The 140,992-nt window shown below is 51.4% G+C and overlaps 2 protein-coding genes and 2 long non-coding RNA genes across 8 annotated transcripts; 2 read left to right on the plus strand and 2 right to left on the minus strand.

The window, feature by feature from the left end:
- Nucleotides 1-18,010: 18,010 nt before the first annotated feature.
- PDYN (prodynorphin) lies at nucleotides 18,011-32,953 on the plus strand. 3 transcript variants are annotated; one of them, XM_082746367.1, is made up of 4 exons: nucleotides 18,011-18,548; nucleotides 19,797-19,853; nucleotides 29,343-29,490; nucleotides 30,792-32,953. In XM_082746367.1, exons 3-4 carry the CDS (start codon nucleotides 29,362-29,364, stop codon nucleotides 31,437-31,439), a joined length of 777 nt encoding a protein of 258 aa, XP_082602493.1. In that variant the 5' UTR covers nucleotides 18,011-18,548; nucleotides 19,797-19,853; nucleotides 29,343-29,361; the 3' UTR covers nucleotides 31,440-32,953. The 3 variants fall into 3 exon arrangements, with proteins under 3 accessions (XP_082602493.1, XP_082602494.1, XP_082602495.1); XM_082746368.1 differs by lacking the exon at nucleotides 19,797-19,853; XM_082746369.1 differs by lacking the exons at nucleotides 18,011-18,548; nucleotides 19,797-19,853 and adding an exon at nucleotides 24,020-24,081.
- Nucleotides 32,954-69,807: 36,854 nt separating this feature from the next.
- LOC309871505 (tyrosine-protein phosphatase non-receptor type substrate 1-like) lies at nucleotides 69,808-108,677 on the minus strand. Of its 3 annotated transcripts, none has more exons than XM_082744584.1 (9): nucleotides 108,240-108,677; nucleotides 107,128-107,215; nucleotides 89,912-90,268; nucleotides 86,497-86,817; nucleotides 85,580-85,918; nucleotides 83,552-83,659; nucleotides 80,628-80,652; nucleotides 74,299-74,338; nucleotides 69,808-72,374 (listed from the first exon to the last, which is right to left on the minus strand). In XM_082744584.1, exons 2-9 carry the CDS (start codon nucleotides 107,204-107,206, stop codon nucleotides 72,120-72,122), a joined length of 1,524 nt encoding a protein of 507 aa, XP_082600710.1. In that variant the 5' UTR covers nucleotides 107,207-107,215; nucleotides 108,240-108,677; the 3' UTR covers nucleotides 69,808-72,119. The 3 variants fall into 3 exon arrangements, with proteins under 3 accessions (XP_082600710.1, XP_082600711.1, XP_082600712.1); XM_082744585.1 differs by lacking the exon at nucleotides 108,240-108,677 and adding an exon at nucleotides 107,755-107,852; XM_082744586.1 differs by lacking the exon at nucleotides 108,240-108,677 and adding an exon at nucleotides 107,524-107,712.
- A 7,483-nt stretch (nucleotides 108,678-116,160) lies between these two features.
- On the minus strand, nucleotides 116,161-120,139 carry LOC309871136. The gene is made up of 3 exons (XR_014315053.1): nucleotides 119,215-120,139; nucleotides 118,894-118,972; nucleotides 116,161-116,663 (listed from the first exon to the last, which is right to left on the minus strand). It is a non-coding gene; the product is annotated as an uncharacterized lncRNA (long non-coding RNA).
- Nucleotides 120,140-127,603: 7,464 nt separating this feature from the next.
- On the plus strand, nucleotides 127,604-131,716 carry LOC309872048. The gene is made up of 3 exons (XR_014315639.1): nucleotides 127,604-127,822; nucleotides 129,813-129,942; nucleotides 131,390-131,716. It is a non-coding gene; the product is annotated as an uncharacterized lncRNA (long non-coding RNA).
- Nucleotides 131,717-140,992: the final 9,276 nt, after the last annotated feature.

A 140,992-nucleotide genomic window follows, 5' to 3' on the forward strand; every position in this document is an offset into this window, starting at 1 on the left:
GTGGTAGGTTATATTGATTTTCAAATGTTGACCCAGACTGTACTCCCCAGATAACCCTCACTTGGGTGGTTGGGATGGGTAAAGCCACACATAAATATATACGGTTTGCTAATATTTTGATGAAGCCATACGGTCCTGGAGTTATATTGTTCAGAATATACTAAACTACTTATTTTATTTCTTAGACATTGGAATATTAAGGTCATCTATTTCTTCTTGGGTGAGATTTGTTTGTTGCTTTTGATAAATCAGTTCATTTCAACTAAGTTATCAAATTTGTGTGTAAAGTTGTTCATAGTATTTTTTCTTCATTTCCACTTATGTCTGTGGGGTCTGTAGTAATAGTCTCTATTTCACTTTGGATATTGGTAACACAAGTCTTTTCTTTGTTAGTCTGGCTAGAGATTTATCAATTTTATTGATATTTTCACAGAAGCAGTATTTGGTTTGGTCAATTTCCTCTACTATTTCTGACCTTTATTATATATATCTTTAGTATTTCTTTCCTTCTGATTGTTTCTGGTTTATTTTATTCCTTTTTCCCCTCATAAGATTCATAAGGTAGAATCTTAGATTGTGGATTGTGACACCTATAGGACACCTTTCCACATACTTGCATTTAATGAATTACATTTCTCCCTACACACTGCTTTAGCTTTATCCCACACATGTGGAGATATGTTTTCATTTTCCTTCATTTCAAACTGTTCTAATATCCCTTGACACTTCCTCTTTAATGCATGGATTATTTACAAATTTGGTTTGTTTTGTTTTTTAGTTTTCTAAGTATTTGCGGGATTTTCCAGATCACTTCTTGTTGTGAATTTCTAATTTAAGTCTGCTATCTTCAGGGATATCTTTTAGGAGTTTTCAATTTTTCAAATTTATTTTGTGACCCAGAATATGGTCTATTTTGGTGACTGTTCCTTGGCATTTGAAAAGAATGTGAATTCTGCTGTTCTTGGATGAAGTATTCTGCGAAAGTAGATTTGATCCTGTTCCTTGATGGGGAGTTGGTTCTTCTCTATCCTTGCTGACTCTCTCCGTGCTTGTCCTGTCAGTTATTAAGAGAGTAATATTCACATCTCCCAACATAATTATGGATGCATTCATTTCTCCTTCCAGCTCAGTAGTTTTTACTTATTTTGAAACTCTGTTGTTAGATAGAAGCATTTAAGAATGCTGTGTCTTAGGGTACCTAGGTGGCTCAGTTGATTAATTGTTCAACTCTTGATTTTGGCTCATGTCGTGATGTCAGTGTCATGAAATTGAGCCCCATGTCGTCGTTGGTCTCCATGCTCAGCGGGGAGACTGCTTGGGAATTCTCTCTCTCCCTCTCCTTCTGCCTCTACCCCCTGTTTGTGCATGCTCTCTCTCTCCCTTTTTCTCTCCCTCTCTCTCTTTCTCAAAAAAAAAAAAAAAAAAAAGACAGTTGTATCTTTTTTGTGGATTGACCCTTTTATCACTATTCAGTGGTAGTTTTCTTTTCTCTGAGGTGCACTTCAATATTAATAGAGGCACCCCAGTTTTCTTCTTGGTATTCACATGGTATATTATTTTTCATCCTTTTAATTCTAACGTACCTATGTCATGAATTTAAGATGGGATTCTTGTATGTAGCTTATAATTAAGTCTTTTTTACCTTTAAATCTGATCATCTTTGTCTTTCCTTGGTGTGTTTATGTTATTTTCATTTACTGTAATTATTGGGATGTTTGACTTTACGTCTCCTATTTTATTTTATTTTTTTCATTTTTGACTTCTGTTTTTATTTGCTTTTCCTTTTCTTGACTTCTTTTGGAGTTTTTGAATTTTTTTTATTATTCTATTTAAATTTTTCTCTTTTATTTACCATATCTCTTTGTGTGTAGTTTTTAGTGGTTGCTGTATTACAGTATATATGTTTGATATAGGGAATACAAGATGCATATATCTTGACTTTTAGCAGTTTACTGGACTCAAGAGGATGTGGCAATTGATTTAATCTGAGGATAGGATAAAAGAAAGGATTAAGTATGACACTGAAGTTTCTGGATCAGGAAATGGGTGTAAGGTGATGTCATCCATTACGAGGGTGAATTTAAACGCAAGAGTAGCTCTCATGGAAATGAGTTATGTTTAGAAAATACAGAGTTTGGGATACTTGTGGATCATTCAGGTGGAGACATCAGAAGGCAATTAAAAAATATATATTTTTTCATTTATTTATTTCAGAGAGACAGAGTGCATACGTGAGTAGGGGAAAGGGCAAAGGGAGAAAGGGGGAGTGAATTCCCAAGCTGGCTCCCCACTGAGCATGGAGCCTGACGCAGGGCTCTATCTCAGGACCCTGAGGTTATGACCTGAGCCAAAATCAAGAGTCGGACACTTAACTAACTGAGCCACCCTTTTGTCCCATCAGAAGGCAATTTATCACATGGGTCTGAAGTTAGGAGAAAGGTCCTGGGTTGAAGGATAGATTTGGAAGTCTCCATTTGCAGTTGGCATCTTTTTTTTTTTTTTAATATATTTTATTTATCTAATTGCCAGAGGGAGAGAGAGACAGAGCCAGAGAATGTGAGAGTACAAACAGGGGGAGTGGCAGACACTGCTGAGCAAGGGAGCCCGATGTGGAACTCGATCCCAGGACCCTGGGATCATAACCTGAGCCAAAGGCAGACGCTTAATGACTGAGCCAGTCAGGCATCCCAGCATCTGTTGTTTTTAACATCTGTTGGCCTTTGGCACCCCATCCCTGACTCTTAGCTACATGAAAGGGACTAATCCATTCTCAACTCTAGAAGTAGGCTTTGAGTGGACTCAATTAATTATTATATCCTGTTCCTCCTGGCCACAGGGACTGGCTCAGGGTTAGACCTGTAACCAAATTTGGCCAATGAGAATAAGGTCCAATACTTCTGTCCCATCATCTCAGGGAGACACACTTTGTTTCTAGTTGAAGTTAAACTGATGCTGCTGCCATCTTTCTCCCCTGAAGGAGGAATCATCTGCAAATTTGGGAGCAAGAAAGGAAGCCGTGCTGAGGGGTGCTGGGAATGAGTGGGTCCAAGGAATACTGCTTGAGCCCCCACTCTGGACTTTCTAATCATGTGAACCATATTTCCTAAATTAAGTTTCATTGGGCTTTCTATTCCTTTTGAGTAAAGAATTCTGACTGATATATAAGCATCCAGATGGTATGGAACAATGGTGGTGAATGAGAGTGGAATGAGAGTGTGTCAAGAGAGAGTTAAGAGGGAGCCCCATTTAAGGGATAGGTAGAGGAAAAGGAGACTCTGAAAAAGCACAAGAGGAGTGCTCAGAGAGAGAAAAGGAGGGTTCTTTGTCTTAGAAGTCCCAGAAAGCGAGGAAGTCAAGAAATAGAGAGGAATTAACAGAGTAAAATACTTACAGGGGATCAGTCAAGATAAGGACTGAGAAGAGCCCTTTGGATCTTCCAACAAGGATACTGTTGACAAAATAGTTGTAGTTAACCAAACTAAGAGGATTCTCTGAAATCATTATCCTATACCCTCTTCTGCAAGTGAAGAAATCGAGGCAATGAGATACCTAGATTTTTTTTTTTTTAGTAGCAGATAGAAAATTACAAGTAAAGAATAAAACAGTAAGGGTCCTTGAAGGTCACTTGATCTAATTACTTACCCAATACTTAAGTCTCTTACACGCATCTCTATGAATGTTGTGCTTAAATGTAACTACTGAGAAAGAACTCATTACTTTCCAGGTCTGATGAGAATGCCCCAGTTTCTGACTTTTTAACCATATTCTCGTTACCCCACAGACCAGACACATGCCCAGGAAATTATATGTATCCCGAACTGAGCTGTGGGAAACCAGGTTGGATTTGGGGCACTCAGAAGATTAAGTCAAATTTTGAATTTTAAGGGGGATTTTGGCTGAGATGGAACCCTCTTTTCATAACTCCACCCACTCCTTAAACAAAGCCAAATCCCTTGGGAATTCCAGGACCAAGACATGTCAGGGCCAGCACCAGCACTAGATTTCCGTGAGCATGCTCACTGGCAACATAAACACAGTATGCGGAAAGTTCAACTCCCCACCCTCCTCTATGAAAACGTGCTTTTTCTTTTGAGATTCTGACTTCCCTTACATTCAGGTGCTCAGGACAGAACTCTGGAGGTCTCATAGACTTGTCCCTCTCCTCCACTCTCCATTTCTTGTGAATCACCATTGTTCCTGCCAGGTTTCCTGGAACATGTTAATTTTTCCTCAATCCACCATCACACCCAAGCAGAGGCCACCATTACCTCCTTGTGAGACACTGATCATTTTCCAACTGGTTTCCTATACTCAGTGTCTTCCCTTATAATCTGCTCTCCACACTGAAGCCTTATCAGGCCCATGCTCAACACCCTTCAGTGACTTTCCACTGCCTTCAGGAGAAAGTACAGGCTCCCCGACATGGTCTAGAGTTTGTCCTTAATCTGGAGGCTCCTGCCTGCTCTTTAGCCTCATCTGTGCCTCCCTTTCTTACACTCATGTCTTCCACCTCCTTGAAGAAGGCATGTTATTTTTTCTCTTGTATTCCCTTGTGTTACCTGCCATTCCCATTCTTGGAATTTCTTTGTGTCACCTCCTTCTCCCCTTCAGTTCTTTGTTTGGATGTCACCTCCCCAAGAAGGCATCCCCTAACTACTCCCACCACAGGGAGAACTGGGCCCCACCCTGTTCTCTCACTGGCCCCTGGACCTCCTCTCTTACACAGAACTTGTTCTTTTCTCATCCCATTTTGGGGTATTTCTTACCTGTTTGACTTTAAGACCCATGAGAATAGGGAACACGTCTGCTTTCTTTATCACTGTATTCTTATTTCCTGGCACAGTGTCTACTGCACTGTGTGTGTTGTGTATACAAATCTTGGTTTAATTATTCGTTAAATACATACGGTGTTGTTGGCACCATTTGGCTGAAAAGAAGCTGAGCTCAAATGAGTTACTGTTGAAACATTCTTACTGCACCTTATAAAATCCAGCTGGAAACGCTCAGAATTCTCCAATGCTGTCCCAGAAGGTGTTAGGTGTAATATCAGAGGTGGAGATCTTTAAGGCCTTTCCAGGAGACCAACCCTCAAAATTTTATCATCTTCAGTACTGGAAACTTCTTCGCTGAAGACCACTAAGCCTCTTGATGACAACAAAGCCAATTAGATCTCCTGATTAGCGTAACTAATTACTGTTAGGAAGTGTGATTCAAGCCCACATCTAAAGCCTTGAAGGTCCAACCACCCATTTGCTCATTTATTCAGCAAATATTTACTAAGTCTTTATGTCAGTCAGTCTCTCTGCTAGAAGCTGAGGACACAAGAGACAGAGAGTCCCTGTCCATTACGTTAACATGATGGTGGTCAGTTTGAGCATGGGGAAAGAAATGGCTTTTAAAAAACTATTTATTTAATTTATTTATTTGAGAGAGAGAGAGGGAGCAGGGGGGGAGGATCAGGGGAGAGGGATAAGAAGACTCTGTGCTGAATGCGGAGCCCAACATGGGGGCTCCATCCCATGACCCTGAGATCATGACCTGAGCTGAAATCCAGAGTCAGATGTCAACAGACTGAGCCACTCAGGCACCCAAGAAAAGACTATTAATTAAATAATTACCTTGTGATTGTGATTAGTGCCATAAAAGAAAACATTGTGTACTCTAAGAGCATATGAAGAGAAGACCTGATGTAGGTCTCAAGAATCAGGGAGGGTGTCCCTGCAGGAGTGACCTAAGATACATGCGTTTTTTCCTAAGCACTGAGGTGAGCAAAGAGTGTTCCAGGAAGAGGAAGCAACAGAACAAAGGGGTTTAGAAAATAGGAGGGTGAAGAATGCCTTTTAGTTGTTGAAGAAAGGCAACTGGCAAGGAATTTGAGAGGAGAAATGGGCAATATTGGGCTAGAGAAGAAATTATGTCCAGACCATACAGGTCCTTGTACACCATGGCTGGGATTTACAGTTTTTACTTAAGAATAATGAAGAGCTCTCACAATGAACTAGTCAGTCCTCTGAGAAAACAGGAGTAACCTGTTTCAAGCATTTGGCATGCATTTATTTGTTATAATGCCCATGCTTGGTAGGTGTGGTGGTTTTAGACTTGATTACAAACTGACACTCTTCTCATTTTGAGGAAAGATCTATGTCCCTTCCCCATAATCTGGGTTCATTTCTTATGGCTTTGACAAATAGAATGCAAAGGAAGGGATACTATGTCATTTTCAAGAAGTTGCTAGGTCATAGAAGGTCATGCAATTTCAGTCTGTTACCTGGAACTCTAGCTTTTCGGGTTCTGAGCCACCACCCTGAGGACACCATGTTAGAGAGGCCACTAGTCATTGTTCCAGATGAACTCAGCTTTTAGTTACCCCAGCCTAGGCCTATATGAGTGAAAAAAAAAAAAAAACCAGACTTCATGCAGCAAAGACAAGCCAGAAGTCTTATGTTCTGTCTGAACTCCTGACCTAAGAATCTGTAAGAGTAATAAAATGGTGCTTTTGTTATGCCACAAAGTGTTAATGTGGCTTCTTCTGCAGAAGGAGACAGATGAAAGAGTAAGTACTATTATAATCCCATTTTACAGACAAGGAAACTGAGTTTCAAAAAGGTGAATCAACTTGACCTAGGTCCCACAGGTAGTCAGTGGCAGAGCCAAGATCTGAACTGAGGTCTGGCTAAGTGTAGAGCTTGCTCTCTTTCAATTATTCTAGATGACTCTGACTGAGTCAGGATCCTTGACAAAATCTCCGAAGACCCCTATTACTGTTCTTCAACCTGGAGGCCCTCTTTGGCCAATCTACATTTCAATGAGTAAGATATGGTTAGAGAAGTGGCCCTTATGAAACATATGATTCACATCCTTTTCAAATAATTGAAAGACATTCACTCTGCAATCAGTTCTTTCCTGATTTTATTTTCTCTTCTGCACTCCCAGGCAGGAGCCAGTCATTTCTGCCAAGCTGACGGATCTGTTCCTCCTCTCCCCATACTGTCCCCAGAGCAAATACCCACTGGCCCCCATGAAATCCCAATCAGGCTTGGAGATAGCTGATTCAGCCCCCTCCTTTGCCTCCCAGGAAGAGTTAGGGATGAGCAAATCACTTATTGGAGTAATTCTGGGAGCTGAGGCAGAGCCATGGCTGGAAGCCACCCGCTAACTAGAAACCCAGGACATCAATCAACCAAACTGATTTTTCCACTGCTGCAGCCATTTAAACAGTTATCTTTGCTCAGGGCTTTGTCCAAACTTACTCAACCAGTGGGTTCCTGGGCGATAAGTCATCACAACCTCACTCCACTGTCTCTGTGTCCTGGGGCTGCCTCTTTACTCACTTCTCAAGAGGGGTTGAAGTTCATTTGTTGCACTCTAAAAAGAAAAGAGCCCGCACTTCTTGCGCACACGTTCTGGTTATAGCAGGAAGATGAAAAGGGAGCCCAAGGTCTGTTGGGATATCAATATACTTCTCATTTGACACCCTGCAGAGGCTGGGGAAAGAGGTTTTAAATTCACTTTATCCTGCCCCCTGCTGGTCCACTTGCTCTACTGCAATGGATGCATGATTCGACTGGGGGCATGGGAATGGCTGGGAGTGGGGGGACTTATAAACCAGGTGCAGGGGGGAGGGGAGCCTTTAGCCATACCAACCTCCTCTCCTCATTTTACATATGGGGAAACTGATGCCAGAAATAAAAACCTGATAATCTAAGGTTGTGATTTATTTAAAGTCATGCTGAGGTTGGAACTAGTCTTTCCATGGCTAGTACTTTTTCTAGGTTCTAAGAGTGCCCAGCACATAACAAATGTCTCTGATTGGTATCATGGCCTGAAATCAGAAGGTCCTGGTTTCTAATCCAAGCTCTGCCACTTAACAGCTGTCATGAGAAGACAGTTCTTTGAGCCTCAGATTTCTCATCTGTAAACTAAGGTAAAAAGACAAGGTGTAAAATGGGGTTTTGTAAGAGTTCCGTTAGTTCACACACCTATTCAAAACTGTGGAGTGTCTACTGTGTGCCAGGCACTGTGCTGAGTATTTTGAATATAACATCACATAGGATGGTTCATTACCTGTTCTCCTCGAGGATGGCAGTCTAGTGAGAAAATTAGATGATATATGCCAACACACAGGCAGAAATTCAACAATCTTTGAAAAACAAAACATTTTCCCTTTGATTCTCCAACTTTTCAAGTATCTGGAGGCTCAGGGCCTTGCCCCAGCAGTATGAGTCTAGGAATGTTGATGACTTGAAGGGATTAAGTTATTTGAAGGTCAAGACCACGTAAATCTTTGTATTCTCCAGTGTGCCTGGCCCCAGGAAGTGCTCAATAAATATTTGTTTGGCTGCATAGATGCCCCAAGTTCTGGCTGCCTCTGCCTTTCCTGCTGCCAACCGATTGCTGTCCGTGGTGCTGAAAGCAAATTCCTGCTACTCGGCATGAGGCAAAGCAGGTGCTGAGGCAGAAAATGGGGCCCAGGGGAAGTGAATAGAGAGGGGGAAGAATGAGCCAACTTTTCACTGGCTATTAGTGACATCTTCATTTTGCCATATCTTGGAATCCAAAGCTGGTATTTCTTTTTCCAGCTGTCCCCATTTGGCAATTTTTTCTAGCTGGGAACATTAGGTAGAGAGGTGTTCTTTTTGATAACCACACAGGATAATAATCTCTAAGATGCGTAGGAGGGGGGGTTCCTGGGAGCCCATAGCCCTATAAAGCACTGTTTGAAAATGTTGTTGAAAATTGGTGGTCCTTTTTCCAGTATCATCCTGGGAAAGTAAAAGACAGCAGTCACGGGTCCCCCCACTCCCCAAAGCCCAGCTGATTTCACCCATGTCTGTCATCCAGGAATGTGGGAAGCTCTGAGTCAGAACTGGCCATAGGGAAATGAGAGAGAGGCAAGGTCTGAGATTAATAGTCTGGAGCTGGGTGAGTGTTCTGATTAGCCAAGAATTCATTTTGACCAGTATTTTATGGGATAATATGTTCATCATCCATTCAGTCTATAAATATTTATTGTGGTGCCTACCATGACCTGGCATTGTTATAGGAGCTCCAGATAGAGTCAAGTACAAGAAAATCAAGGCCCTGGAACTTATATTTCAATGGGGGGAGATCAACAATAAACAACTATACAAATGAATGTGTTGTATAATTCCAGGCAAGAGAGAAGATAAAGAAAAGAAACACTCTTTTAGGAAGGATGATCATGGGAGGCCTCCTTGAGGAGGTGAAATCTGAGGTGTAAACTGATTGAAAGAATAAGACATGTAAATATTGGGGAAGGGCAGTGCTCCAGGCAGAGGGAACGATAAAAACAAAAGTCTTGAATGGGAAAAAGATGCTCAAGGAACAGCAAAGAGGTCAATGTGAGTGGAGCAGATTTATCAAAGGAGATACTAGAAAGAGTTGGATAAATACACAGAAACCAGATCCCATGTTTTGAGGAGGAAAAGCAAGATGTTCAGAATAGAAAAAACACTTACAGAATAACAGTTGTAGCTGTAAATTTCATGGATAAAGCACAACACTCGGGATGCCTCTAGAGATATAAAGATAATTAGAGCTCCTGCCTATACAGATCTCACCATGTCTAATGATCTAATAAATGGAGGCCAGAGGGAGTTAGCAATTTACTATTTATTCAGCTAACATTTTTTGAGTACCTGCTATGTACCCAAGGACCATTGTCTAATGCAAGTCTCTGGTCTAGGAACTGGGGAAAGGATGGGGAATGAATTACTGGATGGAAGCAGAATATCCAAAGGCAAGTAAGAAGCTCCAGAGATCAGAAGGCTGAGGGAAAGCCACTTCTCTCTGATACTTATCTGTTCTCCAATAGGGCCTCTTGAGAGATAGGAGTAGCAGGTCTAGAGTAGGGGATCTAGAGTAGGTTATATCTTAGAAACAGATGCTTTAGAAGTCCTGCCACTGAGGCTTAGTCTGAGTAAAGCAGCATGGGCTATTTCCTGCCAGAGAGCAGAGGGAAAGCAGCTCACATTTCAGGCTTGTTTGTTAAGAATTCCACTTAGTTTTCACATCAGTTTCTTGAGGTGGTGGGAGTTTCCTTATCACCCCTTTAGGAGACTCCCAAGTCCCTGAAATAAATCCTACCCAACAAGAAGTTTCCATTCTTCGCTGGTCTTAGGTTGCAAAGGAATTTTACACATCCTGTCTTGTAGCTGCAAAATCCTCAGTAACTTTGAGATGTTGACAGAGTAACATCTATTCTTTTGACAAATGAGAAACTGAAGCTTGGGAAAGTTAAGTGACTTCCCCAGCGTCACAGGATGCTTAAAGAGATGAAATAGGACTCAGTCTTGAATCTGCCTGACCCCAAAGCCATTTGTAGTCCTAATCTGTTCTTGGGTCTCAAGGATGGATCTCCCGTTTGGCTTTTTTGAAAAACGACCAGTCCCGTGGATAATTAGAACCAACTTTGATAATGGTAAACCCCAGACATCTCTGCCTCTTCTATGGGGCACGGTTTCATTCTTAATCCCTCTTAATCCTCCCAACAATGTTGGAAGGTAGCAGTGGTGAGAATAATAGGTAGCATTCACTGAGCGCTAAGTATGTAATAGGTACTTTCCTAAGGATTTTACATATGCTCATTCCATATTTGTAACCAACCTATAAAGTAAGTGCCATTTTGTTCCCATTTCATAGATAAGAAAATTGAAACCCAGAGAGAGATTAAATAACTTGCTAAAAATCACATAGTTAGTCAGGGGCAGAGCCACGTCATGGCTCTGGAGCCCTTGCTCTCAATCTCTGTACTCTGTTGATAAAACAACCATTGCTCAGAGAGGTAAGCAACTTGCCCTGTTGTATATAGTCCAGAAATGATGGCTCAACTGAAGCCCAGGATCCAGCTGAAGAGTATTTCCACTGCTTCATGAGCTTTTCTCAATGGTAAAGCAGAGGGAAGGAGAGAGCCTGTTCTATGACACCTTCATGGAGAACAGAGTGATTTGATGCTGCCAAGGAGCCCCATGGGGATTTTATTTAAATGACAATCTGCATTGTGCCATTGTCTGATATTCCCTCCCACTTACTCTTCTCAAATGTGGAAACCATGTCACTCTGTGCACCCTTCCCAGCACATAAATGCTTCGCTGGGGAAGCTGAATCTTTTTGTAGGGATTTGGGGTGTTCAGAATGTTTCCTCCTTAAGTGCTGTTATTCCGGGGACCTGTAAGGATGACTCATAGAGGGAGAAGCTGTAATGGAAAATTAATTGTCTTATCAGAGGTGGGACCCAGGCTGAACATTCAGAATTAGATTGATAAAGTGCTTTCAATGAGGGCCAGGAGGAGTCCTGAGTGGTCACTGACCAGTTAATTACTCAAAGGAAGTCAAGGACAGGGCTCCCATCTTCCATTTCTTGCAAGTTTTAATATCCTCAGTGTGTCCCACAACTGTGAGGGTGTGGGGTGTGCGTGGTGAAGAGGGTATGTTTGCCTGTGGCTGCTGTGGGTGTGTTTGGGTGGGTTGTGTTTCTGAATTTGTGTGTGAGTCCAAAGTGCTGGGGAGGGTCTGTGTATGTGATTGTGTTTGTGTGTGTTTCTTCTTATCCATGTGTGTAGCATCAGTAGTATTTGGTGTGAATCTTTGGGTGTGGGCCTGAGGGTCCTTGTGGGTCTCTGGCTCTAAGTGTCTGAGGACCTCCTGGAGGGGGGTCAGGATGGGGAAGCACTTAGAAAGCAGGTGTTTTGATGGTGCTGTGATGTAAGAGAAGAGAAGGAAATAGAGGACATTTTTCAAATATTTTTTTTCTCCTGAACTGGGGAAGATGAGCTACTATTAATAATAATAGTGGTATATAAATCAGCAGTAATATTGTAAAACTAGTATGAGCTCCATTTAGAAAGTACCCGCTGTATGCTTTTTGTATATATCAGCTGCATTTTCATCACTACTCTATACTATCACTATGTCCATTTCACAGAGGAGGCGACTGGAGCTCAGAGAGGTAAAGTAACTTTCCCGAGGTCACACAGCCAGGAGGACTAGGGCCAGGAAGAGAACTCAGGTCTGCCTGACTCCAGGGCCTGAACCTTCCCCACCATGTCAGACTACCACCCTTGGCCTGTACCAGCCACCATCCCCAGCTCCAGCTGAGCCCCAACCATGGCAGGATCAGCCCCAGGATAGGATGGAAAAGGGCTGAGGTAGGCTGGCAGAACCAGTGCCATACAAGGGGAATAACCAAGCTCCAGGTCCCTCTGGCTGTGCGGTGGCTGTATGACTTTGATGGTACTACCGCTTCTCCGGGCTTTACTTCCCCATCACTAAGATGACAATTTGGATTCATCTGGTTTGACAGGTTGTTCCCTCTCTGACTATGTGGGCCACAGGGCTGGGGCTCTATGGGGACCCCCATATTAACAGTCTAGTCCTCCAGCAGATGCCCCCCACCAACAGCTCCTCTTTAATCTCCCAATTTGCTACCTTAAATTTCTGTTCATTGATGAAAGCTTGATATAGTGTCTTTCATCTGCAGTCAGCCTTGACCTATCAGCGTGGCATACTCCTACTTAGTCTTCAAAACCCAGCCTCAGGCTTCAGTTCTCAGATGACTCCCCTTATTATCTAGGCTGACTTAGGTACCTCTCCTCTGTGATGCCACAGTCACACCCATCTCAGACTTTTCCACAATGTATTGAAATTAACTGTTCGCTTTCTATCTCCCCTGCCCACTGTGATCCCCAGATGGCTGGGACTGAGTCTTCTCTGCTGTACCCCTGGGTATTTAGCAGAGAATCTGGCCTATGGCATGTACTCTGTGAGCGTTTTATGGAATGAATGCTGAAAAGGTAGCAACTTGCCAGTGTAATAGGATTTAGGTGAAACTGTGAGATTCACAGACTGAGAATAAAGCAATTTAATCTCTCCCTTTGGCAAAAAGAACCTTACTTCTCATTAGGAGCTATTATTAGGGGTCATGGACCTCATGGAGCTTTTGGGATGGCGAGGGGCAGCTCTCATGTTAAGGCTCTCATTTCGGATCAAATATCTAGAATCCATTGGTAGATCTGTCTTCCTGCTGGTGTCCGGGCTGCTCTTGAGAAATATAAGAACTGGAGTCTTTTGAGAGCAGCAACAATGAGTGCAGAGCCCTGGCTTTCCAGGCGGACAGACTGGGGCTACTATCCTAGCAATGCAACCTTAGGCAAGAGATGCCCTCCTCTGAGCTCAGTTTCCTCATCTGTAAAGTGGATGTGGTGGTTTCTACATCATAGGGCACTTATGAGGGGTACATGAGGTGGTTTAGGGGACACAGCTAGCACCTGATGGAAACTGGATGCGTGGTGGCTGTGATGAGATTTGGGTGATTGGAGACGGAAGGTTCTTCTCTTCTTCACTTGGGCAAAACCATTTCCCACTATTGACCTTCTGTTGGAGAGGTAGCAGAGGTCAAGGGCGGGCTCCAGATGTGGGAAGTTCTCTCCAATTCCAGTTCATCAACTCTGCCGTTGGCATCGGCCTGTGTCTCTTGGCTTGAAGAAGAACAACTGCTTTCTCCTGATTGTTACCTGAGAGCCCTCTTCGACTAGGAAAATAGACACTTTCTTGCATCTGTCCTGCCCCTCCATTTTGAGCCATTTAAAAGTGTGCAGGTCAGCGGCCTTAAGTTCATTCATTGTATTGTGTCTCCATCCCTGCTGTCTATTTCCAGAACGTTTTCATCACCCTAAACAAAAACTCTGTGCCCTTTAAGCAATAATGTGCCCCTTGGTGATCTCTGTTCCCCTTTCTGTCTCTGTGAGTTCACCAGCTCCAGGTGCCTCCCAGAAGCAGTGAACCGGGGACAGGTCAGCTGAGAGCAGGTCCCACCCATGAGGAACATGGAGCTTCTTCCAAGCTGATGAAAACCACCGGAGTGTTTTAAAAGGGATGTAGCACAATCAGAGGTACATTTTTATTTGTATCATTTTTCAATTTTTAAAAAAGGTTTTATTTGTCTATTTGAGAGAGAGAGAGAGAGAGAGTGCACACACATAAATGGAGGCAGAGGCAGAGGGAGAGGGAGAGGGAGAAGCAGGCTTCCCACTGAGCAGGGACCCGGATGCAGGACTCAGTCCCAGGCCCCGGGATCATGACCTGGGCCAAAGGCAGATGCTTAAACCACCGAGCCACCCAGATGCCCTTGGAGGTATATTTTTAAAAGACTCTCTGGCTGCAGAGGAGCCAGTAGTAGGTAGGAGAGGGGGTTGAAGTAGCAGCCAGGGAGAGAAGTGGTGAGGGCTAGCCCAGGGTGACAGAGCCACGGCTGCGAAGACCTCTGATGAATCAGATGTGGGGCAGAGAAAGAGGGGAGTCAAGCATGAGTGTTTAGGAGAACGACATCCTCCTCTTCTCTCCTTGCCTCTCGGCCTTAGCCTGAGCTCTTCTCTCTGCCTGGATGCCCTCTCCACCCCTTTGCCTGGACAACTCCTACTCGTGATGGTTTCTCACTTAGCTCTCCTGTCCTCTAGGAAACCTTCCCCTCCCCCACCACCCCAGCTGGGTTGGGAGCCCCTCTTCTGTTTTCCCACGGAATTCCAGGTCACCTCCCAGGCCGGTCCTTGTCACACTGCTGGACACTTCCCACACCTCCATCGCCCCCCACCCTGGACCATGAGTGCAGAGACAAAGTTGGGTGTGGCACACTTCCCTCTCAGGGCCAAGCACAGAAGGGCTCCTGGTGACATTTGGATATGAAAGTAGGAGACAGAGGGTGGGGGAGGGGGAGACAGAGACGGAGAGGTTGAGCAGGGGAACTCTTCCAGCACAGCTTCTGACTTCCTTGTCCCTGTTCCCACGGCAGCCGGCTCTGCAAGAGAGCTGCCAGGGGCCTGGAAGCCAGCTGGAGACAGGCACTGAATTCCACCCAAGGGCCCCAGAGTGATCCAGGTCAGCTGCTCCTGTGTTCCCAGAGCAACAGGTGAAGAGAGAAAATATAGAGAGCTTCGAGATGAGACAGAAGCAGGGCGGAGAGATGGTGGGAAGCAGTAGCACCTGGGCCTGGGGCACACACCTGGGACCCAGCGACATGGTTTCAGACTTTGCTCTGCCATGTTGCCCCCTGCCTGCATAGCTCCGTGCCCATGGCCTACCCTCTCCCAGCCAAAAGGGTGGGGGTATGGTGTGCAGCTGATGGCAGGAGTACTGGGGAAATCAGGCGGGGTACTAACTGTGAACGTGGTGCCACAGGGCCTGACATGGGGGAGGGACTTAAGAAATGCTGGCTCTACTTGTCTGCCCTCTGCCAAGTTCTTCTTTGCTCCTTCCTAACAGAATGATTCAAGGGCTGGTTGTTGCAAATATTTTCTTCTCTTCAGTGTTTGCTTTTGGCCCACTTCAAGACCCAAATTAGAGCCTCGTCATGCAGGGAAGGAAGCATGACAGAGCTTTGGAATGAGTCCCGACGTCTGCATGGAGCTAGTGTTGTCCGCCTATCTTCAGATGACTCAGGAGCCCGGAGAGGTGAGGGAATCCATCAGTTGCCACATAGCGCGTAAGTGGGAGCATGAGGGTTTGAGCCCAAGCGAGCCTGCAATTCCATGGGTCCCCATCCCACGTGCTGCTGCCAGTGGGGTTGGGATGTGACCTCGAGCATCCCTGAGTCTGGGGGAGGGATGGGCTTTATGACAAGCTTCTCTAGGACTGTGGGAGAAAGCTGCTCCTGGTCTTGTCCTGCACATGTGTGTAAAGGATGCCGCAGAAGGAAAGGAAAAGCAGATGAATAAGCCATTTGTTTTTTGAGGCTCACAATAGGCTCCAGGGGGGAAGGATGCCAAACCCTGATGGTGTAAAGCGGGATTACCTGCCATGTCTTTCTCCTGGCTGTCCTTACTCCTCTTTACGATGAACAATGGTCAAGAGAGGCCCCTGCTCCTCTATTTGGGTACCTGCTGACTCCCAGGAATGGGAGCTGTTGTACCCTATCTCCTAGAGCCTTCGTCTATTCCAAGGTTATCACCAAGAGCTTGTGGAGGTTGAGGTGGGGAGGTTGAGCATGAGGTCAAGAATAAAGAGGATGGAGAGAGACTGAGGATGGAGTTGGCCTTAGGGAGGAAGAAGCAGCTGCAGCTCAAGGCCCCCAGATTCCCGGGGTGGCACCCAAGTCCTCTGGATCTTCTGGAGGGAAGCCAGCCTGACGTGTGGCCAAGCACTCACTGAGCCTGGGCCGTGGCCATTGGACACTGGGGACGGGGGCTTCCACACTGACTTCTGAAGTCCTTTGCCCCTGCTGACCAGCCCCCACATGCTGCCTGAGAACATGGACAAGGAGGAGAGAAAGGCTGATTCGGATCCTGAAGAGTCCTTTCTGAAAGGGAGGAGGTAGACGTCATCTCCAGGCTGGAGGGGAGTGTGGGGGAGCTGAGCTCTGGGACCCAAGGGACGGGGCTCAACATTTCCTCCTTCCCTGTGTGCCTGGGGCATCCATACCACACATGTGCTGGTTGTGACTCTATAGCACGCCGTGAGGAAGTGTATGGAATTGAGTAGGTGCCCAGCAGACCCTCCTTCCATCTTCCTTCCTGTAATGAATCAGGGGCAGGGAGAGGATCAGCGTCCAGAGAATGGAGAACACTGGCGCCGGAGCAGGAACGGTGGGATTATCACGAGGATAGATGGTGATGGAGCCCTCGTTAAGGATTGGCTGCATTAAGTGATGCTGCCCACACCCTGTTTCACCCCCTACAAGAGCCCGATGAGCTAGAGACCGTTATCCCCATTTTATAGATAAGCCGACTAAACCTGAAGTTGGAAACTTGTCCAAGCTCTGTCTGCCGGTGAGCTGGCAGAGCTGGGAAGCAAACCCACATCTCCAGTATTCTGAGTTGCAGCCCTGTTCTACCTTGGATGGGGGCGGAGTTGGGGGGGTGGATAGTCCCAGAGAGCACAGCACGGGGTCCCCACACCTCTGCGTGGGGAGACTGGGGCTTCGCACCCGGGGGTGCTGAGGGAGTGAGCAGGGGACTCTGGGCTCAGGCAGCCTGCGTCTGTTCCTCCCTAGCTTGACAACTGAACTTGCTGTCTGTCTTTGGGGACATTTGTCAGCTCTGAAACCTCTCTTTCCTCACCTGCAAGATGGGAATAATATTCACTGTCGGGCCAGGTGGTGAGGATGCAACCCGCCAGCTTTGGCCGAGGGCCTGGTACAGCCTTGGTGCCCAGGGAACGGGCAGCCCCTGCCAGTCTTCTGAAACAGTCATGCCTCCCCCCACAAACTGTGCGTCTGCTGTGGACTGAGGCAAGAAGCATGTGCTCTCCCAAACTCAGAGCCCACCCCCCTCAGAATGCTCTGGAGGGTATTTGTGGCCATGAGAACGCAGCCTTCAAGCTGCTGCTGGCGTGGACGGAGGGCTCCCAGGAGGTAGGGATGCCCCCCACCCGGAGTGCAGGCAAAGGCACATCGGAGCCCATATTTTGAGGGGGATTTCATGATCATTCATTTTGTGTTGCCATCAGAGAAAAGTAAACTGCAGCTCCTGGCTGCCGGGGAAGGGCTGAGCTCCTGCCAGGGCTGGTTGTGCCTGGCATCAGCCCAGGCATGTACCAGAGTCGACAGTGGGTGCAGGCAAGTGTGCACACAAAAACATTCCAGCACACGCGTGAGCAGCGGCACATGGAGCTACCGTGGCACACGGCACAGGGCACTGGCGCCGGCTGCCCTCCCCTTCTCATCGCTTCCCTCGGCGGGGGCTCTCTGCCTCTTCTGCTGTCTCTAGATCTCCTTATCCGAGCCTGTCCTCTTTCCTGGTTTCCTTCTCTCTCTTCCTCTGACTCTCCCTCCGGTTCCCCCATCTCTCTGGACGGCCCCATCTCTGGCACTCCGCGTGTCTCCGTTTTCCCAACTCTTTCTCGTCTGTATCACGCCCTATTTCTCTGACAGCGTCTCTTTCTCATTCCATGTCTCTGAATCTTCTGTTTCGCTGCCTCTCTCTCTCTGTGTCCCCATCTGTCTCCATATCTGTCTGACTCTATCTCTCTCTGTGTCTCCATCTGTCTCTCTATCTCTCTGTCTCTTTCTTTCTGTGTCTTTCTTTCTCCAACTCTTTCTGTCTCTGTCCTCCCCTACCTCTCTCTCTCTCTCTCTCTTTTTTCTCTGACACTCTCCTGGAAACGCATCAAAGACTGAAGTGGCCGGATTTCAAGTGACAAACAGCACTACACCCAGGATCCAGCCCCCTCCCTGCACGGCTGCCTTCCTCCTCCACATCCCCTGTCACGAAGAGAAGCCTATTGTGTGGGGCCCAGGGAGTTCGAGTTGAAGGGCCTGGGGGTCTGTGCCTCTGACTGCTCTGAGCTACTTCCCCATTGGCTCCCAGCAGCCTGTGCTCAGCAAGGGCTGAGCGACAGGGGGAGGCTCCAGTCCATAAAAGGGGGGGGCGAGGCACCAGAACTGCCATTCTGAGGGGCTTTGGTGGTGCTCACAGCCGCCTCTTTGGCACCTCCTCCCGAGCCAGAGTCAGGGAGACCCCCGAGTCCTGACCCAGGCACCTACCACCACCCTCCGACCTGCTCGGCCAGAAGCTGCCCAGGGACAAAGAAGAGCACAGGTAATATCCAGAGGGGCACGGGAATCTCTCTTTTGATGATATTTGTTTTTCCCGGTCCTCTGGACCTGCGGGTGATAAGAGCTCGGGCTGGGAGATTTCAGGTTTGGGTCTGATAATTCGGCAGACAGAGTCACAGTTATGAGGTTAGTTTACAAACCCCCAGATCCGTCGGCATGAGACGGACGGTTTCTTGGAATCCTCTCTCAGCGCAGCCCCGGCTTAAACAGGTGGGTTCTTCTCCCTCAAGAGTACCACCCCTCGGTTTTAGCTCCAGGGTCTTCTTTCTTCCCCGGTGGTCGGCACACATGGTTTCCATGTGAGGATGGGATGCCCCGGGTGGAAGAAGTGAGTTGAGCCACTCAGGGTGGTTTTAAAGGTCAGTGGTTCTCGCCGGACTTAGAGAACAAGATCTGGGGGACGTTAATGAGATTCAGGGCTCTGGCATTTACTGGGTATCATGTACATCAATGTACAAACCAAGTTCAGCCTTTTCATTCTTTTTCCGATCCTGTTTAATTGCTGACAGGGTGCTGGCTTGAGTGGTTTCCCTTTGACATAATTTACCCAGAAATGAAGTTTGGGGCTATTTTGTTGGGAAGGAACAGGGAAACGAGAGTGACAGCGTGTCAGGAGACTCAGGCTTCACAGGATTTTTCTTGTCAATTTTCCTTCGCAAGGACTTGTTGCTTTCATGTAAATTAAAGCCCAGTTGGGCAGGGACAAAGCAGCTCAGATGGGAAAGCCATTTGCTCACTGGTAAAGATATCCTTGTTCAAAGAAAGTATTCTAGAATCCTGAAGTTTGACTCTAGCAAAAAAGCTGGTGAGCTTCAGAGAAAAGAAAAAAAGGGGAGAAAGAAAAGCCTGGTGACGACATGGAGGTTGAATAGTAAATTCTGTGACCTCGTAATTTTTCCTGGGTACCTTTTACCTAGAATCTCTCCAAGCTTTACAAACATTCCTTAATTAAGCCTCCAACCTTCCCAGGGGAAACAAGCTCTTCAGGTTATTGGATCTGATTTCAATTCCCTTCCCACAGACTGAAAGTCTTCATTACCATCTTTCTTCCAAGGGTTGGTAAAATGTACAAGTCTTTCTAATTTGACAGGCGTTCCAGTCAAGATCCATTGCGAACGTTGCAGAATGTCAACCCCCGGCCTCCCCCTCCCACGGCCCCATCTCTCCCTCTTTCCCCCTTTCTTCCTCCCCTCAATCCCACTTCACCTTGCCTTTTGTTTTATTTCTGCAGGTCATTAATCTCCAGGCTTTGAGATCTGCGTGGGGGAGCTGTTGCAGCAGCCCTGGGGTGAGCTGGGCTGCCTGGGGGAGGTTTGCGTTTGCTGACGGGATCTCAAGCCCACTGCTTTGCCCCAGATGAGCTAGACGTGTGATGGGTGTGTCTCCGCCGGCAGCTGGGGGTTGGATGTCCCCATGCTTCCTGAGGAACCTAGCAGGTTTTAGCAGAGCAGGCAAAGGGACTGGCTGGGGGGGGGGGGCTAGCTGAGAAATTTACCATCACCCTAAACCAAACGGACAGGGATTAGCGTCTTGAGATAACTCCTGGGAGCTGGGAATGGTCCATATTTTGTCTTCATGTGTGTTTCACAATAACCCAGACGAGGGTTCAAATCTCAGGTCTCACCACTCATTGGCTGTGTGATTTGGGGACAGTAGTTGAGAGTTCATTTCCTCACCCACATGGTATGGATAATAGTGATGACCTCTGAAGGTTATTGCGAGACTCCCACGGGATACTGTAATATGCCTGGCATTCAGTAGATACTCAATAAATGCCAGAGTGACTGCTCAAGTTCTCACTGTCCCTTCCCCCTCTGTTATGATACCCTTTATCACCCCTACACCATCAAGCCCTGCTCCACGTCCGGGAAATAGGTCTAGTATTTCAGTTGGCGGCGCTGACTCTCTCTTCCCCTCCCCGTCCCATTCTCTCCGTACCAACAGACCATTTCTTCATCTGTTGCCTCGGGATCATGAAGTCTCTTCCTGATCGATCCTCCCTACCCCCCTCCTCCTGCCTCCCTCCTTGGGCCATTCCTGCACAATTGTTGTATTTATTAGATGTCTTCCATCATTCGAAGTGGGATCGATAGTTGGTGGTTTGATTTCAACCTGTGTCTGAGAAAGCGCAGTCAGCGAGCTGATTTCTCTCACCGTTTTCGCTCATCTCAGCCCATAAATGTTGGTTCATCTCACCGCGCCTGACAAAGGGCTAAAACGATTTCACCGAGACGGGGCTCGCCATTGTGGCTGGAAATAAATATTTCTGGAGACACACAGGAAGTCCAGGATCAGGCCCTGGAGAGGGAGACGGGTCCTGGGTGCTTTGATGTTGGGTCTCGTTAATCGCTCCCAGCCCAAGTCCAGATTGATGTTCCCGGCAGGAGGGTAAACGGCCTAGATCCATGAGACACAGCCACGGGCTTGGGCTCAGGAGACTTCTCCTGGAGGTCATTCAGCTGTCACCCTGGCTGGAGAGGGAGGCTCTAGGTAGGGTTGCCTACCATCATCTACCATCGACCACCTATTTGTCTACCATCGTTCGGCTCTTTGACCTGTTAATGGACAGTTCAGTCTAAGCTGAAAAGGGTTTAGTGAGCAGTTATTATGTGGTTGGCCCACGGGTCCCCTGGCAAGAGGAGGAATTGGTGTCTGTGATCACACAGTAGGTCAGCGCGCTGAATCGAAGTCCCCTCCCGGCCTGTCTTCCCCTGATCTGCTTCTGTTCCCTCCCCTCCTCCTTTTTCCCTCCTGTGCCTTCTCCTGTTTGTTCCATCCCCTCTCCTGCTCTGTTCTCCATCATCTCCCAGCCTCTCTAGTGTCTTTAGCTCTTTCTCTGTGCACAAGAGCCTCTGCTCGTCTTTGGGGCGCACGCACCTCTCTGTCTCTGTCTCCCTCTCAGTCTCTGTCTCTCTGCATCTCAGTCCCCATCTTTCTCTGGCCCATCCTCCTTTGCTTTTCTCCCCGTTCCTTAATGGCGCCAAATAACAAAGGGCGGGGGTTTCACGTGACTCCTGCTCTTAAAAATCACTCTTTTAAAAACAAAGTTAATACCCCCCCCCCCCCCGTGACCATGGAGTGCAGGGCCGTGTTTCACTCTGGTCCTCGAACAGCAAGTGGCCTAGGAGAGAGGGCTGTATCCCATGTTCTGTGCTTTGATTCTTGCTGGACTGCACGGGGGTTCACTTTGCATCCGAGACCCGAGACCAAGCCCTCCTCCCCGCCCCTCCCCCGCGGACAGTCCATTCTTTGTTAATGACCCTAAAGGTCTCACAAGAAACGCTGTCTGCCACTTCTCCGGATCCAGTCCCTGGAGACCCGCAGTGGTGAACTTTATATGCTTTTGGGTGTGGGGGAGGGTAAAACTCCAGAAACAGTCTCATCTTCAGGAACGGGAGAGTTTGGTGGGAGGGTCCGCTGGACATTTAATGTGATCCCACACCTCAGGCACGGTATCTGGGTGGGTCTACAGACTGACTTTCAAGTCGGCTTCTGCTGTGTCCTTGCCTCTCGGCCTCGACCTGGTGATCTTGCCTCTCTGGGACCTTCTTTCCTCATCTGGAAAATGGGGCTCATGGTGCCAGCTTCCTGGATTCTCCTGAGGGCAAACATGCAGGAATGGGACTGAAAGTGAGTTTGGCCCCATAGCTATGCCTTCTGCAGGGATGCTACGGTCTCAGAGAACCCCAGCTCAGCCACACATGCCCTTGGGACCCTGGGGTGCGTGGTCCCTTGGTCCTCACCCTTCCCACCCAAGCCCGTAAAGGAGGCACCTGCCCCAGCGGTGGCCGCGGCACAGAGCAGCAGCACCGGGCTCCTAGATGAGGCCGTGGGCAGGCTGTTGGAGGGTCATTGAAACCCCAGTTCCTCAGTGCGAGTCACCGCCTGGGGGTGGGAGGCCCGGGCTCTATCTCCACTTCCCTCCTGACTCATGTTGTGACCTTAAACAAGTGACTTCATTCCTACCTTTTCCCATTTCCTCTTCTATCAAATAGGGATAATCATATGCGATAAAGTGCTGGGAGAGATAATTGCAATGTTAAATCAAGCCATTATTATTCCATGCTGGCTTTTTAATGCTTGCTGCTCCTCTGAGCCCTCTGCCTACAATATAGAAATATCACCGTCAGGAGATGAGTGGGCGGGGAAGGCAGTCCCTTCCCTCCCAAGGAACTCTGGGGCCTGGGGGGGTCGCCAGGGCGGCCCTGGCACAGGGGAGGGGGTGATGCGGCCCCTTCACAGACAAGAAGCCAGAAGCCAGGGCTTGGGGAGGGGGATGGCTGCTCTCTGATTTTTCTCAAGAAAGTCAGCTTCAAAACAATGAGAATAATCAGAATTAGAAAAATGGTGATAAGAGCAATGAAAGCAGGGGTGGGCGAACTTGGTCCATGGAAGACCAGCTAGTCTGTAGTTGGGGCATCTGGGCTTCTGATCCCTGTCTCAACCCTACGCTTACGACGATGAGCAGATGGGATGGGTGTTGGATGTGTTCTCGGGGTTCTCCAGAGACATGGAAACAGTAGGATGTGTACGTATAGAGAAAGAGAATTAGTAGAAGGAATTGGATCATGTGATTATGGAGGCTGGTGGGTCCAAAATTTCCTTGCCTCTTAGGGGAGAATCCCCCCTCCTCCCCGCCAGCTTCTGCTTCCTTCCCTGGGCTGTCACAAAGCCCACGAGGCAGGGGCTGAGGAAGTCCTTCAGGGACCTGCAAGTAAAGAGGGTTTTTCTTTGGGAGGGCTGTGGGGAGGCCCCTGGGCCCACTCAGTCCATGGAGGGGGCCCCTCCTTCCCTGGTGGCCATGTGCACTTTCCACTGGGGTCTGCCTGCCCGACGCTATCCCCCCGACCCCCACCGCCCCCACACACCTTGAGCATCCAAGTGCCATTTCTTCTTAGCCTTTCTGGTTGACAAGCAGGCAGGGCTACTTCTGATGCTTGACTTTAAGCAAATCCCCCAACAAAGGTGAAAGGACCCATCTGGCAGGGCTCAGTAATTTGTTTATCCTACAATAGGAAGGAAATAGGATTGCCTGGGGAAGAGCTCAGGGCTCACGTGTCTTTATTAGAGTCAACTTTTAACCCAGAGTGATCTCGTCAGAAGCCTAGCTCCCGTTGACAAACCAAACGAACTCTGGCAGGCAACTTCTTCTTCCCCAGCCTCAGTATTCTCCTCTGTACAAAGGGTATAAAGACATCTGCCCCCAGGGCTGTGCTGAGGATTAGAATTGTGTGTGTAAAGTGGGAACGCCCAGCCTGGCACCTAGCAGGCTCTTGAGCTGTGGTGGCCGTTACTGGACCGATGTGACTGTGGATATGGAATGTTCGGTGCTGCCTGGCACACAGTAGGCCCTACACACGTGGCCGTTCATTCATTCAACAACTCGTTTTTGGTCTTTGAACTGTGTTGCAGGCATGTGTTCTCACTCCTTTTTGTCTTCTTTTGGCACCTCCTAGAGACTTAGAGTTGAATGGAGCCTTCATATTCTGCTGTGTAAAGCACTGACTACGTGCCAGGTACCCGGCTGGGGGCCATGTGCATGATCTCTTACTTAATTCCTATGCCCACCCCCTGACACATTATTATTAGCCCCACTATGTGACCAAGAAGATGGAGACACAACAAAGTCAAGTAATTTTCCCAGACTGGGGCTAAGGGGTGGGTTGGGTTTTGAATCCGCAGAACTAAGGACTTGTTGATCCCACTTCTGGGTCAGGAAGGACTTGGAGGCGCCCCTTTCCTTTCTGACCCCACGCTCCTTCTCCAAGTTATTGGAGAAGGCACTGCAGTCAACCGTCTATCAGGTGCTCAGCAGCAGACGTGAGGGAAGCCACTGGGTGGGGACAGTGGTGACCAGGCTGCACGTGTCCCTTGGGTAATGGTTGCCCTATGGCAATGCAGGCCCAATGTCTCCAGAACTTCTGATTTTTTTTTTTAATATTTTATTTATTTATTTGACAGACAGAAATCACAAGTAGGCAGAGAGGCAGGCAGAGCGGGGGGAAAGCAGGCTCCCCAATGAACAGAGAGCCCCATGTGGGGCTAGATCCCAGGACCCTGGGATCACGACCCGAGCTGAAGGCAGAGGCCTCAACCCACTGAGCCACCCAGGTGCCCCAGAACTTCTGATTTTTAAATATAGGTCAGAAATTAAGATTTTGAAATATAAAAACATCCCAAGTTAAAATTGGTGGCAACGGAATTAAAAAAAAAAAATCCTTATGCAAGGCAAAACACCTTGTGCCTATTTGCTGAATTTGTCCCTCAGGCAGCTGGTCTGCAGCCTCTGGACATTTGCCGTGTGCAGGGAGAAAGCTGCGGGCTGAGGAGGAGGAAGCAAGAGGCCTCAGCCCTGCCTGACCCTGCCTGACCCCGCCATCGCTGCCCTGACCCTCCCTGGGCAGCCCTCTGCTTGTTCCCCATGCCATTAACGTCCCAGTTCTTCCTGGGAAAGCCACTGAGGCTCAGGGGGCCAGGGCTATGTCGGTGCGGTGTGGGTGTGTGTGAGAGGGGCTTTGCTGGAAGACAGGGACTTGGTCCTTCCCAGGGCCAAGGAACCCCAACTCTGCTCACACCTTGAGCAAGTCAAGGAAAAAAATCAAAGCCTCAGAATCAAGTCCCTAATATTCAGCACATCACCGGGTTCCTTCTTCTGCCTTTCCCTCCCCCTTCATCCCCCCTCCCCTTCCGCTTCCTGTCCGCCCTCTTCTCTTATTTCCTCTCCCCTCCCCTCCCCTGGCTCCCTGGTTTCCACAACATTTCCTTTAGCAACGTTGGTCTTGGACAACCGCAGACCCCGTGAGGTTTCTCAAGGGGCACAGAGCCGTGATCCAGAAATATTCAGACTGGGTTTCCCAGACGTCCAGGGGTGGCCTGTTGTATCCGCTCAACAAACCTGGGGGAGCTCTTGCTCTCGCTGGGCACGCTGTTCACTCATCCATTCATCATCAGTCCTCAGACGGCCTTTACCTTCTCATAGCGTAAGAGCGAAATGCAGACTCCTCACCTTGGCCTACAGGGGCCCACACCATCTGGCCACAGCTCCTCTGTCTACTTTTCTACCCCAGTCTCCTGCCTCATGCCCCCTCATCCACCCTGGCCGCCTTGTCATCCTCAAACCCACCACACACTCTCCCTGTAGCAACTTTGACTTGCAGAGATGAAGTCCCCCCCGCCGCCCCCCCCACCCCAGTCAGGGAACTCAGAAAACAAGAGGCAGTTATGTGACAGATCCAGCATAGGTGACTGTGGGAGGTCTGACAAGGGAGTTAATCCAGGCAGACTTCCTGGAGGAGGCAAAAGAAGCTGAGTTTTGAAGAACAAATCAGAGTTAGCCAGGTCAGAGGCAGATGGGAGCAGATGGGGGGTGGGGTGAGAAAGGTGTTCCAGGCAGAGGGAGTCCCTTGGGCAAAGCCCAGGGCACATGGAGCACTCTTGTTGGAATTGCAGTGGGCACAGTCATGCCTACAGGCAAAGCTCACAGCCAGCCAGTCTCGGTGCTATGCATTTGCTGGGATCCCTTAGACAGATGACGTAAGCTCTGTGCTTCCATTTCCCTGCTTGTAGAATGGAAAGAATAGTAGTCCCTGTTTTATGGGGTTGTTAGGAGGCAAATGGGTTAAGACGCAGGTGGGTCTCAGCACGGCCTGGCACGCAGTGCATGCTAGTCAGCGTCAGCTCCTCTTAGTGGGAAAGCCTGTGAGCAGCTGGCTAAGAGGCAGGGTTCCTCTCAAAGGCCGGGAGGCAGAGCAGGGGTGCAGTCAGATTGGCAAGATTGGAGGAGCCAGGAGGCGGCTGCCTGGAAGGAGAAGCTGGAGGCTGGGGGTGGGGGTGGGCAGTGGACTGGGGGAGCCTGGCCAGTACCTCATGGTTAAGAAAGTGGGCTCGAGCCAGACCACTGGGGATGCAAATCCCAGCTTTGCCGCTTACTTGCTCTAGAATCTTGACAGGTGTCTGAACTCAGTTTCCCAATCTGTAAAGTGGGCGTGACAATAGTACCCACCCCAGAGAGTCGTGATGAATAGAAATGAATTCATTCATGAGAATCATTTAGAACATCATGAGTACTTAACATCCGTCTGATCAGCTAGGATAATTATTAAATATAAAGTTAGTGGATGAAAGGAAAGTCTGCTGATGCTATTTTTGCCTGGGACAAAAAGGATCTCAAATCAGGCCTCCTACCTTGGCAGCCAAGCTGTGTGGGAAGCCTAGGGGCGGGGAGCTGTGTGGTGTAGTCTCCTTCTCCACGACAGGTAAATCACTGCTGATCTAAGGGGTCAGCCCCACCATCGCCATCGCCCATAAAGAAGAAAACAGGAGCTGCCTGCTTTGTATATGCACATGAGAGGTCCAGCTTACTCTCCTGGAGGACAACGCTGCTCAGCAGCTGGTAGAACATGAGACTGTCCAGGGTGGGCAAGAGAGGTACGATGGACCCATGTCCACTTCCCTGGGTTTTCTTCCCTGAGCCTCCCTGCTTCAGGGAGCAGAACTTGCCCGGCTTCAAGAGAAGCCTGGGTTCTCTTCTTTAGTCGCTGTGTGACCTCAGGAGATCTGTCAAGCCTCTCTGATCACCAGTGTTCTCATCTACAGAGTGGAAGTGATGATACCCACCTCCCACAGTTGGTGGGTGGATTGAGAACAATATACAAGTCAAAGGCCCTGGGCACTGGGTCCTCTGGGTCTCGCAGAGGGTTCAGCTGTTAATGAATCAATGCTCTGGAAATGGTAGTCATTAAGGACAGAAGTGTGGGGAGTCAAGCAGAACAGTCTCGCTCCCCAGCTTCTCCGCTTGCTGTAGGACTTGGGCGATTCACTGAACCAGAAGTGGCACCTTGCTGGGGAGGAGTAGATGGGATGATGGACAGCAGGGCTTGGTAAATGCTGTCTGGGATCTTACTAGGCATACTGGGGAGGGGTAGCGGATGGGAGAGGATCTACTGTGTGCTTGAGAGGGAGACCCTCTGAGCTACAACGAGGGGCTTGGGTGGTGGGGAGGTACCCGCTAGATCCCCTGAGCAAACTGGGCAGTTCGCAGCAAAGGCAGGCACGGGAGACTTGGAGGAGGGAAGGAGGACAATGTCCCTGAGAGCAGTGTGATGGGTGTCTGGCAGCAAAGACCAGGCTGGGCAGAGCCTGGAGCCTCCCACCCAGAGAGGAGTGTCTCAGAAGAACTCCCTATTTCCAGTTGGGAGAATGGTCCTGTGCCCCCCTTCTGAATGGCACTGAGTCTTGATATTTGTTTTATAAGGAGTTAATTATAAAAGGAAGAGCTTTTAACACACTATTTGCAATGCATGAACTCTAATGCCTAGCATTTACTGCATGTGCGTGCTAGGGGTGGGTCAGGGACAGCCAGAACCATGACAGGTCCCTGAAGGAGCTAACACTCTAGCGGGGTCGATGATACTTGCCAAGAACTACAGCAAACCAACACCAAATCCATAGGATCCTACGAGATGGTGAGTACTCTGATGCCAACAAAGCAGCGTGATGGAAGAGGAGTCAGGAAGCAGCTTTAAATCCAGGGGGCTGCAGATAGCTCCCTGGCGATTTGACATTGACTTCATCTAATTACAAGAAGGAACAAACCATGTTAAGATCTAGGCTAAGAGTACTGTGGCGGGGGTGAGGGGTGGGGTGGGGGATGGGTGCATGGATGGAATGTGCAAAGGCCCTGGGGTAGAAGCAAGCTTGGCAGGTTTGAAGAATGCAGAGAGAGATGAAAACAAGACACAACTCCTGCCTTCATGGAGCCAAAGCCTGAAGACTCAGATAATTACCAAATGGTGGAATATTTTGATGGAGGAGGCACAAGTTTTGGGGTGATTGCAAAGGAGGAACATTCTATCCAGCCTCGGAGGTCAGGAAAAGTTCCCTGGAGGAAGTGACATCTAATGTAGGGACTACATTAGCAGGTAATAGAAGAGGAGTGGAAGGGTTTTCCGGCTGAGGGAACAGCATATGCAAAGGACTGGAGATGGGACAGGGCCTGATACATTTATTAGGGAAATTGCGAGTAACTCGATGTGATTGGGACCAAGTCTTAGGGTGTAGGGGATGAGACTGAGAGTGTTCCTATAATTTAGAAAGGGGTCCAGGCCTGACCCCACCTAACAGATCTGATCGCAGAATTGCCATGCTGAGCAGGGCATTTTAGAAGGGATCCAAGAAGGCAGGGAGGCCAGCTCGGAGGAGGTGGCCACAGTAAGTAGATGGCCACAGTAAGTAGAAGTGCTGGGGTGAAAAAGGCAAATTCCAGAGAACTTACAAGGCAGAAAGGACTGGCCTGGGGATAAGCTGAGGAGTAGGGACAAAGGCAGGTGATGGGGCCTCAGAGAATCCAGGAAAACAGGTGCTGAGTGTCTTTTGGCTTGGGGGATGGGCAAAGTGGGTTTTGAAGGTTCACGGACCCAGGTCAAGTCTTGGCTTGTCCACTGCCTAGCTGTGCAGGCAATCTCTTCCCCTTTGAGCCTCAACTTCCCCACCTGTCTGATGAAAACAGCACAGCCCACCTCTGGAGCTATTATACAGATAAGTGTGAGCATGGGGGGAAAGCTCCTGGCCTGTAGCAGGTACTCAGCACATTAATACCCTTCCTTGATCCCTGGCCTTGGGCAACCACTGTGCCTCCTGGGGCCTCTATTTTCCTGACTGTGAAATGGGAATGAGGTTATTGGCCTTGCAGTATTTCCAGCGGAGTTGGCCGGATGGCTCCGGACACTGACAGAGCAGGCGCTCACATATCCCTTCTCTTCTCTTTCTCCTTCCGCAGCAGGAAGAGAGGAGACAGCATGGCGTGGCAGGGGCTGGTGCTGGCTGCCTGCCTCCTCGTGCTCCCCTCGGTCATGGCGGACTGCTTTTCCCAGTGCTCCCTTTGTGCTGTGAAGACCCAGGATGGGCCCAAGCCCGTCGACCCTCTGGTAGGTCCTGGGCCTGTGTGCCGAAGGGGGTGTGTGTGTGGAGTTTGGGCCACTGTACATCTGGTCTGTAGACTTGTCCCACCTGTGCCAGACACATCCTGCTGTGGGGTTATCCTGGGCACCCGAGACTGCAGGTTGCAACCCCTTCTATCCCCACCTCTGACTTCACCACCCCTGGCTTGCTCAGGCCTGGGACGGACACAGGTTTCCAGGGAGACTGATGCCTTGCAACAAAGAGGGTCAATAAGGAGGCAGCGCTGGCTTTGGGAGTGGGCAGCCTATGGCAACTTTCTAGGGCCTCTTCCCACCAGGCTGAGGGCACCTCCTAGTCTAGCCACTCCCGTGGGAGGAGGTCTTTCCAACCACAACTAAATGCCTGGATCTGGTTGACAAGATCCAAGCCTGGACCCTTCTCTTGGATCTTAGCATTTCTAGGCCTGGCCTTGTTGGCTTTGCTTTGAATCCAGCTCCCCGACGTGTTTCTCCCTTGATGGCATACAGGTGAGATTAAAGGTTCCAAGGTTGTGGTGGACAGAGCACAGGCTTTGGGTCTGTCACTTTCTCACTCCGAGACTCTGGAACACGCCTGCCTTCATTCTCCACATCCACAAAATGGGCGTGATTCTTTGAAATAACAATGCGAAGGACCAAACACACGGTTCTAGCTGTTCTTTGCTGAGAGGCAGACCATCACAGGGGAGCTCCCTGGTTAAGCAAGCGGGCTTGTGGCGTTAGCCTGCCTCGGTCCAAGTTCCAGAATTGTCCCATGTTGTCACTGTCCTCCTCATGACCATCACCGTGATCACATTTGAATTCCCCCAGCACTCCTGTGAAGGAGACACTTTGTCGCCTGGGGTTTGTTGAGCCTTCTGACCCCTCACACGTGTTCTCTCCACCATCCTGGATGGCTTCCTTGTCTATTACATCCTTCACACTTGGGAAAGGGGGTGAGAGCCAAGTATTCTCTCTGGAATCAGGAGCTCAGAGGATGAGTGAGTGCCCCACAGAGCACTCTGGGAAGATCTTACTTGGGATGTTGGCATCGCCATTCGTAGCCATGTTTCCCTGGGAAAGCTGTTTCGCCTCTCCATGTCTCTTCTCTCATCTTGTGCACAGGTGCACCATCCCCTACCTTCATGCACCCCTGGGAGCATTAAAGTGGGAAGCCTGGGGCTTAGTAAGGGCAGCTACTTTTGACTTTCTGACATTGGACAAGGGATTCACTGGGGCAGAGGAGTACACGGGACTTGGCGGTTCAACGGGGGTGATGTTACCACTCTGGTCTTTTTGGGGTTTTGTAGATTTGTTCCCTGGAATGCCAGTCTGCTCTGCTGTCGGCTGAGGAGTGGGAGAGATGCCAAGGCCTTCTGTCTCTTTTCACCCCCTTCACCTTCGGGCTCAATGGCAAAGAAGACTTGGTGACCAAGGCCGCTTGGGAGGAACCCTATAGTGAGCTGGCTAAGCGCTCTGGATCCTTCCCGAAGGAGATTGAGAAAAACAGATTTCTCCTCAGCACCCCGACAGAGGAGGACACCCTGAGCAGGAGCCTGGCAGAGAGGCTCAGGGGTATCTCTGGCAGGTTCGGGGAGGGAGGGGAGTCTGAGCTGCTGGGGGACACCCAGCTGAATGATGATGCCGTGGAGGCTGGGGCACTGGATTCCAATGAGGAGGGGCCCAAGGAACAGGCCAAACGCTATGGGGGCTTCCTGCGCAAATACCCCAAGAGAAGCTCAGAGGTTGCTGGGGAAGGAGATGGGGAGGGCGATGGGGAGAAAATGGGCCATGAGGACCTATACAAACGCTATGGGGGCTTCCTGAGGCGCATCCGTCCCAAGCTCAAATGGGACAACCAGAAGCGCTATGGCGGTTTCCTCCGGCGCCAGTTCAAGGTAGTAACTCGGTCTCAGGAAGACCCCAATGCCTACTCCGGAGAGCTTCTTGATGGGTAATCCTCCCCCCATTGTGGAGTCAAGTCAGGAGCTCCCCCTGACACCCTTGCAGATTGGCGTGCCCTCATTCATCCTACCTTAGAGCCCCCATTCCCAATGCTCAGTTCAGCCTGGTGTGCAAAACACCCAAGCCCAGCCTGTCTCTTTTCTGTCTGGGGCACAGTGTTTGTCTGGGGTTAGCGAGGAGGAAGATGGAGGCTCCCCTCTCCAGTAGGCTCAGTGCTTGGCTTCAGCTCTAGAACACTGAAACTATCGCCAACAGCAGTTTTTCCTATTAAGCACCCCCTTAATAATGTGACTCCCCAGTTCCAGGAATCCAGACTGACATGTTCTTCATCCCTCTAGATAAATAGCAAAATAAGATAAAGAAACAAATAGAAATCCTAACACTTCATCCCAAATCTTAAAGGACCTCCTTGTGCTCTCCACTTCGGAGACCATACTTTAGGTAAAAGGCTCAAACACTGCATTTTCTTGGAAGTCCTACATCAGAGAGTTTGGTCCTCTGGTGGGCACGTGTTCAGTTGTGTCCCCTGTGTTCTTTTCGTTTAGAAACATACCTCTTGAGAAACCGAGTTCCCGGACTCTAGTTCGTGTTGGTACCTTGGATAGCACCCCACTCCTCCCAGGAGAGGAAGGCCGTGGAAACCCCTTCCAAAATGGTAATGAAAGCAGTTTTCCCACTGAATACTGAAATGATCAGGAAGGGAGCAAGACAAACCAATTTGCTCTATGCAGCAAACTCAAAATGTGGACCAGTTCCCTCAGCCCTCATTAAACTAATTAAACAGATCGGCAGCACACTCCCACCCCAGGATGAACTAAAGCTGAGTCAAGTTGATGAGGTTAAGCACAACCATGTTCTTGAGCAGCTGAATTGGCCGCCAAGAGTCTCAGCCATCTGGCCAAACATATGCATTGGGCATTGGGTAAGGGAATCCAGAAGCAACAGCTAGAAAGACAAAAAGGCGTTCTTCAACCCCTGTGATGATTCTTTCCTCTTGATTCTCAGAATAAAACCAGAAAGAGGCATGAAGTGATTAAGTGCTTGAGGCCAAATGAATTCCCTTGATTCAAATAACCCAGAATCAGAGGCAGAGACCTCCCAATTCTGCGGTTTCGATCAAAGTCTTCTCTCTCTCTCTGTTGCTCTTGCTTGCGCATCCCTAGGCACTACAGCTTGGTTCGTGCATTCAGGAGGCTGGGCATGATAGGAGAGGAAAGGGTCTTGAATTCAGTTAATTTGTCTAAGATGCTACTGAGCGTACCTCTTCATGCACAACCCCCAGGTCCCTCATGATATTCTGAAATGTATGGATTGTTGTAGGGTTACTTCGTGTGCTTTTAAAAAATCCCACTTATGCAGTTTACCCAGAATTTGCTTATTCCTTAGCAGGCCTGTGTTATTTCATACTCCTCCAGTGCAATAAATAAAAGAAAGATGGTGATGACTCGGGGTGTGTATACGTGTGCCTCAGTCCCCAGAGCATAGAAAGACCATTTGCAGAAAAGAGTGCTGGGGAATGAAAAATACAACACACAGACACACACAGACACAGACATACAGACACACACACAATCATGTCAGGAAACTAAGTGTAGGCTAACAGAAAGAGCACAATCTTTAGAATGCCATCACCCTTAATTTGAGATCTGTGTGATATCGGGTAAGTTATTTGACCTCTCTGAGCCTTAGTTTCCTCTTCTGTGAAAGAAAGACCTCCCTGACTCCCAGAGACTGTCTCCTATGCTGGATTACTAAAGCAAGAGGGACAAATGTTTCCAGACAAAGGTGAAGAACTCTGTAGAGAGTGTGGCATAATGTCCTTTACTAAAATGACATGCTTTATTAAATGGCATCAAGGAGATGTCTTTAAATAGAGATGGTATAGAAGAGTCCCAGTGGCTCCAGACCTCATGAGTCTCATTTAGTCACTGGCTTTCTGAGTGACTTCTTAGAAAACATAGGGCCAAGGAAGGTTGGTCTCCTTCATTCTTTCCTTCATTCAAGAAAGAATTAATTGAAAGCCTGCTGTGTGGCAGGTGTTTTTCTAGGTGCTGGACATACAGGAAAATAAAATGGACAAGCTCTCAGCTCTTATGGAAATTGTAGGCAATGAGGGAGAGACAAGGAAACAAAGATATGAATCTAAAATTAAAAATTAAATGTAAAAGAGATAAAATGTAATGAATTTAAAATTAAATATAAGTGAAATTTAAATTAATGGTAATTATTGTGAAGGGAACGACTGGATTTAGTAATAATGGATAATAGGAGTAGGGGAGGAATATCCCTAGGGTGTTCAGGAAATCTTTCTTGAGGAATACTCCATTCTTGCTGTTCATGGGATCAAGTTGGAAGGAAACTAAGGTTGGGATTATCTCCTCCAACTACCTACTCTATGCCAAAATTGACACATTGATAATAAATTTTAATTTGGATTTCACAACATATTGCATCTCCTTAATAATTCAGTGTGGGGAAGTTCTATCTTTAGGTTGGGTTGAAATTAAGGTTTCTGTCACTTTGATGCATTGGGTCCTGATCTTGCTGTCTACCAGCCCAGGAACCTTTTCAGAATTTTCTGTTGCTTGCAAACAAATGGCTCCTAAGTATCTCAAATAAGTTAAGTGAACAACCAATACCAAAACTAACCAAAAAATAAACAAACAAAAAAAACTAAGTAATTTGTTGGCTCACATAAATGAAGAAGACAGGATATTTGCTTCAGGTACAGCTTGATCAAGGGGTTCGAAAAGAGCACTTGGACTTCTCTATCACTGAGCTGTTTTCTCCTCTGTGTTGAATTCATTCTAAGACTCCACATGCTTTTTAGATGCTGGCAGAAGCTCCAGGCTATACCATGCAGGTTTGGGTCTAGCATGTTATTTTCACAGGAAATCCCCATCAGAGTTTCACTGTATCTCATTAGCTCTAATTGGGTCACATGTCCAATTCTGAGCTAATGACAATCATTTTGGACAGGTTAATGTGATGCTCTCATTGTCAGGACTAAACCAGGTAGGCAGCCAGGGATTGATTTAATCCAACTTAAAGTAGTTGGACTAGGAGTGGAAAGCGGAAGTTTTTTTTAAAAGATTTTATTTATTTATCTGTCAGAGAGTGAGCACAGGCAGAGGCAGAGGGAGAAGCAGGCTCCCTGCTGAGCAAGGAGCCCAATGTAGGACTCAATCCCCGGACGCTGGGATGATGACCTGAGCCGAAGGCAGCTGCTTAACCAACTGAGCCACCCAGGCGTCCCAAGCGGAAGTTTTTTTGAGGGTAGTTGGAGCGTGGTTCCCAATAGGAGAAAGAATAAATGCCGGCCCAGCACATCATAGATGGTCACCACCCCCCAACCCTAGTGAGTGAAAGTAACTGGGTGGGAATTGGAGCAAACTGGAGAGTGTATGTTGTGGGGAATCTGGGCTCAGAGTAGCCAGATTTGATTTTTATGAGACCACAGAAATCTGACATTGCATTTTTTCCATGTAAGTAATTTTTTAAAAGAAGCATTGAGTAGGACAAGCAATAACATCTTTGGGAGGAGACATATCACTTTCTTACCATTCTTTTTTGACTTTCTTCCAAATCTCTCTCTCTCCCTCTTTTTTTTAATAAGAAACACTCATTTTCTGGGTTTTTACATTTTCCCCATATGCCATGGATTCTAGAATGTTATTGCTCTGGACACCCTTTTCTGGACCCATTTTATTTGGCCAATGAGGCGGTGGAAAGAACCTGGCCAGGGGTCACAGGGACCTGGGTGCAGATCTCACTTTCCTGGGTGGCTCTTGGTGAGCCACTGTGCTTTACTGAGTCTTGGTCATGTGTGTGCGTATGTGCGTGTGCGCATGCGCACGAGTGGGAGGAGGGGCAGAGGGAGAGAAAGATGGGAAGCAGACTACCCTGCTGAGCCCAGAGCCAAACTTGGGGCTTGATATTCGGACCTGGAGATCATGACCTGAGCAGAAACCAGGAGTTGGATGCTTAACCAACTGAGCCACCCAGGCTCCCCAAACCTCAGTTTTCAATCTGTCAGCTGGGCAGGAAAACACTGCCTTCCCTCGAGGGAGGTGAGGGTTCAGGAACGGGAAGTCTCTGATGCATCTGGCACACAAGACATGAATGACACAAGGTGCCTCCCTGTCTTGAGGGGTGGTCCCTCTGATGACCGTATTCCAGATGTCCCCTGAGTGAGCCAGACACCTGTTGAAAGAGCAAAATTCTCCTGATGGTAAGAGAAGGATGAAACTTAAAAAAAAAAAAAATTGTTTTCTGTTGCTCTACAACATGCGTGCTGTCACACCTACTTAATCTGAAATTGCAGCTCAGTGGATCCTTACATGTGTGTACACCCCTGTGACCACCACTCCGATCATAATATAAAACATTTCCAGCGCCCCAGAGGGGTGATCACTTTTTTATGAGCTGTTTGAGGGATGGAGAGCAAGCCAGAGGAAGAATCAGAACAAAAATATTGCAGACCCTGCAGAGTCCTGATTCTTTGTCCATGTCACCAAGGCCACTGTGCAGCAATCACAGAGCAGCCGTTGGTTAAGGGATGCCAGCATCCTGGTGACCTTAGAAGAGCGTGTGACTAATAAGCGCGCCGTTTCCACGACAACACCATACACCATCCGCAGCGAGGAAAGTCTTGTTAGAATGATCATGACAATCATAACGATCTCTCAGATTTGGATCACCCCTCCCCCACCCCCAGCTCCAAGCCCTTCACACAACCAGACCCAGTGATGGGGCTTGTCTATTAATTAAGGGGCCCCCATGTGAAAACAAAAGAAAAGCCCCGCGACAGTGTTGGAAACAATGGTTCCTTAATAGATGTCATTTCGGCATTCTTGATTCATGTGCTGGGTCCATGTGGACTCCCATTGTAGCTGTGGAGGTTTATAACAAAGATTTATAATTATTCTTCTGATATGTAAATTTGCACGTAAGTTGCACTGCCACCCTATTTGTCTTGTCTTTGTCTAACTTAAGCCAAGCCCCATTATTCTTTGTCCCCAGGACACCTCTCATTCTTAATCGCTTTTGACGTGAAGTTTGCCATCGCAAAGTGCCCACCTAGCTCATTCTTAAACTCCCTGTTACACTGGCATAGCTTCTGAAGGGCCTGCCCTGGTGTCAACTGGGGAGTGCTTTCCTGTCCCTGGGAAGATCTCTCTGGGGTCTGGACTTGGAGAAGGAAGGAGCACTGGACTGGGAGTCAGGGGACCTAGGCACCTGAGTGTAGCCAGGCTCTGCTAACTGGTCACAGGGGTGGGCTTTGGATTCTCTGAGACACAGTTTTCTCTTTTGTAATGCTAACAATGCAAAATGGATACTATCGTAAGGGCTTTTGTCCTACCCAGACCTGACACGTAACACTTGTTCCGCATCAGGGACTGAGCCACTAAATGAGGAACAAAGCAAATGACCCTCAGTTTCTTTGTCTGGCAATAAGGGTGATAATTTCTATCCTGACAGGTAATGAGGATCATGTAAGACACAGGGACAGTGCCAGGCCCGAAGTTGGGTGATCAGTGCTAATACCCTCCCAACCCGAAGTCATACAATGACGACTTGATGAACGTTTATTGAGCAACTGTTGTATATCCCGCGCTGGGGTAGGGGCAGGGGATTCAACAGTGATCATGTAGAGTCCCTACTTCATGGGGCTCACTTTCTATGGGGAGGAGACCAATCCCCTATAGATTAATGGTGGGTCAATGTTTCAGGTGGGCATGAGTACTGGGAAGGAAATTAGAGGGTATGAGATACAAGTGTTGGCAAATGGGAAGAGATACTTGGGGGAGTTCCGGAGGCCTCTCTGGTTGGGGGGCACACCTCTCTAGAGGTGTGTAGGAGGTGAGGAGGGAGTACCTTGTGTGTATCTGGGTGGAGTTGGGGTAGATGATTCCAGGGAGGGAATAGCATGCGCAAAGGCCGAGAGGAGGGTGCACAGTTGTGTAGAAATGAGTAAGAAAGCCAAGGGGAGGAGGTAGGAGGCAGGCTGCAGAAGCAGACAGGACAGGTCACAGAGGGCTCCCCAGGAGTCAGCACTGGCCCGGTGTACACCATCACCTGTAGAATTGTTATAGCCTTCTTTACTCTCAAAGTGCCTGTTTTGGGTAATACAGCATCTCATTGCCCAACTTAGGGGCATAGGAATGACCTTGATTTTGCTCAGAGTGAGATGGGAACATTGAACAAAGGAGGGACACAAAAATTCAGAGACATCAGGACATGTGGAGCGGAGTCTGCAGGAAGCATAGGAGTCTCAGGACTCCGCCCCTGGTCTTGGTAGATTGCATTTAAAATACCAGACGGCAGGGGTACCTGGGTGGTTCAGTGGATTAAGCTTCTGCCTTTGGCTCAGGTCATGATCCCAGGGTCCTGGGATCAGACTCTCTGCTCAGCAGGGAGCCTGCTTACCCCCTTCCCCGTGCCCCGCCCTCCCCCCTCTCTTCCTACTGGTGATCTCTTTCTCTCTCTGTCAAATAAATAAGTAAAATCTCAAAAAAAACAAAGAAAGAAACCAGATGGCCAGAAGCCCACTGGCAGTGATTTCCACCCGCCTTGTCCTAGTTGAGCTTTGAAAGATGTTGCCTTGGTGGTTTGAGCTTTGAGTTTTTGGGGAGAAAAGTCCCTAAATTGGGACTTGCTTTACATAAAAGATGCATTGTTGGGAAGTGTATAAACCAAGTTGTTTACAAAACGGATTGCATTTTTAATGCACTGGGGAATATAGCTATTCAATTTCCTTTTTGATTTTACAGATTATGACAGCATCTCTTGCCCATTTAGAGACATTTGACAAAGTCAGAAAAGCATAGGAAGGCTCCCACGAAATGAACCAATAGTCAGGGTTCAGGTGTCAGACATTTACTGAGTGTCCATCCCAGGCCCAGGCACAGTGGGGGTCCAAACCCACGTGACCTTTGCCCTGAAGGAGTTTCCAGTTCAGCAGAGAAGACCTGATAGAGAAAATAACTATGAAGAATGCATGAGGAGTTGCTCTGGGGAGGAGCGTCTTACCAAGGGAGCTTCAGATGTGGGGAGCAGGGGCCTGGCTCAATGGCAGTGCCGAGAAAGCTATATGAAGCTGTGCTCTCCCCACCAAGCTGAGATCAAGGAGGAGCAAGAGTTAGCCAGGTGTAAGTGCAGGTGAGTTTTCAGGAGAAAATCAGCAAGCATAGAGGTCCAGAGGTGGAAGGAGCACTGTGTGGGTGAACATCTGGAGGAAAGACAGGGTGGCCATGCAGAGACACTAAGAGGGAGCTTGATCACGCAAGACCTGCAAGCCATGTTGTGATGACTCTATTTCTTTTTTTTTTTTTTTTAAGATTTTATTTATTTATTTGACAGAGACAGATCACAAGTAGGCAGAGAGGCAGGCAGAGAGAGAGAGAGAGAGAGGAGGAAGCAGGCTCCCTGCTGAGCAGAGAGCCCGATGCGGGACTCGATCCCAGGACAGCGGCTTAACCCACTGAGCCACCCAGGCTCCCTGTGATGACTCTATTTCAAGAATAAGGGAAGCAAGTGGAGGATTTCAAGCAATGAAGTGACATGGTCAGGTGTGCCGAATCAGAGTTTTCTGGAACAAGGTGAGGCATAAATATTTATATACAAACCTACAACGAAGAAAACAATACCACCTTGGATCCCACCCTCCCCAGAGATAGCTGGATTAATGCTTTAGTGCACTTCGTCCCAGGGCGGCTTCTCTGCTTATCTCTGAGCCCTGCATGACATGCTGTCCTCATGTAACACTCTATGTCTTAAGAATTTTTTTACACATTCTCCCTAAGCCATTTCTAAATCCACACAATCACAATAGGTCACAAATTGGATCTATCATAATTTACCCGATCATTTCCCAATGGGTAGAGGGGCTGAAGTTCTCCATTGTGGTACCTTTGCTCCAGTGTCATCCTCACACCTCATTCACTTTTGAGAGTCTGGAGTGAAAAATTATACCATCACCCTTCCAAGGGGATGAACGTTTCAGTTGTTCATGTTATTATTAATATCATCAAACTGCTGTTGTGTATAACCCTGTGCATTTCAGCCAATCAGCATGAACGAACCGGAGGGTCACCACCAGTCCCTAATGAAAACACCCTCAGAATTCACCTGGTTGCTTTCCTGAAACTTCAGGCATCCACCGGCCACCTGTCACAGACACGCTAGCTATGGGTGCGACCCAGTATTTAGTGTATGTCTCTGATTCAACTTCCCCTGGGGTCCAGGCTGGGAGTGGGGCTCAAATCAGGGCCAGCATTACTGGAGGTTGCTGAAGTCACCCGAGGGCTGGCTTTGTGCGTGGCAATGAGCTTGCAATCTCCTGCACGGGTTTTCGGCGAACCGGGGGCATGGTTACACCGGGTGTCCGTGTACCGACTGCTACTCTGTGCCGAGTCCTGAGCTGTTGCCCGACTCCCTGTCTCTCTCTCGTTCATTCTTCACGGGGATGCCCAGACCAGCGGCCCCTCCTGCTGGACTCCACGATCGAGAGGATGAGACAGCAGAGAACCGGGAAAACCCCAGTTCAACTTTATAGAAGTCTAATGCCCGAAGAGCTTTAATTTTTAGAACATCAATGAGCTTTATTTTTAGTTTTAAGCTTCCAGGGAGACTGAGCGTCAGTACAGAGCTCCCTCCACTGCCTCACCTCCGGCAGCACCTATGGCGGTCGCTATTATTATTAACGTCTTGTGTTAGTAGGACGCGTTTGTTGTAGCCGATGAGCCAAATGCCCATGTGTTATTACTGGGTTGGCTCTCTGTGCTGCATATTCTAGGGATCTTTACAAAGGTGTCAAGACGTGTCTCCACCACTGTGGTAGCCTAGAGAATAATAATTTCACTCAAGATCCCCTGGGCTCCACCCATTCACCTCCCCCGAGCCCCTCCTCCATCCTGTGGTGCCCACTGTTCTCCCACCTGGAGCCTTTCCCAGAATGTTATATGGTTGGAATCATACTATATAGGACGCAGAATAGGTCTAATATCTAGTATGTGGCCTTTTCAGACTGGCTTCTCTCACTTAGCAATGTCTGTTCCTGGCCAGATAGATCATTTCTTTCTAGCCCTGGATACCAATCCGCTGTCTGAAGGTACCATGATTGATATACCCCTTCACCTGCTGAAGGGCATTCTGGTTGCTCCCATGCTTTGGCAATTCTAAATAAAGCTGCTAAAAACATCTGTGTTCAGGCTTTTGTGTTTTCAACCAAGCGTTTTCCTTTTTATTAAAGCTGCAATGTAACTATTAAAGTTTTTTTTTTTTTAATGCCCTTTGATTGGTAGGGGTAAGATGAAAGGGGCTGGCTCTTTTGATAATATCAGAGAAGATGACTTTCAAAATAAGACCTCAGGGGTGGGAAGGAGCCAGCCATGGCAGAACCTGGGGGAGAGCATCCCCAGCACAGGGAAGAGCAAGGGCAAAGGCCCTGGGGTAGGAAGACATTGGGGTATGGGGAAGAGTGTGAGGCCAGTGTGGCTGGCGCTGGCTGGGGGAGGCAGAGAGCTAGGCAGACCTGCGGGCCACAGTGGGTGCCCAAGATTTTACTGCCAGTACTCTGGGAAGTCATGTGGGGCCTCAGAGCAGGGGGCTGAGAACCGCAAGGTGCTTGTAGACGTTACCTCGGGGATCTCCCAGCACCCAACAGGGGCAGAACACAGTCTTTATTGACAGACCAGAAAACTGAGGCTCAGAGCCAGACAAGGCTCGCCGTCCCCATCTAACTCAACTCCAGGGCTGCCGCCGCCCAGAGCCTGAGAGAGACATGCAGAATCTGAAGGAAGTCTCTAAGTATCTCTCTGAGTCGGCAGCCCTGGCAGACAGCTTCAAAATTCAATTAGGCTCTAAAGAGATTAGCAAAGGAAGTCGGCTTTGACCTCCAGGGCAGAGGGTGGGCAAGGCAGGGAGTGTGTGTGGGAGGGATTGTGGTTTCAGATCAGACAGAGGAATTAGGTAATGAGTACGGCCGGAATCTAATTGTCCACGAGACCAACCTCTTTAGAGGAAATGGAGTCCCTTGTTGTCATAGCAACCAATTGAGGAAAAAAAAAAAGGGCTCAGCAGGTTCATCAACAGCAAGAGAGAATCACCCTAGACACTGAGGCATCACATCCCAGCAAGAGCTCCTGCCCACAGGTCCATCAGGACCCATAACAGGCATGGCTTAACCCAGATGAAGTTTCTTTCTGGTGAAAAAAAATCAGAGGAAGGCAGCCTCAGGCTGTGTATTACTTAGCTTTTGCTGCGTAGACAAACTGTCCCACGACTTAGTGGCTGAAAGCAACGATTTATTTCTCCTCTTCTGGGCCGTGGTGGAGCACTTCGATTTTATCTGGGGTCCCCCGTGCAGCCACAGTCAGCAGGAGACTGGCCCCGGGCTGGTGCTCCCACATGGCCTCTGTCTGGCGCCTGGTGGCTGGGGCTCTGGGCGGAGACCCTCACCCCGTGGTAGGTAGGCTAAGCTGGCTTCCTCACCTGGGGTCTCAGGTCAGCACTCTCAGAGGGCGGACTCAGAAGCTGCATGGCAATAGCCTTGCCTCGAAAGTCACCCCAATGCCGATTCTGCCTCATTTTACCCATCAGAGTGAGTCACCGGACCAGTTCGGGTCCAGCGGAGGGAAATACACAACTCCTGGTGGGAAGAGAGGAAAGTCACATTGCCAGGAGGCATCGGGATGGGAAGGGTCATTCCAAACACTCTCACAAGCTCAAATAGAGGCTCTGCTCCACGGAGTCACCTGAATCCTGGGGTCCTTCCTGCTCACCACTCCCCCATCCCTCCCGTGGAGCCCTAGGTTCTCCAGGTCTGAGAGAAGAGCTAGATGTTGCCCACCACACCCGTGGTTCAGCTGGGAAACTGGAGGAACAAAGAGAGAGGGGGAAGGACACAAACACTGGCTGGCTTTCCAGAAGGTTGCTGGGGGTTGCCATAGAATGTTTCTGCTTAGATCTCACTGGCCAGGTCTTAGCCACGTGGCCGCACGTAGCTGCAAGGGAGGCGGGGACCTACCACCTCTATTCCAGGTGGCCAAATGCCCATTCAGGATCTGAGGGTCTATGTCTAAGGAGAAAGGGGACCACGGCTATGGAGACACAGAAGTTTCTGACACAATATGAAATTCTACCCCTGATATGGTACAATGCCCGGAAGGAAGTCACCCCAATTGACGTAGGATGAGAACTGTCCCCTCACTAGGCAAGAGCTCATAATCCCACAAAGGTTTAGAAGTCAAACCTATATCATTGTGTATTTGGTATTTAAAGTATTCATAACACTGAAGAAACTTTTTTTTTGGCATATTAAGTATGAACAAATTAGCCTTGTGACTCCAATTTAAACCGTGTAATGAATTTTAGACTTGTGATTCTTCTGTCAAGAAGCAAACAAATCTTCTTACACCAAATTTATAAATAACACCAAAATGTATAAGAGTCTTTGAGATTCATTGTATGTATGAGTTTTCAAATTAAATTTTTCAAAGTGGCTTAAGTGCTTTGGAAAGTTTTGCTTGCCAGGTCAGGCAATGGGAGTATTTAAAAGAGGAAACTGAATGTGTCAAATTAGTAAGTCCTGTGTAAAATGTTGAAGATAATTTAATTAACTGAGTTTGCAAATGGGATGGATCATGAGTATGAGTGGGTTGACCATTAATCAAAACCACCTTGAAAGTGACTGTAGAGAAATAGAATAATGGTTTGTAAATTGAACTTAGAGGCTTAAGAATAACTAGGGTGCTTTTTTTAAACTACTATAATACATTGAATATTAATTAAATAACAAGCATTTGCAAGGAAACTTTTCCACATACAAAAAATATTCCCAAGCTCATTCAATTGCCACATTGGGATTTCTGGGTGACCCCAGAGTCCCTGCTTAGGCCCTGGCCACACAGCTATGCCAACCTGCGTGGGGAACGTTAGGGTGATGGAACTGGCAAGATGTGGCACCTGATTGGGCGGTGGGGTGGGGGTAGGGGGAGGAAAGCCATGGCGAAAGATCTGCCTGCAGGTCAGGCACAGGTATGTGTGCTCAAAGCCCAGGTAGGCTGCAGGGGCCCCTGGTGGGTCCCCATCTCGCTGAGCTCCAGCTCCCAGGTTACGCACTGACCTTCACTGGAGACTTTCCTTTGGAGAGAGAGAGGACTCCTGAAAATGTCCGGGTGGACACGGAGGTTCTCTGGGTGCTCTAGAAGGCAGGGGCTCTGCAATCTGGGAAGGGATGAATCCTGGATATAATCACACCCTGGAAACAAGCATCGCTGGCTGTGGTAGTCAAGGCTGTGGGAGCTTTACCCCATCTCTGGCTGGTTCACCCCACTCCTCTCTTTTCCAGAAAGGTGCTCTCTCTTCAGCAAGTCTACCCATCCCCACCCCAGGCGTGGCTTTGCAAAAGGCCATCCCCTTCTTCATGTGCGTGCAATTAGCACTCCAGAGCTTCCCTGGGATCAGGCTCAAACTAGTCCCCAGCAAAGACCACTTTCTTGCTTAGCAGCATGTTGCAGGAAGTGGTACTGGCTGTTAACAAGACTCATAGGAAGGTCAAGCTTCTTCCTGGACCCTCAGGCTCTTCTTCTTATTGGAGAGCCGTCACCAAAGGCCCTCAGTGTTTGTGGAGTGAAAAGCCCTGACACCCAGTAGGGTTTCAGTTTAGATTCCGTTGCCTCCCCAGAGGCCCAGTCTCTTTTGTGGTGATCCAGGGAAGTCTCAAGCAACATTTCGCTCCTCTGTAGTTGCCTTGGTTTCGTCTTGAGAGCCGCATCTGGTCTTCATGGAGATCTTCAGGTGACAGGAACTCCTTGGTCCCGCTCTTCTGAAAAGGTTTGCAAAGTTGCTGCATTCACGGCAGGTGGCAGCAGCGAGGCAGGTGGCTGAGAGCCACCTGTGTCCGGTCTGGGAGCGCCCCCTCGTGGCGAGACAGAGCAACACACGCTGAGGGAGGTTTTCCAAAACCCTCCATCCCCGGTGGTCTTGTGGTTGTAGATAGAAAATGAGAATTTAGGTGAGAGCTCAGGGGCCTATTTAATATAAGTGGGCGCTTGTGAGCATTAGAATGAGATGTCCTCTCTATACGTCGTATTAAAATAGGCTGTTCTTCAGAGCTGTCTGCTTTCTTTGGCTGGAAATGGTGAAGAAATTTCCTTACCGCGAAGAGGAAGTAAGGCTTGCCATAGCTCTCCTCAGCAGGGAGGAGGACTAGCTTGGGCAATTGGCTTTTTCAGAAATTGAAGTCTCACTCAAGAGCAAAACACCTTTCTTTCTCCACCCATCCCATCTTGTCTCCACTCAAGACACTCAAATTCAAAACTAAGATAAAAACAGGACAGATTTATTTTGTCCCCTGGCCCTGAAGCTCTGGGGAAAAATTTAAATAATAATGATGATGATAAAAGCAACAATAATAATGCTGAGGGTTCTCCAATAAGACTGAAACGGCTGAGTGGAAGAGCATTTCATGAGCACAGACAGACCAGAATCCCGGGAGGTGCTGTGGGTTTAATACAGCTGCTCAGACGTGAGTGAGCTAGAGTGCTTCTGTGAGAGGGGAGGCTAGCAGGGACTTTGTAATATTAAAAAATATTCAAAGGACTTAAGATAGTACAAAAAAATGGGGGTGTTGGAGTGAACTAACATTTGTTGAGCCCCTGTTATTGCCATGTGGCTCTTAACAGATCATCTTTATCATAGGCATGACAAATAAAGGCAATCATCTCCTTTTACCAACAGGAAAACAGAGGCTTCGAGAAGGAAAAGGATGAACTCAGGGTAACATAACTGAAAACTGAAAGGCTGTGATTAGAACCCAAATCTCCTAGTATCAATCTTAGTGGTTGCTAGAGTTGGGTCAACTGGTCTACCAAGATTCATTTGGTCCTTCCCTTATTTAGCAGATGATTGCTGAGTGTCTACGTGCCCCAGACACCTGGTTCCAAGCAGTAATTGTTTGGTGGCCCAGATCACCCTCCTTCTCTACTTTTGTTCATCAACTCATTCATCCATCTACTTGTTCTTCATCCCATCCATACAAGTTGTTCATTTACCTATTCATTCATTCTCTCTTATTCCTCCTTTACTTATTCATCCACTCACTTGCTCATCAATTCACTTGCTCATTCATTCTTAGGATCATTTACTTACTCATTTATTTACTTACCTGCTCATTATTTGCTCTTTCTCTTACTCTAACTCTTCACTTCTCTAATCCTCATTTACTCATCTCTTCACTAATCCATACACTCGCTTATCTGTATATTACTCCTTCCATCCCTTCTTCCACCTATCCCTCACATACATATTTATCCCTCCATCCATCCATAACTCCACCCATCCATCCATCCAAACTCCATCCATCCATCCATCCATCCATAACTCTATCCAGCCAGCCCACCGCCTACCCACTTCTATTCTTTCAGGCCTCATGTTGATTCTGAAAATCAAGAAGTGATTTTCTACCTTCTGCTGTACTCACCACCCAGTAGTGGGGAATAAGAAAGACCACACTTCACTGTAATTAGAACCATGACAAGGGGCTTGCAGAACACAGAGAGAATCTTAAGTCGTCTGGATGGTGAGAAGTCCTGGAGGAGAAATAGGCAAAGTCCTGAAGAAAGAATTAGCCAAATGGAGCATGTTGGAGGCAGTAACAATTTCAGGCAGAGAGGATAACTTGTGTGTATACTTGGAGGAAGAGCCGTGGCCTGCATGTGTGCCTGGAATTTAGAAACAGAGGGAAAGACAGGGAGGCAGCAAAGGGAAGCTGTGACTGTCTGGGATCACACTCACTTCTCTCCCAGGCATTGACTTTAGATCTTTATCTTTTTCTTTTTTTAAAATTAACATATAATAGATATTTAGCTTTGTGCATTATGAAGATAGCCCTGTTTGGAACTCTGTCTGCCCTTCCGGTCTCCATTAGCTCTGAGAGAACAGTCTTGTAGGACTATGAGAAATCCAGACATCCCCATATGTCCTTGGTGACAGAACCCACCTCTCCTGATCACTGTTACAGCAGGTGGTGAAGAGTCACCCTTATTTCTCACCTCTGCCTGTGGTCATTTCTTTGAGATCACTCCAGCACAGCCCTCCCTGGATTCCACTTCCTCCCTCATATGTGGTAATTCTTTAGGCTCTGACATTCTACCTCTTCATCCCATCTACCCCTTTATTATTAGTCAGACTGACATTTATCTAATTTGATCCCCCACTATTTCTTGCCAGTGTCTCTTCACCAGTCCTCTCTCTTATCTCTCTGACTTTAATGGTTTCCTGGAGCCTGTACCCACATGACCATTCCTCTCTGAATGGCCTCTCTGAAACTCCAGTAGCCTCATGTCATACACTTCCATAAACCCTTCAAGGGCACCTTGTTCCAGGACAAGGGGTCAAGTCCAAACTCTCTGGCCAGGCATTCAAAGTCCTTTTCCATCTGGTCATTCCATTTCTCCAGGCTTGCCTGACTCCATCTCCTCACTTGTATACTCCATGCTTACCAAAGCCCCAGGAGCACTGACTCCATCTCCTCACTTGTATACTCCATGCTTACCAAAGCCCCAGGAGCACCCCAACACATCCTGCTCTTATTCACCTCTGTTTCTGCAATACTGGCTTTCCCCTGAGATGGACTTCCATACCTTGTCTCCCAAGAAGACTCCTACTCATCCTTCCAGACATGGATGGATACATCCCTTTACCTTGTCATGGCTGCTATTTTGCCAGTCACCATGCTTTATTGTAAGGACTTTTTCCCAACTGTCTGTTTCCCTCCACTGGACAGTGAGCCCCTGGGAGGCAGAGCTTTTTCACAGTTCTCACTACATTCTCAGAGCCTAGAACAGTGCCTGACATGCAGAAGATGCTCAATGAATCTATAGAAGAATGAGTGGATGAACAAAATATCTCTGTGGATGTCCGAGTATGGATTGGACCTATGACTCCTCCTGGGTCCTCTGAGATGTGTGTCTAGCCTTGCCATTTATCCTGCCATCAGAGCAGTTCTGCAGACCTTGGCAAAGGTCTGAAAAAAATGCTAGGACAATCTGGTTGCTTGGCATTTGGATCGGCTTCCAAGGGCTTGTCTTCCCAAAGAGATCTTATCTCTAATGCTGATGGGCAGAACAATGTTCCGAGGGTGGGACGGGCCACCCAGAGAATACACAGCTGCCAGGCTATCAGTGAGCTGGTTTGGAATTAGAGCCAAGGCCCTTGGGAAGAAGGAGGTGGCACATGAAGATTCATTCGAAGGTGCTAGCAGCTGCTTTCCCAGGCTAACTTGATGCTGCTCTGCACTGACATTCCTGTAGCACATGCTGGGAAATGCTCCCCATTCTCAGCCCCCAGCACAGATGGCCCAGCCTTCTGCTTTGGCCCTATAAGGAAGGCACCACATGTCCAAGAGGAGGCAGAGTGGGATGTTAGAACACAACTCCTGGGGATTCACCTCTAACTAGGAGGTGACCTTAGCAAATTCTCGCACTTCTTTGGGCCTCAATGTATAACCTCAGCCATAACACAAAGGTAACATTAGTACCTACCTTCTGGGGTTGTTAAGAGGATTAGATGAGGTAATACATTACAAGCCCTTGAAACACTATGAGGAAACAGGAAATGTTCAATAAGAGCTAGCTGTTATCATTTCCTGAATTTTTGCCACAAGGGCAGAAAACACAAGTGCCTAACTATTATGGGGTCTTTTTTTATTTTTTAAGTTTGTTATTATTATTTTTTAAAAATAATCTCTGCACGCGGGGCTCTTGGGTGGCTCAGTGGGTTAAGCCTCTGCCTTCAGCTCAGGTCATGATCCCAGGGTCCTGGGATCAAGCCCCGCATTGGGTTCCCTGCTCAGCAGGGAGCCTGCTTCCTCCCCTCTCTCTGCTTGCTTTTCTGCCTACTTGTGATCTCTTTCAAGTAAATAAATAAAATCTTAAAAAAAAAAAAAAAAACCTCTACACCCAACGTGGGGCTTGAACCCAGGACCCTGAGATTAAGAGTCACATATTCTCCTGACTGAGCCAGCTAGGGACCTCTGGGGTCTTGATTTTTAATCCAGTCTGACAATGTCTGCCCTTTTAATTGGGGGCATTTAGAGCATTTACATTTAATGTGATAATTAATATGGTTGGGTTTAAATCCACCCTCTTCCTATTTGTTTTCTATATGTCCCATTTGTTGTTTCTTTTCTCTTTTTCTGCTGCCTTCTGGATTGACTATTTCTTACGATTCTATTTTATCCCCTTTGTTGGTTTATTAGCTCTAACATTTTTTGTTTATATTTAAAGTCTTTATCTTTTTTAGAGCAGTTTTGGGTTCACAGCAAAATTGAGAGGAAAGTACAGATATTTCCCACATACTCTCTGTTCTTGCATATGTGCAGCCTCCCCCATTATCAACCTTTCCACCAGAGGGTACCTTTGTTACATGTGATGAACATAGGTTGCCATACAAAACAATGCTGATTCTTCCCAGGATCCACTACCACCACCCCTCTTTCTTTCCAGACCTGTAACTAGACTCAAATCCCAGTAGGTCCCAACATTTGAGGTATAAGGTGAGCTACAATCCAAAGAACTACTTTAGTATTCTAATTTTTATAGACAGAAATCTCAGGAATGTGTGTGGAGAATGAATACTTAAGGGGGTAGGAAAATGGTAGAGGAAACATAAAGTTGGATTAGGCCGAATTTATTGACATGGGTTTACTAAGCAAGGGTTCCACATTTAAATGATGCAGCTCAGGAAGTCATTTGTTTGGTTCCACATTTAAATGATGCAGCTCAGTTTGTTTGGTTGACTGACTGAAGGATGGACCAAAAGGTGGTTAGCCCACTGTGAATGAATTGGAAATGTCCAACCTCCTTTGGTTTAATGTAGAGATAGGGATTCAGAGGTGTAGGGAGACTAGAATGTCAGAGTGGATTTGTCATTTAAGGTCTAACTTACATGAGGAGGGTCCAGAAGACATCTTTTTCACCAATACTCAGAAATACATTTGTGAGATGAGTCCCAGAATCCTTGAAGAACTCCATGATTGAAAGATGCGGGGGTGGTGATTCCCACCATCTCCTCATCCAACGTTCTTATTTAGCCTGTGTGGAAGAGAGATGGAGCTTGGAGAATGACAGTAGATTATCAGAAGCTTAACTAAATGATGCCTCCTCTTGCAGCTGCTGTACCAGATGTGGTTTCATTCCTTGAGACCTCACAATGGCAACAGAAGCCATGCAGCTGGTAGACCTAAATTGGGCAATGGGAGCAAAGGGGTCCTAGGGTTGTAGGGGTTCTGGGGTGGTAGGAGCCCTGTAGCTGCACTCAATCACCAAAGACAAAATGGGTGTGATGACCATAATGGACTGCTGAATCCAAGCACAGCAATCAGAATAGTGTGACTCACATTGACCCATGGCATTCCTAGAAGTGAAACAGGTATTCATGGTATTAATCATGATATTTCTAGAAGTGAAACAGGTGTCATAGCATTAATCATAGTATTCCTAGAAGTGAAATAGGAAGTCTACTAAATTCTTACTTGATTTGTACAAGCAGAAGAGTTCTAGGTCAAGTGAACAAGATTCTAATTTAAATCATAACAAAGGAGTCATGGCCCCTCAACTGATACCCAGACTTGAGTCAGTTTACAAACCAAGCACCCCTTAAATGGAGGGGAGGCCAGGTCCCCTTAAGGAAGGACCCTGATATACCTCCCAAAATTCATACCGATAATCTTTTCCCAGTCTTCCCTACAAAGGGACCTATAGCCTTTCACTGTGTAACTGTATATTAGGGGAAAAGGAAATAATCAGACCATTTAGGGGTTATGTGCCTCTGGCTCTGACATTAATTCTAAGGGACCCAAAACATTGCTGTGGCCCACCAGTCAGAGTGGGGGCTTATGGAGGTCAGGTAATCAATGGGATTTTCAGTCAGATCCATCTCACATGGGTTCCAAACCCAACCTGTGACCATTTCTCCTGCTCTAGAATGTATAATCAGAACTGACATACTCAGCAGCTAGTGGAATCCCCGAGATGGTTCCCTGGCCTGTGGAGTGAGGGATATTATGGTAGGAAAGGGATATTATGGTATAGAAGCCACTAGAACCACCTCTACTTCAGAAAATAATGAATCAAAAGCAATACCACATTCCTGTTGGGTTGCAGAGATCAGTGCCTCCATCAGGGACTTGAAAGATGCGGGGGTGGTGATTCCCACCATCTCCTCATCCAACGTTCTTATTTAGCCTGTGTGGAAGAGAGATGGAGCTTGGAGAATGACAGTAGATTATCAGAAGCTTAACTAAATGATGCCTCCTCTTGCAGCTGCTGTACCAGATGTGGTTTCATTCCTTGAGCAAATTAACATATCCCCCGGTACTTGGTGTGCAGCTCCCGATCGGGCAAATGCCTTTTCCTCCATCCTTGTCCACAGGGCACACCAGAAGCAGTTTGCTTTCAGCGGGTAAGGTGAGCAATGTGCCTTTCCTGTCCTACCTTGGGGGAACATCAGTTCTCCAGGCCCACTTTATGATGGAATTGGCAGGGATCTTGATCACTTTTCCTTTCCTCAAGACATCATGTGGGGCTCTGACCTGGAAGACATTATGCAGATTGGACCCAGGAAGCAGGGAGCAGCCACTACTCTGAACTTACTGGTAAGACACTGGTGTGTCACAAAATGGGAAGTAAATCTGATGAAGATTTTGTGTCTTCTACCCCAGTGAAATTTCTAGAAGTCCGGTGGGGTGGGGTGTGGTGAGAGATATCCCTTCCAGGGTGATAGTAAATTGTTACATCTGACCCATCCTATGGCTGAGAAAGAGGCACAATGCCCAGTGGGCCTCCAAGATTTTGGAGGCAACATATTCTTCACGGGGGTGTGTTAGTCTAGCCTATTTACTGAGTAATCTGAAAAGGTGCTAGTTTTAAGCAGGGTCCACAGCAAGATAAACTCTGCCACTGAGCCATCTGATCCAGCAGCTCCAGGTACAGAAATAAGGACTATAATTGTCTTGAGTATTTCCTCTTTATTTAATTACCAATACATTTGTGTGTATACGTATTTACTAAGTAAATACCTTTGTGTTCTTCATTCTCCTATTACCTGAACATGTAACATAAGATGTTTGGACTTTATATCTGTATTTCAGTGTCGTTAATTTTACATCACAGACTAGTAATCCTCCCTTTCCCATGGTTTTGTTTTCAGTGATTTTGGTTACCTGCGGTCAACCACGATCTGAAAGCAGGTGATCCTTCTTCTGACATCCTCGGGAGATCCGAGGTAACCTAACGCTTCACCACCAAGCCAGTGCCATTCTTCTCACTTCGGCTCATCACGTGGGCTTTTTAGCATCTGACATCATCACAAGGAGAAAAGGATGAGTAGGGTAGAGTAAGATATTTTGAGAGAGAGAGAGACTACCTTCACATAACTTTTATTACCAAATATTGTTATAATCATTCTATTTTATTATTAGTTATTGTTATTAATCTCATTCTGTGCCTAAATTATTAATGAAACTATATGGTATATATGGATAGGAAAAAGCGTAATATGTATAGGGTTCTGTACTGTCCACATTCTCAGGCTTCCACCGGTGGTCTTGGAATGATCTGCAGATAAGGACAATTGTTGCTTTTCAGTTCTGAGATGTCAAGAGAGTAAACATCACTCTTCTTTTGGGGAAAGGATTGGTGTGTTTTTGGTTGTATACCAACCATTGGTGCATTTTTGCCATGTTTGCTGTAATTATAATTTTCTAATTTCTTTTATTTGGAGATTCAGTATGGCTCGAGAAAATACATATGGGCACCAAGTTGACAAGGGGTCAACCAAGTTGACCATGGCCTCAGTTTCCATGCATGCTGAGATGGTTCATTTTATGTATCAGCTTGACTGGACTAAAGAATGCCCAGGGAGTTGGTAAGACATTGTTTTTGAGTGTGTCTGTGAGAGCATTTTGGGGAAGAGATTAGTATTTGAATTTGTAGGCTGAGTCATGAAGAAGGTCCTCACCTGTATGGGCGAGCCTCCTCCCATCCCTTGAGGGTCTGACTAAAACCAAAAAGTGGAAGAAGAATGAGTTTGCTCTTTACCTGATTTGGGACACCTGTCTGCTCCTGCCCTCAGACACCAGACATCCGTACTCCTGGCTCTTAGGCTTTTGAACTTGGATAGGGACTTGAATAGGGGAAGGATGGGACTTTCGGCCGGGAGAGATGGGAGACCCCTGACCAGGCTCTGAGGGTATTCCAGGTGTGCAGACACTAAGAACAAAAAACAAAGGTGAAGAAGAAAAACCAGACCACCCTGTCCCAACTACTAGGGTTAAAAATATTTTTCTAATATTTACGTTGGGACCACTGAAAATAACAAACAAACTATAGAAAATGATCAGGTCTTACAGGAGAAGTTAACTCTAAAGACCAGACTTAGCAACACATATCTATAAATCACAGATGTCCCAAGAAACAAAGACCCTCACACAATGTCTAGCTCCAGACCACTGACCGAACCACAGGCAAACTTCCCGGTAAAGTCCTAATAAAAGGCCAGAGAGGAAAAACCCTCCCTGGCAACCTGGTTGGGGCCCCTCTCACTCCTGAGAGCTTTCACTGTACTCTTCCTTAATAAAACTTTATTGCTTTGCTCCCTCTCTGTCCAGGAGATTGATTCTTTGACTCTGTGAGACAAGAGCCTTGCTCGAATGTGTTGGACTTACACCATTGGCAACCCTGGCTCTCTTGGGCTTTTATCTATTGAAGATTATATCTATCTATCTATCTATCTATCTATCTATCTATCTATCTATCTATCTCCTACTGGTTTCTCTGGAAAACTCTGGCTAATATGGATATGCTTATCCTACTCAGAAGACTCCAGGGGTTCTCTGCAGATCTTCAGAACTTTTGTGTGCGCTCTCTCTCTCTCTCTCTGTCTGTCTCTCTTTCCTTTCTCTCTCTCCCCCTTCCCTTCCCTCTTTCCTTCCTTCTTCCCTTTCTACCGTTCTCTCTCCTCAGCGAATCTACCCTGCTTTGGCCTCCCAGCTGCCTCTCTTCAACTCAGGGAGACCACTTGGCTTCACCTAGGTTCCCCCTCCTGCACTGTGGGTTGAAAACTCTCTCTAGATAGTAAGCTGGAGGCAATTGTCAGGCTCCCCTTTTGTATTTTATCTCTCAGGGTTCACTTCCTTGTTGTCTGACATCCAGTGTCTTGAACACTGTTGTTTTGTATCTTTCGTCCAGATTTTTGTTTCAGATAAGAGGATAAACTCAGTCTGTTTTATTCCATGTTACTTAGCCAGAAGGAAGGTCAATGAATGAGCCCAGATACCTTCTCAAGGTACCAGCACATCTCTAGGTGTTTCCATTGGTCAGCTGGGATGGAAAACTATTGGCCTAAGCTATCCTAATTCTTCTCTAAGATTTTTTCCAAAAACACTGGAAAGACCAAACAAGACCTTCTATGGGTCATATTTGGCCCTTGGGTCACCATTTTGAGATCCGTTGCCTACCTGTATCCAGGCATTCTTTATTTCTTTTAACCCATTTAAGCCTCAAAATAGTCTTCACATTTTACAGGTGCAGAAATTAAGACTCAGAGAAGTCAAGCAACCTACCTGAAGTTAGGAGTTGGAGACACAGGATTTGAATCCAGGTCTGCTCTGACTTCAAAGCCATGCCATTTCTTACTTGAAATTCCTACCCTCTGTCCTCATCTACGCCCTCATTACTCATTGTTTTGTGTGGATTTACCGTGTTCTCCTTTCCACCCACCTCACTGCCAGATACGGAGACTTCCTGGTTTCTGTGTTCTCACCCCTCCGTGTTTCGCTGAGGACCTGACCTGTGGGAGATGATGAGGGAGTTTTTGTTGAACAAATGGCTTCTCTCCCTCTGTTTGCCCTATTAATGTTTCATGCCTTCTTGAGTCCACACCTGTCTATTAAGTGGGAGGAATGTTACCAGCAGCACAGGTGGGATTTAAACAGGCAGCCGGTCCCCGTGAGAGGTACCACAGGGTTGAGGTGCTGGAGTCTTGCCAGTATAGTTGGTTCAGTAGAGGGGAAAAGGCCTGGTTGACTTCGTGTAAACACAACTTTTGAGGAATTTTTTTAAAAAAGATTCTTTATTTATTTGAGAGAGAGAGTGGATGCGGAGTGGGAAGTGCAGAGGGCGAGGGAGAAGCAGACTCTCCACTGATCACAGAGCCTGACACGGGGCTCAATCCCATGACCCTGGGCTTATGACCTGAGCTGAAGGCAGACGCTTAACTGACTGAATCACCCAGTCACCTCTGAGGGATTTTTTTTTTTTTTTTTATGTCAAGTCCTAGGGTATTGGTGGAGGATACTCAACTTCAACAGTCATTAAAAAAAAAAAAAATGAAAATAACAAATGAAATATTAGCGTAATTTAAAAAACCCAACCCAACATGGCTTTAACAGAAATAAAAGGAAAAAGATCCACTCAGATGCCACTGATGGCTTTAGAAATCAGTATTATTTTTCTGGAAGGCCATTTAGCAAAGCTTTTCAAAAGCCTGAAATACGTTCATACTATTTGACTCAGCAATTTCATGTCTAGAACTTTCTAGCCAAAGGAGATAATCAGACAGGTGCACCATGATTTATCCATGAAAATGCTCATTGCCGCCCTGTTGATATTGTATTAGTCAAAAAACAGGGACCTGATAAACACACAAGTTTGAAAGACAACTCCGAGGCCTTTAAAAACAAATATGTGGAAAGACAATGACTTGAAACATGTTTAAGAACAATGGTTGAGTTAAGAAAACTCCATGATAAAGTTATATTCACATTAATCATACTTAATACTTCCTGTGTGCTTCACTTATGTAATTAACTCACTTAGTCCTCCCCATAATGTTCTGTTCTGCCATAATGTTCTGGCAGGTGATATCCTTTTGGCCGCAGAAGCCAGAGCGCCGAGCCCACTGACTTCCCTGCGGGCAGGTGGTCGGTGGCAGAGCGGGGACTCCAACCCTAAATGCTAAATCCCAGAGGCCTAGACCTTAACAGCTATGCCAGCAGTTTCCAAAATGTGGACCAGCAGCTCTGCATCACCAGGAGCCTGTTAGAAATGCAAAGCCCCAGGCCCACCCAGGGCCTTCTGACCAGAAGCTCAGGCCAGGGGGTGGCAGGGGGAGGGGGGGGTCCAGCAGTGTGTGTTTGAGCAAGCTTTCTGGGGTTTGTAAAGGTAGATGCATGCTGAATTTGGAGAATCATTGCTCTATATTGTTCCACCTGTTCTTTTTTTTTTTTTTTTTTTTTTAGAGAAAGAGAGAGAGCAAGAGAGCACAAGCAGGAGGCAGGGAGAGGGAGGAGCGGAGCCAGACATGGGACCTGATCGCAGGACCCTGGGATCATGACCTGAGCCAAAGGCAGATGCTTAACCCACTGAGCCACCCAGGTGGCCCTTTTCCACCTGTTCTTGAAGTTTTGTTAAAAAAAAAAAAAAGTCTAGGCGTGTATGAAAAATGTCTGATACTTTAGTCACTAAAATATTAATAGTGTCATCTCTGGGTAGTGGAATCCTGGGTAATTTTGAGTTTTCTCCTTTGTGAGGGGTTTTTTTTTTTTTTGGTCACTTTCAACAAAAGTTACACAGTGAACATGTGAGACCAGGACAAAAAAAAAAAAAGAAGAAGAAAAGAAAGAAAAAGAACGGATGTTCTTGAAAAAAGAAAGAAAGAAAGAAAAAAGCCCCAGGGAAAGAAGGAACTTTGCTTTAAAGCTCAGTGAGTAGGTATATATATTTGTAGGGCAGGGGGACTCACAGAAGGAAACAGTTTTCCTAAATCATGTAGAAGCTCGAGCAGTTCTTCTCAAGTGTGTATGAATTGCCAGGGGGGTCTGTTAAAATGTAAGCTCTGATTCAGGAGTTCAAGGTGACCGAGAGTCTGCGTTTCTAACCAGCTGCTGGGTAATGCAGATCCAGGAACCACACTTTGAGAAGCAGGGACTGGAGAGCTAGAAGCACTCATGGCCAGAGCACAAGCTCTACGAGCGGAAACATTTTCTGGTTTAAGGAGGTATCCCCAGGGCTGAGGACAGAACAAAAGTAGTGATCAAATTGATTCACGGAGATGCTGCTGTCCAGGAAGGTCCTGCTGGGCAACCAGGAAACTGAGTTTTGATCATAGCGGTGCCCAACTGAACAGGGTGACTCCCGCTGGGCACAGCGACAGCTCTAGTCCCTCCTTTCCTTTGACCCGATGCCTAAGCCCCACTCAGCAGGGGCTGGGGCTGCCTGAGATTTTAGCTTCACTCCCAACAGGATTAGGAGCTCTGCAAGTCTCAGCGAAGAGTTCTGAGAAGCCCAGGGAAAGACCTCAGCCACATAGAAACCCCTAAGTTGAGGCTTTTGTAGAAACATGAACTCATCCGCATCGATGGCATGCTGCATTTCGATTACAGGTTAGGCTCGTAAGCCTGAAATAAATTATACACTCTTCATATTATTCAACACTGTACTGTATAATAATAAATTATACAGTTATAGGCCTCAGCCCAAGTTATAACAAATTATACCACAGCATATAATTACCCCGCACTGCACCATATAATAATAAATTAGACAGCTACAAACCTAAGTTGTGATTCCAGAAAAGATATGAGAATGAACTGGGGTTGTTGGTCCATTCCTCTGATTAACATCTTGTCAGACGAGCCTGGGGAGAAAGGGGGCGATCCTTCCTTCCTCTCTTCCCTCTTCCTCTCTCTTTCCCTTCCTTCCTTCCTTCCTTCCACATATGAGGATGCCTCCTCGATTCCAAGAACAGACTTGGCCTTGGCAGCCCAGACTAATTGCAGCTAAAGCCCCTCCTCCCCCAGGTTGTCAGGGAGAACCCACGTGAACTGAAAATGCAATACGGTGTGATAACAGCTGCACGAAGGGGAAAATACTAGAAGCAGCTGGGTAGAAAATGTATCCGCACAGGGGGGTAACACCTCTCAGCCCTGCAAGGTAGGGACATCATCTCTACTTGGCTGGGGAAATGAGCAGGGCTGAAAAGACTTGCCCAAGCTCACACAGCTAGAACTGGCAGGATGGTGATTTTAGCCCCAAACTGTCTGCTGGTTATATGCCTGGGGGGGCGGGGCGGGTTGCTATTCAATGGAGTCAGCTTGGAAAGCAAAAGTCAAGTAAAACAAAAATCGCACTTGACGTAGCCTTTGGAGACGCCGGGTCAAGGACATCTCCTGGTGAATCCGGCACAGCCAGGTTTTTCTGCAGTGCTGGACCAAGTGGCTCTCCTGCCCCCGGGCTCATGGGCCTGGGGTGATGTCAGAATATCACGTTAGTGGGTGTTAGGCACCAGTGTGAGAACCTGACATGTTCTAAACCCTCGCAACCTTGTGATGTTGGTATTCTTATACCCATTGTATAGATAGGGAGCCTGAGGCACAGAAGAGTAGCAGCTTGTTCCTGGTTATACAGGCAGTAAGTGGTAGAGCTGGCACCTGAACTTAGGCCATGTGGTTCAAGGACTGAGCCCCACCTGTATCTCACATCCGGTCAGGATGTGCGTGTGCCCCTTGTGCCACTGGTGTTTTAATTATTATTATTTTTTCCTGTTAGGAGGATATTAAACATGCATAAGCTGTGAGTCCATTGTAATGTGAGCTTGCAAGAAGCCCAAAGGGATAGAGAATGTGAAGGCTTTTGTCTCTCTGCTGCAGTGCTCAGGGAAGACTTCTGGGAGGAGGTGGCATTAAAGGTGTAAAGGGTGAACAGGAGTTTAGCACTCAAGGGAGAGAGAGGCATTCAAGGCAAGAAGAGTCAAGGTCAAACCCTACCAGTGAGAAGAGACTGTCTTTGGAAAAATAGCAAGTCCTTCTAGGTGGTTGTGTGAGCTGGGCAGCGGTGGCAAGTCGGGCGCTTGGAGGCCTCCATAAGGAACCAGGGCTTTGTCCCAAAAGCAGTAAGGATCAGTGTGTGGACTTGGGACTCCCCAGGGACTTTAGAGCTTTACAACATAGCCCGAGGGAGAAACTGAGATCCTGTAAAGACCAACAGCAGTCTGTTCTGCATCCTCTCACATGCTGACCGAGTGTGTACTCCAGTGTTCTTGTCCTATCTGTCACATGGAAGAGGCTGTGTTATGGGGTTCTCCCTGGAAAGATATCTACTGGGAGGATGGAGATTGGATACCCAGATAAAATAGAGGCTGCCCATGCCAGGTGACGTTTGAATTTCAGGCAAACAACAGATTATTTTTAGTATAAGTATGTCCCCAAATATTGCATGAAATATACTCACACTAAAAAAGTCTTCATGTTTGTGTGTGCGAGAAATTCAAATTTAATTGGCTGCTCTGTATTTTTATTTGCTAAGCCTGTCAAATCTAGGTAGAGGGGAACGGGCCACTTTCCAAATAAAATCTGAACTCCTGTGGATCAGTCAGGGTCCCATCTGGAGAAGCAAAGACTTTATGAGTGATCTGGAGGAAGGGATTCATCTCAGGGCAGTGACCTCCCGCGTAATGGGAGCCATCAGCTCCATGGCCACTGTGCACCAGCTGTCTACGGATCCATCACAAGGGAGAGCTATGGCCCAGGTCTCAGAGAAGCTGAACATCTGGAAGGTACTGTGGGGTCCTGACGGTCTGAGCGATTCTGGGTGTCTGGGCCCTGAGCCTCCCACCCCTCACCCCGCATCTTTCAACCCCTCGCCCCCACCCCCTGCCAACGAGATGAGCAGTCGGGCCAGCGATGACATGCATGGGCCCTGCCCTGATCTTCAGAGCCTAAAAGATGGTGGCTTCTTCACCTGTGTCTTCGAAACCTTGAGCAGACTGTCGCATGGGGACCCCTATCATCGAAGAACCATACAAGGAAGGAATTCCGGGACATGCAGCTCCAAGTCGGCTGGACTGACACGGTTCAAGGCGCCATGGCTGGTGAAAACCGTGATCACAAAGGAGGGACCTGCTTTGCTTGCCAGTTCCACCCCTGAATGGCTCCCCGGTAAGTCATCTTCTCGATGGCTCAGTTTCTCGCCTATAAAATGCGTACAAAACTCATACCTCCCTTATGAGGTTGCTGAGAAGACAAAATGAGACAATGCATCCCATCTAGCGGCTGGCATTTCATAAGCAGGTAATGAATAATAATTCCTCTCTGTGTCAAAGACTTTGCTATCCAGCTATTTTGCTATGGAAAACAAAAACAAAAACAAAAACAAAAGTCCCTTGTCTTAAATGATAAAATATTAAGAACAGTCTGTTGCAATACCTTCTCTCAAGTAAGTCACCAGGTCAGTCTTGGAAAGAACACAAACCACCTCCAAAAGCATCTCCAAATGCCAAGATTAAAATCATGCAAGCTGGTTTTGAGCGACTGAGATCGTAGCACTCCTTCCCCTTCCCCCAAATAAACAACAGAAAGAAGCCCGAAAGGATGAGAAAAATAGTAAAATTATACCTCCACGCTGTTGCTGGTGCTAGAGCTGCTGATTAATAGAGAATGCTTTCTTTTAAAAGGCCACTTATGGAAAGGAGAATTGGTAGTGGAGCAGACATGACATGGAAGCCAAGAGACTGGCAAGCAGGTGGTGGCCGTGGCCAGGGGACAAGGACAGGGCAAGATGGGGGCCCTGAGGGGTGGGAGGCAGAGGGCTCAGAGGATGGCGGCTCTCTCCAGACCTGATGCTCAGAGAGTGGTCAATAGGAGGGTTTTCCAACTAGCCCTCTGTCCTGTATAACCCCAGGGCCTGTTTTCAATGTCGTCTCAGTGCCATGGCTCATTGTCACGGCTGAACAGAAGGAGAGGAAAAAAAAAAAAGCACAACTGATCTGTGGTTAGAAGAATAGGGGCAAATTGGCCTCTTCAGGGTGTTGGAGACCTGTCTCTGACTCCTACTGGAAAAGGAGGGCCCTGGACAGTCCTTTTAGCCACTTAGCCTGATTCTGAGATTTTCTTCTCAATGACTTGTACTTCCAGATTGCAACAAGAACTAAGAAGGCATTCGGGACTTGCGGGTTGGTACCAGGCCAGAGAGCCTGGGGAGCCATGTAGCCTGGAGCAGGTCAGGTGAGCTGATCGGGGGCGGCAGCTGGAACGCCTGCACGTGGGACGGGAGGTGATACGGAGTGCGTGTGGCAGTCTGGACACTGTGAAAAAAAAAAAAAAAAAAAAAAAAACGCTCGCATGTTAATGCCGACCGTCCCACTTCTAGGAAGTGCTGTGCCATGTGTTTACTGCAAAACTGTTTGCAAAGAGGTAAAGAAAGAGCAGGAGCCCGGACCTCCGTCCGTGGGGACTTCATGACCGTCCTCCTTCTTCCATGGTGGCTCCTGGGATCTGTTCCCGACCAGCAACCGGGGTGGTTTGTAAAAAGCAGAATTAGAGCAGACTGCTCCCATGCTCTAAGGCTTCCTGTTTCAATATCTCAGTATAACTCCCCAGCTCCTCACCATGGCCCCAGCCTGCCCCTCCACCACCATTTCAAAGATACCCATTCTCTGCCTCTAGTCCAACCACACGGTGCTCAGTCCAGCCACAGGGCATTTGCCCTTGCTCTTCCCTCGGCCTGGAGTCTCCTAGCCCAGGTTCTTCCTCTGCCTCCCCCTTCTTGTTCAGCTGGTGGCTTTAGGAATGCGCCCTGTCATGTCCTCGGGGAGTTAGGGCACTGTATCTCGATTGTTTTCCCTTCCTATCCGTGCCTTTCCATCTCTCTGCCCCATCTTATTTTCTTCCAAGCGCTCAGCACAAGGTGAATTGATCTCGAGTATTTGCGTACCTGTGGATTGTCTCCCCGACTAGAACGGAGAGCCGCTTTGCGCGTTGGGGGTCCTGGCCTGGTGTCTAGAAGCTGCCATGTTTGGGAAATAAACACATAGGTGAACAACTAAATGAGAATACTATGACGCGCTTTTTAAAAGCGTGAGGCTGGTCTTTGTGCTCTCCTTGGAAAGGTGCCACAGATATAGAAAGTCATTGGGTAGGAGCCCATTTATGTCAACAACAGTGTCCATAATGGGACGAGCTACTGGGTTTGGAGGACTGGCTGTAATCGTGTTTCCATTTCTTGTTTTGTTTGAGCTCCATGACAATCCTCTGTTGTAGGGAGAGTTTTAGGGGACTTTCTAGAGAGGGGGACGCTGGTACAGAGGGGTGGAGAAAGTTGCCCAAGGTCACACAGCTGGTTGGAAAGTTGCCCAAGGTCACACAGCTGGTTGGAAAGGGGGGCCCAGAAAATAAATCCAGAGTGTCTGACTTCCAAAGACAGACATACTCACTGGTATGACATACTCACAGTCTGACTTCCAAAGACAGACATACTCACCCTCTCACCTGGGTAGAGAGGGGCCCAGGTGAGACTCGGGAGGCACGGGATGACAGGAGAGGGGCCCAGACGCCAGCACTGTGCCAACTCCAGCAAGTTGCCTCCCTTCTCTGTGCTCACCTGGGAATCCAGGGTGGGGGTCTAAAGGCTCTGGGGAGGAATCAGTTGGGTAATGTACCCAAAGTGCCCTAGTCCAGGCCCTCAACACATGGTAGATATGAGCAAAGATGTAAATGTCTAGGAAACTGGCTGAAGGCTGTGTCGATTTCCTGGAGCCAAGGCCACACAGGGGCTCCGAGGGGCCTGGGTGCTTGGCTCAAGACAAGAGTCTTCCCCTCCGGCGCCCAGGCTCTCCCAGCTGTCACCCCTGTCCCAGTGGTTCTGTTCCCACCGGGCTGGAATGTGACCCCCAGGGCTGGGTAATGCACAGGGACGATTCCTGAAATAGCTGAGCTGCAGACCCCTGGTGCTCAGAGCAGACGGGCCATTTCAAAGGACCTTTGCCGCATCTCTTCAAAGACAAGACTCTAGAACTTGTCCCGCATCCGCAGAATCCGCGGCTTGGAAGGGAAAGCAAGTGAGGGACAGGAGGTTTGGGAATTCGGTGCAAGCCAGAGCAACACTGTTTCCACACAAATACAAGAGGAGAGGTTGTGGTCTTGGGCTCACTCCTTTGGGTGCCCTGTGATGTCCCCTTCCCAGCGCACACATCACTGACTGCAACCCCATGTTTATTTGGGGGATTATTTGGTGATCCCCTCCCCCACAGACACCCCAAGGACCTGGCACTTTACTCTTGCTCCCCGTGTGGCCACCATATAACCTACAGTAGACACCAGGTCAGTTTTCTTGAATGAATGAGTTTTCCCCTTTTGCCAGCGTTGCCGTGTTGGAAAGGCCCTGGGATTTAATCCTGCCTGTAAGACTCCTTAGTTGGGTAACTTTGAACTTTTCTTTCAAAACTATAAGGCCCTGCCATTGGTCTGTCTGGATTTGAACCCACGCTCTGCCTCTTTCCAGCCTCGTCACCTTGGGAAAATTCCATGACTTTCCTGGTGCCTCAGTTTCTTCATTTGGAAAATCGGGGCCCTCACAGTGCCTGTGTCACAGGTCCGCGTGGGAGCTAAGCCACTTAGCTCATGGAAAGAGCTTACAATAAGGACTGGCACAGAGGGAGTCTAGCTAAACATGAACTCACATTGTTTTACTATTATTAAATCTATTTTATTGAGATATAACTTATAAACAATAAAATGCACTCATTTAAGTATACCGTTCAATGAGTATTAATGGCTGTACGTACACATGTAAGCTTCGCTTCAGTCAACCTACAGGACAGTTCCATCTCACCAGAAGCGCCCTCTGCCCCCTCAGCCAAGCCCTTCCTCTTCTCCAACACCCATTTCTCTGCTCTCCAGCATGGTAGATTAGTTTTGACAGCTCTAGAACTTGGTATCAACGGAATCACTCACGGCACACCTTTTAGGGTCTGGTTGCTTCAGACCCTTTTCTTTCAGACCTTTTTCTTTAAAGATTTTATATATTTATTTGAGAGAGAGAGAGAGAGGAAGAGAGAGGAGGAAGAGAGAGAGAGAGAGAGCACACACAGAGGGAGAACAGGATGGAGGAGCAGGCTCCCCACTGAGCAAGGAGCCTGAGGCGGGGCTCCATCCCAGGACCCCGAGATCATGACCTGAGCCAAAGGCAGATGCTTAACTGAGCCACCTGGCACTCAGCATACAGTTTTTTGAGACCCATCATGTTTCTGTGTGTATCGGTACTTTGTTTCTTTTTATTGCCATAACTCATCCTATTACAGATTATTTTCTCATCTGGAAAACGAGGGCAGTAACTTCTGCCCGAGGGCAGGGGGGTGGTGAGGACGAAGTAGGACCCTGAGACCCACCGTGGCCCCACACAGAAGACCTGCAGCCACACCCAAGCAGTGCTCTCTCCCTGGGCCCCTGTCCATCCCCCCAAGAGGGCTCCCCCCTCCCTGCAGCTGCCCCAGGGAGCCCGGAGTGCAAAGGGTCAAGGGCTTTGCAGAGCTGCCCTCTGAATAGACATGCACAGCAGCGAGATGATGGCTGTTTATAAAGCAGATTTGTTATTTTTTAATTCTTTGCCTTGTGTCCTTTCCCCTACTTCTGTCTTTTAAGGATAATTAAAATGCAAGCAGGCACTCCCTGCGAGGAGACAGCTGAAGATTTAATTGCCCCAAGAAAAATTTTCCAGTGAAAGGTCCTGGCGTAATGGCAGCTCCCGGCCTGGCTGCTGCCGCGCCTCTGCCTCCCGCCCGTGATCTTGGCGGTAATGCTCTCATCTGCACACGTGCAGGGTCCATTTGCCGGCACCCCGGGAGCCAGGGCAGGACGGAGCCCACAGCCTCTGTGGGGCCACAGCCAGCTTGCCATTAAACCCTCACCCGGCCTCCTTCTGGAGACAGGTCCGTGGCCCAGATCCCTACCACGACGACCGGCTGCCGTACCAGCTGACCCTGCCCAGAGCGAGTCCTCGGGGCCAGAAGGCCTGGGTGGCCGGCCAGGGCACCTTCCCCCGTGAGGGCTTGGCCTGTTGTCCTTGAAACCGGGCCAGGAAACTACATCTGCTGGGCGGGGCGGCAGAGCCCCACCAGCTCCGAAGCCCGGCCGGCCACCCGGGGTTGTGCAATCTCAGGGTAGAAGAAGATCTTTGCCATCGCTCATCATGTTTTCTAAGTACGGGCCCAGTCTCCCCAGAGGAGGCATCAAAGGCTCAGACAAAGGTCACTGGCTCCTTGTCTGTTGGGGAGCACACATCCATTTTTTAAAAAGTGATTGCTCTGAACCCAGGATCACGATGAAAGGCAGAGGGACTCAGTGGGAAAAGCAAGATGGCTTGGGGTTTGAATCCTAGTTCCAAACCTGCCAGCTGGGGAACTTTCTGTTCTCCAAAGAGGCCCTGCAGTCTCCAGCTTCTGGGCTTTTCTACATGCTCTCCTTTCCTCACCTTTCCTCCCTCCTCCCTTCCTTCCCAGCCACAAATCTATCTTCCATCCACCCAGTCATCCTCCCTCTCTCCCTCCCTACCCCCCCTCCTTCTCTCCCTCCTCCCATCTACCCAACAAATACTTATTGGATGCATCCAGTGGGCTAGGGCAGTTACTGGTTAGCAAAGCCAACATCCTCCATGCCCTGAGGCAGGTTCCAGGCCAGTGGATGTTAATCAAGGAACCATAAGGTCAATATCAGTGACCAGGGTTACAAAGAGAGGTACTCGCAGTGTTGTAATGGTGGCTTTTAACAAGGGAACTCAGCCCAGTCTTTGCACTGGAGGACAAGCATGAAAGAGCCCCGGCAGGTGTTCCACGCAGCAGGTGTAGCACGTGCAAAGGCCCTGTGTTTCATTCCAGGAACTGTGTTGCCAGTGCAAGGAGTGATGGGGGGAGTGATGCAAGACAGGGCGGCGGAGCTCAGCCGGGGCTGGAAGAATGGCTTTCTGGGCAGCGTTGACTCCACGGCCCCCTCTTTATCTGGCTCATTCTTACTCATCCTTTAGGCCTCAGCTCGGGGTTTCCTCTTCAGAAGGCCTGGATTGCCCTGTGCACACCGAGTGAAGCCTAATAAGAAAAAGTATCCAGGACTTGGAAATAAGGCAAAGAAGGTAGAACTTCCTTTCAATGCCTCCTGGGGCATTGTTTAAGAAGGCCCCCTGAAGGATTAAGGAGTGTGGCTGCGTTTGGCTTTGCCATTCTGTGTTTGCCTCTCTCCTGTTTTGTAACTTCCTGAGAACTACACACGGACACCCCCTTGAGCAGATGCTCTGGCTCCCTCGCACCCCATGAGCTCATGAGGGTGTGGTCAGCATTCCTCAGCATGCTTTCCCCAGAGGTTTGCAGGGCCAGGCGCACAGCAGGAGCTGAAGAAATCCTGGCGAAAGAGTGATCTTGTCTTTTCACCTCCCTGAGCTTCAGTTTTCTTATCTGCGAAATGCACAAGATAGTGCCCATCTTCAGAGGAATAAAGAATTTAAGTCTGGACCCTGTCTGGCATGTGGCGGGCTTCAGTCCTTCTCCCAGGGGCCGGATCCCAAAGGCAGGAAGTGACGTTCTGGTGTTGGGGAGCTCATGGTCTGGCTCAGGGGCAGGCAGGAGGGAGGGTGACTCACTGTGGGGTGGGGGCAGTCAAAGGTAGCTCCAGCTGGTAGCTGGCAGGACTAGGCCGGCTAGAGGAGCAGGATGTATCCTTAAAGAGGTCAGGTGGGGGGTGAGGAAGAGGAGCCTGAAGGCCAGGCTGGGTGTTGGATTCCCCAAAGTTGGTAAGAGGGAGCCACCCCCGGGGCGCCTGCGTGGCTCAGTCATTAAGCATCTGCCTTTGGCCCAGGTCATGATAGCAGGGTTCCAGGATCGAGCCCCACATCGGGCTCCCTGCTCAGTTGGAAGTCTGCTTCTCCCTCTCCCATCCCCCCTGGTTGTGTTCCCTTTCTTGCCGTGTGTGTGTGTCTCTCTCTCTGTCAAATAAATAAATCAATAAATCTTAAAAAAAAAAAAAAATAGACGGAGCCACCCCAGGCTAATGAGGGAGGAGGGAGCTGCTAATATTGCTTCAGCCAGAAAGGGAGGCCCATCACCCGTTGAGCTCCTCTGAGAACCTGGCCTTGGTGTATGGGTGTGAATGTGTGTGTGAGTGTGTGCGTGTGTGTATGTGGGGGGAGGGTTGATTATGTGTATGGATGTGTGTGAGAGCATGGGTGTGAATGTACAGGAATGTGGATGTGTGTGCAAATGCATGGTGTGGGGGGGTGTGAATTGTGTGGGTCTGAATATGAGCGTGTCTGTGTGTACGTGAATGTGTGTGTGAATGCCTGCAAGTGGGGGGGGTTGTGAACATGTGAGCATGTGTGTGTGTGAGTGTGAATATGAGTATGCAGACGGCTGTCTGTCCCACGCTGTTGCAAAGGGTCCTCTGTCTATTCTCCATGTAATCTTCAGTAGAACCCAGAGGGGAAGACTCCATCCCATTTCCCAGTAGCATAAACTGAGGCTCAGACGTGAAGCCACTTGCCCAAGGTCACAGGGTGAAGTCTGTGCAGAGGCCTCGGTAGCCCGGGTGGCAGGAGGAGGAGTGTGGGCGTGGGGGGAGTAGGTCAGGCAGCCTCAGCGGACAGATGATGTCAGAGAAATGGCTTGTCCTGTAGCCTTGGCCTTCCCCGTATTGTGTGCTCTTTTGGTCACTAGGAGGCCATCTCTCCGAGGTGCTCGACAGTGTTCCCAGAGCCCTCACCTGGGGCTGGGCCCCAGAACTATCAGGTTGGGGCAGGCATCTGAAGTCGACGGCGGCGGGGGGGGGTTGAAGCCCCGGGGGGGACAACCTGTCTTTTTTGAGGTGTAATATACACATGGGAAAATGCAGACACGTTAAATGTGCACGGGATGGAATTTTACATCCGCAACCCCCACCCCACCCCACACAGCCCCCACTCAGATGGAGATACAGAGCATCCCATCACCCCAGAAGGCTCCTCAGACTGGTCCTCATTGCTGCCTCCCAATAAGGACAGCTCCCATCCCCCGATCTGTCACCGAGGTTTTGCCTGTTTTCGAACATCTGGGGTGCAAGTCTCTTTTGGAAATCATTTTCCATTTCAAAATCCCGTGTTCAGAAAACAAACCCAGGCCATGGTTAAGGGTGGGGGGCAGTAGAGACATGTGATGGTGCCGGGTTGAGCCCCAGGGAAGCTTGAAGCTATGAGGACTGGCCGGTGACCAGGCAGGTGACCGGGGTTATCCTCATACTCTGATGTTTTGATGGTTGAGACCACATTTCCTGGCTCCCACCGTCTGTGTCCCCTGCTGCGTCTCCAGCAAACCACCCCCTCCCCCGCACCCTGCACGCCCATCCAGTGCCCACCCACACCCAGGGTGACACCACTTCTTGGACAATGGCCCCTTGAACAGGACAGGCAATCTCTCTCTGCTCCCATGTCTTTATTAAACAGAACATAATCATACTACCTACCTTCTAGGTTTGTTAAAAGGATGGAGTGAATTGATTTTAAATAAGTTAATATTTGTCCAGAGTTTAGGAGACTATCTGATACATTAAAAAGTACTTATGTAAAAATTAAATAAACAAACCTTGGTCAAATTTTGGCTGTTGGGAATTTGCTGGAACACGCAGAGTTTTTCACAGTTGGGTGTTGGAATCTTGCAGAGAAGGCAGAGATTTTCCTGATGATCATGTAAAAGGGGCCGGGGTGGGGGGCCGCAAACGGCCCCTGAGTCCTCATGGGGGGTGGGGGGTGCGGTGGGGTCCTGTGGTTCTCCTCTGCACAACACAGAACCAGATGAGGCACCCGATAAACGCCGACTGCTGGACCGATTTCCTGGCGGGCAGGAAGAGGGTCACTTGGCTCCCATCAACTTTCATTCTGCCTGCCAACCCGCAGCCCTGGAGATCTGGGCCGTGGAGGAGGCGGGGCCCAGGTGCTGCATGAAATACACCCCCCCAAGTCTCCTTGCCCGGACACACCGTCCATCATCCCCCACCCTCTCAGAAAATGCGAGGCACTTCCTCGCCCACGCAGCCTGGATGCTTGCCTTGAACACCCGATCCCAGCCAGCAGCACACAGATTTCCCAGGTTGGGCCCCGAGGGAGGCTGAGGGCTGAGCTCTCTGTCAGTTCTCTGGCCTGGCCTGTGAGGCAGGTGACTTCCCTGAGCCCGGTGGGAGTCTCCTTTGCCTTGGATGCCTGAGATCTCTGATCACAGATCAGGCTCGGGGATGGTCCCATGTGGGCTTGCGGACCCAAGTACAAGTCCCAACTCCACTGCAGGTTTGTTGCATGAGCTCGGCCTGGTGCCCCGAGTCTCCCGCTCCTCCACCTTCCTTCCCTGCCAAATGGGCACAGCCCCTGCTATCTGGCCGCTATGAGAAGTGAATGAGGCAGTAGGATGTGTTGAGGAAGAGCAAGACTCTGGGTTCCAAGCCTCGCTCTGCCAGGGGACTCTTAGCTTCTCTGGACCTCAGTTTACTCATCCACAAAATAGGTATGACAAAGAGCTCCCCCTCATCCGGGGGCTGGAAAGACTAAATGAGGTAACAACTGGGAGGCACCGGTGTGTTTCTCCCCATCTGACCTGGCCAGTGCCAACACGAGAGGTCTCAATTCTTGACTCAGGGGTTAAAAGCTGCCCACTGAGGTCGCACAGCTGGAGCCTGTGTCTCAGCGACAGCCCTCGTTAGCAGTGCGACCCTGCGTAAATTCTACCTCTTCCTTGTGCCTTCCCTATTCATAAGATCAGGAATATTTCCTACCTCCACCGTGAGGATTGAAGCTCAGCAAGGTCAAATGCTGACACACGGTAAGCCCCACTTGTTAATATCATATGACTGTCATTATCTAATTGTCATTAATATTATGAGTATTCCCACGGAGGAGAGGGAAGGAAGCCAACATTTACACGAGCATGATATGCGAGCACTTGCCAAGAATCATCTGGCGAGGATATTCTAGGCCGAGCACCGGACTTCTGCATTCGGTCAGTCAAGGAGGAAGTGAGGTTCCCAGAGGGTGACCCACTTGTGCAAGATCCCACCGGTGGGGAGGGGCGATCAGTCCCAGCTGTGCAACGTCTAGGGCAGGGAGGAAGGACCAACACTTAGTGAAGGCCTGCCACACACCAGGCCTGGGGCTCGGCAGCCCCGGCCCCCTTCAATCTGCACCGGATCCCTGGCTACGGGCACGACTGTCCCCATTGTGTTGACAACACGGTGAGTCTGAGTCTCCGGGAGGAGGCGAGCTGTGTGAACTCTGCAGAGTGGCAGAGCTGGGATTCAAACACGGTTCTGTTGGAATAAGGCTTATGCAGGTGTTTGGGGCATAACCTTCTGCCGACTCCTCTGAGCCAGGGGAAACAAAGTCTTTGTGTCTAGAAAACCCAAGAAAGAGACTCAAACCCCACGGTCTCCAAGCCCCAGGGCCACACGCCAGCCTCTCCCCGGCTCCCGGAGACAGGGGGGCTTACACGCGTCAAGACAAAGCCACTCAACATCCAGAAGGGTCGTTGTTACCCAGAAATCTTTATTACAAAAATATTTTGCAAGCCAAAAAGTTTAAGTTGCAACTATATACAAAATGGGGCCTGTTTCCTTCCTAGCAGTCTTAAAATAAACTCCCGAAACCACGCTCCTTCTGCAGTGTTGTTTCGACCTCTTCCTTTTCCTGGGGTTCAATACACAAGGTACGGGAATCTCCAGGCTGCCAGGCCGGAGCTAAAGCCGCACAACTTTCTTGGCCTCATTCCCTTACTCCCCTTCCAAAATTCAAAATAAAATAAAATGAAAATGGCACCAAGAAAACATTCTCTTAAGATTCTGTGTGCATGTGTGTGCGCACACACGCATGCACGCTCAACACATGTGTCTTCTCTGGGCAGAAGCGAGGGAGACTAAGGTTTACAAGCCAACCTTTCGGAATTTGGAAGCGGCCCGAGCCAGGTGGCTGGGCCACTGTGCTCCCAGATGCCGCAGAGAAACTTCGGCTCATCGGGCCAAAACTGCCCACGTGGCCTGCTGGCTCAGCCGATTCCTGGACGCCACCACGTAAAGCGCCAAATCACTGTCCCCAGAGAACTGGGTCCGAGCTGAGCTCCCTGTGTTCCACGTGTGGAACCTGCTGATGGGCAAGGTGCCTCAGCTTCTCCTTCCGATAGCCTGGGACCCCTGGGGCATCGAGTGGCTGGACCCAGGGGTGCAGGAAAGAGGAACCTCTCAGCTCGCAGAGTCGGTCGCTTATACGTGAAGACCAAATAAACAGGGCTTGCCACACGTGCTGGCCCTGGGCTTAGCCAGGCCCCCACTCCCCACCGGAAGGGTGGGGTGGGGGGTGAGGGGTAGTAGGTCACAGCATCTGCCCAACCTCCTGGCTGTCTTGGATTTATTCCAGTTTGATCCTGAAAGCGTTTGAGAGCAGAAATAGAAGACTCCGCTAGCAGGGGTTAGCTTGGAGAGCTGGAAAGGGGGCAGTCACTAATGGGCGGGGAAGTAGCCACGCATAGCTTCCCTCCCCTGCATGGCATCCAGTGCCTGTGGAATGGCAGGGAATGGGGGTGGGGTAGGCATCTTTCCTCTCTCCCTCTCGCCCTGTGAAGGATGCAGCCTGGAGAAGTACCGGGCAGGTTTGAGCTTAGCACGCTGGGGGTACGGAAGGCAGCAGTACCGGCCACGTGGCTCGGCTGAGAGCACGACCACTTTCGTCCTGGAGAGAGAAGGCTAAGCGTCTCCACGGAGCAGCCACACCGCAACCTTCCTCCCCATCCTCGGGGCCTGGGTCGTGCAGGAACTCCGTTTCTGCTGTAAGAGGATCCCTCCAGGACCACCAAGCGGTAAACCTTAGATCACACGAGACCCAACAGGGGACTTCAACACATGACAAAGAGCCAAGATAACGTTGCTGTCGTTTTAAGAAAAAAACAAAACGGAACACCACAGATCAAATTTTCTAACACCTCAGTTTCAAGATTGCACATTTCACATTTCTCAATAATTTACAGGCGTCCACAGCGAGATGTTGCTGAGTTAGTGCTAGCTGGAGGAAGCAAGCTCAGGTCTAGGAAGGAGAGGAGGGGCCACGTGTTGCGTCACGGCTGGGATGATGGGTCCTCAAGGAGTCTTGGAGGGCCGCCAGGAGGAGAAGGATTTTGTTACGCAGTCCTTGGTGGTGGTGGTGGTGGTGGTGGTGGTGGTGGTTGCATGGGAGTTCCTTGGAGGGTCCTCCCCTCCCCCAGGGCCTCCGCCTCCATCAGTCCAGGGATGGGGAGGCTAGGACGTTGGCAGCAATCTCACCAAGTCTTGGGATGTGGGTCCCAGAGGTTTCTTTCTTTTTTTTTTTTTTTTCCCCCAGCTTCTCCATGGATGGGGCGGTTGGATCTAAAGGGAACATTTTCCCCAAGCCCCAGATGGGTGGTGGTGAAAGGAGGTGGGGTTTTCTCCTCCTCACCCTGGAAGAGCAGGCTGCAGAACATCAAGGGGGTTAGTCAGGGTCTCCAAGACCATGACCAAGACCCACATGTCGTTGGAGATAGGCATGAGGGTTCCTGGATCCCCGGCGGCTCTGGCCAGTTCCCAGATCGGTCCCCCGGCTGGCCCGGCACCATCGGCCTCCATGTGTGGTGATGTTGGGAGGACGGTGGGTGCCCTGGAAATGCTGGAGAGCCAAGTGGGTCGGGGAAACAAGAGCCAGCCTCATCCTGGGGTCCCGGGGCCTGCGCCATCCTGGCCCTCTGGGAACTGGGCTGGCTGTCCCCATCACAGCTGTCCCACATGGGACAGGAAGGCTCGCGAGGACAGACCCTAGAGACGACCACGGTCCCATTCACTTCCTCTGGACCTGGACACTGGCGTACTCCGAGTAGGACGGCTCGGGCTTGGGGGCTGGCTGCTTGGGGGCCCGGTTGAGGTGGACCATGTCCAGGTCCGCGTAGGTGAGGTTGTCCTCAGGCGCAGGCGCCGGGCCGGTCTGAATGCTGGCATACTCTGTGTGGTTGTTGGGCTCGGCGGCCCGAGGCGCAGGCTTCTTCCCCTTGGGCAGGTTCAAGTCTGCATAGGTGATGTCATTGTTGTCCTGGATCTAAATGTGGTGGAGAGACATTCATTCTGGGGCTCCCAGCCACTCATCGGCCTGTTGGCACCAAAGGCTGGATGCTTCTGTCTCCCCTTGGGCCCCACTGGCTCAGCCCTGAGTCATGCCCCATTCTTCTCTGGCCCGGGTTACCTACCTCCAGCTCTACCCTTCCAAGCCCTGCATAGCCTGAAGGAGCTTCCTGAACTCAGCCAGCCCGGTCACTTCACAGCCCTGCCTCAGTGTCCCTCCTCCTGAACCTCATCCTGCCTTTTCAGTGCTCCCTCCTCTGCCTGGTGTCCAACCCCTTTCTCCTTGTCATGAAACCTAATCCGCCTCACACGTTCCAGCACAAGCAGCGCTTTATCCTAAGACCCTGCCTCGGCGGGCTCCAGGGCTCCCACCCTGTGCCTCCTCCACTCATGACGGCACCCACCCCCCATGACAGAGTCTGTCTGGGAGTTGGAGTAGATGCCGACCCACAGTGGGTGGACACAGTCATTTACTTACTGGTTTCATCAACACATATTACTATGAATTAGAATGCAGGAACCAAGGCCAGCATTGAAGAAGCCCAATCAGTGTTGAAAGGATGGATGGATGGATGGACGGACAGACAGCAATTTCAGCCTCACTCAGGGTGAAGCTGAGATCCGGGAGACAGAGGAGAGCAGTGCATAGGAATGAGACCCCGGGGAGCAGATGCATTAAGAGGCCTAGGGTTTGCATCTCACTTGGGCTTTGTCTAGTTGAGGGACTTCAGGCAATTCACTTTGGGCCTTGGTTTCACCATCTGTAGAGCAGGGATACAACCGTATTTCCAGAGTCCCTGTGAGGATCACATATGATCCCTCAGGTAAAGCTCTTAGGAGAGAGCCTGGCACCTATCAAGTGACACACGTATGTTCGATAAACATTAGCCATCATCGGCCACCTAGCCAACCCGAAGGTCCCCCACGTGCTCGTCTTGCCATGCACAACTGCTGCCTTCAAATTACTCATCACGAATTACCAGCTCTGCTCCCTCCGCGCTCCTGCCCCGACCGTAGAGGCAGAGGGGGCGACGGCAGCCGCTGGCTGTCGTTGGTGCACAGTGATGACTGCAGAGCTCCACCTCCGAGGGCTTGGAGGCTCCATGCCGTCGCACGGAGCACCTTCTCTAGGCCCCACTCAGCCCGTTGTTGAATTACTTACCCCATTTTACAAGTGAAGCAACTGAGACCCAGAGAGGTTAAATACTTGGGTCAAAGTCACACAGCTGGAAAGGATCCAAAGTCTGCTGGACTCCAGCTGTGGTCACACCACCCAGCCCTTGGGGCTGACCGGGTCAGGAGAGCAGGCCACAGTGTTGAGGCCAGAAATGCTGCGCTTTTACCAGCCCTGACTCTGAACCACAAATTGTGTCTGAAGCGATGACAAGAGCCGGGGAAATGTCAAGGACAGCTGGTCCTCTCTTGCTCTCGGGTTCAGGGCAGGGCCTGTCTCATTTCAAGAGGCGGAGAAGCCCTCTGCCTCCGAGGTCTGACAACATCAGCCAGCAAGAAGCAGGGCTAGGCTTCTCAGAATCAGGCCAACCAAGTTGCCCGCGCCACTGCATCAGCAGTTTTGAGGAGAAAGCGCCAGAAAGGGAGTACGCCCTTGCACGAGGCATTTAGTAAGCAAACCGCGGACAGCTCCCCCTGGAGTTGTACAGTGGGTGTGCTGGGTCAAGGAGACTGTGATTCTCTCCTGGTTGGGGCAGAGGGAGAGTGTGCACAGAGGATGAGGGGGACATTAGGAATGTCAGGCTCCCCGACTCTCCCCACCACCCCCCAGCCCCTGCCCCGCTCTGGGGAAGGAGTCTTAATTTAGAACAGGAGCTGCAACTCTGGTTGAGGGGAAGGAAATCACACCATCGAGATTCCCAGGAAGGGCATCTCACCAAGGACTGTACCTGGGTTATTTCTCTGGTGTTCTTCTCGGGCTCATGCAACCTAAAAAGGAAAGAGACGCACAGATAAAAATATCCTCCCTATCTCAAGTGCTCATGCAAATCGGTAAGAATAACATTTTTGTTCCATTTCCCATATGGGTGGAGCAAGTCACAACAGCAACACAGGGTTTATCAAATGTTTGGACTGAAGGGTCAGTCTTACTGAGAAGGAATTTTAAGCAATGCACTTATCTTTCTTTCCCCCCCGACCCCAACCTACATTTTCTGGCAAGGATTTTAAAAAAAGTTAAAATACCGGGTGCTGGGGAAGGTAGGGTGAAACAGACATTCATACATGGCTGGCGGGAAGGGCAAACCCATATAAGCCTGCTGGGAGGCGGCTTGGCAAAATCGAGAGCTTGGACGGTGTCCTCATCTTTTGACTCATAAGTGTGCATTTTGGGGGGGAATCAAAATATAGAAAAAGCGTTAGGCACGGAGGCATTTGCCACAGAGCAGGACAGGGAGGAAGGTTTCTATGTTACAGCTCTGCCAACTGGGACTGGTTTAGGAAATTAGGATAGGTTCATAGATAAAGATTTAAAAGGCTTATGAGGTTGTTTTTTTTTTTTTTTTTTACAAATGATTACCTTAAAGTGATAAGTGAAAAGGCAACATTCTCTGTGGTTTGATCTCGATTCTAAAAATGTATGGATAACACGGAAGGAAACATAGTAAAAATGCTAACAGCAGTGGTCTTTGGGAGGATTTTTTTTTTCCCCTCCCTTTTCGTTCCCCTATTTTCTACACGTTCTATATTCTACACATCTAGGTCTTAGCATTAAAAAAAAAAAAAAAAAAGAAAAGAAAAGAGAAGGTACAGTGTCCTGGTTAATCAAAGGAGCTGTTCATGCACTTGATTCTGTAATTGGAGGCCGTGGCTTGGCTCACTGCAGGGTCATGGTCAAGGTGGTGAGCACATCGGAGCCACGGTTTTACGGGAGTTGTGTAAATTCTCAGGCCGGCAACTCTGGGGATGTGAGCCTGGATAATGTCAGAAATGAGCAATGGGGCTTGGCAGCAGGGTTATTAATGGATTTGGCACGAGATCTTGGCTCCGAGAGCAGTTCTGGGACATGACAAGCCCCACGTGGCCACAGAAACAGCCCTCCGGGAGCAGGGACACCGGCTGCTAAGGAAGATCACAAAGCTCTATCCACACCCCTTCCAAGGCTCCCCACAGCCTCTGGTTCAAATAAAACCCATCACCCATCAACCCATAGTAAGCCCTGTGCTCTGGCCCCTGTGGACTGCCCCAGGCCCTTTCACTGCCTGATCTTATTTACCCACAGATCTACCCACTGAGTATTTCACAATAGCTACTCAATGAGACATACTTTGCATCAACAACAGCCTGGAAAGCCGCTCTCAACCACTTTTCCTCTTGGTTGACTTTTGTGCTTTCTTTAAGACTTATCTATGGTGTCACTCTCTTGGGAGAGCTTCTCTGACAGCGCTGGGCTGGCTGGGCTGCCCTTCCAGGATACACCTTCAAGCTTCCTTGATTATTTTCCCGCCTGCCGCCTGCCTGCCATGCTTCGTCAGCACATGGGTAGAGGTGCGTAAAAGTGACTTGGAATGAAGACATTCAGACTGCCCCAGGGCCTTTGCACAGGCAGCTTCTGTTTGCTTCACTGCTTCTTTTTCCTCGGATTCTATTTCAAATAGTCCTTTCTTGGGGAAACCTTCACCGGACTTCAAATTCCATTCTCAGAACACTGGGTTCCTCTTTTCAGAGCAATATTGCAGATGAGACGCAATTATCCATTTTGTTGGGTCTCTCTTTTATCTCTGAGAATGGCACTGCTCTTACCCATCCCTGGGCTCAGGCTAAAGAAATGGAAATCATCCCTGATTCGCTTGTCCTCCTTTACAAACCATGTTAGCCCATCTCAACGCTTGTGGACTTTGCTTCCAAAATCCTTCTCAAACTCAGCTACTCAAGTCTCCTCCACCACCATCCCAGCTCCCTAGGTTCCTGGAGAGCCTCCTCCCTGGTGTCCCGGCTCTGTTCCCACCCCTTGGCATGCCATTCTCCACATGGAAAAGGTGTAAGTGAGGTCATGTCATTTTCTGCTCAAAACCCTTAACCCCTTGTCACTGTACAGTGAAATCCATCTCCGTATCCAGAATGGCACGCCTGTGTGGTCGGTCCCAGCTTAGTGCTCTAGTCTCCCATTTCTTCCCCTCGCCCGCTCCAGCCCGGCTGCCCTGGCCTCCTCCGTATTCCAACTGCTCCTGCCTTGGGGTCTTGGCACTGGCTGTTCCCTCTGCTTGGCCCACTCTTGTCCCAGATATTCCCGAGGTGAGAGCCTTCCTGTCCTTCAGCTACCTTCTGAATGTCACCTCTGGACACCAGCTTTCCCTGACCGCCCGCTGCAGCCCACACCCTGTTCTGCTCCCTGCCTAGCTCTGTTTTATCCAGCCAGCACCTGTATGACATCGTGTATTAACCTCCCACCCAGCTTGTTTGGTGACCTCCCTCCTGATGGATCATGGGCTCCACACTAAAGCCCTGATACCCGGTAATGGGCTGGGGCACTGTCAGCACACCCTAAGTATTTGTTAAACAAAGAAATGAATGAATGAATGAATGAATGAATGAACATTGAATCAAAAGTGCCACGAGACTAGGATGAGTATCTTTTTTTTTTGCTCTCCTTTGAAACCCCCCAGCTAAAGACCAGGCACTGAGATGGGCTCAATTCAGATGAATAAATGAAAGAATCAGAGAAGCCCCAAGTATTCCAAGAATAAACGCAGTGAACGTCTGACAAGTGAACAAACGGCCGACCGAATGAACCCCAGTGCCCAATTAAGGGAGCAGAGACCTATTTTTCTCCCATCTGAGCCGGGGAAGGTTACAGACAATGTTCTACAGTTATGTCCCTAACCCAGGGAGTTAGAGACACCCAGTGCTCCACCAGCCCTGAGACCTGAAGGGCCCCCTGAGCTCAAAGTGGCGGCACCCACCCTCAGCTCCCTCCCAAAGGTGCTCGGTTGTTATCTACACTCGGTTGTTATCTACCCGCCTGTCCTGGAAAGTGCCTGATCCCAGCCGGCTGCCGGAAGCTGGCCGCTGCATGGGAACCAGCATCCCCGCTCACCAGCTAGTGCTTCGGTTTAGGGAGATGAAAGGGAGCAGGCAATCTCACGGCTCCCTTGGTAGATTCACACTGGAAAAATAAAACCTAGGCGGAAAATGGTTGGCTTCTCTGGGGAAGAAAAAGTAGGCAGTGGGAGGCATGAGAGCAGCGAGCAGCAGCAACGGGCTCCCGAGGCAGGGAAATCTGGGCTGGAGCCCGAGTTCTGGCACTTGCCGGTTGTGGGGCCTTGGGAACGTCACACGACTTCTCTGAGCCTCAGTTTCCTCCGCATACACTGTGACAAGAATAACCTTCCAGAACAGGGGTTCTCAAAGTCTGGGTTGGAAGCGGCAGCATCAGCACCACCTGGGAACGTGTTAGAAATGCAAACCCTGCATCAGAAACTCTGGAGGGGAGAGGGGGAGGCCCCCAGTAATCTGTGTTTTAACAAGCCATCCAGGAGATTCTGCTGCACGCTCGGAGTTTGAGAAGCTCTGTTCAATGAACATGGCGCAAGAGTAAATCAGAGGGTTTATGCTATAATTAAAATTACTGTTGGGCCACTAGAGGAAAAGACAGAGATGGGTTCCCGGGATGCAGAAAGTGCTTGACGGATGGATGTTAGCTGCTGACGCTGTCGTTACTATTATGACATTGTCCCTTCCTTTCGGGAACTTATGTCTAATTGGGAAGTTAAGAGAAGCAAACAACGACAACGATAAAAACAAAATAAAAAAGAACGATCCTCCCATATCTGCGGCCGGGAAGGCACTGAGAAGTAGAGTTTTAGAGATTCGGAAGGGGAAGAGATTGGGGATTGGGGCCATGGTTTGGGATGGCTTTCTTTCATTCCTCGTGCATTTGGTTCATTCCACAAACCTTAACCGAGCACCTGTTCTGTTCCAGGCACAGTGGAACAGGTTCAGCAGAACCTGAAGAAAAGGCTCCCTGCCCCTAACGGGGATGGTGGTGGGTGTGGGAGGGTTGCGGGGTGGGTTCCAGCCTAGGGCAGGTCCAGAGACAGCTGGAATACACGGTGGTTGTCAGTGCAGGGACACCAGGAGAAGTGCCCGGACGGGACCCTGTCCCTGGAGTGAGTGTGTGTGTGTGTGTGTGTGTGTGTGTGTGTGTAATGTCTTCGCTGAGCCCAGGGGAAGGGCGGGAGACAAGCAGGTGAAAGGAGGGGTGCCCATTTGAGCTCCCGTGTCACACAACTCCAAGGAGCACTGTTGGCAGAGCCCATGGTGACTGCTGCTCCCTGGCAGGGAGGGAACCCTGAGTGGTGCAGGAGCACATCTCAGGGAGAGAGGCCGGCACGTGAGGGCTGGGAGGAGAGCGAGGACATAGCGTGTGGGAGGCTGTGAAGGGTGTGCAGCGTGGCTGAGTCACGGAGTGTGAAGGCTGGGGAGTAGCTGGAAGGGAAACTGTCCAAGTCGGTGGGGGCCAAAGAGAGGGGCCTGTGGGCCTCAGGGGTGCGGCTGGACACTGTCGAGGGCCGTGGGAGCCACTGAAGGTTTTCAGGCAAAGGACAGGAGTCAAGTTTTGGAGTGTCTGGGTGGCTCTCTCGGTTAAACGTCCGCCTTTGGCTCAGGTCATGATCTCAGGGTCCTGGGATCAAGCCCCGAACCACCGGGCTCCCTGCTCAGTGGGGAGCCTGCTTCTCCCTCTCTTTGCCTCTCCCCCAACCCCCACCGCTCATGCTCTCTCAAATAAATAAATAAAATCTTCAAAAACAGCAACAAAAAGAAGAGAAGTCTTGCCCTTGGAAAAGAGTGTACTTGGTGTACACACACACACACACACACACACACACACACGGCACTCCCATTGCCCCCAACCTGGGGACTGTCCTTGAGTCTGTAATCCATCGGACTGTCCTTGAGTCTGTAATCCATCGGCAAGTCCTCTTGACTTTACATGCAGCATCTGCCCCTTCCTCTGCCATCCTACCCCCTTGGTCCAGGCCACCCACACAGGCTTGGTTGGACCCCTGTGGCGACCTCCTCTGGGCCTCCGTGCCGCCTCCGTCACCTCCCACAGCTTGCTCCCTACATGCCGCTCACGGTAGTCCTTTTAAAACACAAGTCAAATCGTCTCCCTCCTATGGCTCCTCATCCCACTGGGAGTCAAAGCCTGGACCACTGGCCTCCACTCCAGAACCTTAGTTCCTACTCTGCAGTTCTGAAATCCACAAAGCTCTTAAAAAAAAAAAAAAAAGAAAAAAGAAAAAAAAAAAAAGAAAGAAAAAAAGGAAAAAAAAAAAAGAAAAAAAGAAAAAAGGGGAAAGATCTGCACAACCCATTTGTTAGCAAAACCTGACCTGAACCAACATGAAGCTATTTATGGCTTTTATTTATGGCCCATGCGGGGCGTGTCTGTGCAATTTATCTGTTGTTTCCAGGCAGGTCCATTCAAGTGGTAGATTATGGGGTTCTGGATCTCTCCGCTGGGGGCAAATATCGGGGGCTTTCCTTTAAAAGCTGGGAAGTCTGAATTAGTCACAACCTGGCTGCGTGGCCTTGGGCTGCGACCGTGGACCTGCATCTCCCTGGCCTCATCTCCTGCCCTTCCCGTTCCTTCTGCCCCAGCACGCAGGCCTCCTTCTCTCGGCCTCCCGCCTTGGCCATGCTCGCTCTTGCCCAGCAGACACAACCCCCTTCACAGCTCCTTGGCTCAGTCCCTGTTCACGTCCTCTCTTCAGCAGAGGCCCCATCTCCTACCTAAGCTAGTCAGTCAATCTCCGTCCCCCTGCTTTTTAGCAGACCCTCGGCTGCTGGGTCGGCTGCAGACCGGTTTCTACCCTACCTCTCCCGGCATTCCCAGGGCCACCTGCGCCCGGGCTCGCAACACACACAGAATGACAGAAAGGAAGCTCAAATTTCGCAACTTGGATCATAGGGCTGCGTGTGGGGACGGCAGCTTTCCGCCCCCCTCCGAACGGGACTGGCTGAGGGTCTCACTGTTTGCGGACGGCAGACAGGACATCAGAGCCTCCGCATGCCGAAGAAATCCCCTCAAATCCCCTCGCTCTAGACAATTATTAAACACGGCCCTGGCAGAGACGCTTACACAGGAGAGAAATAGCAAGGCTGCCCTGCATGGCAATGGGGGTCAGTGGGCGTGGATGGTGCTTCACAGTTTGGGGGGGCTGTCAACCGACCACCCACCCAATACAGAGCCCTCCTCGCCCAGCAGCGCACTTACCTCGTAGAAGAAGTGGAGCCCTTGGCTGAAAGAAAAAAGAAACCCAAACTAGTTATTTAACCTAGAAACACACTGTTCTTATGTAACTTTTCGCAGGTAGGGGAGGGGGGAGTGCAAAGGTTTGCCTCTAGGGAGGTTGTGAGGAATTGTTGAAATCACCTCCTCTGAACCACAGGAATCCCGCATGGCCACTCCAGCGGGATGGTCCAGTATCTTCCATCAGGGGGACCAGTGGTCTGGGCCTTCCCACTTTCCCACCTCTGGGGGTTGCCAAGGTCCGATCCCCAAGCAGCCTTCAGTCCAGGAGGGCCCGACTGCCCTGCGTCTGTCTGGCCTCACTTCCATTCGCCAGATCCCTTACCTGAGACCCTGTAGGAGCCTGGGTCCCCGTCAGGACACTTCACTGCTGAGGAACAGATTTTAGCAGAGTGAGAGTTGGGGGAGCGGGTGCAAATCCCATGTCTGCTCCCAACTCACTCGCTGTGTGACCTTGGCTGGATCACGTGCCCTCTCTGAGCTTGGATTTCAGCTCTCCAGCTCACAGGACTGGGCTGGACATTCATTTATTTTCATGTCACTACATCGCAAAAAAGGATCTTAGGCGGGAAGAAAGGATCCATCTGGTTCAGAGAATTTAAACCTATGATAAGGGGCATCCCACAGAGAACCTGCTGGGATTTGACCACTAACTGACCCCCCATCCCACTGTAAAATTGTAATTAAGAGGCAACCTGTACACCTTTGCAAAAAGTCACCCTTTGCCAGGCTAGAGCCTTCCACAGCACAAAAATTCTCCCTGCCAGGAGAGCGCCTGGTGCCTGGGCAGGTAGTGGGTTTTTGGGTGAGCGGGTAGCCTTGGGAAGGCTGCATCTCAGCATCCACTGTCTGAATGGAAGCTGATGGGCTGCAGAGTGCCGGGACACCAATCACCAACCATTTTAGACCAGAGACACTGGGTGGTTCTCTAGGGTCACACAGCTGGTAAGCAGTAGAGCTGAAATCAGTACATTTCATTGCTGGTATTGAGGTAGAGGATGGGCAGACGCCTCCAGGGACCAATGAGGAGTGAAGGGTCATCTCATTAAGGCAGAGATGATGTGCAGAGTGGTTCTCAGACGTGGTCCCTGGAGACGGACCACATTTGAATCTTGGCCCCACCTCTTAGCAGCTGTGAGGCCCTGGGCAAATTTTATAGCCTCTCCGTGCCTCAGTCTGTGCCTCTGTAAAGGCGGGTTAATAAAACCACCGCAGAGGCTTGTGGTGAGAACAGTGTGTATGGCACATCAGAGCGCTAGTTGTCACTGTCACCAGGGCCTACATCTGAGAGCTGGGCTCTGAGCACAACTAGACCCATCCCTTGAGGGCTGGGCGGCCTTCAGCAGTGTCTGCAGCTCTCCAAGCCCCATCCCTCTTCCGGGCCCAAGCCCACAGTAAGGAGGGTGCATATGCCTGACATGGTGGCCCCCGAAGAGGGGCTGGGATTTCACTCACGGCCACCATGAATGCCCTCCGATGGGCGGGCTTCTCACTCTCAGGGGGCAGAGGAGCCTGCTTCTCTGCCCTTCCTGTGTGATGAGAAGGCTTGGACATTAGGGGAAAACCACCCGGTAGATTACCTAACAGAAACCTCTTCCAGAGTCCAAAAGGTGGGGCCAGACTCCAGCCCTCCTGGATGGGGGTGGCTAAGGTTCAGCCAGTACTCACAGCCGAGTCCTGCCAGCCAGTCCAGGAGGGAGGGAAGCTTGGGGAGCAGAGGGGAAGGGGTGCAGAGACGTGTGACTGATGAACACCACACCCATCGGAGCCCAGCCCCGGGGTCCGGCTGCAGAAAGGCAGCTCAGGACAGCGCTCTGCGATCTGCGGCATATGGTGGGTCACAAACAGCATTTTAAAGGGAATTTAGTATAGAATCTGACAGAAAAGAAAATACCAGAGTTCCAATTTTATCTACAGGAGTGTGGTGTGCGCCGAGTGGAGACATGAAATGTGTTTCTGTAACTCGTAGTTGAAGAAGTTTCAGAAACACTGGCTTAAAATCGTCTCCTCCAAGAGTGGCGAAGAGAGCATATATTTTCTGAGGTCTGAGAATGTTATTTTACGTGAGCCCATCGGTGTTTCGTAACTCTCCTCCGAGGGAGGCACTGCTATACCCATTTTACAGATGCAGAGACTGAGGCTCACAGAGGCCAATGCGATTGTTTGGAATCTAGAACAAGGCTGTGAAACCCTGGTTTGCCTGATTCTGAAGTCAGAGGCCTGGCCACAGCACCTCCACACACAAATGAGGGCACGATGTCCCAGATCTGCCCTTCGACCCTCCTGTTGCACAAAGGCTGTGTGCCTTGCCACTGTGACAACAGTTTTCCAGGAAGGTGGTTCCTGTTTCTGGGCTCACATACGATACTGACAACAGGAGCTAACGTTTACTGAGCACCTGCTGTGTTCCAGGCACTCCCTGAACGTTTTACATGACATGGCCCACTTAATCTTTCCCAACAGTCTTGGAGGAGGCGTTGGTATGATCCCCACCTCCTCTAGCCTCCTGCCTAGAGGCTGGGCACGTACCTGGATGGGTAAGAGGAAAGAAGACATTGCTGGGGTTCCTAGCAAATAATGTTTCCTTCCTGAGACCCCCTTCATGTCCTGGCATCTCCCTGCTTCCCAATTTGGTAGTGGTCCTGGGAGGATGGGAGGCCTGGAGCAGTGAGACGGAGGGAGGGACCCAAAGGGCAGTGGGAGGGGGGCGGTGGGAGGAGGAGGTGCTGGGCCAGCCTTGACACTGTTACCGCTGGACTTCCTGTGGAAGCAACTGGACTCCCTCATGGCTCAAGCTACGTTAGCCCAGAGCACTTTCGTAGTCTCTCCCTCTGGGAAGGACAGCCCAGGGGCCAGCTCTTGGGGGAGGAAGAGGAGAATGCACGCACCTTTCTTCTGTCGGATCCGGAGGAGGTAGAGGGCTGCGATCAGCAGAGCCACCAGCAAGGCACAAACCACGCCCACCACAATGAAGATGCTCCGGCTGTCATTATTGTCTAGGGACCACACGGAACAGAGACTTCACATATGCAAATTAAAAACAGTGAAACTTAATACCCACCACCCCTTTTCACCACTAGGTAGGCATCATTAACAGAGAACATCTGGCCATACGTGTTCCGAGTCACAAGGGCACGTTCATGGGTAGGCACACACTTCCCCACGTGGGTCCCGTGTGGTCCTCGTGCAAAAACCGTGCCGAGGTGGCCAGGAGGGAAAGCATTCCTGGCTGATGGCGATGGAGGAAACCTGGCCTCGGGATGTGGGCAGAAATCTCACTCCCAAGGCACAGAAACATGTTCCTTCTCATCTGGAATGAACCAGAGTTGCCACCGCGACAGCCCAGGTCTGACTGGAATTCCGAGTCGTAACTGGCTGTCACACATAGGCTGGGGGCGGGTTGTCGAGGGATGGTGACCTATGGCAGACATGTGCAGCTGGTTACTGGACTCTACAGAGCTCTCAGGAGCTGTCTATTCGTCTGTGCCTGGCACCAGGGCAGAGGAGATGGGACCCCAGGTCACATGCAATAGAGACCGCATGGATAGAGACCGCGTGGGTAGGGCTGGTGCTAGGGCACAGGTCAGAGGGATCCTGCCCTAGAGCACTGTGGGTAGTCAGGAGCAGGGCTCTGAGCGGCAGAGATGTGCGTTCAAATCAGTGCACCTGGTTGTGTGGCCTTGAGCCAGGCATTCAAACCTCCCTGTACGTACTGACCTCCTCTTGTATGACTGAGGCCAATAATAATCTTTACTTTGTTGGATAGCTCTGAGGATTAACCTACTAACTAAACAATCAACCAACTCACTCACTCACTTATTCTTTTTAAAAGTATTTCCTGAGTGTCTACTAGATGCCAGGTCCTGAAGCTATGATGCTGAACAAGGCAGCAATGCTTCCTGGCAGCTCAGTCTCAGAGCTGGAGGTCAAGGGCGTCTTCTTCAACACTGCCATGAGCAGGCCAAGAGGCCCAGAGAGAGGCACTGACTTGTCCTAGGTCACCTAGCATGTCTGTGACAGGGCCAGGGTCAAAATTCACAGGTCCTGTCTGCTAGTATAGTGCTTATCCTATGAAAACCAGGCATCAGTGACGTCAAAGGGACACCTTGCCACAGCCCCAAGGCTCCTAGAGCCCCCATTCAGTCATAGGCTGCATCCAGGAAAGATATGGTCTCTATTGTGATCCATTCAAAAGGTCGGCCAGATGCAAGGCAGAGCTCTGTTAATGACAAGGGATGGAACATTCCATAGTGGCACCAAAATGCCAATGAGGTGCTGCTATTTTGAAGAAAGAAGAGAGAGATGTCGACAACAGGTTGGGAGGGCTGAGAAAATCACACTGACACCTCTCACTGGAACAGGGGAACGGCAAGGCTGTCACCGTCTTCATCGGGCATGCACTTTGGCCTAGAAACGCTCTTTGGGAAATCGTCCCCCAGAAACAGCTGCACGTGTATCAGAGTCTGTGCAAGGTCATTCATCACTGCCATGATTCTAGAGATAAGTCGCAAAGGTTCTGGGGTTCCCATCCCATTCCGGAGGTGCAGGCTTGCAAAGGCAGCTAGAGAGACAAAGCCCAGGCAAGAAAGAACAGCAGGAGGGACAGCTAGCCTGGCCTGGTGACAGTCTCTGTCAGGTGCAGGAGCAGGAGGCAGGAAGCTAGGAACAGGCCAATGTCCCTCCCCCTGGTCTCTCTCGAATGCATGTTTCTGTCAAAAGAACTACAAAGATGGGTACCAAACCTTTACCAGCGGTCACTGCTGAGCTGTGGGCTTTGGGGGGAGGGGCACTTATTGTAAAATTAGACTTCGTATCTACAGACCTCTAGATTATTCCATAATAAATGTGAATTACTACTTTCAATGTTAAGAAACATAAAATCTAAAGTGCCAGGACAGTCGGCATTGAGGCCTCACCCTGGGTTTTTTGCGTTTCCTGGTCCTTCTGGTGGGCTGAAGCCACAAGGGTATGGTTTCTGGTGACCGCGGGCTGTCCGTCGTGCTGCACCAGGCAGGTGAACACCACGTCTTCCCTGTGGGCAGATGAGTTCACCAGGAGCCAGCTCGTCCAGTTAAAGGTCCCATCCTTGTTCTCTAGAAGGTTCGAGGCCCTTGAGGCCATTTCTGTTCGGGACACGTTGCCGTTCTCTAGCCAGGTCAGCTGGAGGCGCTGGGGGTAGAACTTCTTCACTTGGCAAGTGACTTTCACCTGGTCCCCTGACACGGTCTGCTGGGAAACCTCCAAGGTGGGCGGAACTGAAACAGCACAGGGCAGAAGCTCTCACCTCATGGAACAGATGGAGGGGCTCGAGAACTTAGCTGCCCCCCACACAGCAAGGGAATCACCCAGAACAGAGTTAAGCAAACAGCTGGTGCTCTAACACTGAGTCTTTGCATATGAATGAAATCCCTAAGCACAGTGCCCAGCACACAGTAGGTGCTCAAGGAATGATGCCTCCTGATAAGCTAAGAATGAGTGAAATCAAGATTCTCAGCTCCATGCATACATTTGGAACAGAATAACTGTAGCAAAACAAATGACCCCACCAAGCACACGGTGGCATGGAGTACAGCAGGTGCTCAAATAATTGGAATTGCTGTGTTAGAGTAAAGCAAACTACTGAGCACAGTGCTTGGCACGTGGTAGGTGTTCATCCCACGGCGGCCATGAAAACAGTAGGAGGGGACGGCACATCTAGCTGCAGGTGACCTGGAGGGTCTGCCAGGGGTCAGAGTCCAGGGAACCAAGGGCTTGGGGCAGGGAGCGGGGGAGGGGCAGGCTTGGAGACTTGGGGGCCAGATCTGGGCTGGGGTTTGGGGGCAGGGGCATCTACCTCGGAGGACCTCAGACAGGTTGGCAGTCCCACGAAGAGGAGGGCCCCCCTGCAGGGTCACGTGGGTCACCTCGCAGATGACCTGGGAGCGAACATCCCCCGGGGCCAGCACCAGCCTGGTTGTGCTGGAGATGCTGTAGGACGTTCTGTTTCCCTCTGGGTCCACGCTGGTCTGGGAGGCTGCCAGCTCATTTCCGTTTCTGAACCATCTCAGGGTGATGTTTCTGGGGGAGAAGCCGTGGGACTTGCAGGTGAAGTTCACTGTCTGCTCCGGCGAGGCCCTGGCCGTGGGGCCAGACACCACGGGGGGAGAGGGTTTGGCTACAAGAGGAGCATTTGTGAACAGTGAGCATGACTGTGGTCATCAGCGCTCAGAATACGTGTGAGACGCTGTGGAGAACGCACCGCCCTTCTGATAGTGTGCAGAGGGCCGTGTCTTCTCCTTGAACGGAGGAGGCCCCACGGTCCCAGAGTTGAACTCTGAGTCAGGGGCAGGGCCCAGGTGCAGTTCCAGGCCTGAGTTCAAGTCGCCCCTTCTCTTCTCTGCCAGGTGACTTCCCACCAATCTGGGCACAGGAAGGACGTTTCTGATGGGTCTGACTGTTGGCATCAACCATTCCTAGCTGCCTCTCTGCAAACCTCACTGAGGTTTGCAACAGGTTCAACAGTCCGTGCAGGGGAGAGGGGAACCAGGCTGGCCAGCTGACCACAGGTGTGGCCGTGGCACAGTGTGGCTCTCCGTCTGTGACATGGGACAGGAGGCATTTCTTCTTCCCGGGGTTGCAGGGAGGGGCAAGTAAGGGAATGCAAGCAGTTTCACTTTGAATAAAACACGGAAAATGCTTCTCAGAGCCAAACAAACACAGATCGATCTTTATCCCAAACTTGATCTACATTCAGAGCTCTCTGTTCAGATATTTACGAATTAACTCTAGTTTCCCATCTTTCCACAAATATTCCATAAGGTCTCATCTGTGTCATCCCTGAATCCAAGGAGAGAATGAAGGGATGTTTTTCTGAAACTGTGTTCTTTTCTTGGGTCTGCTTTGGATTGAAAACCAAGATCACCGAGTGCTGAGAAAGCCCAAATTGGTTAATTTCTTAATCATGAGTTAATTTCAAGGGCAGAGACACGGGACTACAAGCAGGGAGAAGCCGTCCGGCGTCCTGAAAGCTCACACATCAGTGAATCCAACGGGGAGCGGGGGTATTTCACCCATAGAAGTTTCTATAGAGTATCTCTAAATTGTTAATTATTACCAACACCTCCTACAACAAACATACAAAATATTACAAATATTTACATTTGCAAGTATTTAACTTGTTTCCTAAAATACATGGAACATGTTGAGGTCAGGTGAGTTAGTGAAGTCATGAAACCAGCAGCGGCCCAGATGCCCCTGGAGGGACAAGGGGCTGTGCTCGGTTACCACTCACGGGCAGCATCTTGGGCACCGGACACCGGGCTGATTCCTCCTTGCCCCATGGCTCCTTCACCCCTCAGCCAACCCTTTCAGGGGGGCTCCAGGATGGTCCCATTTAGGGGGACAAGGCTCAGGGGGAACACGGCTGGCCCAGAGCACGCTGTGAATAAAGGGCACAGCTCATCTCACCTCCCCCGCCCCCACACACACCCTGACTCAGTTTAGCTTCTCTGTTCTTTCTTCCTGCATCTCAGTGTCTGTTCTGGTACAAAGTGGGTCAAAACACCATGTCGGTGATTGGCGAGGATGCACATAAAATGCAGAACGTGGCATACCGTAGGTGCTTAATAAACAACACCGGTGATTATTATCCTAAGATCTGGTCCTGGTCACTTCTGAAACTACGTATTTGTCCTTTAGGCAGTAAGAAGACAAAACGAAAGCTTGGCGGGAACACCGGAAGAGTCCCCAGACCTGCTCCCTGCCGCTGCCACGCAGAACCCCAAACGAGAAAAGCGACAGAAACCAGCAAATTATGATTCTCTCCCTCTTCTTTTAATCATCCCCTCAGGAAGCAAGTTTGGCGAAATGGCTTTCAAAACGTAAATGGGATCACAGGCGTGTTCCCGCAGATCAGCTATTTACAGAAAGCCGAGAGCGGGTCTGAGAGAGGCAGGACAGATTTTGGCCAGGACGTTTCGGGTGTGTTGAGGCAGGGAGGGCTCTGGGGCTGAGTGGTGAGTGTGTGCGGGGAGCCCAGCCCCTGCTCAGGGGCACACGTGCTGGAGGATGGGAAGGTCCCTGGTCGTGAAGCTGGGATCTGAGCAGGGTGCCGCTGTCCCCTCCCTAGGCCGGACGACAGGAAGCCACTTGGCCCCAGTTGTGCTCCTCAGGAGGATGTCCTGGCCACTCCGCTCACAGTGGTCACGGACACAGGCTCTTGTGAAACACTCACCCACCGAAAAGCTCCTCTCCCGGCTCCAGGGAGCAAGGGGGAGAAAAATTCAGTGTTTCCTCTGTGACCTCTGGGAACCCCCAGCTTAGGGCTCTTCAGCCCCAACCACACATCACCATCCCCTGGAGCAGATAAAAAATTCACCTGCCCCGGTTCATGTCTGATGAAGGCAGTCAGAATATCTAAGGGGGAGCCGGGGGCTGGGGATCTTTGTTTCCCAGGTCATTCTAATGAGCAGCCCAGGTTGCAAGGCAGCTATCACCCCCCAAACCCCACTTACATTCGGGGTCTGGGAGCGAAAGTGACCCGGCCAAGGTCCCATGGCTCAGGCCTATCCTGGCTATGCTCCTGGGACACTGATCCCGTGCCAGGCCCTGCTCTGGGTGCTTTAAGGTCTCCTTCAGTCCCCACAGTGGCTCTGTGGGGTCACGCTGTGACAGACAGACAAGAACACTGGGCCCAATGTGCAGACAACTCATCAGAGGTCACAGAGCAGGGAAGGCAGAGCTGGGTGGGAGAAACACCCCACCTCCCTGCCCTGGGTGCTTTCGTCCACAGGAAGGGAAGGGAAGGTGAGCTTCATGAGAAAGGAGCCCTTCCCTGTTTTGTTCCCTGCTTCCCCGGCACGCAGACCAGAGCCTGCACACAGCCGGTGCTCAGTAAGTGTTGAGTCGAGAAGAGTCAGCCATATGGAGGGGTCACTCTCTGGAGGCAGGAGTAAGACTGGGTCATGTGACTGGGCAAATCACTCAGACTGTAATTCCCTCATCCCTGGACCAGAGAGCTGGTCAGGATTGGAAAAGTCGACAGCTTTGGACCCACAGACTGGGGTTCTAGACTTTCCCACCATTTATCAGGGGCCTTGAGCAAGCATCATGACCTCCCCAGGCCTCAACTTCCCTGATCCGTGGAAGGGGCTGAAGTCGGGGACACCCACCACAAGGCCTGATTCTCAGATGTTGGTTAGACAATGGAGGATATTTTTATTGACTTGTTGTCACAACCAGGGGACAAATGAGGCCCAGGCCATACTCACCGCTCACAGTGACCTGGGTGCCTGGTCCAGACTTAAACTCCACATCATCAGGGGTCCCTTTCTGGAACTTCACACAGTAGTAGGTTCCGGTGTCTGCTGGGGTGATGTTACTGATGCGGATGGAAAAGTCTGTGTTGTTTCTCCTTGTGGAGTCTGAAGCATTTGTTACTCGGGGGAAGTGGCCTCCTTTGAAACTGAAGATTAACTCCCGGCCTGGCCCTGTCCCCCTGAACCACTGAACCGGCCCTGTGGGGAGCAGGGAGGTCATGGTGCAGCGCAGAGTGGCTGTCTGTCCGGCTGCGACAGATACTGACTTGTCAGGCTGGATCACCTGCAGCCCCGCCTCACCGGCCACGCCTGGAGGGAAAACAGAGCAGTCATTTTTAACTCATCGTGCGTGATTCTTTGCATCTCCTCATGTGTTTACACACAACAGTCCGTGACCGAGTGCACTCCGGGAGTAGCTCTCCCAAGTCTGTAACGGGACACCCCATCACAACCGAGGGAACCGAGGTCAGCGACGTGCCAGGGTTGGGCTGGAGGTCCTGAGCCCTCTGCGGAAGAGTCAGGTCTGAGATGGACTCTGAACTTCCCAGGATGTGAGGGGCACAACATTCCTGACGGAGGGCACAGCGGGGCAGGGGCTCAGAGGTGGGGGGCAGCACAGTGTGTGTGGGGCTCCACACGGAGCTTAGGTTCTTTGGGGCCTGGCCCAGGAAGCAGGCCCCCGAGCGGGGAAGCCACCAGCAGCTGGGGCTCGTCCAGGCTGTGGAGTCGTGGAGCAGGAGGACTTGGATTTGAGTCCCGGCTCAGACCTTACTGCTCTGTGACGATGGCCCTCAGTTGGGCCAAGAACATCCAACAGGACGTGGACGTGGACGTGGATGTGATGGGAGTGCTACCCTGAGTCTGAGCAGGTCCCCTCATGGCTCTCGAGCCTCGGTTTCCTCATGTGTCCATCAGTTCCCATCTCAGTGGGTCTCTGGCAGGACCAACCAACAACCCTGGCCAGGGATAGGCCTTCAGAGCCATCTGAGGCGGCCTGAAATGTGGCTCAGGCCGTTTCAGGCCGTGGTTCACCTTTTATTCAAACATGACCCGCGCTTGTCCCCTGGTTCTGAGACTCAGTTTCCTTAGCTACAAGATGGGCAGAGCATCCCCTAGCCCTCTGCTTTGTTCAGAGAAGAAAATGCAATGACACCTAGAAGTTACTTAGCACCAGGCAGGGCACAGGGAAGCTACTGTCATCTCACAACAAATAAACGAGAGGGGGGTCTGTGGTGTGAACTTCCAGCCCGCCCTTGCTCTAAGGTGCCTGCGGGCCAGGCTGTCCTGAATGCTGGGGACACACAGGGGCTGGACGCAAGGCAGGCCTCAAGGAACCCCGGCTGAGTCCCTGGAAGGTTTCCTAAGGGTGGTGGAGGGGAGGGGCCTGAGCCCCAAACTGGAGAGCAGTCGGGCCCGTGAGGCAGGGAATCCGGACAGAGGACATGGTGGTGACGATGGGATGGGGGGGGGCACAGCCAGGAAGGCAAGTGGGCCGTGGGAAGCTGCTGAGAGAAGCCGGCAAGATACTCAGGTCCAAATGCTCCCAGGGTCCGATTCGGAGCCAGGTTTGGTGGTGGGGGGAGAGGCGGACGGGCAGGGACCGTGAGCGTGGGTGTCGGAGTGGGAGAAGAGAGAGTAAAAGACAGACAGGAGGCCGTGGCAGCTGATGTAGGTGCAGACGGGAGGATCTGTCTCCTCCTGGTCACTCAATGACCTGCAGTATGACCCTGTCCCATCCTGACACCTTGCCCTAGGCCACCTTTGCCCTGTACAGCAGATACCCTCTGGCTTTGGCCGGGCAGGAGTGAGAGCTGGGAATCTGTCACCCATCCATGGCCTGGCACCACCGGAAGCCCAAGGACTCCAGTCTGCCCTCCCTACCAACAAGCCCAGGGCCTCAGAACAGGCTTCTCCACCCCTGTGCCCATCATCCCATGCCTGTCTTCCAGGCTGGGGGCCTCCTGGTTCTCCCAGCAAGGGCCCAAGACGCAGAGCTGCAGCCAGACTGCGGCCCGACACTCCCTATGCAGGGAGGAAAACAGCGCCCACAGAGGGCAGGGGCTCAGGCTGGAGCTGCTGGCCAGGTGTGTGACTGGCACACGGAGGAGGCCCCCAGAGGCAGAGGCAGCCCCTTGAGACAGCACAGGCACCTGCCAATAGCAAGCAGCCAAGAAAAACCCCAACGGGTGTGCATTCCAGCTTGGGCCACTGGAGGAACTGGAAATGCCGCTTGGAGGGAGCACAGGTGCCAGTTCCTCTCTTAGCCAGCCCAACACCACCCTCCCTGGGCCTCCATGCCATCACCCACAAAGTGGGGGTACCGGCGTCCACTCCCCAGGACCGTCCTGAGCACTAGGGCACGGCGGGACATAAGTGCTTGCCTCGTAGGGGCTGGGGAGATTTCAGTGTCTGTTCCCATTATTATCACAGATATAACATTTATATCCTTGATTGTCATGTTTCCCCCCAACCAGGATGCAGCATCCACAAGGAACAGTTTCCAACCCCCTGCTTAGAAAAAAGTCTGGCAGCTCCGGGCCCTCAGTAAGTAGACGCTCAATGAACGCAGGCACGCATGAATGAAGGCAGGGTTTCACTTGCTCCCCGGCCAAGCCCCTCTCTCAGCTTCTGCTTGGCTGAGGCTGAATGGAGCTGCCCCAGGCATATCCGGGAGACAGTGCGAGCTGGGGGCCCGGGACCACGCCCGGCCCCAGGGCATGTAGAATAGATGCCGGTTATTATTATCCTTATCAATAACGCGGCCCAGGGCTGTGAGTCAGCAGCTGGTGAGAGGAGCGGTGCGAGCAGGAGCCGGCTACAGAACCAGGCGTGCAACGTGTTGGAGCAAGGCTATTCTTGGGGTGCAGCCGGAGGCCTGTAATCACACCCCGGGCAGGCGACAATAAAATCTGGAGTTGGGGAGGGCTGGTCCCCCCCCCATTTTTTTTTAGCTTCTCTGAGCTCTCTCCACCAACTGCAGCCAGATTTAGGTGGCTTAATTAATTAGCTAGTGTTTATAAAGCGTTTGAAGAATTTTAAAAGTGCGACGTAAGTGCCAAATATTATTTTAATCTGTGTATATGTGTGTTTTTTCCAACAGAGAGGTTTTTTTTTTTTTTTTTTTTTTCCCCTTGCTTGCTTTGCTTTGCTTTTTCTCCGCAGGTTCTGTTCTGGAAACCGGGCTTGTTAAAAATCACTCCTGCGGTTCTGGGCCTGGGGTCATCATGCTGGCATTGCGGGCAAAACCACTTCCTGCTCTCTCCCTGCACTCCCTGGCAAGGGAGAGCCGCGGTCCAGGCGCCTGAACCGTCTCCAGGAGAGGAGGGCGGCTGGGCAGGCATTCTCGCAGGCTGCCGGTGGGAGGGGAAATTGGAACATCCTCCCGGGGAGGCAGTTTGGCACGATGTTCCAAAGGTGTGAAAGCTGTTCGCCAGCCTTTGCGGGGCTGTTCTGCGAGGACATAACCCCAAGCAGGGTGTGGGGTTCCCACATGACGATCTTGAAACAGTTGGGGGAGGAAAAAACCCAGGCTGCCCATGAGAGAGGGGATGGCGGAGTGATTTAGGGCCTATCCCCTAGGGGGGCTTATAGGGAGGCCTAAAAAAGCCAGCACCATGAGAGCTGGTAACGTGGACATTTTTTGCGGGGCGTAATTATAAATGACATTGTGATTATGCAAATGAAACCTGTTCGTGGCAAAGCATGTCGAGAAAACGAAAAAGTATAAAAACACAATAATGATCTCAGAGAATACCAGCAAAGGTAACTGCAATCCACATTTTGATGTCGTTAGCATATGAGAAAAAACAATGTAAAATCATACTCCGATAACTAAGAATCTGAGCAAACATTTTGCTTCATTCACTCGGATGCTCTTATAAAAATAACCTGAAAATGTCCTAATGTCTAAGAGAAGGAGACTGACTGATCCTCTGATGGTGAACCCACAGGAGGACCGAGTCTACAGCCATTGAAAAGGACGGTGATGAATGACAATTATCAACACGAAAATATATCAAAAGATCAGAGTCCTTACTGAGTGACACATTCAGTGTGGTCTCAGACTGCTAAGTTAAAAAAAAAAAAAAAAAAGGTGTATATTAAAGATTAGCCATGGTTAATTCTGTAGTAGATTTACAAGGGATTTTGCTTTTATGTTTTCTGTTTGCATGACTCGTGCAATAAAAAAATAAGAAAAACTGTGCTTTCGGTATGATTATGACTTTGTAAAATAAAATAAAACCATATTTAAATAAACAACAACAGCCAGGTACTATAGATACAAGGCTATAAAACGCAACTCTCTCTGCATCATGAATCTAAACCTGAGAGGTTTTTCGTTCTATTTTGGATCTTTTTCAGAGTTCTTAAACTCGATGAGTATTAAATATTTACAGTACTCTAATAAGAAAAGTCTATACGTGTACTATGTATGTTACAGACCTCTTTACTGTCTAAATGAGCCTCCCCTCCAAGAACCTTGTCTGTTTTGTTCACTGCCGCTTTTCCCCGGCTCCTGACACAGTGCTAGGCCCAGACCAGATGCTCGAGAAACGTCTGCAGATGCTGACTGATCGCTGGAACGTCTTGAGAAAATGATCTAGCGTGACCAACACCATGATGCTAAGGTTTGTTGTGTCTGGGAAATGAGGCCAGGGGTCGGCCCATTTTCTTTTTCGCTTTAGACTAAACAATATATGGAAATCGTGTCTCTTCAGCGAACATTTACTTCTTTTGGAAAAGAATTAAAGTCATAAAATAAAACCTAGGAGTAAGTTTTCTAACAGGAGCGGTCAGGGCAGCAGGTGAGGACAGCCCCCTGGACTTGCTGTGAGACAGGCGGGCGGCCACTGTCAGACTTCCACAAACTCAAGGAGCCCTGAGGTCTGGGAGGCCATGGCCAGAGCTCCAGGCATGCCCGGGGGGCCTCAGGACCCTGCACTGGGCCCCCACAGCTGGGGACCTCAGTGGCCCCTTCCATGACCATGACAGTTCCTGGCCGTCCTGGGGCGGGGGGCACTGCTGGTTTATGACCCCCTCCCCCCAACACACCTTGTCAGTGGCTGCCTTTGGCATCTTCTGGGTTGTGTGTCCCAGCGTGCAGTGCAGGAGTGTGGCTGAGTGTGCACACAGGAATGATGGAACAGACGCGGGAGAGGGCACCTAGTTGCATGAGTGTGCCAAACCAAAGGGGTGTGTACACAAGTGAGCACGTGCAGGAGATGATGCGTGTGTGCCGGCAAGTGCAAGAGTATTGCTCACGAGTGTGCACGGATGGCCCAGCAAACAGCAGCACAAGGGGGTGCAAACTACATGGGGGAAAGTATGTGAATCATGCATGGCCCAGGTGTGTGTGAACATGGTGGCAGCACGAGAGGATGTGTCTGTGCCCAAGGGTGTGAGCAGATGTCTGGGAGGGGTGTGGGCACAGCCGGCTGGAGACCACAGGAGGGGGGGTGTGCACGGGTGTGTGTGTGTGTGCATGCATAGGTAGAGAGTGGCGGGGGTGGGGGAGGGAACCTGAGTGCTACGGGGGACGGGCATATGAATGTGAGTGTGTGCACTAGCAGAGTGCTGGGAGCAGGGGCGACAGTGTGTTTGCAGCACACTCGTGTGCCCACGTGCCTGAAGGTGCCTGGCATGCACAGGTTTCCATACTAGATGGTGGTGAGAGAAGGGGAGGGACAGGTATGTCCTCAGTGGCTGATGTACGTTGATGGCTGATGGCCAGCTTGGGGCACCTGTTTACTCTGTGCTTAGGCAGTGAAGAGGCCTGCCCCAAACCTGGAACCCACCCCCCAGGGCAGGGAGCAGACAGCCCCTCGGGCTGCTCCATGGAGGGGCTGCCTGGGTGGAGGGCTCGTGGATCCTGCATTTCCCGAGATGGGGGCTCAGGGCTCGACGCCAGTGTTCCAGGGCTCCGAGAGCCGCAGTGACGCACTTACTTTCTCTGGAGGAGGCCTCGTCCACTTGTGCTCTCCCGAACCCCACGCCAGTGCCAAGTCCAGTCCTCAAAGCTACAGGACACAAAGCTGAGTACACGGGTCCTGGCCCTTGTGGGGCCTAGTCTCCAGCACAGGCACCGACCACATGGAGGGACATCGATTGGGGATGGGGTCTTGGGAGAATGGTGGGATGTGGGGAAGACCTATTGGAGGTGGTGGCCAGTGAGCCTCGTCATGAAGGCTGACAGAGGCTGGAGAGCCGGGAAGGCATTCCAGGAAAGGGGAACCACAGGAGAAAAGGTGCAGAAGACAGGAAAGGGCTCTGCACAATCCAGGCAGCAGGGCAGAGTCCTTGGGACATGCTCGTTGGTCGTGAGCAAGAGGGGATGGGGCTAGCCTGGGACTGGGCTTCAGGGGCCATCTGCACAGGAGGCCAGCACTGGGGGCCGTCTCCTGGCACCGTTGGACAGACCCATGGTGCCACCGTAGAAACTATCAGCTGCATCGCAGGCAGTGCAAATAGGGAGGCACATGGCCTTGTAAATAGAACAGGGGCACTCTCTCCTCCACCCCCACTCCAGGCAGCTCTGGGCACTGGGCACTGTGCCATATCCTTGTAGGGAGCAGGCAGACCCCCGCAGCTCCCTCCACGCAGCAGGGAAACTCCTGAGGGGCCAACAGTCCAGAGCACAGGCTCTGGGGCCAGGTGGCCCCTATGGCTCACCCCCAGAGGGGAGACTTAGCAAAATCACTCTTCTCAGAGCCTCCGCTTTCTCGAAACTGTAAAAAAAAGGGGGTCCAACTCTCTCTCTCCCCAACATCAGATGTGAGTGGTCAGAAGGACCACTGCCCTCCCCCTCCCCACCCCAGCCTCCAGCCCCCAGCCCAGCAATAAGCGGGTATTGCCAGGATCTGGCCAGACTCTGATCTCTTCTAGTCACCTGACCGCACCACCGTCCCTGACCTGCATCCTTACATCGGCTTCCAAACTGGCCTTCTTGCCTCCACCTCCTTTCTCTACAATACATGCTCTCCTTACAGCCAGAGGAGCCCCTAAAACCTAAGCCAGGTAATATCTTCCTTTGCGCCAAATCCTCCTGCAGCCTTCACTGCACTCTAAGCGAGACCTAGAATCCTTCTGGTGGCCATCAGGGCATGACATCTTGCTCCCAATCATGCCAGAGTCTCTATTCACTGCAGGCCCTTTGCACTCACCTCTGTCTCTGCCTGGTACTCTCATCCCCTAGATATCTACACTCTAGCTCCTTTACCTCCTTCAGGCCTACCTGAAAGGCCTTCCCTGGCCACTCTGTATAAAACACTCCCTGCTTCATGGCCCTTGCTCTGTTTTATTTTCCTCCATACCACCTACCACATAACATATCACATGGGTATTTGTCAGTTTCGTTAGAGCCATAGCCCTACCCTAGACTTACCTATAGGCCCTTTAAGAGCAGGCACTTAATCTTGTACCCAGCTATATCCTGTTCAGGTTTAGATTCTAACTCTGCCACTTATGAGACTCCAGGAAATGTCTTAACCCCTCTGGACTTATGGTTTCCCATCTGTAGAATGGGGACGATGATAACAATAACACTACGGTCATTCTAGGCTAACGCGTGTGAAGAACGCAGAGAGGAAGCAGGTCACGCGGGGCAGCCATGGCCATGCGGCAGACATTTAAGGATGGAGGGGATGATGGATGATCACGGCTTTAAGACAGAGGAGCTAAGCATTCTCTCTGACGCAGAACCGGCTCTGGCCGACATACGCATGAGCCCACTCATTGCAGCCCCTGTAAGCAGGCTGAGCCCACTGCTGGCCAGAAGGCACAGAGATGGGGAGGCTCGAAGGCCCTAGTGAGTGTTGGCACGGTGCAGGAGGGACCTGGAGGGGAGGAAACAATGCCTGCAAAGCACTGGGAAAGGTACACATGTGCTATAAACATGCTTTGTGTCCAGCAGGCCTCGGTGGCCCCGCTGAGGCAGGGAGAGCACACGGGGACACCACCCCATCATCCACCATACTTGGTGCCTCAACAACCTAAGGATCTGCTTCTCACCTTCCCATTTTGCAGACGGAGAAACTGAGGCCCAAAGGTGGGACCTGGACAGGCTGAGGACCCAGGTGAGTCCTTCTGACCGCAGGCCCCACTGTTCCTCTAGGGAGAGGGCCGGGCTCTCCCATGGGTCCCACGTGTGCATGAGGTCACAGAACGGGGACCCCTCACTTCACTGTCACGATGACAGCCCGGCTAGGGGACTGCTATTGTCGCTGTCCCCTTCCTCCAGGTGAGGAAGCTGGAACCCTGAGAGGCAGAGCAGGGCCAGAAGCAGGATGCAGACAGATAGCTGCTCCTGGGGCTGGAGAGTGATCGCTTCCCCCTGCCACGATGGGGTCCCCTCCAGCTCAGGCTGCTGTATTCTCAGGCTGCCAAGGACGCACACACATTTTCCTAGCCGAGATAAAGGCCCCCTTAAAAGCAACACGCATTTATTAAACGGCATTTGCCAAGGTTTCAGCACACCCTGCTGCCGACAGCAGACAGTCTCTGGATGAGATTTTTTTCCCCAAGCTGACACTATTCACCGATGCCTTTTATAGCGCTCCTTGTAGCTCACAAAGCACTTTCCACAGCTCTTCATTCCCTTAACCCTCAACAGTCCCCGTGCGAGAGGAAACAGGGGCAGAGGTTCCATTTTACAGATGGAGAAAGTGAGGGTCAGAACAGGGAAAGGCCCTTGCTCCAGAGCCCCTGCTTACAGAGTAAGAGGCGCATGTTGGATTTGAACTCAGGAATTGGTCCCAGAGCTGGTGGCCATTCCACCGCCTCCCCTGCTGGAGAGAGAGGCTGGGGTGTCAGCAAGACAAAGGGTGAGAAGGGCTCCAGTCTGAGGCATTGGAGCAGGCAGGAGCCCACAGGAGGGCCACCAAGGTGAGCCTCTGCTTCACAGAAGGAGAAACTGAGGCCGAGAGGGGCAGCGTGTGGGTTTCAGGTCTCGCTGCCACTGAATAGACAGAACGGGGGTCCCACTCGCTCTTCCCAGCCCCAAACCAGGACACGATGACCAGGCAACAATAACAGTAATAGTAACCACGGCGGGACAGCATCACGCACCGCTATTGCCAGCAAGATGACGGGCCTCGCCGAACCACCACAGGGACCCAGCAAGAGAGGGCGGGTACTACTCCCGTTTTACAGAGGAAAAGGCTGACGCTCAGGGTCATGGGGCCGCGGAGCAGTCGGACTTCAACTGCACCCTCACCCCGCTGTGCCGGGCGGCCTCACGCAATGAAGGACTTTTTGGGAGCGGCTGACGTCGGGCTGGGCCCTCCAAACCCACCGCGACCAAGAGACTGGAGCACTAACGGCATTCACCTTTCATGGTTTGCCAGCTCATTCATCACGGTGCCGACACTGGGGCAAGCCGTTTTGGACAGCCCGAATTTTAAGTACCAGTTCTCAGGTGTCTTGGCTACCCCCCTCCACCCAGGCTGGCCCTGACATTTGTGTGCTTCTTGACATTTTCGGGATCACTATGACAGCAGGAGGGGCGGGGATCCATGCCATGGCCACGACCCCAGCCACAGAAGTAGTGAGGGCAGGACTGTGCTTTCAGACCAGGGTTACTGCCTATGTGACCTCAAGGCTCTGAGCCTTTTCCTGAAAATGGGGATCTTACTACCCACCTGTTCCTTCTTTCAGCCATATGTATTAGCCTGCCTACTGCTGCCGGCCCCTGTGCTCAGGCCCCAGGAGGCCCAGCAGTGACTAAGATGGACACAGTTCCTACTCTCATGTAGGAACATCTTACATCCTAGCAGGGGACACAAGGCTGAAAGAATGACACAAATACAGAAATGGCTTGGAGTGCTCAGAAACAATTTTGTTGTCATGATAGAGAAGGGGAGACCCACTTACAGAATGGGGTGGCTGGGAAAGGCCCCTCTGAGGAGGCGAGATTACTGCTGAAACCTGAAGGAAGCAAGAGCCAGGAAGTTGTTCCAGTAGGAGAGAAGAGCATGTACAAAGGCCCTGAGGCAAGAAAGAGGCTAGTGCCTAAGAGGGCCAGAAGGAAGGGTGCTGTGGCCATAAGCCACAGAGGAAGGAGGGGGTGGATTGAGATGAGGTCAGACAGACAGACGTGGTCCGGAAAATGCCATGCCCCATGGATCATGGTAAGAAGTCTGACTAAGGGCAGTGGGAACCACTGAGAAGTTTGGAGCAGGAGAAAGGAGTATTTAATTCAGTGAGCTGCTCTGGGTGATGACATGGGAGGGGGCAATAGTGGAAGCAGGAAAGCAGTGACAAGGATGCTGCAGCACTTAGGGCCAGGCCTCAAACCCTAGCTCTGCACTTACAAGCTGTGTGACTTGGGCAAGTCACTGTACCTCTCTGAGTCTTGATTTCTTCATCTGTCCAATAATAATATTTCCCACTTCATAGAATTGTGGTGAGAATTTAATGAGGCAAGGCACAGAGTAATGATTCTATCACAAGGCCTGACATGTTCAATGTCAAGGTGCTCAGTGAGCCAGATCCTATTTTGTCTGGCCCTGACCTCTCCCAATCGCCACACTGCCTATCTCCCTTCACTCCAGGCTCTCTGGCCTCCTTGTTATCCCTGGATCAAAGAAAACTCTTTCCAGCCCCAGGGCCTTTGCACTTGCTATTCCTTCTACATGGCTCGCTCTCCTGATATTCCCATGGCTGCTTCTTCAGTATTATTCAGGCCTCCACTCTTCGGAGAGGCCTTCCTTCTGTCCCCACTCAACCTTCTATGCCTCGTCTTGCTTTCCTTTTCTTCACAGCACCTGTCTCCACCTGATGCAATATTTACTTGGGTCTGTTTTTCTTCCTTACTAGAACATCAGCTCTCTGAGAACAGGTGTTTTTGCCTACCCATGGTTGTCACCCCAGCAACTAGAGCCACCCAGGCACATAGTAGCTGTTCAAAAGTACTTGTTGGACCAATATTTATAACTAAAATGATTGTAACAAGAATAGCAAAGTGGTTAAGAGTAAACCGAGGCTAGGATCTGGCTTTAACTCTCACTGGCTACATGGCCATGGGAGGAGCCCAACTTGGCTTTCAGGAGCCTCGGTTTCCTTTTCTGTGAACTGTGGGTGAAGGACTCCACACTTGTGGGCACATTGGGGGCACTAGACCACGGAGCATATCGAGGGATGTAAGTCAGACTAGTAATGGCTGAAGTGACTCCTGATGTCTAGCATTTGTTTTCCAAAGCTCCCCTGACCCCTCTGCTCCCAGTAAAGTCGGGTGGGGGGGGGCAGTCAAAAAAGAATGACAGATCAGTGTGGAAGCCAGGGGTTGTCCCGCTATTCCTGCTCATTTTTGTGCATGTTTAAAGTTTTCCAAAATAAAAAGGTAAGGAAGGAGAGCACAGATTCGAGGCCTAGCTCATCCCTAGCACAAAGGACACTCTGTCCTTCCACCGAGGCTTCCATTTCTGGGAGACACGGTTGGCAATGGAGCGGGCCCTAGGGGTCCACCCCTCTGGCTGGCTCTCCAGGCACAGAGGCTCCCTGCTCACTTGCTCCGGGCTTTCCATCTCCCCCACTGATCCCTTAGGCTCCTGGAGCCAATCTGAGGCCATCTCACCCCCTGTGCCCCCAAGTGGCTGTGCCAGGAAATCTCACAGACACAAAGAGCCGATCTGTGTCGTGGCCTGACTTCCACCTTGTCTGTTTTGCATCTCTCTGGACAGAGGGCCTGGCCAGACACCTGATGGGGAAAATCCATCTTGCGGGGGGTGGGGGGCTCCGTCAGGAGACCTGCCCCAACAATGCTCAAGGGAACAGGAAAGCAGTTTCAGCTGTGAAAATAGATGCTTCCTTCACCAGTATGGGACGGAAACCCATCCTGGGAACATGGGCCACCTCCAGCTCCTGGGGAGGATACGCTGATTGACAGAAATACGAGAGGAGCACCAAGAAAGCAGGATGCCAGCCCTCCGGGGTCTTGGTTTCTCCTCCTGTCAAACAAGGCTGAGCGATGTCTACCTAACAGCCTGCGCTCTGCAGTCAGGCTGATCTGGGTTGTCATCTGGACTCGGTCCGGATGTGGCCTTGGTAAGTTGCTCCACTTCTCTGACCCAATCTCTTCATTAGTCCAGTGATCTGATAACTGTGCACATCGCCCAGGCTAACTGAGTACCACCGGGATCATACAGGCCAGCCAGCATACAGTGCTCAGCCCCGTAAGTGGCTGGAAACAGTGGTTCCTGTTATTATTACTTTAGTATTTTTCCATGGAATTCGGGATCCTGTCAGATTTCTGGCTTTAACAATGGAAACTTCCAGCACAGCCCAGTTTTAAAAAGGCTTGGCCTAGAAGAAAGGGCGCTTGGCATCCCATCCATGCCTTGCTGTGGATCTGGGGTGTGAGCCCACAAGTGCTGGGCTCTCTTGTCCAGTGGGGCATGGTGAGGCGCTCAGCAAGACCACCAGGGGCTCTCCCAGGCTCCCCCTCTGGCTTTCCGGGTCTGGGAGCGCACAATTCCAAACCCGTGGATCCGGACAGAGACACCTAGAGGCAGCCTGCGCCCACAGCCTCAGTCCCAGGAACAGACAATTAAATCCCACTAGTCTGGGGATCGGCTGCAGTCATCCAGCCTCCAAGGGCCCCTACAGCTACAGGGAAAAACCCCAAGCGGAACACCACGCCCTCCCATGACAGTGTTTGTGATTTCATGCCCAGTGCCTGCAAGAAGCTGTGCCCGGTACTTCACAAAAGTCAGCCCCACTTTGGTAGAGGAGGAAATCCCAGGAGAACAAAGCGATGGTGGCCGCGAGGCTGGCTGGCAGACGTGTGCGGAGCGCTTGCTCCCTGCCAGGCACAGTGACAAGCATACACGTGTGTGCGTCAATGCACTTGATTCTTGAAACAGTTGCTGAGGTCATCTCTGTCTTCCTGAGGAGGGAACTGAGACACACACCAAGCGCTGGAGGTGGCCCCACAGGCGGCGGAGCTGGGATTCACCCTCCGTGGCTCTCGCTTCTGGATCCAGAACTACCACGCCCACCAGATGCAAACCACGTATGCATATGGCCAGGAAACAAGGAGAAAGCAACAAGTAGCCTCCATGGGGGGGTGGGGGGAGAGACAATCCTGGGGGTGGGTATGGTTCAGAGAAGGAGGAGCTCCCTTGGCTCCAACTGAAAGAGGAACAGGTTTGGGCATATGAAGATAAGGAGGTGCAGGGAAGGGGAGCTCTGCCAGTGGGAACAGCATCCACGAAGGCCCAGAGATGAGAGAGTTGAGCTGAGGGCACGGGATGGGTACACAAGCATTTACCAAACTGGGTCAGATCGCATGTTCGCAAGCCTTGCACAAGCCAAACGCCTCGTGTTCATATGTTTGGGGAACGCTGCAGTAAACAGGGTCCAGTGTGGGATTCTACCACTCTGGGGCTTCTCAGGTCTTAGGGGCTCCCCCGCTTGGCGGGCTGGGCAAACTGCGGTCTACGGGGGGCCAGCCCGTCTTGTCAGGTCAGCTTTTGGGGAAATATGTGCCTGAGAGTAAGGCCTGTCAGGGAGGGAGCCCACACAGGCTGCTGCACTTTTCTTTTCTTTTCTTTTCAAGTGTTTTTGGAAAAAACTTGGACCCACTCAACAGTTTGGAGCTGGGGAGTGACATGATCTGCGTTGTGTTGACAGGCCAGAAATCTGAGCACATTTATAAAGAGGGGTGGGGGGGAGAGCCTTCCATCAGTCCAAGACTCTACAAATAAGAAAATAACCTGTCGCACGGAGCCATTGGAAGCAGCGAGCGAGTGTGTGTGGGCTCCGTACAACAGTTTTAGACTCCCTTCCTCTCACACACCCCCTCTCCATCTGTCGCAAAGGGCACCGGGAAGATGCAAGGAGGAATATTCCAGCTCTGGGGGCCTCCAGAGCTCGGCAGCCCAGATGGGGGGCTCTGGTGGAAGTCACATGGCTCCCATGAGCTGCCACTGGCGAGGGGCTCTTGATGTTTCCATCTTCAGTGTGCCTTCCAGGAAGCGACTGTGACTCAGGGAAGGGCTCCTGCCCCAGAAGGAACTCTTGACAAACCTCCATGTGAGCCCGGAGGGGGCTCCTCTCACTCCTTCCAGGCTGGACTAAGTCCCCCTGCCACTTACTCCTGAGACAAGTTACTTCTCCAAGTTGGGACTCGATTTTCCTCATCTGCAAAATGGGGATAAAAAGCCACCTCACGCTTTGTTTTCCTGACTAATGAGATGACATAGGCAGGCCCTCAGCGCACAGTCTCGGGTGCTGTTGCTGTTACCATTCAAAGACATGGATTCTCCTTCTTCTCCACATGTGGTTCCCATCAGGATCTCAAACATGCCAAATGACTACAAATACAGATTGAATCACACCACACCACGGGTCTCCAAGGAGTTGGTAAAGGAATACTTCATGACCAGAAAGGACCCAGAGAACACCATGGGTTTAAAAGAAACTTCCAACAGCCAGAGTCCATTGGGGTCAAAGAGCCCCCCACCCCCTTTGTCTTCTTGAGAAAGAGGAAGTGAGACTAATTTCACCAGTTAGGAAAGTACACAGGAGCCACCGCCGTGTCCCCCTCTACCAAAGGGTCAGAAGGTCGCTGGAGAGCCCAGTTGGCCCCCAACACCTGAACCCCATCTTGGCCTGGCCTCCTCTAGGACAGGGGGAGGAGCCAGGGGGAGTCACCGAGATCTACCCAGTAGGGGCCCCAGAAGCCCGTGACCTCAGTGGGACCAAGCAAAGAGCCTGCAGAACGGATGCCAGGTGCTGTGGGGCTGCCCAGGTGTCCCCGAGACCCTTGCCCTACTCCCAGGCTCCGAATGGCCCTCAGAGAGGTTGTTTTAGGAAACAGGCCTCACGTCGGCTCCAAGAACACAGGTTGGTGACTTCACTGGCATCTTTTTAGAATTTCCCTTTGGCAGCATTTGTGCTAAAAGCAATCTTTAGAAACTTCTTCTCCTGCCTTCCCCAACCCAGATAATTCACATGACCGGCCCCCTGCAAGCGGTGATCATGTGGGGCCCCAGCAATCACATGACACATGCCCCCCCACCCCACCAGGCTGACAGTTCTTCCTGAGACATTAGTAGTCATTCAATCTCATGCCGCCTTCCTAAGCCTGACATTTGAGTTTCTCACTCGAACAAATCTATTTTCTTGGAAAATTGGACAACTGCCTCCTTCTACCTTCCTGCCCTTCTGTCCTGCCTCTCTTGTGCTTTGTCATAAACTCCACGCTGGGAGCAGCCGAGGGAGGGGGGCTGCCGCAGCCCCATCCGGCAACCAGACCAGGTGAAGCCCATGCCGGGGCCCAGAGTGTGACCAGAAGCCCGGAGGACACAGAGGGAAGGAGGCTGGCAGACTTCAGCTATGACAGCGACACCTCACCCCTGTCCCACCACCCTCGGTTAAGAAATGTGTTCTCACCTCCTCAGATTTATTTATTTCAAAGTTAATCTTGGCCCCTCTGCTGCTCCCACTTTTTCAGGCTATTGATGCTGAATGGATTGGAACGGAAGTTTTATGGCCTAATCTTTACCATTTTATAGATTGTTTTTATAGGCCAAAAGGGGAGATTTTTTCACAAGAAGGGTGTCGGTGTTCCCGGCCAGCGCCCCAGGAAAGGCAGGCTGCCCATCCGAACACTTGCTAATCAGCCTCACCAGGTCATTTGCCAGAAACTGAACCACGGGGTCCTGGCTGGAGAAGGGTCTGGAACAGACATTTAGAAATTAACTTGGGCCCCATTCCCTGTGTCAGGAAAATGAAGTACTTGTGAGAGACACTTGTGCATTTCCAGGCCAGATCCAGGAAGGACGTGGGGCAGGAACTAGGACTTCCGCAGGGTGGAAAGGGTGGCTCGGGCAGCAAGAAGTGGATCAGACTGGAGATGCCACTCACCAAGCAGACTTGAAATGTATCAGTGTTTCCTTCCGCCCAGCCAGGACCCAAACATACTGGGAAGACCCGGGGTGGGGTGGGGGATGCCTACGTAGATCCCTGGGGTTCTGGGGAAACTGCAGGGCAGAGAGAAGCTGCTGTCCACCCCCACTTCTCCCTCCACCCACTCTTTGCTAGTTCTCCCTTCCTCACTGCTATCAGATGGTTACCAGTCTCTAGGCAAATGCAAAAGGAGGGGTGGGGGGGGGAGGTGGGTACTGAGCTCATCTTTACCTTCCTCCTAGAGAAGGATGGTGTGGACCCCTCTGCCTACAACAAGATTCCCCATACTTCTCCCCCACCCCAACTCCTTTAAAGCCATTACACTGCCACCCAGGCCCTCCCAGGAGACCCATGGTTTTGCAAAACCCCTTTAAGAAGCAGGACTCCTGAATGGTGACCTCACCCCTTGGCGAACATACACGGTAGCCTTCAGAGCCTGCCGAGGGCTGGAGACAGCCAGGTGTTTGATGTAGGCCAACAAAAAGACATGCTCAGAGCCACAGGTAACAGCCCCACAGAGCACCTGAACTGCAGGGAGCTGCGTGGAAGCCCGGGGAAGGCAGGCAGGAGGAAGTGGGGGAGCCGGGAGAACAGCAAGGAGCAGACCATCTAGCAAGAGGCTTTGGCAAACCCAGGGACAATCCACCGTGCTTTCGTGCTTTCGCATTAGGATCTGTTGATCACAGCAGCTCACCCCCGGAGTTACTGCGGCCTCCCTTCCTCTCTCTCTCTGCCATACACACACCAACACCGTGTTGCTCCACGCACCAGAGGGAAAGCTCACTCTTCCTTAATGGCAACAGCCTGCTTCTCTTCCCTTCCAGGTAGCACCTGAGGGACCTCTGCCCCGACCCCCTCCTCTCAGACCCTGAAGTCAGACGTGCGGAAAGCATAAGTCCAGGGAAAGAGCTTCTAGAGAAGCCAGGGGCACCTAGCTCAGAAAGCTGCTGACAGCCTGCCTTCCCCATCAGATTGGGCAGGGGCTGGGTGGACCAACTCATCTGGGTACGTCCCACTCCCCAGCACTGGGCCCAGCACAATGCCCACACAGGAGAGAGGGAGAGTGGGTCCTACCCATGGCTGTGTGACCTTGGGCAAGTGGCTGGCCGTCTCTGGGCCTCAGTTTCTGCATCTGTAACTCCAGTTACAGACATGTCTCCCCTTACTACTGCTGGACATTAGCCCAGTGGCTCCCACTGGCGCTCTGGCAGGCCTGGGCCCGCAGTTGGGGGACGGCAGCCGCGGGGGGCAGGGGTGCTTACCTGTCCAGGCGCAGGACGCGGCCAGCAGCAGGCAGAGCAGCGGCCCGAGGCGGCCGGGGGCCGGGCCGGCGGGCTCCATGGGCCGCGGCTGCGGAGCGAGGAGGGAGAGCGGCGGTGAGTGCGCGCTCGGGCGGGCGCAGGCTGGAGCGGGGAAATGACTAAGGCTCCCCCCTCCTCTCCCCCCCCACCTCCCCTCCCGGCCGGGCTTCCCCCCCCCCCACCCGGAACAGGCGCCTGGAGCGGCTTAGGAGCCGCCGTCACCGCTGCGATTTTCGGAGAACACCCCCCCCCCCCAACCCCGAGAGATCTAGAGACCGAGACCAGGAGAGACCCCAAGCGCGCGAGAAATAAAGCCAGGGAACGGCCAGGGAGAGGCGGCAGGAGAGAAAAACAGACCCGAGGGAGCCAGGCGGAGAGCCAGAGACACGGAGAGGCGAGAGAGGGGAAGAGGGGAGAGAGAGAAAGAGGGAGAGAGAGAGAGGGAGAGAGCGAGCGGGAGAGGAGTGAGCGAGGCGGCGCGCAGATCGCGGCCGCCAGCGCGGGAGAGAGGAGGACCGCGCGCGCAGGGGCGAGGGCAGCCCGCCGAGCCCCGCCGAGCCCCGCCGCGCCGCCCCCGCCTCTGTCCACCTGCCCCGCCCGGGCTCCTCGCGGCGCCGGCGGCTCGGCTCGGCTCGCTCTCGGCCCGCAGTCCCGGCCCCTGCCCCCGCCCTCCCGGCAGCCCGGCCCCCTCCCGCCTGCCCTCCCCGCCTCCCTCCTTCCCGCCCGCCCGGGGAGGCTGCGGGGCTCGGGCCCGCCAGCCCAGTGTTGCTCGCCAGCCGCGCGCCCGGGGGGCGGGAGGTGGGGAGGAGGAAGGTGGGGGAGGCGGAGGGCTGCGTTGCCCCCTCGCCCGCGCGGCGGCCCTAGCTCCCCCACGCCGGGCCCCGCGGCTGCAGCCCGGGGAGCGGCTCCGCGATCCCCGCCGCCGGCGCGCCTCGCGAGCGCCCGGGACCGGACGGGCCGCCGGCTGCAACAATGTGCCAGTTCGCGCGCCCGCGCCGCTCCCTCCCCGCTCCCCTGTCCCCCTGTCCCCGGCCCCCAGCTCCGCTCCGCTCGCCCGCCCGCCGCGCTCGGACCTGCGCCGCCGGCGAGGGCTAGGAGGCAGTGGGAGCGCCGCCGGGGCTGCCCAGAGGCCGGGGCCCCCGCTCCACTTTGCGCAAACTTGTTTTTCTAAGGTCAGCGCCGCGAGCTGGCTACATCGTCCTCTTAAGGTGGACTGGGGAAGTTGCGGCCGACCTCCTTCCCCCAGCCTCCGGACTCGGGGCCGCGGTTAGTCCCTGCTTCCCGCCGGCTGGCGAGCGGCTGGAGGCGGCACGGGAGTGGGGGTGGAGGGGGGACGGGGCGGGGGTGTCTGCCTTAGGCCCCTCCCGGAGTGGCCCTGCCCCTGGGACCCAAAGCTGAAGGCCCCTCTTGAGGGGTGGGAGCAGTGGGCGCGCGCCCGAGGGGCCCGGTTCTTTCAGAGCGGGGCCGAGGTGAAGGAAAAGCAGGAAGTAAGTGAATGTAGGGGGAAGGGGGAGAGGAAGGAGAGAGTGATGGTACAAAAATAGCGTGTGTGTAGGAAGGACTTCAGTACTGCCTGGAAGAGAGGCGCAGGGAAGCAGGGAGGAGAAGGAACGAGAAGGGGGGCTGTGGCTGAGAAACCAGAGGGGAAGGGTCTGGGCTTCCCCAGGGGCAGTGGGCTCTCAGCCAGGTGCATCTTTGTGGGTAGGGCTGATTGGGAGGGGGTACAGAAGGCCCAGGCAGGGGTGCGGGGGGGGGGGGGGGAAGAGGTGGGGCTTGAAGGCCTGGGATCCCAAAAAATGACAGACAGGGGGTAAGATGAGGGAAAAGGAGAGCAGGGGCAAAGGGCCTGGAGACAGAGGACAGAGCCTCCTGGTGAAACCGCTCTCTCTGTCTCTGTCTCTCTTTTTTCCCTGATGGAAAGCTGTGTTCCCAACAGCAGCCCGATCAGTGACAGGGAGTGGGGATGCTCTGGTCACCTGGCAAAGGGACGTGCCAGGCAGTAGGCAGCGGCAGAAGAGTCCCAGACCCTCTGCTAATTGGAGGGACTGGGGTTTGGAAATTAGCTATAACCCATTTTGCTTCACAAGGCCTCAAGAGGATACAAATGAAACAAGGTGGAGGAAGGGCCAGCCCCAGAAATAGAGAGGGAGTTGAGGCCCAGAGAGGGAGTGCGCTTGCTGAAAGCCGCACAGCAAGGCCTGGGGTAAAAACAAGGTTTTAATTCCTGATTTCCAGGTTGAAGCCCTTTGCAAAGTGCCCCCCTCTCCCCCGGCTCCACCCCAGCCTCCAGTCAATGCCTGGTCCTGGCCTTGTGCTGAGCCTGGGGGGCCGACAGGGTACACCTGTCACCTGCTGAGCATGGACCAGGCTCCCTGCATTCTAATCAGCCACCCATCTCTTCTGACTCTATAGACTTGAGAGAAATCCCTGACCATTTCTGTGCCCCAGCTTCCTCATCTGCAGTGAGGCTAACAGGAGGACCAACCTAAAAAAAACCGGGTGTGAGGATTAGATAAATTCATATTTGTACCGCACTTCAAACAGTGCCGAGCGTGTACCAAGTGCTACGCGGCCTTTGATAAATAAGTAAACTGCTTGGCGCTGGTCCTTGGGAGCCCACAGGGTTCTGAGCAGTATTTGAAGTGTAGGGGGATTTTCTTTTCTTTGGGTGTGGAAGGTACAGCGACCCCCGCAAGGTCCCTGTCCACAAGGAATTCACATGCTAGTGGGGAGACAGATAAGTAGACAAGTAAGAAATAATTCATGAACAACGGAAGAGCATCGAGAGTGAGAAGCTAGGGCTCATTCAGATAAGCACTGGGCCTTCCTGAGATGCTGGGAGCTGAGATGCCAGATGGGGCAGCAAGGTAAGGATTTGGGGATTTGCTGTTCCAGGAGAAGGGAGCAGCAGGTATAAAGGCCCTGGGGCCAGCCTTAGTCAGAGGGGGATAAGCCAAGATGGAGGAGGGTGGTCCAGCCCTTGCAAGGTCCAGCCTTGCAGACCTTGGTAAAAGTATTCTACAGATAGGAAATCATCGGAGGGTATTAAGCAGGGGAGTGCCATGGTCTGATTTATGGGTTTTAAAGGCCACTCTGGTGGAGACTGGAGGGTGGGCCTGAGGTTAGGGAGCAAGGAATTGGGACACCAGTCAGGAGGTGGTTTGGGGGTCCTCCTCATCCGAGGTAGGGGGGTAGGGAATATCTGACTCTGTAGGCCACATCTGGCCAAGACCGTGAAGGTGACCACCCGAGGTTCCTGGGAAAATCCATCACCCGAATCCTTCTGGGGTGTGAGGAGGGGGCAGGAGCTGCTGCTGAAGGTCAGAGACGAGGTCGTCTCCTGGCCCTGGGCTTCCAGAAGGCTCTGCCATTCACCGTTCCCCAGCACATGCACACACAGACCTGCCTAGGATTAGGAAGCCTCGGATTAGGAAGGATAATAATTGAACCACCTGCTATTTACATAGCGCACCTTTGACAAAGGCGCTAGCAGGGCTGCCCCATGCAGGGGCCCCCTCCATCCCGCCTTCTGCCCCAGGAGCCCTCTGGCTTTGCCCTCCTGGTCCAGCCACCACAGAAAAAAAAAAAATCATCCTTCACTGTCAGGGCTGGGAGGTCATGGAAACCAATGGGCAGCTGGGTAGGCTGAGGTTGGGGGACAATTTGCCCGAGGTCACACAGAGAGATTATGGCAGATCATTGAGGTGAACCAGCCACCTCCAGAGGAGGCGTCCTGGGTTGCCCTGGATTAAAGTTGAACTGCTTTCATACATAGTCCCTTCATTCATGCGCGTGACAACATTTATTAAACACCTACCATGTGCCAGGCACTGTACCCTATAGGGCCTGGAGATACAGCAGTGGGGGGGGGGGGGGAAGCCAAGCAAAACCCCTGTCTGCTAAGAGCTGACTGTTGCTAGCAGGGGCAAACAGACAGTCTAGTGGTAAGGTGGAGATAAGGCTACAGGGAAACTAAGCGGGGAAGGGGCCCAGCAGTGCCTAGGAGAGGAGACCCGTCAGGCAAGGCCTCTGAGGATGTGATATTTGAGGGAAGGCTGAAATATTCGAGAAGGGAAGCCAGAGGTAGCCCGATCCCTACTCTGCTCTTCTCTGGCCCTCTCCATGGGCCACCTGTCAGTAATCCTGGCTCCACTTTCCAGAACCAAACTGCCTCGCAGCGCGACTCCCACCTGGGCACCTTCTTGCTCCCCTCGCCCCCCTTTCCCCCATCCACTCTCCACTCAGCAGCCAGAGGGATCTTTTCTGGAAGTCAGGTGACATCCTGCCCCTGTTGTCCAGGGCCCATCCGAAGGAAGATTCCAAGGAGCATGGGAGGAGGTGGGGAGGGAATCAGGGGCTTTGAAGCCAAGACTTTGCTAATTTGACTGGTGTGACTCAGGGGAAAACAAAAAATTTTTTTTTTGTGAGCCTCAGTCTCTCCATCTGTGAAATGGGAATAACCAGGCCCACGCTGACATGAAGGTCATGGTCTGTGTGGTGGGAGCAGCCGTGGTAGGAGTGAATTTGGAGTTTGAGCCTCTGCCCGTGCAGGGATGCCCGGCGTGTGCACCAGGTCCCTTGACACGTGTCATCTCACTGAGGACCCAGCAACGGCACTGTGTTTCCAGAGGCACAAGGCAACCAGGCCAGCGTCACTCTGCCCAGGCCGGGACATGCCAGAACCTGCAGGGACTTGGCCCCGCCCAGGGCTCTGCTCCTTGCTTCCCAGAACCCTGGGCTGGCGTCAACAGGCAGGCCCGCCAGGCTGCCTTTGTATGGGGCCAGTCAGGAGACTGCACTGCCAACCACCTCGTTTTCTGGGCAACAGGAGCCATTTGGAGTTAGAGGCCTCTGCTGTGGAGCCAGTACAATAAAAATAAAAATAGCGAGGCCTCCCCGGGCAGCCTGGACCCGGGGACCCACTGCCTCGGAGAAAGGAGCTCCCAATGAGCTGGCCAGCAATCAGGATGGGGACCAGCAGTGGGAGTGTCCTTACTGCACGCCTGCTCTGCTCCCTGACTATGTGGGGTCATGGCCAAGGCTCCCGGCAGCCATTTTATCCCCGCAGAAACAAGCCCATGGGACTGGAGTGACTCGCATCTAGTGAGTGGCTGAGGGGCCGGACCAGTTAGGATTTGAACCCAGTTCTCCGGATAGTAACAGGTCTTCTTTGTCCGGCAGCTACTCTGCGTTACAGACATGTAACGTAACACGTCTTGTGACGTGTTCAGACCACACCGAGGAGGGGTATGGACAGGGCCCTCTTTTTACAGACAGAAAGCTGCCTTAGAGAGGTCTCTGCTCGCAGGTCCCCTGGCCAGACCATGCCGTGAAAAGAGTCACCTCTCCAAACCCCAAAGCACTTGACCCCCTTCCTAACTTGATTTCATCTTCCTGGCACACCACGTGACCTGCCAGGGGTTGGGGAGGGGGTCTTTATGGCATTTTGTCCATCTCCTGGATGAGTCACAGGTCAGCCTGGCCCCAGCGGCTCAGTGCTTGGCTCTGGAGGCACATCCTATGATGTAGATGCCAGTGCTGCTCAGGTTCGTCCTGGGGCAAATTACCTTGACCATCTCTGCCTCAGTTGCCTCCACTGCAGATTAACAGAAGCATACCTAAAACGTCTCTTGCAAGGGATGAGTTAATATAGGAAAAGATATTGCTGGCTTGCTGTTGTTTTCTCTTCCTTCCACAGCTCCAGGGCCTTCAACAGTAAACAGTAGGTTATCAGTAAATATGTATTCAGTTAAAGAGGTGACCTACCCAAGATGGCACGGTAAGAAATGGGCAGGGCCTTGAATTGTGGGGGGAGTCTCTCTGGGTTTGTGCTTCAAAGTGCCCCGCTTATAACCACCTGTCCACAGTACCCTGCAGCTTTTCCACCATAGCTGCACAGGGATCAGAGCTGCTTTTTTTTCCTACTGAGCAGGCATCATCGTCATCTGGAGTGATTGTTAATACACGGATCCCAGAGTTCCACCCACAGAGTTTCTGATTCAGTGGGTCTTCGGTAAGGCCTGGGAATGTGCATTTCTAACAAGGTCCCAGGCGATGCTGAGGCTGTGGTCTGGGGACCACAGAGTCCATTCCCAGCATTCCCGTTGGTGGGTTCTGTCTAGCCCTCTGTTTTCTGTCCTCCCTGCCCAAGGGAGAGCAGAGGGGGCAAGGGCATGGCTCAGAGATTGCCGCCGGTGCCCCAGAGCTGAGGGGCCGTGACAGATCACGGAGCCAGGGCCTGGGGGAGCCATGCTGTAATTAGTGCTTTCCAAGGGAAGTCAGCAACTAAGTATCTTGGCAGGCAAAGCAGGCAGGCAGCTCGCCTGAGCTCCTTAGGGGTGGGACCAGGCTGTCAGGCCCTAAACACTGTTCTCGGGCTCTGGGGCTCTGGCTCTGCCAGGAGCTGAGCCCAGCTGTGCGAAGCCAAGCCTCCCCCAACACCTCTGGGTGGGGGTGCCCTGCAGGGTGGTGATGCGAGGGCTGGCGTCCAGACAGAGAGCTGATTGCTTTGGCGCGCACCAGGAGACCCGAGTTCAAGTGTGGGCTCTGCCCGTAGTCATACGTGTAGGAGCAGGTACGGAGCCCCAGGCTTGAAGGACTTCAGCGGATTCTCTCATGCTCCTTACTCTGACTCACATGGCCACAATTCTTATCCCCATTTCACAGATAAGGAAACTGAGGCACAGAGAGGTTAAGGGTAAGCTTGTGAGCAGCAGCATGAGACTCTGAATCCAGGAGTTCACATTCCCCGTCTGCTGCTCCCAGTCTCTGCACATTCTGGTTTCTACTTTGCTGAGAGCTGGGGGCCCCACAGTGCAGCTCTCTCGCAGTCTCCCTCACCACCACAGGGCTGGCTCTGTGATTTCCAGGCTCCTCTAGGGCGCCTAGCCCCAGGCCTGTTGACTTGTTGCAGGCACACAAGCATCTGAATAATGAATGAAATAGTGAATGAACAGAAGTAGCAAACTCTTTCCAGTGGTGATGGGCCAGTATAGCTCAGACTGGGATGTGCTTTCAACCCCAGGCTCTGGCCGGCCCAGCAGTGTGATCTTGGGTGCCTCCCAGCCTCCGTGTCCTTATCTGACAACAGTTTGAGGGCAAGATTAATAGATAAAAAGGGCAGGGAGTATATGAAAGAGAGAGAGAAACTAGGAGGAACGGCCTCTGAGAACCATGGCTGGTGCCTCCTTCTGTCCCGACTTCCCCATCTCAGCTCTGCTCATGCGCGTTTGCTAAGGTGTCTTCCTCAAGCCCTCTCTGTCTCTCTTCCTCCTGACTCACAGTCCTGCCAGGTAGTAGTCCTGCGTCCTGCCAAAATAGACGCAGAATCTGACCACTCCTTATCGCCTATGTCGCCCTCTTACCCCACCACCTCCAGCTCTCACTTGGATTCGAGCAGTCACCTCCTCCCTGGCTTCCTGCTTGCTCTCCAGTCTCCCCATCCTGTTTTGTCTTCTGCCTAAACCTGCCATAGCCTTTCTTGTTCCTGTTACTTGCAGTAAAACCCAGGACTCGGGGTGGCCCCCAAGGCCCTGCCCGATCTCACCCATTACCCCTTCTCTTGCCCTGGCTCACTCAGCTCCAGCCATATGCATCTCCTCTGCATTCCTTGAATACCATCAGCAGGTGCCCACCTCAGGGCCTTTGCACTTGCTGCTCCCTGGACGCAGAGCCCCCTCTCCTTGGATAGCTTCTAGCTTGCTCTGCTCTGTCTTTTCTTTTGGGTCTCTACTCAAATGCCCCATCTCGTAGAAGCCTGTTCTAACCACTCTAAGACTCACATTATTTTTCATGCCCTTACCCTACTTTCTTTTTCTTGATAGTGTGTTACATATACCTCTTGGTTGCTCTGGCTTTCCCTCATCTCTGATTTGAGCTCCATGCAGGGTCTTGGTATTGGATCTCCAGTACCCGGAGCTGTGCCCACACAGAGCAGGGCCTCAGTAAAGGATGTAGACAGAGTGAGAGAGGGCGCCTAGCTGCCAGCAGCTCTGTCCGTGAGATGCTGGTCGCTTGAAAGGGGCGTGGGCTCCTCTGCCCCGACATCCCTGCATGGCCTGGGATTCCTCTAGGAACAGATGTCCTCACTGAACTTGGGTTTCCTTCCCAGGCATGGAGGCCAGGACTCCACTTGGCCTCATTCCTGTTCCTGGGAGGAAGTGTCTGTCCCTGGGCAGGAACTGGTCTGGCTCGCAGGGAAAGCCAAAGAAATACACACCACTTTCTCCGCTCAGCTTCTGTGGTCTCGGGGCAGTGGGTGGCCATGCCAGCCTCCACTCCACCACTGCCTCTGGAGCAAGGACAAAGGTGGGATGAGAGTTGCCCCCACCCCCCACCCCGCCCCAGAGCTCCTTAAGTCACAGGAGCCTCAGGGCCATGCAGGGTTGAAGGCTGGGCTTGGAAGCAGATCTCATCTGGCCAGGGTTGGTTCTTCTCATGCCTCCCCACTTGGAGAGCTGAGCTGCAAGGCCTTGGGCCTCACCACAGACCCCAGGGCCGCGCAACGCTGCTGGGCTGGTGGGGCCCTTTGAGGGGATGATGGTTTGGCCATGCTTCAGTCACAGACCCTCACTGAGCACCTGCCATGGGCTGGGGGCTGTGCGGGCGCTGGGGACATTCCCGTTGGAACGGGAGCATGAAGATCAGCCCATGGCTGAGATACACTGTGTCCTCTGTAGGTACTGAAGCTGCTGGGAGAAGCGTGGCCGGGAGGGTCCTGCTGGGGGAATGGAGTTTCCGGAAGGAAGTGATGCGGAGAATCTCACCTGATTATCAGCAAAAGGAACAGTCTTTTGGCTTTGATTTACAGCAAGATGGGGCCCAGGAGCGACAAGGAAAGCAGCATAAACAGATTCCTGGAAGCCACCTCTGGTTTTCTGGGACTCTCTACAACTCCAGAATTGAGCCAGCTCTGGGGAGGAGGAAGCCCCCAGAATGACCAAGGCTAGGCTTGCTTGCCTTCATCGCTGTGGGGTGGGACCCCAGACCCGGTGAAGTTCAGGTAACCCACGGATTCTCAAAGTTTAACCTTGTTACTCGTGGATCCAGATGTAGCAGGTCTGGGGTGGCCCCTGGGATTCTCCCATCTCTAATAAGCTCTCAGGTAAGGCCCAAGCAGCTGGTCCATGGACCACACTTTAAGGAGCAAAGTAGGTGTCTTGCCCAGATGTCCTGGTGGTCTGGGAATCCTGACTGCTGCTCAGGTTCAAGTCCAAATCCTTCAAGTGTGTCATGTGAGGCTCTTGCTATGTTTTAGAGCCCCTTCCTCCCAGCTGAGGGCCTCACACTTGCCACCGTGTGTGCAAGAACCTAATGGATCTTTCTCCCACCCCACACAAGCTGCACCCCACCCCCACCCCAGTGCTTGATGCCCAAGCTTCAGTGGGAAGCAGTAGGCTTCAGAGGCAGCCTGACTGGGTCCAGGTTGCAGCCTCACCAGCTACAGGTGGCGTGACTTTGGGTAAGAGACTTTGCCTCTCTGTGCTTCAGTTTCTCATCTGTAAAAAGGAGAGAGGGGGAAAAAAATCCATGATAGCCTCTTTACAGGGCGATTCTGAAGATTCAAAGAAATAATATATATCAAAAGTCTGGCACACAGGCGGCACTCAATAAATGTTCTATCACTTTCCCACCAGTTCTACCTGTCCTTTCAGGTAAGGATCTATGTGTTTTCATCTCATTATTTCAAGTTTTTCTATTTTTGTGTCTGTGTATTTATGAAGAATAGAATGTATTATCCAAAAAGGATGTAAACATTTGTAAATAAACATACAAACATACATGGAGGTGTATGTTTAAAATGTTTTTCCTGAAAAATAAAATATTTTTGCTGATAGGGACTGTGATAAAAATGTTCAAGATCACTATTTTGAAACGGAGTGGAACTGATAGAAACAGAGAATATTAGAGCTGGAAGGGATTTTAAAGGTTTTCCATTCCCCCCAGCACTCCTTCTCCCACCTGATGCATAAACCTCTCCGGGATGCTAGATTACCTCTAGCAATGGGGAGCTCATTACCTTTCTGGGCAATCCATTTTGTTCAGCAATGGGAATGATTTCCTGAACTCAATGCCTACATGTGTTTCAGCTGCTTCTGAGCTCTGCTCTCCTGTGTCACACAGCTCTGGGATCTTTCTCCTGAGGGCCAGGAGCCAGGCTGTATGCCTAGTAGGCCTTCAATAATGTCCCATGAATGAGTGCGGGTGGCAGAGGGATGAGAGGGGTACCGGAAGGATGACGTTCTTGCCAATTCTCCTTTGGAGGGTACACTAACAGCTCAGTGTCTTTGGGTTTGTCTGCACATGTTTGTGTATACATATATGTGCATGGTATTGTGTTTCTCTGTGTGGCTCTGTCTCCATTGCTGTGTGTGTGTGTTGCATTGCAAATATCCATGTGTGCTGGTGCATGTTTTTCTCTAGGTCTTCGTGTATATGTGTGTTGGGGCTGTCCCTGCAGGGATGTGTGACTGCTCTGATTTGTTTGAATCTGTGAGGGTGGCTGTTGTCTACAGATGTCCATGTGTGATGTGCAGGTCTCTCTGTACCTTTGTGTGTCTGCCTCTGTGCGTATGTGTGTGTCTGCATGAGTAGGTCTCCCCTCCCCTACTCAGCCCTACTGGGGAGCCAGGAGTGACTCCCCTGCAGCCTGGTTGACTGAAGGCCCTCTGACTGGCAGGCAGCAAGGGCTTCACACCCCTCCTCTCCTGCTCTGCATGGCTGTGCTAATCACTGGGTTGTATGCAGATGGCAAATGTGTGGCTGCCAGGCTTGGGGGAGGGACTGTGGAGGGGGGAGCAGATGAGCAGAACACCAAGGAGCAAGAAGACAGTTTAAAGGCAGAAAGGGGAAAACACGCCTGCTTGGCTTGGGAGTTCGGGGTGCAGGGTTCTCTCCAGAAGTACGGATTTTATGAAGAGGATGTGATGTCTATGATATTTTCCTTCTAGTTGAGCTAGAGTCTTAGAGTCACAGGATTCTAGAATTCTAGAATTCTAGATCTGGTGAGTTCTAGAATCTCAGCCCCATGTAACTCTCGACTCTTAGAACCATGTTTGAGGACTCTAATCCTCCTGGGATATTAGTATCTTCAAACACAGATCTTCTCTTTCTCCCTGTTCTCTTGCCTTTCTTTGTATAGAATCATGGCCAAAAAATGACCTTGAAAGTTCATCCTGTCTCCCCCTTGGCTCTGGATGGGGCAGTGGAGAGAGGCTTGTCTACTCAGCTGGGACATTCTTGGGGATGTTGAACTGGAATCTTCCCTTGGCAAGGACTTGTCTCTTGAATGGTCTGGGCTGTCATCTTACCTCTGCCACCTTCTGCTAGGACTGTATTCCCCTCAAAGACAAAGGTGCCTGTGTTTTCGGGATGTATTTTCAGCGTTCAGGAGCTGGTGAAACAGCCTGCAGGTATGAGGAGAGCCAGGGCAGGGCTTTCCTGGGGTCCTCAGCTATGGAGGCTCAGTAACCCAGCCCTGGGGACGAGTGGGCCGCAAACCAGGCAGCCACATTCCCCAGGATGCCCACTTGGGTTATCTCTTTCCTTTTACGGCTCCTCAGAATGACAGCTCAAAAGGTTGGTCCTACTGCAGGGGTCATTTCACTGTACTTTGACCTCCTCCAGGACTCACCCAAACTTCTGAGCATGGCAGCTTTTCAGGCCCTGACTGCTAACCGTCCCATCTGTCCCTCCACACATGTCCAGCCCACTGAATTCCCTACTTACCTTGAATCTATTGAACTTCTTCAGTCTGCATGGGCTTGTTCCTCTCTGCCTCTTTGTCATGATGCAAACTTTTATCCCTCTGTGGAATGCAAGGTCTCACTCAACTTTAAGTGCCATGAGAGAAAGAGTTTGACTTATTTAATATTTTATTTCCCAGCATCTGCTGCAGTGTATGGCACACCATATAGGTACTCAAGATTTGTTGAATGACTAACCGATCAAATATATCCTTCAGAATTTCCCCTCCGAGGCCTCTATCCCCCACCCTCTTATAGGTGTCTCCCACACCTCTACTAGGATTACCCATGGCCCAGAACTTACCCCGCAGATCATGAGTCTTTGCTTCCTGTGTTCGTCTTCTTTACCAGATCAGGAACCCCTTGAAGTTAGGCCTGATCAATCTTTCTACATACAGCGTCCGGTTCAGAGCCTGGCACCCAGCAGGTGCCCAGTAAAAGCAGAGCAGTTGCCAGCAGCCCAGCTTGGTGACTTGAATTCCCCCGTTGGTCCCAACTGTGAGCACTGGTCCAAGCTGTTGGCAACATCTGCTCCAAAGTCTCATTTGCAATTTTACGTTCCCAGGCTCTTGCCACTTAATATTTAATAACTAGGCGGCTGGCCTTCTCTGGCAGCCACTTAAGCCCCTGATTGCCTCTTGTCTGAACTTGGCCCCGAGTGAGGCAGGGACCACCCTGGGGTTAACTATGAGGCCTAAATCCCGAGTCTGGGTCCAGCATCGGGCCAGAGTCTTGGAGACAGAAGGAAGGAATGCCCGTCGGCTTGGGGCTCCCAGATGACGTTTCCAGGCAAAACACAGGGTACATTTGCTCCGGCTTGACTCCTCCTCTCCTCCTCACCATATTAGGCTGGGCCTGCCCCATGCCCTGGTAAGCCAGGGAGGGGGACAGAGGGAAAATGTCTACGGGACCTTCCCTGACTCACATCTGAGCTGGGTGAGGAGGAAGAATCTGGAATCTCCCCCCTACTGGTTGCTGGGTAGTGATTCCCTCGGTGGGATCCAAGCAGGAAAAGTGGGTCTATCCTATGTGGCTTGGCCCCCAGGAGCCAGGGCCGGCCTATGGGGGCGGGGGGGAAGATGTGGCGCCACGGCGTGGGTGTTGGCATCCATGCCAGCCTCTCCTGGCACAGAGCTGGGGAGCACTTCCAAGTCAGCTGTGGAGGGAGGTGAGGCAGGACGGGAGTGAACCGCCCCCTGGGATTGCCCGAGCCGCTGACCTGTGCTGGGAAATCCCACAGGCCCAGGGAGCCAGCCTCTGCAGGACGGCTAGGGGAAAGGGTGGAGAGCAGTCCTGGGAAGAAAGTTCAAGAAGAGGAAACAGCAAGTGTGAGACTCTGAGGTGAAGACCTCAGAGGCCTCGGGCTCAGGAAACGGTCTTCAGAACGAGTTTCTCAGTGGATTCTGGAGGAAGGTGCCGCTGGAATTCGGGCCTGGGCAATCACAGACTTTTCAGATCCCAGCGGGGACTTTTATAGCATCAGGAGACGTGGTTCCTGGGTCTCGCTTTGCCCCTAACAAGCCCAGTGGCCTTGGGCATGTCCCTGCCCGGCACTCACGCTGTCACTGCCCGCACTGGCTGCTTCCAGTGTGGAGTCCTCCGTTCTCCCCTCCGAGGTCATCTGGCCCAACCCAGGAAGCTGAGAGCCAGGATGGCGGCCTGCATAATGGAAGAAGGTCGGGCCAGACCCTCTGCGCTTTGGATGGGCAGTGTTTCTCAAGCATGGACTCCGCAAGACCCCTTGCTAAGGAAACCGTTTACTGGCATAGAGTCCCATCTAGCCCCCTGTCACCCTCAACCTCTCTCTTCCCCTCACCCCCTCACCCATTCATAGGGCCTGTTGACAGCACCTGAAACCCCAGTTTGAGTCCCTTTGCCACTTTCCACCTTGCCTATGTTACCACCATCCCCAAACACCACCTGCCTGCCCCCGACACAGTGTCGGCCCGCTCCAGGCTCTCCTGCTCCCACCCTGGCCCCTGCTCTCCTTCCCCAACCAGCAGCCAGGAGGCCTTTAAATGATCTAAACTGGGTCACGACCCTCCCCTGCTTTTGAAAACCTCCAGGGCTACTGGGGTGCTTAGAATCAAACCCCAGCCCTCTAGTTACCCTTTCTGCCCGGTGCCTCACTCCTCCCTGCCCTGAGGCCGTGCTGTCTGCCTTCCTTCTGCCCTGGCCTCCTTCCTGCCCTGGATGGGCTGGCCAGATCCAACCCAGGGCCTCCGTGTTTGCGGTTCCCTCTTCCGGAGACCTTCCTGGGACTGCTGCCACTGTGGGATCAGCAATGTGCTTCTCGATCTTGTCCCCAGTTGGGTCTCCCGCTGCCTTGAGGCTGGGGGGCTGAGGGTCGAGGATGAAGCCCAGCTTCATGACTCCTGGAATCTCCCCCTTCTGGTTGCTGGGCAGTGATTTTAGCCCCTGCCCCCACTGTGGGTTTCAGCACCCTTTCTCTCCGCTGCAGTCATTGCTATGCTAGTTAATGGAATAACGAGGCACTTTCCCCATTATCTGATGCAAATACCTTCTGGTTGCCAGTGCCAGCTCCACAGCTCCGCTCTCCCTGTGACCTGGCCCATGAACCTCCTACCCCAGCCTCTAGCCCAGGCCAGGCTGGGGCACTCCTGGCCCCCTTGCCCACTCCCCACCAGCTTCTCTGAAGGGCTAGGGCCCCTGGAAGTCACCAGTCCTGTTCTAACCACCTTAAAGCAAGGCCCACTGTGTGAAGGCCTTTTGCTCATTCAGTCTCCCCATGACCGCATACCATTCTGACCCCCATTGTGTGGACTTGGAGATGGAAGTCTGTGTATCCTCAAATGGAGGTCCAATGGGGTCCAGACATGCACTTCAGGACTTGACCCCCTCCCCCATCCCTTCCTTAGGGCTTTATTCTTGTGACCCCTTGAGACCCTATTTCTCTGTCAGTTACATATTAGCATCTGTATCTACAGACGGAGAGGATTGTGGAGGGTGATGACTGGCTCCCAGGCACACTGGGGTTCGGGGAGGGAGTGGGACTCTATGCCCTTGCCCGGAGCCTGGGAAGGTGGGTGCATGAACGTGGAGATAGAGTAGGGTAGGAAAGCTCCCAAAGCTTGCCCCCTTGGAAATTTCCATCCTGCGACCCCATATCACCAGGCATCCCTGGCTTAATTCACACAGAGTGCCTCAAGCGTGTCCAAGGCACCTGGAAGTTGCTGAGGCCACCCAGAGAGATACGGTGGGCTACCTCCAAATGATCACGTGTCTCTCGGAAGACAGCAGGACAAGCATCAGTCCCCACCGCTGGCTGAGAATATGGGGAGGGAAGAACGGGTGTGACACTCTGCAGGGGAGAGGTCTGGTCAGGGCGGGACTCCTGATATGGGCAAAGGTTGGGGGGTTAGGACTTGAGGGGTGTCCCATAGGGGCTTCCCTCTCCTGCATCTCCCCTCAGTGGGTCACCTTACCCACCTCGGCCTGAAGGGTCGCCCCCGCAATGACTGCCAAGTATCTCTGACTTCCTGAACATCCCTCCTGTTTGCCCCACAGGCCGAGGAAGGAACTTGCCAGCTACCGTCAGGCCATGGCTCTACAAGGCTTTCTGCAAATCAAGACAGTTTTGCAGCCTTCAGCGGCGCCTGTCTTCCTCAGGGTGCAGTCCAACTTCTTGGCCAGGACTTCAAGTCCTTTCCAAGCTGCCAAGGGCTCCCCCAGCCCCATGGAGCTGTCCTATAGCATTTCTCCGTGCATGCTTCAGGGATTTGTACAAGACCGCCATCTTGCAAACTCCTACTCATCTGTGGGAACCCAATTCTCAAGGGCCTCCTCCAGGAGGCTTTTCCAACAAGCTCCCCATTCTGGGTTAGGGGTCTCAGGCTACACAGACCCCTCCCTTAGCAAACGTCTCCATGAAGCTTTACAACCTATGCACACTTCTTCCTTTCCCACTAGACTGTGGGATCCAGGAGAGGGGTGAGTGGGTAGCAGTGGGCGGGCAGAGATGGACCCCGATTTGAGCTGAGCTCTAAGAGGTGCTGGAGTCTTCCCCCTGAGGAAACCTGCCTGGGTTCAAATCCTGCCTCTGCCATCTTTAGGCAGTTAAATGTCTAAATGTCTGCCATCTTTTTTTAGCTGCACAACCTTGTACAAAGGAACTTAAGCAGCCTGTCCTCCACTTTCTCATCTGTAGAATGGATAAAATCATCGTATGACCTCCTCTCTGGGGCTGTTTTGAGGATGAAATGAGCATGGGGTGCTTAAAAGAGGGCCGGACACATAATAAATGCTCAGTAAATACTAGTTCTTACCGTTGCCTCCAGATCCCACATAAGCAGCTCTTCGAAAGGTCTATTACCTGACAAATAAAAAACTTGTTCTGTCTAGGTCACAATTGTCTCTAAGCCAGTGTTTCTCAAATTCAAACGAGCATCCGAATCGGTTAGGGTGGAGCCAAAAAGAGTTTAGTCAGCACCCAGCAGGTCCTGTGTTGGCCTGAGAATGAACTTTTTAGCAAGTTCCCTAAATTCCAGTCTGGGTTTTTGTTTGTTTGTTTGTTTGTTTGTTTCTTAGGATCTATTTGGTTTTTTCTGAGAGAGAACATGAGTGGGGGATAGAGAGAGGGAGAGGGAGACATGCAGACTCCCTGCTGAGCAGGGAGCCTGATAGGACACTTGATCCCAGAGCACTGGGATCATGACCCGAGCTGAAAGCAGACATTTAACTGCCTGAGCCACCCAGGCGCCCCCTCTCCCTAACCCAGTCTGATGCAGGTGGTCCAAGACCAGGCTCAGACCCACAGTCCTGGTGGTGGCAGGGGGCGTGTATGTAAAAAACAGGGTTTTGCTATGGAAATATGACTCCAGGGACCAGGTCCTCCTAGTGCCATCCACTGCCCCAGCAAGGAAGGTTCAGGAAGGCAGAGGAGCACGGGGCTACATCTGCACATAGGAGGTCTAGGTTCTAAATCCTGACTCCCCTTCTCCTGGCTGGTGGCTTTTCCTGAGTCCCATTTCCCTCTCTGAGAAGGGGAACTTCCAGAAGCTCCCACCTCCCTGTCGTGAGGGTCAGATGAGTCTTCATTCAGAGACGCCCTGAGAGCAAGACATAGTGAGCACTGAGCAGGCGGAGGGGGGGCTGTTACCTTCGCCTGCAGCCGTTTGTCTTGGAGGCCTGCTCTCCCTGAGTGTTTTATTTTCTGGTGATGGATTCCAGCTCATGCTCGAGGCCTGCACCCGCATACAAATGCCAAGAGCACGGGCGGCCCCGGGATCTGTCCTCGCCTGCTCTCTGCCAAGCACCAGGCTGTGAGCTTCCAGCAGGCCCGGAAGTCCCAGGGCCTCTCATGAGGCCGGGACCACCATGCCCTGTGGTGGCCGGAAGCAGCCAGACTGCCGGTCCCTTTGAGAGTGGTGTCCCCGTGAGAGAGTGACGGCTGGGCGGTCTTCGGGGGACTTGGGAGCTGCCGGGACAATCGGTTGCTGTTTGGGGGAGTGAGGTTGGCAGGGCCTTGCCCCTCGGCGCTGAGCCCCTGCCAAGCCCCTGCCAAGCCTGGGCCTGGTTTCCCACTGCCGGCCGGTTCCAGGGTACTCCGGGAGAAGGCCCGGGGGAGTGGGGGCTCACTGCCCCTGCTCCAGCGCCTCAGCTAGAGGAGGAGGAACCCCAAGCAGGCTTGCGGAGCAGGGGACACGCTCTGCTGAGGCCCCATCCTCTGCCGCACAAGGAGAGGAAGGGGACGGCTTGCTTACAACCTGTCCCACCCAGACGCCTCCCTGGGATGCCAGGGTCCTCGCGGGCCCCAGGGATGCAGAAGGCCTGTGTGCTTGGGTGGCCCTTGTCACGTGCCTCGGCTGGAGAAACAACAGGGAAGGAAACAGAGGCTTTGGCCGCGTGTAGCCTGCGTTCTCCAGCAGGGAGATGGGAGCAAAGCTGGAGACCGTGCGGGGGGAGAACAGAAAGGAGCCTCGGGGGACACAAGGTGGTGGAGCATGGCTTTCTTTCTTTCTTTCTTTTTTTAAAATTGACGTATAGTTGACACACGAAGTTACATGAGTTTCAGGCGCATGACCTAGTGATTCGACGTGTCTGTATGTTCCGTTGTGCTCGCTGCAAGTGTCGTGCCACCTGTCACCACACAGGGCTGTTACCATGCCACTGACTACATTCCCTGTGCTGGATTTTTTTTTAATTATTATTGCAAGGGGCGGTTTTGCCAGAAGGATGAGTAAGAGTCTCTCTGAAAGGGTGATGTTGGAGGAGCAGAGACTCGAAGGATGCGGTGGAGGGAGAAAGATATGTGGTTCTCTGGAGGAATGGTGTTTGGGCGCGGGGAACAGCATGTGCGAAGCCATGGGCAAGGAGGGGAGCTGGCCTGTTTGAGAAGAGCCCGGAGGCCAGAGCAGCCAGAGAGGAGGGTTAGGATGAAGAGGGAAGGCGGCGGAGGCTGGAGGGGTGGGAGTCCTTGCCCCAACATCCAGATGGGGAAAGAGAGCTCAGAGAGGTTGGACGGCTTGCCTGAGGCCACACAGCTGGGAAACAGAGGCACCTGGCTGGACAGTGACTCATTCTGATGTCAGCGCCCCTTCTCAGCTTGTCACTAAGATCCTCTCTGGCGAAGGACACACAGGTGGTACCTTGTAAGCAGTAGCCCTGGGCTCCCTGGGTGCTGGTTACTCGTGTTCCCTTTCACATTCAGAGGGGCTGTGTGCTGGGCACCCAGAAGCCTGGTCTTCTCTGAGGACCGCCTGGAGGTCTGGAATCTGACTGGCCCGGGTTGTCCCCCTGCTTGGCACCCGCTAGTCAACGGGCTTTTCTAGGCCTTGGCTTGCTTATCTGTACACTGGGTCTAATTCTCCATTAGTCAGCAGCTGGCAGGAGGGGGCTGGGCTCAGGATAGGGTGATGATAAGAAAACATTAGTCCCCCACCCCCTCCAGTCCTCTAAAGCTGTGCTCCTTACAGCAGCCTTCCCTGGGCATGTGTTCAGCCTTCCCCGGGGGAGGGATGCTAGTCTGCGGGCCTGGCAGGGCTTAAACAGGCTTCCTGGGGGGGGGGGCGGTTCTGATGCAGGGGCTGGAGGACTGCCCCAGGGGCGAGGCTGATGTAAAACCTCGTACAAATGGGAACCTCGGTGTCCCCTCTGGCCCCCTCCTGGAGCTCTCTCTGCTTTTCCTCCATGGCATCCATCAGGCTTGTAATTACTTGTTTAGCATCTGTCTGCTTCTCTGGGCTGCGCGTTCTCATTCTCGGCCGGCCTTGTTCATGGCTGGGTCCCCAGCACCGAGCAGCCTGCCTGGGGCGTAATAAATGTTTGCTGGGAAAACAAACAAACAGACGCCTGGCTGGCTGAATGAATGCGCGGATGCTTTTCCGAGCAGCAGGACTCGGGGTCCCCCCCAGCCCCCGAGGACAGGGCTCTGCAGCCGCACACTTCCCGTGTGATCTTGGGCGAGTCACAGTATTCTCCGAAGAACTGCATTAGTGTGGGGTGGGGGGGTGTACAAAGGATCCCAGAGGATTCTGGATAGACAGGTGGGAACAGTACCAAGGAGAGGGGATGATGGGAGCCAAGGCAAGGGAGAAGCCAGATGCTCGGGGGACCCGTGGTCTTCCTGCCCTGTGGCAGGGATGGAGATGTGCTGTGTGTGCTGTGGGTCTTGGTGGGTGAGTGTGTGAGGAACCAAAGGCACAGAGAGGGGTGAAGCCCTTGCCCGATGCCCCTCGGGGTGGGGGCATGCAGCTCCTGCCCTTTCATAGGGAGGGACCCGGTGGAGGAGGGCTATGCTATGTAGCACAGTGCGGGGGTGGGGGGGCAGCCTCTTTGAGGAAACTTTCAGGCCTGTGGTGGGAGCCTTGAAGGTCATGCTGATGAGCCCAGATGTGGTTCTGGAGGCCTGAGCAGCTTGGGAAGTGCAGGGGGGCTTCGAGGAAGTAAACACCCCAGCAGAGAAAATCCCTGGTGGCTCTTAGTGCTGAGGCGGCTGCAGGACACTGGGCATTGCAGATGGAGTCATCCCCCAGACCTCATGCTTGCTTCTCCTTTCTCACGGAGGAACAGCAATAGCAACGAGTGTTTCTCAGTTGGGGCTGGGGTGGGAGGGAACACTGTTTGGGCAGCTTAGTTCCGTGGCTGGTGTGTGCGTGTGTGTGTGTTCTCCTTAGAGGGTGACTCTGAGCGGACCCCTTGTCTCTACAAGAGGGAATTCTATCATAGAAATCGTTTGGTGGCCCCCGGGTGGCACAGGGTCGCACAGCAAGCTGGCACTAGAATATTTTGAGCTTGCAGTAATGAAAGCAAACGGCAATTAGGCGCGTCTTCAGGCTCAGAGCCGCAGCCTGGTGTTCAGTCATTGGTGGCTGTGATTACCGCCGCTAATGGGGGCTGCGTTCCCAGGCCAGTGAGGGAGAGAGGGCTCAGAGAGGTTAAGTGACTTGCCTGGCGTCACAGGGCGCATAATGGGAGAGCAAGGTCCAAGGCGCCCAGTTTGGCCTCTCCCCCTCCCCCAAGGCCAGGCGGCTCCCCAGAATGGATCGTCTCTCAGAGCGGTTCCTAAGCGCTGGTTTCCATAGCAGCGGGGCCATTCCTGCACAATGGATCCCCCATCTTCGCTGGGCTTTGCTACTGTGGGGGCTGCAGGGGCGGGAGATGCTCTGTCTGGGGGGGACAGCGGGTGGGAGGTGGAGAGCATTCGGAAGTCATGGGGGCCCCCAGCTCTTACAGAAGGGCCACTCTTTTATTTCAGTCCTTCCATTTCAGCTCTGGGCTTGGTTCACTTCTCGGCAGAAGGTGGGGAGAGAAGATAAACAAGAAGACACCAGAACCAGAAAATGGGAAAGACAGAGACAAAAGAAATCAGGCAGAAGACAAGACAGAGAAAAACGGAGAAGCATGCAGACATGCTCTGCAGACGAATCATTTCATCTTTACCACCTGGGGAGGTGGGTTCTGTTTGACTCCCATTTTGCAGATGTGGAAACTGAGGGCAGAGGCAGGGCTTCTCAAAGTCTAGCCCAAGAGCCAGCCTATCTCACCTGAGCTGTGGCAGGGAGGGTACTGGGTAAAAACACAGGTTCTCTGACTTTGCGCTGGACCCAGGCCATCAGAATCTCTGGAGTGGGGCCAGGGATCTGCACTCAGGAATCCCCTAGGAAAATTTTCTAGAGAGTAAAGTTTGAGATTGTCCCCTACCGGGATGGCTGCTCTCACTCTGCCTACGCTTATGCAGCACAGAAATGCAGAGCCCGGGTTTAGGACCCAGGAGGGCATGAGAAAGAGAGGAAAGTGACAAAGAGAAGCTTTTCAAAGCAAGACAGATATGCCTCAGAAGAGGAGGTAGAGGAGGAAATAGGTAGAAAGAGGCCTGCGGGGGAGAAGTCCGCAGAACTCTAGGGAAGGATCGATCTGCTAGGGCTGGAGCGAGCTCTGTGGACCATCTGCCCTGAGCACAGCCCCCCGCTCGAGTCTTACAATGAGAGGAGTCTTAAAATGAGAGGAGACCTGTCCTGTTGCTCTCATTTCCTAGATGAGGAAGAGGAGGGCTGCCTAGCAAAGGAGCAGAGCCAGGCTGGAGCCCCAGAGCCCAGCCTTGGGAGAAGAGCTGGCTCTCACCAACAGGCAGGAGAAAGCTTACAGAGAGAGGGGCACCTAGGTGTGCAGAGTCAGCAGAGCTCTCCCCAGCCCCGGAAAGGACCCCGAAAGCTCCAGGCTGGGGTCTGGGTGCATGTGGCCAGGAGCCCCAGAGGCCTGGGCCACAGGCTGGTGGCCTGTCTGCTTTCCTTCCCCCATCAGGCAGGCAGAGAGGGGGCTCAGACCTGGACCCAGATCTTTTCCCTACCGCTGGCTACCTGGGTGGCCACGGGTTAGCTGCTTAGCCTTTCTGTGCCTCAGTTTCCTCACCCACAAGTTGGGGATACCAATGAGACCCATCTCAAAGTGTTGTTGGGAGGTCCCTTCTGACGTGGCCAGGAGCGGGACCTAGAACAGAACCCGTGCAAATGTCTAGAAAGAGCTGGCTCTCAGGAAGTACCAAAAAGCACAGCAGTCCTATAAAAGGTCATCACAAGTGGTGTGTTTCTTGGGGGGTCTCTTTGCCCTGACCTGGGACAAGGGAGGAGAAGAAGCTCCCGGTGAGTCCTGCTTATCTCTGAGTCCAGGGCAGACCTACGAAACAGTCACTGGTAGAGGGGAAACAATCACCCCACTTCTGCTGCTCCAGGCCCCCGCCCCAGTGAGCCTCATCGGGGCTTCCTGGGGAGCTCTCTGGCCCTGACTCATGTGAGAGAGTTCGCATCCTAATCTGCTCTGCCCAGATGCTGCGGCAGCTCTCATGGGCACCACCAAGTCACTGGGCCTCTCTGCCAGGAACTCTTGGGCCTGGGGATGTCCCCTTCACCCTACTGGGAGGAATGCATTGTCCCATTTTACAGATGAGGAGACAGAGGCTCCAAGAAGTAGTGACTCACCCCAGGCCACAAGGTAAATGGTAGAACTGGGTACCACACCCGCCCCTGGCTGGGCTCTAGTTGCATCCAATGGCCTCTGCTCTGTACCGGGCATAGGTGATATGTGTGAGCTGGTCCTTACCTGCATCCTTCTCACTGGCTGGGACCAAGCAGAGGAGGAAGGAGGTCCTCCCCAGGCGATGTGCTGGGAGCGGGTGGCAGCAGCTGAGATTTCCCAAACACGCTAGGCATGCTCCCTAGGACGGTTCACATCAGGACTCGTTACCCATCTCCATGGGTGTGTGTGTGTGTGTGTGTGTCTGTGAGTGTGTGTGTGTGTGTGTCTGTGAGTGACATCCCTCAGGCCGTGATGAGTAGCCAACTTTGGTCCAGCACCTGTTTTGAAATGTGGACCGTCTTGGGTTAAGTGGGAAGTGGGGTGGGGATGGTTGGCAATGAGCCTTATGACCGCTGGGCCTTTCTCCAGGAGTGCTGGCCAACGTGAGTTTCCCACCTTCACTCTTCTGCAAATGCAGACCAACTCTAGTATCAGGTGTGATGGCATTCGGCTGCATTTTACATGGTTGGATCTTTGGGGCTCCACTCACTAGATGAAGGTGAGTCCGTTATCACTCCTCCAGTTCTGGATGAAGAACACTGAGGCCCAGGAGTTCCAAGGGGGGGGAGGATTTGAACCTGGTACGTGGATGCTAAGACCTGTTCCCTGCTCCTGCTTCCTGGTTCTCTGGGAAGGGAGGGATGAGGACAGGTTAGGAGGTGGAACAGCAGCTCAAGTGGAAAACAAGCAGGAGTCAAGACAGATAACAAGGTGGAGGGGATGAGGTTGTGGAGCGGCAGCACAGGGCCTGCTGGGCAGGGCCAATTGGGCTGCTGGACAGAGGGAGTGGAGCGCATCCACCACGGACGGCATCCCATGAGCCCCTGCACAGTGGGGGCTGTGACGGCGGCCATCTCATCTTGTCAACCACGTGATGCTATTAGAAAGACAGAGGTCCGGTCATGCCCTCTGCCCATAAGCTCCCATGGCTCCCCGCTGCACACTGAGAAAACCCCAAGTCCTTGCAGTGGCCTGGGAGGTCCTGCTCTACCGGCCCCGCTCTTGCCTGACCTTGACTCCAGTCGGTCTCCCCACACTCACGTGCTCTGGACCTGCCCGCCTGCAAAGCTCTTCCCTGAGACACCAGCATGGGCCCCTCACTTTGCCAAGCTCTTTTTGAGGGAAGCCTTCCCTGACCAGCATCTCCCCAACCCACTCCCCTTCCCCTTTCGTGGTTTAATTCTTACTTCCTGCGGCACTTATCATCGTCTAGTACGCCATGTGTTGACTCGTTTGTTTAGTGTGTGGCAACCCTGCGATAATGTCAGCTCCATCAGGACCAGGATGTTGTCTGTTTTGTTCACTGCCATGTCCCCGGAGCCTAGAACAATGCCTGGAACATAGTAGGTGCTCAATAAAAACAATTGTGGAATGAATATAAGTGACAGCAAGAATCTTGCTTGATCATCATCATCATCATCCCTCTACAAGTTGCTTTCTCTGAGGCTCAGAGAAGGCTGGGAACTTACCCAAGTTCACACAGCAAGGAAGGGGGTGTGGTGGGTACCCAGGTCCCCCACAGGAAGGACGGACTTACTTCCTGGCTGCTGGGACGTAGTAAGTGGAGTCTCAAAGACCCAAAGACCCTAAAATGCAACATAGTGCAATCATAGGGTTAGGGAACAGCCGAGCTTTTCAGTGATCTGGGCCGTCACGAGTAGAGGTGTGAGATTCACACTGCCCACCATCCCCAGAGAGACCTGGGGCCACTGCTGTGTGGTGCACCTGACTCGCATTAACTCCTCCATTCTTCCCAACAGGCCTCAAGGGTGGTTACTATTATTATCATTCCGCTTTATAGATGGGCAAACTGAGGCTCAGAGAAGCTAGGAAGTCTGAAGTCTCAGAGCTGGGAAGTAGCCAGGGGCAGGATCCAAACCCAGGCATTCTGGCCCCAGAGCTCTGGCCCCAGAGCTCAAGCTGTCATCTCCCTTCCCAATCCCTAGGCCAGGTGTGCGGTTTGGACGTTATTTTGGAGTCTTGGGATAAATCCCTGGAGCCTGTCTCGAACAAGTAGGACTGAGTGCAAGGAATTAACGTTTCCTAAGGTGCGATCTCAAACTGCTAAGGGAAGCTTTACCCCAGAAGCATATCAGGCATCCCACATCCACCTCCACACGGAGACAAAGGTGAGAAGTCTGCTCCAAGTCTGCTCTCATAGCAAAAGCCTTCAGAGTGATGCTTCCTGAAGTGTCTCCTCACCCTGACCACAGCCCAAACCCCCTGGGACCGGGGCTCCCTGAGAGAATCATTGGTCCCCTCCCCTGTCCCCTCTGTCCTGGTTCTGCCTCCTGCATGGACTCTGGTCCCTGAGTCCCAGGGACCAGAAAACGGACTCTGGAGCGTGTGGCGTAGGACAGTCCTGGCTAACACCTGCACTCCCTTGGAAAGCCTTGCCCAGCCTGCAGGTGTCTTTACTTAGCTCCTTTTACTCTGTGTTTCCTGAGGAATTGCTGTGTGCCATGTGGCGTCACAGTCAAAACCTCACTTAAGCCTCAAACAATTCTGCGCATGGAGTCGTTTTGCAAAGCAGCTAATCAATATTTATTGAGCACTTGCTGTATGCCTGACACTTAACTAGACCCTGGGATGCAGCATAGAGGAAGAAGACAGACCAAAGACCTGGCTCTCAGGAAGCTTAGGGTCCATGCGGATAAGACAGATAGTTGGGGAAGGAGGTCATGGAGACCAGAGTAGGATAAAGAGAAATGCAGCAGGGCTGGGGAAGCACAGAATGGGAGCTCAATAAATATCTTTGGTGGAACGAAAGCTCGGAGGCCCCGCAGGGTCATAGCTCTTGGTATGACCTCCAAAGTACCACCCTATTGTAGTGATTAGAGCAGGGTAGCTGCTGTAACCGACAACCCCAGGGGCATCTGAGTGGCTCAGTGGGTTAAGCCTCTGCCTTTGGCTCAGGTCATGATCTCAGGGTCCGGGAATCGAGCCCCGAATCAGGCTCTTTGCTCAGTGTGGAGCCTGCTTCTCCCTCTCTCTCTGCCTGACTCTCTGCCTACTTGTGAACTCTCTCTCTGCCAAATAAATAAATAAAATCTTTAAACAAACAAACAAACAAACAAACAAAAACAACAACCCCACATCTCAGTGGCTCAACCCAATAACGTGAGTTTCCCACTCGTGCTATTGTCCTACATGGGTCAACTTGTCCCAGTCATTGGGACTCCCCATCTTCTATCCAGTGGCTCTGACATACCTTTGGGGGATGGAGCTCCTTTCTGGATCTCTGCGTCCACCAGTGGAAGAAAGGAAAGGGTAGAGTTTGGAGGACCAAGTTTTCATGGGTACACTTGGAAGGGGCTCATGGCCACCTCATCTGGTCTGGGGATCCAGGTAGAGACCCAGCAGTGATGGAGGATGGAGGGATAAGGTCATGACACAGGAACTCCTCCTGGTCTTTTCAGTGAGGGTGAGTAGGAAGGAGGCGTGGATTCGGGTAGCCATTAACTTCTACCCAGTAGACATCCACTCTAGGATGCCGGTCAGGATCCCTTCCATTTCCATAGATAAAACCCCAACTTGCACTCACTTAATAAGAAAAAGGAATGTCCTAGTTCTGGTCTGGGAAGGCCATTTCAGGAATGGTTGGACAGAGGGGTTCCACAGTTATCTTTTCTGCTTAGCTGTATCTCCACATGTAACATATAAACCGGCTCTCCACATGTAACAGGGAAGAGGGCCATTAACAAGCAGACCAAGACTCATGTGCCCCAAGATCAGCAATCTGGCCGGAGAGAGGGCTTCTTTCTCCTCCATGTCATATATCCATGTATGTGTCCATACATCCAACCCAGAAAAATCACTTTGGTCCTCCACAATGCCCAAGACCACCCTCGTCTGAGTGCCCTTAATGGAAAGCTCAGAGAAAGGACCATTTTCCCAACAAGGGACTCAGACAGGTAATACCACGAAGCCCACCATGGGGGCCTTATGAGAACCTCCTGTGAACACTGAGCATATCACAGTCCTAGATGTCAAACTGGGTAGGAAACTTGAGAAAAATCAACGGCTAATATCTTTTTGAATAGTCCATTTTTAGGATCCAGGTGCGGACCCAGTGATTTGACAGTGACCACACAAGTTTTCCTTTCGCCCCCACTCAAGTTCGGAGTAGCCGAGGAGCTTGGAGATGAAGGACAAATGTCAGTTTATAGAAAGCCATCCAGACAACGTGGCTTGGACATGCGGGCACATGGAACAGCTCACACCGGCCGGCAGCACTGGACAGCTCTACCTCTCTGGTCACAGGTCGATGGATGAACACAGAGCACATCCTCAAATCCCAGAGGCAGAGCCTATCTTCACAGACAGACTGATAGGGAGCTCAACCCTTCCTCCCAACTCAAGGTCAGTCAGTCCAGGATTGGACTAGGACTCCTGGGAAGCACGAGCCTGCCGCCCCTAGATGGGAGTGCTCCCACTTCCGATGAAAGGCACGAGGGGTAGGGAAGTCAGGGAAAGAAGCATGTTTGTTTTCCTTTCTTTTTGGAAAATGGCTATTTAAATAACACAATCTACTGTGAAATTTATAAAAGAAAAAAAAACAAAACAGGAAAGAATTGTAAAAATGCAAGCCACCTTCAATTCTACCATCTAGCATTAAGTTTCGTTACATGTGCTGTGTATCCCTCGGGCCTTTGTGAGTGTATGTGTTTAAACAAAATTAGAATCAAGCTTTATGCATAATTTCCTATCTCGCTTTCTTTAACGTTCTATATAAAGCACTTCAGCATGTCCATGAGGCTGCGCACAGCATGGGAGCAGGGGGCAGGCCCCTGTGTGTACGTGGTGACCGCTCTGTTCCTGGGGGCCTGATGTATGTGCCATGCTCAAAACTCTTGCCCCAAAGAACAATACTAACACCTCATATTTATTAGGTGACTTCCAGGCATCACGAAGCAGCATCTAATGACATCCTCACAACAAGCTTATGCAGTCGGCACTTCTCTAAACCACATCTCTTTATAGAGGGGGAAACTGAGGCCGGGAGAGGCGAAGTTACTCGTACAAGGTCACACATCTGTGCTACATCTCTGCGTAGATACTTCCCTGCACATGCATTTTCCCCACTGACGCATTTTCTTGCCATATTCCACATTCCACCAGGGACTGGGGTGGGGGGTAACTCTGTGTCCCTGAGACCAGAGGCTCCCTATTCAGGAAGAGAAAGAGGGCTGCTCTGGGGCCTCCTGCCTAGTGTCTGATCAGTCTCCACTTAGCCAACCTTAACCTGCCTGCATCTGGATAACCTTGGGTCCATCCCTACTTTGGGCCATGTTGCCCATCCACCCCCCCCCCCGCCCTGATGGCAGGGTCCATTATGCCCATGTATTATCCCGCACAACTTCATATCCCTTCGGTCTGTCTTTCCTTCTTCAGGGTGATCTGGCCCTGCGTCTGGCTGTAGGCACCAGAGTCTGTGCTGGGACTCTCTCCGGCCACCGGAGCTGCTCAGCTCCTAAGCCTGCATGGCAGGTCAGATGTGCCAGGGAATGGATGCTTCCTGGGAGCAGCCCTCAGCCAATTAGTATAGCAATTGACATTTAAATGTTCCAGGTCCTTTGCCATCCGGGGGCACGACCCGGGACACAGGATCCCAGAGCTTCCTAGCAGAATTCAGCTCCACTCCATTTTTACTAAACACTCCATGGCTTCCTCTCTTTTCTCTTCCCTTCTTCACCTGCAATCAGTGCTTCTGGGGATCACCTCCCACATACATTTGAACCCTTGGCTCAGGGTCTGCTTCTTAGGGAACCCAAGCTGAGACTTCTACCCTCCTTTTTGCCCTACAGCCATGACCCACCCTAGGCCAATACCCGCTGCATTACCTACAGGCTGTCTCCAGTCTGTCCCCACCAATCCATGCCCCACACTTGTCCCCAGAGTCACCTCTTAAAATATGTTTTGTCCACCCCCATGACTTTGTTGATTTCCCCTTGCCTTTGAGTGGAAATCCTCAACACCGAGATCTGGGCTGGTGTGCTTGTGTTCTACCAACCTCACCAGGATTCCACCCACTGAGGCGCATCCGGCATCCTACGTGTGGGCCCCGCCAACCTGCCTCCCGTGCCCCTCTGCCTTTGTACTTCCATTCCACCTGCCTGGCAGGCCCTTTCCTATTTCGGTACTCAGAAAACTTCTGCTCGTCAACAAGATCCATCTCAGAAGTCACCTCCTCTCTGAAGCTTTCCCAGACTGCACTAGATACTGAAACCTCTTCCTTCTTCTGCGCCCCATTGGTAGCCATTATTCATCCCTTTTATCCAGGGACTTGTCTTATCAGATTGCAACAATCTGGGTTTTCAAATTTTTAAAATTTTTTTTTTAAAAAATAGGCTCCACACTGGCAGCCCCAAGGCAGGGCTTGAACTCATGTCCCTGAGATTAAGATCTGAGCTAAGATCAGAAGTCAGATGCTCAACCCAGCTGAGCCACCCAGGCGCCCCTGAAATGATCTGTTTCTGTGTCTGTCTTCCCCAAAGGACTTTGGGCTCCTTGTAAATCAGGCTGAGTCTTCCTCAGCTCTTTCACTCCCTGGTGCCCAGCACTGACCCTGGGACAAATTAGGCTTCCAGGGAATACAGGTGTCACTTGCTAGTCAAACCCTTGCTCCAATCCATGCAAAACTTAGGCACCAGTACATTGCGTAACATGGCATCTCTCACGATTCTGAACCCATTGTCCAATATTCCGCAACCGGAACTCTGGAGTGGCATGGATTTGGATGGCAAGAGATACTTGCCTATGAATGGATTAATTGCTTAATGAATAAGGGAGTTCAAAGCTGAGAACATTCATCCACTCTGGGCACAGACCTGCGTGAAGTTGGTGGAGAGGAGGGAAGGAGGGAACATGGAGATGCCAAGCCAGAGCCAAGAAAGTTGTTTTGCTTTGGAATATATTATTTTTGCAGGTTGCTATAGTTACCGCTGTGAAATTAAAAATTAAAACCTTGTGAAAGAGAGAGGGTTGACTGAGATGAGGCAGTTCCTTGACAGGCTGAGTTATTTATCTTTTCCCCATGTAACATCTGGTTATGTGCTTGCAAATTTATTTTTAATTCAGGGCTCTAAAAAGGATTTCGCGGTGGTGCAAGGTGCCCGGATGATCGGCTCGGGCGGGGAAGGTACACGGGGTGGTGTCTCGGGGTAATTGGTGACCTCCAGCCTGTCCCCTGGAACCTTGCTCCTGCTTCTGACACAGCCTCTAGGAGCCAGGGGGTGGCTCGAAGGCGTTCCGAATCCCCTGCCCATCAAAAGGCAGCTGTAACCATGGTTCCCAGATGCTAAGCCTGGATGGAGGCTGCTTGCTGTGGGCTCCTGTGGTTCTCCAAGCACAAGGACAAGCACTGCTGGAAGTGGAGGGACACGTCGTGTTTGTACATCTCCAGATGGTTCGTGAACGTCTGCGACCCTCTGTGTCTCCTAGGAGCCTCCTGACCCCTTAAGGTGACGTCCAGAAAGGCAGTGAGTGGTTTTGTGACCACAGCACCGGCTGGAGTTAGGAGGTGGGCCCTTGCTGGCTCTGTGACCTTGGGGAACCCCCTTCCCTCTCTGTTCAAACTATTCTCCCAATTCTTCAGAGAGGGGTTGGAGTCTGAGGTAAGCTCTTGGGGCCTTGTTCTAGGAGTCTGAATGAGCGCAGGGATTCGCCAGGCTCTATCTGTGCTTGTTTTTGTGTTTCTGCCTGATCACCTGTGGTGGCCGTCTGGGAGCCCAGAACAGGCTACGCGATGGAGCTCAGATGTCACCTCTGAAGATGACAGCCCATCCGGAATGGCCCTTCCACCCCACCCCCTCCTGGCATCCAACACCTGTGGGTACCATGTACTTTTTGCCTGTCCTCTGTCTTCCCTTTGAGGATGGGAACTCCACGAGGCAGGTCTTTGGTCTGTCTTGGTCGCAGCAGGGCCTGGCACACTGTGGGACTCCGTAGATGTTTGTCCAGTGAATGAACGAATAGCCGAATGAATGAGGGAGTGAGGGAAGGCAACAGTCATGGGTCCCTGCTCAGTGCCAGACGACAACGGACAAATTAAGAGACTTTGCAGCACAGGGGAAATGAACGAGACCACAAGCTCGCGGGGTAGGAAATATGAGTGTCAAAGGCAAGTCTGGAGGAGGGCATCGACCCCTTCAACATGGCTGGCATGCACATGTGTGAGTGCATGCGTGTATATGAGTGGCATGGGGGAAATCCTTTTCTGCTGTGGTAGAAATGATCATACGAGGTACGTCCTAGAAAAGAATTGGCTGTATAAAGCCTAAATTCTCTTACAAGAACAAAAGTCATGGGGTGCCTGGGTGGCTCAGTAGGTTAAAAGCCTCTGCCTTGGGACGCCTGGGTGGCTCAGTTGGTTAAGCGGCTGCCTTCGGCTCAGGTCATGATCCCAGCGTCCTGGGATCGAGTCCCACATCGGGCTCCTTGCTTGGCAGGGAGCCTGCTTCTCCTTCTCCCTCTGCCTCTGCCTGCCACTCTGTCTGCCTGTGCTTGCTCTCACTTCTCTCTCTATGACAAATAAATAAATAAAATCTTTATAAAAAAAAAAAAAGCCTCTGCCTTTGGCTCAGGTCATGATCTCGGGGTCCTGGGATCGAGCCCTGCATCGGGCTCTCTCCTTGGCGGGTAGCCTGCTCCCTACCCCCGTCTGCCTCTCTGACTACTTGTGATCTCTCTCTCTGTGTCAAATAAATAAATAAAATTAAAAAAAAAAAAAAAGAACAAAGGTCATAATGTTCTGGGATCAAGACCTTCTCAGTATGGGCCACGACACCATATATGTGCTCCAATCTTCACAAAAGCCCCACCATGACAGCGAGGCTTGTTTGTTATTCCCTGCTGTATCTTGAGTGCCCAGAGCAGGCGAGGGACCTAATACCCATTCATAGGATGGAGATGAATCTCCATTTTATATTCAAGGTACCTGCTCAGAAGGGGTGAGTGACGTGTCCAAGGACACATAGCTAGCCAATGCCAGAACCAAGATGGAAGCTAGGTCTGTTGGGCTCTGCCCAGCTAGAGAAAAAGAGATCTTCTTCTCTGGTGGCTTCTTCCTAACCCCTGAGCTATTGCTTCCCCACAGATGTGCCTCTCCCACCCTTGTCCCTCCCCCACCCTCTGTACTTCCTCTGCTTAGCACGAAGTCTGAAAGACCTTGGGCTGGGTGGGGTGGAAATAGAGCCAAGATGTTGGAGCCCTGAAAACTGCAAACCCAGCCCAGGGCCCTGGTGTCTTTGAAGAAGCCTCCTGGTTTCTTGTCATTCTCTGCTCTGCTTGATGGGGCTGGTGTGGGGAGGAACGGAACATCTTGTGGGCAGACGGATCCCAAACTTCTTGACTGGTCTGGACTCAATACTCAGGCTCCCTCACGGGGGAGCTCCCAAAGCATGGCTGAAGCCCTGGGCCTGTGTTTGGCGGGGATGAAGAATTAAAGAACCATCAGACACCCACAGCTTGATGAGGGGAGTGCCATGTAGCTGGCAAGGCTGTGTGTCTAGGCCAACTCTGCTTTCAGGGGGAGGCCTTTAATTTCCGACAGTTGTTCATGGCACCCAGAGCAACAGATACCGGTGGCCGAGGGGCCTGCTTGGATTATTCTAGAGACAGAGGACATACCCTGGGGTGTGTGTGTGGGGGGGCATGGCAGCCAGCCTGACCAAGGTTCCAACCTTGCTGCCTCCTGGACATGGCTGGTAATCATAGGGAAGTCTGAACTTAGTTCCCCTTTTGACGTCTTTGTATCGTCTGTAAAACCGGAAGATGGCCCTTGTTTCTCAGGGTCATTGAGAGTTTGGAGTTAGATAATGTCAACTGTAAAGTGCTTTATCGGGGTGAGGGGTCTTATCAAGAGGAATGCAGCCGCTGTTTGCTCACAGTCTGCCTCCCTGCTAGGATGTGAGCTCTGCTGGTGAGGACTTGGCTGGCTTTGGTCACCTGTGGGCACCTGGCACTTTGCATGTCCTCAATAAGTATTTACTTCATAATCAAATGAAGGGTAGGTCCCTTGGGTAATCGTGGGCCAAGTCAAATGTGGTGCCTGGAGGTCCAAGTTTCTGCAGACTTGGTACCCCAAAATTTTCATGTCCGTAGGTTCCAGACGAGATCCCTACTCCGTTCCTCACAATTCTCCAGTGGGTTCGTGTCAGGTCGTCTGGTGACTGGTGACAGTGGGCGATTAATTGCTCAGGAGCATTTTCAGAGCCTCGATCCAGGCTAAGGCGTATGCTACTGCATTAGGGAGAAATTGGGAGGGGGAGAGGGATGGCCCCTGTGAGGCAGGGGGATTCCACAGATGGAGCTTGGGCTTGGGGTCCCATTTCATCCCCACCATTAGCATAATTACTAATACATTCAGCTACAAGTAGCAGAAACCCTACCATAACCTGGCTGGTGCTTACTGTCCAAATGGCAAGAAGTCCATGGTGGGCCCTATCCTGAGAGTGGGGGCTTGTTTGTTATTCCTTGCCGTATCTCAAGTGCCCAGAGCAGGCGAGGGACCTGATACACATTTATGGGATGAATGAGTCTCCATTTTATATTCGAGGTACCTGCTCAGAAAGGGTAAGTAACATGTCCAAGGACACACAGCTAGTCAATGCCAGAACCAAGAATGAAGCCAGGTCTGTTGGGGTCTGTCCTGCTGGAGAAAGGAGACCTTCTAATCTGGTGGCTTCTTTGTAACCAGTGTGGCTCCTGCTGATGCCCCCGGGCCCCGGGCTCCAATCACCAGAGCTTTTGCTGTCTTCCACATGTAGCCCTCTGTCCTCTTTCCTGGGGCTTCATAGTTTCAGGATGACTGCCAGGTCTCAGGCGTTGCATCTTCATTCCATGGAGGAAGAAGGCAAAGGACTAAGTAAAAAGTAAAAAGAAAGGGTTTTCTAGTTGTGGAGAGATGCTGTCTCTGAGGCTTCTACCTAAATCTCACCAACCACATCAGTGCCTCTTGCTACCCTGGCTGCAAGGCAAGCTGGGAAAATCACGTTTTTGGTTTTCTAGTAGCTAGTGTGAGAGGATGTTAGTTGTGTGCATGGCAGCGGTCCATACATGGCTTCAACAGCTCTCCGGGGGTTCCCCATACCCTAAAGTCCCCTTCACCCATGTTCACTAATGCTTGAACTTCCAGAAGAAGGTCCTCTCCCCACTGACAGAGCAGCAATCAAGATGTGGGATGCGTAATCCCCACTCTACCAAGTCCCAGCTGCGTGCCAGGCACGTTCTGTAACCTTGATGTGCCTCATCTCTGTGGAATGGGAATCATGGTCCTTCCCCATGGGGTTTTTTATGAGGACACAGAATTGTGCCTGCTTCTTCAATTGTTGCTCTGATAAGCTTGGAGGCCAGTGAAAGCAGTAAGGCCCCAACATCAGAGGGCTGGTCCCACCTTGGCCTCAACCCACTGGGTGTCTTTGGGTAGGCTCTTGCTCCTCTCTGGGCGGTTGTCCCCTCTGTGTAGTGAGGGTCTGGAATCCGACGGTCCCTATCGGTGTCTCCCGATGGGACTCAGGCAGCCTGTGGCCATGCCTTCGCAGAGAGCC

The sequence above is a fragment of the Mustela nivalis genome (assembly GCF_964662115.1).
Source record: "Mustela nivalis genome assembly, chromosome: 8".
Taxonomy (NCBI): Eukaryota; Metazoa; Chordata; class Mammalia; order Carnivora; family Mustelidae; genus Mustela; species Mustela nivalis.

What these genes read in the sequence shown, in the direction of transcription:
- PDYN (XM_082746367.1), top strand. Translation starts at nt 29,362, where the DNA reads ATGGCGTGGCAGGGGCTGGTGCTGGCTGCCTGCCTCCTCGTGCTCCCC. An exon ending in CCAAGCCCGTCGACCCTCTG is followed by an intron (nt 29,491 to 30,791) that starts GTAGGTCCTGGG and finishes GGGGTTTTGTAG; the next exon opens with ATTTGTTCCCTGGAATGCCA.
- LOC309871505 (XM_082744584.1), bottom strand. Translation starts at nt 107,206, where the DNA reads ATGGAGCCCGCCGGCCCGGCCCCCGGCCGCCTCGGGCCGCTGCTCTGC. An exon ending in CACCCAGGTCACTGTGAGCG is followed by an intron (nt 86,818 to 89,911) that starts GTGAGTATGGCC and finishes CTCCTCTTGTAG; the next exon opens with CCAAACCCTCTCCCCCCGTG. An exon ending in CCTGTCTGAGGTCCTCCGAG is followed by an intron (nt 85,919 to 86,496) that starts GTAGATGCCCCT and finishes GTGCTGTTTCAG; the next exon opens with TTCCGCCCACCTTGGAGGTT.